Below are 144179 nucleotides of genomic sequence, written 5' to 3' on the forward strand. Positions count from 1 at the left end.
GGAGTCAAAATCCTGACGCCTGTCATTAGACCAACGCCGGGAGCCCAACGCCCGGCATGCTGAATGAAGGTAAGCCGGGCGCGGACAGCTGCAGGCGGGGAAGGTTAGGTTTTTTGGCTCCTGGTGGCACTTAGGGTTAGGCACCACCCCGGGAGAGCTAGGTTTAAGCTAGGGGAAGGGGGGGGAGGTTAGAGTTAGGCACCCCCCGGGGGGAGGTTAGGGTTAGGTAACTCCCCCCCCCCCGGGAGACTTAGGTTTAGGCAGCGGGGTTAGGTTTAGGCACTTAAATGGGGGTTAGGGTTAGGCACCCCTAAAGGAGGGTTAGGGTTAGGGGGGGTTAGGTTAGTTACTACTTACCTTTACAGCTGTCGGGATCTTCACTGGTGCCGGTCCGGCTGTATTTCATACCGATCCCATAGCCTTGTCCTTCACTATATTAGACAATATGAAGGTGTGATTGACAATGGCATCGCAGCCCAGCATCTATAGTACACAGTGAGTGGTGTTTCGCTGCATCTGTATATGAGGACACACCTGTATATCATATTTCTCATCTATGCAAAGTTTTAAGGAGCCCACACACTGGACGACTTGCAAAAGAGGCGATGTCATCAACGATTTCCCTAGAACTCCCCATGCAACTCACCAGCACTCCTGGACAGACGATATCTTGCTAAATTGTGCAATGTGACTAACGACCTATCGTGTGTCCTTATTAATTTCCAGCGCATTGTAAAGGAGATTGCCAGATCTTACCTGCAGTAGGTAAGATCTGAAGATACGACAAACGACCCGTGGGACCGCGCATCGGATCGTTTTCGTTCCTGGAAGCTACACGATTTGCATGTTTTTAAACGATGTATCGTTCCGATGCATCGTTTTCGTGCAAATCGTGCCTAAAATCGTCCAGTGTGTGGGCACCTTTAGATTATTTATAAAGAATCTGAGGCACATTGCATGCTGCGGATATGGAGACCTGATAAGAGGCTGAATAAGTTGGGCATTCTAATTTCACCAGAGGCTAGCATAACATATCATACTTTGCTACACTGCCGAAATGTTTGGGAGAGGCCACACTTCCAGACCCCACTTCTCTATTTTGTGTGAAGTGGATGGGGCCTTAATGACGCAATTTGCATCATCATGTGCCTTCTGCACTGCGCGAGGAATTTATGCGCGTCACTGACCCCCTCCTTTCTCACACTTGCTCGATGGACCTCCCCTGCCTTCAGGTCCTCTCAGATTATTATCGTAACACACAGCTTTCTATTAGAGATGGAGATCAAATGATTCACCACCTGTTTCCATCAAGAGCTGCAAATCATAGACGCAAAACCATTGATGGTTCGAGCCATCGGTGTCCGGGTCAGGTGTGGCCATGTGATCGTGGAGGGCCAATCAGAAGCGGAGCTAAGTGATGTGCAATAGGAAAGGGGGGAACTGTCATCATCGTTAGTCACCATCGATGGGAAAACATTGACCATCTGAAGCAAGCCATCAATGTTTTCTAAACATTGATGGTCAATGTCATCCCTAGTATCTATAGAGCTACAAACAGCACACACTTTTATTTACACTTCATTAATTTAGCACCTACATATGCAGTGATGTACAACACGTAACGGAAACGCCAACTCATGTATGTTGCAGGAGACCTACACATATACCCCTATCATCCACCTCCCAAACTGTTTTTAAATTCTATTGGTTGGTTGTGGGCTGTAATATACAGACCAGGGAGGATGCCTTCGTAAATGTAAAGGCTAATTTTGGAGATATTTAACGAGATAAAAGAGACAAACTGCCTATATTTCTAGGGAAATACCTATGCTGGGTGTGGATTAGATAGACAGTAAAAAGGTCGACAGTGTCTAGATCAGTGATCGCCAGCCTTAATTGAGGTGTGTGGCTACTTTAGAAAAATGAAACCTCCTGAAGAGCTACTAAAATTGTAGAAAAAAAATGTATAGCTAATAACCGAACAATTGAAGGTCATTTTTTTTTTAATATCTTTTTATTATATCCAAAATTCAGTACAAATTACATACATACAAAAACTGTTACAACATGTATACCTTGCATTATAAAGAACATACATATGCAATAAAGTACATACATTTTATGAAATATTGAGTATCTGAATTTTGTCTTTTTTACTTTTTATGGGGAAAAGGAATAAATTGAAATAATAATAAAAATACAGTAAAAGAAGTAAAGCAAATAAAGGTAAAGAAATAAAAAATAATGAAAATAAAATAAAATTAAGATGAATCGTCTTACAATCCTCATAACATATAATAATTATATATTCTGTTAGCTATTCCTCAGTGGGAATAAGTCCTACAAGGTGATGTCACTATGTACTGATCTCAGCTATCAAGTTATTTGTCTCATTAGAGACCAAGTGGTATTGTCAAAAACTTTCATAATATTATCGGATGTAGTAATGGGTAAAAAGTCTAAGTATATTTCCCATTTCAAGATAAAGGTCTTGACTCCCCTTTCAATATCAAAAAGAGCAGCACGTCTATAGAAATATATTACATTCAACAATTCAAATTTCAACATTTCTAAAGACGGGACTCCCCTTGATAGCCAATACTGTAAAAACATTTTTTTTGCTAGGGTTATAATGGCCGTTAATAATGGCAACAATGTATTTTGAATTAGATTTGGAGCCCAGGAAGAAAAATCTGCTAATAGGAATGCTTCCCAAGAAAAAGGAAGATTGCTCTTCATAATTTGTTGGACAAAATTATGAACTTTATACCAAAATTTCTTAACCTTAGAGCATTGCCATATGTTATGAATAAAGGTACTAGAAGATGAGGGGCATTTTGGACAACAAGCAGATTTAGGGTCTGAGTTAATTGAAGGTAATTTAATGAAAAAAAATGTTTAATAGAAAATAACAATGCATTTCATTATTACAGTGATATTGTTGTAGTTTGTAAATAAGATTTAAGCACAGGCACATTTCACTGTTAATTACTGGCTCCAAGGAGGTACGTGAAGTAGAGGAGCAAAAGATATAGGCAGGACTGCTGAGTGATTTTCTGTCAGGGCTGGGCGGTAGTCACTCGCTCCACCATAACGTAGCTGCTGCGGGTGGAACCACGGGAAAGCACGTCCGGTGATTGTAGAGGCTGTGGCAGTCACCTGACGTGCTTCGCTGTGGCTCCACCCATGGCGTCAATGCCACGGGGGAGCACACATCATAGGTCACTTCCTCCTAGTTGACTTGGCAGTACTGCAGCTAGGTGAGCTACCAAAATTAAGACTGCAAGCAACTGGTAGCTTGCGAGCTACAGGTTGGAGACCACTGGTCTAGATAGACACCAGATGTTAGACGGTCAATAGAGCGACTGGGACAAAAGGTCGACACACTAAATGTCGTCATGTAAGAAGGTCGTCGGGTACAAATGGTCAACTGGGTCAAAACGTCGACACAAAATTGGTCGACACATTTTTTTTTCTAGCCCTAATCTTCACCCTAACCATCCCCTTGTTGCCTGACCCTAACCATTGTGGTAAGTTTCTAACCCTCCGGTAAGTGCCTAACACTAAAAAAATTATAATAACAAATAATAGTGTCGACCAGTTTGTTTGTATCATGTCGACCATTTTTTTCTTTTACCCTATTTTGAACATGTTGACCATACTTGCCGACTATCTGGCTGCTCCTTCCGGGAAGGTGCAGCCAGATTGGCAGGGCCGGGGGGGTGGCCGGGCAGATGTCATTTGCAGGCGTGGGGCCACGCAATTGCGTCATTTTGGCCCCGCCCCTGCTAAGCTATGCTGTTAAATAGGCATTGCGAAGCAGGGGGCGGGGCCAAAATGGCACAATTCAGCGTCACCCCTCCCTGCTGTGGGGTTTTAACAGGTATTCGCGGGGGTGGAATTGGCGGCAGTCGGGAGGCTTGCCTGCCTATCCGGGGGGCCGGGAGCTGCACCCGTTTATTGGGAGGCTCCCGGCTGGATCGGGAGGGTAGGCAACACTGCCGTTTGCACATGTTGACTTTTTGTCCCAGTCGACCTATTGACTGTCTAACGTCTGGTGTCTATCTAGACATTGTGGACCTTTTTACTGTACACCTATAGTCCGGAACCCACCTTTGCTTGGCCTAGTTTTATGTTACCCCATTGTGTGGGCAGTGGTCCATGTTATGAGGCAGTCAGGGAGGGCTTTGTCTCCCACTAGGACACTACCCTAAAATATATAACTTCTGAACAGCATGGAAAGGAAGATTTGGGAAGAGATAAAGGTAATATAGGGAAGAGAGGGCAAATGATAGATAGTGCTATACTGAATGGTGGCATGTGCAGACACACATGTATTTAAAGTAAGCATTTGCTATTTGAGCTGGCAGAGAAAGTGCTGACACACAGGCAACCTGTTGGGTGGGAATGAATGGGTACATTGGGTAGGACAGGACAGGGGTAACGGGTGGTTCTGAGGAGTGGACTACAACTCCCGGCATGCCTGGAGCGCGAGTGACGTCATCAGGCGGCGCCGAGTCGCTGTCAGTTGTTCCGGAAGAGGCCGGCGGCGGGACATTCAAACCCAGTGTAAACACATAGAGCTCAGCAGCCGCAGTGATCCGGGAGAGATGGGGACTAGAGCTGGCCCCGGGCCGCCCACCAACGGGTGTAAGTAGCTGCCGGGGAGGAGAGGGGGGAGCTCGCTGGAGGTAATGACCCCACAGCGTGTCCGCTTATAGGTCCCATTGACATGCCACTGGTCATACAGGTGCCCAGCCCAGACACTAACCCTCTTTCTCATAGATCCCAGTGACAGGTCATACAGGTGCCCAGACACTGACCCTCTATCTCATAGATCCCAGTAACATGACAGGTCATACAGGTGCCCAGCCCAGACACTAACCCTATATCTCATAGATCCCAGTGACAGGTCATACAGGTGCCCAGCCCAGACACTGACCCTCTATCTCATAGATCCCAGTAACATGACAGGTCATACAGGTGCCCAGCCCAGACACTAACCCTATATCTCATAGATCCCAGTGACAGGTCATACAGGTGACCAGCCCTGTCATTAACCACTCTCTCGCTGCTGACCAGAGACAATAAATAAATATATATATATTGAATAACACAGGTTCCTACTAGGTTCTTTGCATATCTGTGATATTAGTTTTATACATGAGGTAAAGGCTATTTTTCCGGGTTTTTTTGTTTATTTTTTTTAAATCAAAGTACTACTTTTTGAAAAGCTGTAAAGCATTAAATTAAATACATTGTTTGGTTTCTAGAAAAGTTTATCTTAAGCCTGTGGGTAGTTTTCCTGGGGAGGGTCTGGAGTCAGAGGCATGTATGTGGTTTACTTGGGGAGAGGACTGGGGTCAGAGGTGCACGTGTGGGCTCCCTGGGAAATGTGGGGCTGGGGTCAGAAGCACATGGGTGGGCTTCCTAGGGCTAGGGTCAGAGGCGCGTGAGTTGGTTCCCTATAGGAGGAGGACTGGGGTCAGGTACGTGGGTGGGGTCCCTAATGGCAGGAGTGTTAGAGGTGCACGGGTGGGCTTCCTGGAGAACTGAGGTCAGAAGTACATGGGTGGCTTCCCTGTGGAAGAGGGTCGGAGGCCAGTGGGTGGTCACCCTGGGGACCGTGGTGCATGGGTTACGCTGTAAAGAAGGGTCAGAGGCACGCTGGTGGACTCCCTGGGAGGGCTGGGGTCAGAGGCACGCTGGTGGACTCCCTGGGAGGGCTGGGGTCAGAGGCACGCTGGTGGACTCCCTGGGAGGGCTGGGGTCAGAGGCACGCTGGTGGACTCCCTGGGAGGGCTGGGGTCAGAGGCACGTTGGTGGACTCCCTGGGAGGGCTGGGGTCAGAGGCACGCTGGTGGACTCCCTGGGGGGCTGGGGTCACAGCCGTGTGGCTCTTGGGGGGCTGAGGTCAGAGGCGCATCGGTGTCTTCCCTGTGGAGAAGGTTCAGAGGCGTGCGCGGGTGGACTCCCTGGGAGGGCTGGGGTCAGAGGCACGCTGGTGGACTCCCTGGGAGGGCTGGGGTCAGAGGCACGCTGGTGGACTCCCTGGGAGGGCTGGGGTCAGAGGCACGCTGGTGGACTCCCTGGGAGGGCTGGGGTCAGAGGCACGCTAGTGGACTCCCTGGGAGGGCTGGGGTCAGAGGCACGCTGGTGGACTCCCTGGGAGGGCTGGGGTCAGAGGCACGGTGGTGGACTCCTTGGGGGGCTGGGGTCACAGCCGTGTGGCTCTTGGGGGGCTGATGTCAGAGGCGCATCGGTGTCTTCCCTGTGGAGAAGGTTCAGAGGCGTGCGCGGGTGGACTCCCTTGGGGGCTGGGATCAGAGGCGTGCAAGTGGCTTCCCTTTGGAAGAGGGTCAGATACGTGTGGGTGGACTTCCTTGGGGGCTGGGATCAGAGGCGTGCGAGTGGCTTCCCTGTGGAGAAGGTTCAGAGGCGTGCGGGTGGACTTCCTGGGGGGCTGGGATCAGAGGTGTGCGAGTTGAGTCCCTGTGGAAGAGGGTCAGATAAGTGTGGGTGGACACCCTGGGATCAGAGGCGTGCGAGTGGCTTTCCTGTGGAGAAGGTTCAGAGGCACGCGGGTGGACTCCCTGTGGGGCTGGGGTCAGAGGCGTGCAAGTGGCTTCCCTGTGGAAGAGGGTCAGATATGTGTGGGTGGACTGCCTGGGGCGCTGGGGTCGGAGGTGTTGCGGGTGGACTCACTTGGGGGCTGGGGTCAGAAGTGCGCGGTGTTGACTCCCTGGGAGACTAGGGTCAGAGGCATGCAGATGGGTAACTGGGGCCAGAGGCACGTGGATGTGTTCCCTGTGAAAGGAGGGTCTAGGGTCAGAGGCTCACGAGTTGATTCCTTGAGGAGCTGGGATTAGTGGTGTACGGGTCAACCCCCCCGGGATAAATGGGGGCTGGGGTCAGAGGTGCACCGGTGGGCTTTCTAGGGCAGGGGTCAGAGGAGCACAGGTGGGCTTTCTAGGCCTGGGGTCAGAGGAGCACAGGTGGGCTTTCTATGGCTGGGGTCAGAGGCGCACGGGTGGGCTTTCTAGGGCTGGGGTCAGAGGTGCATGGGGGGCTTCCTAGGGCTGGGGTCAGAGGCGCGTGAATTGGTTGCGTATGGAAGGAGGACTGGCGTCAGGCACGTGGGTGGGCTCCCTAATTGCAAGATGGTCAGAGGTGCACGGTTGGGCTCCCTGGGTAACTGAGGTCAGAATTGCATGGCTGGCTTCCCTGTGGAAGAGGGTCAGAGGTGTGCGGGTGGATTCCCTGGTCCCTGGGGGGCTGGGGTCAGAGGCACGTGGATGGAGTACTGGGGTCAGAGGCACCTAGATGGTGCGTCAGAGGCTTGTGAGTTGGGGGGCTGGGGTCAGTGGTGCACGGGTCAACTCCCTGGATAATTGGGGGCTGGGTTCAGAAGTACACAGGTGGGCTCTCTGCATAGGGAGGTCAGAGGTTACAGGAAGTCTCCCTGAGGTGGATGGAAGGGATACACTCACTGTATTGGGCATTAGAGCTTAGTCCATTGCATAAAACCATGAGAATCTGTAGTAAATATGCCTAGACACAGTCCCAACTGAAAGCGCCAAAGAACATTAGTCTGTCATGGTATTGGACTTTGTCCAGCTGTGACTGAAATCTGTAAAACAAAATAAATGAATATGCTGAAGGATAGTACCTTTACGGTCAGATTTATCAGATGAACGATTTAACCAACGATTTGAACTATGAACGATTTTTGACTGCATTAAAATTAGTGGAATCGTCCAAATCTGACTGCAAACACATCAGATGTCAGATATCGTTATCTGACCATCGGGAGCGTTCAGACATGTCAGATATGTCCGATTTTCCTTCAGATATGAACGATTGAACCGTTTTTTTAAATCGTTATCGTTCAGATCTGAAGAAAAATCTGACCGTGTGTATGCACCATAGTTATGTGCGCTATACTTTGGTTGCAGATGAGCGCCTCACAGCTGATGAGATGGACGAACAGCGACGACAAAATATCGCTTACCAATATCTGTGTCATCTGGAGGAGGCTAAACGGTGAGGAAGATCTTTTGCAATTATGTTTTTATCTTTTTCCTTCTATTCACCAAGTGTTCCTTATTTCTTACTTTAATCAAACTTCAATTTAAACTGTTTCTGCACCTGCAGGTGGATGGAATCCTGTCTCAATGAGGAGCTACCGCCCCCTACTGAACTGGAGGAAAGCTTGCGCAATGGAGTCACTCTCGCCAAGTTGGGGAATTTTTTCGCCCCAGAGCTTGTGCCCCTGAAAAAAGTCTTCGACTGTGACCAGATGCGATACAAGGTGAATAGGAATAAAATCTATACATCACACAATGCATGGCGATTATGGCTCATGCTGTGTTACGCTCCAACCAATCAGATTCTGTCGCTGGTGTGGGGCAGTAACAACAGCAGTCAGATATTTGGAAACGTTGATAAATAGGAACCTATCTAAGTATAGAACTGAATAATACTAGGTCTATATCTACTGTGCAGTTTTTTATTTTATAAGTATTAAAATGACCCATATTGGATAAATGAGTACACTGGGGGCTATTCTGTGCAGGTATTAACTATCCTCTTCCTCTGCTGCAGGCGGTAGGACTTCAATTCCGGCACACGGATAACATCAATCACTGGCGACGGGCCATGAGTCACATTGGGCTTCCTACGGTATGCTGTTAATTGTGGGAATATATCCTGATTTGTAGCTTTCTTATATATATTTTTTTTTAAAGTAGAATTTGGTCTATGTGTAAATATTCAGTAAAAAATATGGAATTAAGTTGTTCTATAAATAGCATTTAAGTTTGAGGTGAAATTTTATCCATTCACCACTAGAGGTCAGCACAACCTACGTGATCTGGGTACATGATATTGGTGGTTGTGCTGTGTACATGATACATCGGTGATGGCTCTGTGAATATACTGGGCATATGATACATCGGTGATGGTTCTGTGATTGTACTGGGTACATGATACATGGGTGATGGCTCTGCGATTTTACTCGGTACATGATACATTGGTGATGGCTCTGTGATTGCACAGGGTACCTGATACATTGCTGATGGCTCTGTGATTATACTGGGCATATGATACATCGGTGGTGGCTCTGTGATTCTATTTCATCCTTTAGCTCTGGATGAGACAATAATGGTGTAAGGCTTGGAAAGTCCTAGTAAACTGGGACTTGTAGTGCCACAGCCTCTGTGGTTCATCAGGATACCTACATATTTTATAAGGACGCTTCTTCCTTTAATTGCAGATGTTCCAGCCTGAGACAACGGACATATATGACAAGAAGAATATGCCACGTGTTGTGTACTGCGTCCATGCACTCAGGTGACCTCAGAATTGTATAGCTAGTCTATTGCATTATAAGTTATACAGTCAGTGAGTGGGGATTTGTGTCTCTTCTTCAAGTGGAAACCTTTCACTACCACCAAATGAGAAAAGAGGAGCTTTATAATATATAATATATTTTATTAGGCGCCACAAGGGTTCCACATTGCCTAACAAAGTACATAAACAGTTGAGCAGGACAAGAGAACAGTGACTTACAGTACAAGACATTGCAGGATAAACATTGCTGCAACAGCAGTCATAGCAATCGCATAAAGAGCAGGATGATAGAAGTCCAGGGTTAGGTGCCTTTGTAAGGAGTGAGGAGTAGAAAATATAAGCAAGGGAAGAAAAGAATATATACATTCTGTGTTCAGTGCCATTATAAAAAGTAAAATAGATCTATTATTTAGTCCACTGGTTCTCAAACTCTGTCCTCCAGGTCATCCAGCAGGTGCACAGGTGTATTCATTACTCACTGACACATTTTAAAAGATCCACAAGTGGCGCTAATTATTTCACTCGTGATTCTGTGAGGAGACCTGGAAAACATGCACTGTTTGGGGTTTTGAGGACCAAGTTTGAGAATCTGTGATTCAGTCCTGCAGGGAGACATTTGCAGCCAAATACTTAGTAGTGTGTGCAGTTTGGTAAAATACCTCTGTCACTAGGGGGAGCTGCTAGCATAGGAATGGGGGGGGGGAAATAACAAGAATTTGAAAGCAACAAGAAGGAAACAGTTACTGGAATAATTTGCATTATAATTAAGGATGTGCAGGTTCGGATTTTCCCGCCAAATTCAGATTTTTCCAGCCAATAATCGGGTCTCAGAAAGAGGCAAAACGTCATCTTTCATGGACAAACATCATCATTCCTGGACAAAAGTCCATGAAAGATGACGTTTTGCCTCTTTCTGAGACCCGATTTTTGGCTGGAGAAAAATAATCAGAATTTGGCGGGAAAATCCGAACTAATCCGAGCCTGCCCATCCCTAATTATAATGCAATTGCATGGTGACCAGTTTACTGTATATTAGGCCAAGTACCTGCAACAGCAAACTAATCTGTACCTGACCTGTATCTCCCATAATCCTCTGCTCTCAGCATTGGTTCACAGAACAGCTCCGTATTGCCTGAAGACAGAGATTGCGTACTCTAGAACAGTGGTAGCTAATTGGATTTGTCTTATATCATTAACATCTAAGTTCACAACACACGGAGTCCTTATGACGACAATTAGGCCATTTGCAAACAAAATCCAGACCTCCATCTCTGTGTGAGACCAAAACAACCTGCAATCGCAATTCATTCTTTATCAAGTTTGCCTAAGATCCCAATTGGTTTACTGCAGTCTGTTCTCTATGCGGCCATCAAGCGCTAAATAACTATTTGTGATCTGATCATTGCCCAAATTGCCACATCTGGCCAATTCGCCCTCCCCCTCCCTATATCTGCGGTCTGGGTGCTGAGGCTGAGCAGCAGACATCCTGGCACCTTCACACGCCACACTGAAGGGCATTGCAGAACCCTGCCAGGCACTGACACACTCTCTCTCTCTTGCCTTCTGCAGTTTATATCTGTTTAAGCTGGGACTGGCTCCCCAAATACAGGATTTATATGGAAAAGTGAATTTTACAGGTAAGTGTACAGTTATTTATTTCCACATGGAAATCTAAAAAATAAATCCTATTGTCTTATAGGTTAAGCGAACAACCATTGTGCTGAAGCCGAAGACTTACATATGCTATAGATTGAAACGTTGACGTTCTTTTAGCTCATTAGATACTAGTGTAAACTAGATGGACGGTCCTGATCTTTACAGAGGTGTTTTGTCCCTATAATCTCTCTGCATTGGTCTGATAAGAAGCTGAATTCGTTACTCTGTACCTTTTGGGGGAACCCTGTTCCTTACACTGTGTAACTCCGCAGCTTCCCATTGGTCACTTACAATCACACAAGTGGGCAGCTTACTGCTTCCCACAAGATCAGTGGTCATGCGCTGAAATACTCTGTGCTGCTGTGAGCATTCTAGCGTGGCTGGCTTCAGATTGTCCTATCCTTGCCCAGATGTAGACACCTGCATTTTACCGCCACCGGGCGCCGCGGGCAGACAGCCGCTGGGGGGGCTGCTAGGTTTAGGGCTCCCGGGGGGACTTAGGGTTAGGCACCCCCTGGGAGGGTTAGGGTCAGGCTAGGGGGAGGGAGGGTTAGGCAACCCCGGGGGGGACATAGGGTTAGGCACCTCCCCGCGGGACTTAGGATTAAGCAGCGGGTAAGGGGGGGGGTTAGGGTTAGGCACCCCTTAGGGGGGTTAGGTTAGTAAGTACTTACCTAGGGACGATCGGGATTTCCAGTGCTGTCGGGCTGCCGCTGCCGGGATCTCTCCAGCTGTCTGACTCACGCTGCCGGATGGCCGGCAGTATTTCATACCGCTTCCGACTATTGTACCTTCTGCAGAAACAAATTGTATGTAACGTGACACAGGTACTAATACTGGAGTAGGTCTAGTTATTCATGTAGCTGTCTAGCCTTTGCAGGGCAGTCGTGGAATCTAATTGCAATGCGCCTGCTGTCATTGTAGAGGAGGAAATCAATAACATGAAGTGTGAGCTGGACAAGTATGGGATCCAGATGCCGGCATTCAGCAAGATCGGGGGCATCCTCGCTAACGAGCTGTCGGTGGATGAAGCAGCAGGTGAGGCACCATACACGCTGATACGTTTTGAGCTATTGGAGTAGAGAGAATTTTTGTGTTCATTCTTATCCTATGTAACATGTGATAAAATACGTCTTTCTTCTTAAATAATTCCAGACAAACAAAAGCCTGATGATCATGAGTAAAGAGGGTCTGAAACGTGAGAATAGCACATAGCCCACCCCAGATTGCCTGGCGTGCTATTTCAGTTTGTTGATTGTGTGCCACATAATGGTTACCTAGGAAACTGTAAGCCACTCATGAATCTTTAGGCTTCTGTGCTTTGCCACCCACACAATACACTTAACCTAGAGAAGGTTAAATGTCGGCGCAGTAATAAATACGTCTGCTTTCTACTTCAGGATCCACAGGGTTGATCTTGGGGTATAGCTGGATCTGGATCCACAGGCACCACGCAGTTAAAGCTTTTGCTGCTCCCAGAATGCACTTGGGTCCATCCTTCTCTATACCCCGCCCCCGAGCCACAGGCACCTCAGTTTTAGTTGGTGCCCGGCCGGAGTCGGGTCACCCTGGGCAGTGGGGCTGCATAAGCAGCCCCTAAGCTTATATTTATTTTTAAAAGAAGAATTTTATTTATTTATTTTTTGCTTCTTCAGAGCGGCAGCATCAGACTGTCCATCTGGACGCCCACGCTCCCGCCCACCAACCCCGCTGGCGCTGCGACGCCAGTACTGATCTGGGGATCGCAGCGGGATCCCGGAGTCAGTACTAGCGTGGCTCCGGGACCTCCCACAGACTGCTGCCGGATTGTACGGGGACAGGTAAGCCGCTGGCAGCGCATCGAGCTGCGCGCGGGGGAAAAAAATGTAGTCTCTCGCTGCCGGTCTCTGGGGACAGACCGGCGGCGCTAGTAGCTGCAGCGGGCTCCCTCCTCTTCAGGAATACCCAGCGTGACCGCTGGACCACCAGGGAATAAGTGCTGGAAGGGAACCAGCGTCCCTGGGGTTAATCACTAGCCAGGGGAGGCAGCCTTCCCTGGTTTAGCGGCTCCTCAGCTCAGCGCGCCTTCTCTCATGCGTGCTGGCGTCGCTGAGCTGCTCCTCCTACAGCCACTCCTCCTCAGAGCTCTCCGGCGGCCATCTTCTCGTGGAAAACACAGATCTCACAGGCGGTGCTTGGACCAGTCCCCCTGCGTACCACTCCCCTGCAAAAGGACAGTGTTCGCAGCGCTATAGCCCTCCCAGACACTGAATCTGGGAGGTTGATTGTAGTGGAAAGGTGCAGTGAGTATATCTTCCTGCATGGTATGTGACTTTTGCTAGTGCTGCCTGTCTGTGCTAATTTTCTGCTGACTGTCATCTTATACCTATCCCTTTCCTTCTCCTACGGCCCGGCAGGTGTGTTGGGGAAGGGCGTTTTTTTTTCAGTGTACCTCACTTATATTAATCAAAGTATTTGTGAGGTCAGTCACATACAGCGGTGTGCTACTCAGTACCATTTTGTGGGCTGTTTGTGTATCATACTTGGGAGTGCGCAGGTGTTATATGCCTCCCCTCTTCTCGGTGATACATATTTCTACTTCAGGGTCCATAGGGTATCCACAGGATACCTTGGGGTATAGTTGTGACGTCAGTCGCAGGGCACCAAAGAGTTAAGCTTTCAGCCTCCCAGGATGCACTGGGTCCCCCTCCTATACCCCGCCCCCGAGCCAAGGCACCTCAGTTTAGTTTGGTGCCCGGCCGGAGTCGGGTGCACCTGTTGGAGTGGGGGCTAGAAGAGCCCCTGAAGCTTTTTCTTCATGCAGCTGTGGCTGCACATCTGGAGGAACAGCATGGAAAGTCAGTCCTGACGTCCATGCTGTCTTCCCTACACCCCGCCGGTACCAGAACGCCGGTACTGATCCGGGAATGCTGGTGGGCATCTGGGGTCACAGCTAGCGGTGACCCCAGATGTTCCGGACCATGGCTGGATTCAAGGGGGACAGAGGTAAGCAGCGGGGTCCCGCGGTGGGTCCCCGCTGATCACATGGTCCTAAATCCCCTGGCAGGGGGCTCCTTGGGGACTGGCTGCAGCGTGGAGCCAGGCGACCAACCTGCGCTTCCACTACCCCCTGGGACAGCGGACCGCAGCAGAGCGGTAGCGCTGCGGCGTCCCAGGGGTTAAATGCATGCCAGGGGAGCGCGCCTTCCCTGTCTCACAGCCGGCGCCTCCCCCGCTGCACACAGCCCTTTCTGCACTGTGCTGACTGGTCCTGTGTCAGCGCTCCTCCCCCAGGCCAGCTTCTCTCTGCTCCTCGGCGGCCATCTTCTCTGCAACGCATGGTGAACGCTGCTGGAAGCCTGGAAGGAAGCATCGTGGTCTGGGTCCCCCCGCATACCTCTCCTCCGCTGTGGCTCAGGTCTGTGTATGCAGCGCTGTGTCCTACCAGGCCCTGTGTCTGTGTAGTTGAGTGATCAGCGCTGTTAGTGCAGGAATTGTTATTTCTCTGCATTGTATGTGACTGTGCTAGCGCTGCTGCCTGTAACTTTATCTTCTCAAAACTGTCAGCTTTATTACTGTCCCTGTTCTTTCTGCTAAGCCCTTGCGGTGCGGTGCTGCAGGGTGGTCTCTCGCCTATTTAATACATAATTGGTGAGAGGGGTCACATACGTGGTGCCATCATGTCTGAAAGTGATTTTCCCCTCCGGCTACAGTGTACCACGTGCAAAGTACCGTTAGCGGAGGGGGAGGGTAGCGCGGAGGGCCTTTGCCGGCAGTGTTTGTCCATGGCGCGGCCTCTTACGGTTACAGCACCGGTCCAGGAGCCGCCCTGGGCTTGTTTCGCTCAGGCGCTAACAGCTTTAGTGGGTCAGTTAGCTCCGCAGCCCGCGTTTACTCCGATGGGTTTGTCCCAGCAGTCTGTGGTGTCGTCACCCATGCAGGGGTTCCCACGACAATTGGTGGTACCCCACAGTCTCCCTATTTCCCCGCTCCCGGTTTCTCAGGAGCCAGCGTGGGTTAACTCCCTGACGAGTTCTGTACAGCACTTGTCGGATGTGTTGCAAGGGGAGTCTGTGATGCGGCCTCATAAAAGGCCGGTGGCGTCTCTGTCCGCTCCTTATGAGGATGACGAAGGGACGTCTGATGATGGGGAGATTCTGGATCCTTACGATCAGGAACCTCTTCATACTAAGGACGCTGATGCTAAGTCCAAAGTATATATTCCTGGACTTATTCGGGCGGTCCGCACAGCCTTGGTGATTGAGGACGAAGTTCCCCCAGCGGCTAAGTCTAAATATGCCTTTTTCAAAGATGTGAAGGGCGATGCCACAGTCTTTCCTCTTTCGGGTCAGTTGGTGGATCATTTAGAGGAGGCATGGAAACAACCTGGCAAAAGATACCAGCCGCAGAGACGCCTGGCGGTGGCTTATCCGTTCGCGGATAATTATTTTGCTAAGTGGGAATCCCCTCCACAGGTGGATTCTCACGTGACCCGTCTTGTCCGTAGTGCCACATTGCCGATGCCATCCATGTCCTCTCTCGGCTTGTCTCCCGTCGGCCGCTGCTCCTTCTGGTTCTGGACCATCGTCCTTTCGGTCATCTAGGGCCCAGGGCAGGCCCAAACCACAGTCGTTTCCTCGTCAGGCTGGCCCTAGGAAATCGGTCAAGCCCCGGAAGCAGGCATGGAGTACCAGACGTCCGGCCCCCAAGCCAGATGACAAGCCTGCGGCCTGACGGTCCGGGCCTCCCTTTGGGGGATCCCAGGGTGGGAGGCCGCCTGCTGCAGTTCGCCCAGTGTTGGTCGGTCACTACGACAGACACTTGGGTTCTGGAGGTGGTCTCCCACGGGTACGCCCTCTCCTTCCGGCACAGACCCCCGGCTCGATTCTTCACCACGGGTCTACCATCAGACCGGAACAAGGCTACGGAGCTGCGGAAGGTATTGCACACTATGCTCCAGGCTGGAGTTATAGTGCCTGTTCCATTCTCCCAGAGGGGCCAGGGTTTCTATTCAAATCTTTTTTTGGTACAGAAACCCAATGGGTCGTATCGTCCGATTCTCAACCTCAAAGCACTCAACAAGTCTTTGCGGGTACCGAAGTTTCGGATGGAGACCCTACGGTCCATCATTCTGGCGCTGGAACCGGGGGACTACATGGTGTCATTGGACATACAGGACGCTTACCTGCATGTCCCTATTCTTTTGCGCCATCAACAGTTCCTCAGGTTTGCAATCCGCAGCGACCACTTCCAGTTTCGGGCGTTACCTTTTGGCCTGGCGACAGCACCACGTGTTTTCACCAAGGTGATGGCGGTCATGGCGGCTTCTCTGCGGCTGCAGGGAGTCCGCATGTTGCCGTACTTGGACGACCTGTTATTGGTGGCGGGATCTCCAGAGCTCCTGTTACGCCACTTAGACCTGACCATTGCCCTGCTGCAACGGCACGGCTGGTTAATCAACTGGCAGAAGTCCACTCTAATCCCGTCTCGGAGGATTCTGCATCTTGGAGCCTTATTGGACTCGGGACAGCAAAAGATCTTCGTGACGGAGGGAAAGATCTCTGCTTTACAGTCAAGGGTGCGCAGTTGTCTGCACAGCCGCCAGGTGTCTCTACACTCGGCGATGAGGTTACTGGGCTCCATGGTGTCGGTGTTCGACATGGTGGAATATGCCCAGTTTCACTCCAGACCTCTGCAGCACCTGATCCTGTCAAAGTGGAACGGGCTGCCTCAGTCTCTGAAGTCCCAGACGATTGTGTTCACCCCGGAGGTTCGCCTGTCCCTTGCTTGGTGGTTACAGACGACCCACCTCAGCGAGGGACGTCCGTTCTGGATTCCAAATTGGGTCCTGTTGACAACGGACGCCAGTCTTCGGGGCTGGGGAGCAGTTTCGGGTCCACATCTGTTCCAGGGCAGGTGGACTCCGACAGAAGCGGAGCTTCCAATCAATATCTTGGAACTCTGTGCGGTCTTCAATGCTCTCCAGCAGGCACATCGGTTTCTCCAGGGTCACCCGGTACAGGTCCAGTCGGACAACGCTACCACCGTGGCCTACATAAACAGGCAAGGAGGAACACGAAGCCAGGCGGCTCTCGTAGAGGTGTCTCGGATCCTGGTTTGGGCGGAGCGCAATCTTCCGGCCATATCAGCGGTCTTCATCCCGGGAGTGCTCAATTGGGAGGCGGACTTTCTAAGTCGCCAGGACGTTCATCCGGGGGAATGGTCCCTGCACCCGGACGTTTTTCAACTACTGGTGGACAGATGGGGTCTTCCAGAGATCGACCTCATGGCGTCTCGGCACAACAACAAGTTGCCGGTGTACGGGTCTCGCACAAGAGACAAAGGGGCGTCTCTGGTGGATGCTCTGTCCGTCCGGACGACGTTCCGGTTCGCATATCTGTTCCCTCCGGTCTCCCTTCTTCCACGGGTAATCCGGAAATTCAAACAGGAAGGAGGGACGCTCCTGTTGATAGCTCCCGCGTGGCCCCAGACGGCACTGGTTCTCAGACCTTCAGGGTCTGTCCGTGGACAGTCCTCTGCGGTTGCCGCTACGACCGGACCTCTTGTCTCAGGGTCCTTGTCGTCACCCGGACCTGACTCGGCTGTCTTTGACGGCGTGGCTGTTGAGACGGCCATGCTGAGGTCCCGGGGGTTTTCCAGCTCTGTGGTGCGTACCATGTTGCGAGCTCGGAAACAGTCTTCCGCGAGGATATACCATCGCGTGTGGCATACGTTCTTCCAGTGGTGTCGACCGAGAGGTTATGCACCGCGGGAGTTTCGTCTGTCTCGGATTCTTGCCTTCCTGCAAGCGGGACTAGATCATGGGCTTCGCCTGGCTTCTTTGAAGGTACAGGTTTCGGCCCTATCTGTCTGGTTTCACCGTAGGATTGCTACAATCCCGGATGTGCGCACCTTTATGCAAGGTGTTGTCCGCATTCAGCCGCCCTTTGTTCCACCTGTGGCGCCTTGGGATTTGGCTGTGGTCCTGAGTGCTCTCCAGGGACCGCCGTTTGAACCACTGGGCTCAGTGGATCTTAAATGGCTAACAGCTAAGACTGTTTTCCTTCTGGCTATTGCTTCGGACAGACGTGTTTCTGAGTTAGGGGCTCTTTCTTGTAGACCCCCTTTCTTGGTTTTTCATGGGAACAGGGCAGTGCTCCGCACTCGGCCCGAGTTTCTTCCCAAGGTCGTTTCCCAGTTTCATGTTAACGAGGAAATCGTGGTTCCGGCCTTTAACTCACCGGGTCTTTCCGTGTTTGAGGCCTCTTTGGATGTTGTGCGGGCCTTAAGTACTTATGTTGACCGCACTTCTTCGTTTAGGAAGTCGGACGCTTTGTTTGTCCTTTATGGCTTCCGTAAGAAGGGTTGGCCTGCTTCAAAGCAAACTTTGGCAGCCTGGATCCGTATGGCTATTTCTGAAGCTTATCTTCATGAACGCCTACCGGTTCCTCCTTCTCTGAAGGCTCATTCCACTAGGTCTGTGGGTCCTTCGTGGGCAGCTCGAGGTGGTGCCTCTGCAGTCCAGATCTGCAAGGCTGCTACGTGGTCCTCTGTCCATACCTTCGTGAGGTATTACAGGTTTGACACCTTCGCCTCTCAGGATGCTTCCTTCGGGCGGCGGATTCTCTTTTCTGCACAGGAGCGTCCCCACCCTTAAAGGATACTGCTTTGGGACATCCCCAAGGTATCCTGTGGATACCCTATGGACCCTGAAGTAGAAAATATGAGATATGGTAAGAACTTACCCTTGTTATCTCTATTTCTACGAAGTCCATAGGGTTCCACAGGACTCCCGCCCTGTCGCACCTGTGCTGCAGATGGGCTTTGCTCTGGTCACCGGTTTTCCGTCTCCCTCTGGTGAGAATGTGATTCTTGTATGTGTCCGGATCTTTGTTCTCTCTCTTCCTTCTCCTCCTCCGGCCTATGGCTTGGTAACTAACTGAGGTGCCTTGGCTCGGGGGCGGGGTATAGGAGGGGGACCCAGTGCATCCTGGGAGGCTGAAAGCTTAACTCTTTGGTGCCCTGCGACTGACGTCACACCTATACCCCAAGGTATCCTGTGGAACCCTATGGACTTCGTAGAAATAGAGATAACAAGGGTAAGTTCTTACCATTTCTCATATTTTATTGCAAATTTACTGTGCCATGTCTGATGAGGACATTGAGCTCTCCGTGGCTCCTGTGTTGTTTTCCTGTCGACGCGGTTCGGCAGGGGTTGATAGGGAGGATTTATCACAGGATGGTCTGTACGTGCGATGCCAGCTAGCACCTGGCCCCTCTAGACCCCCTACGGCGCAGGATCCTCCTTGGGCGATGTTTTCGCAGGTGCTGGCGTCAATCGCGGACCGTTTAGCGGTCCCGACTGCAGTCCCTACTAGGGCGTTGCCCCAGCCTACCATTCCCCGGGTATTCCGCATTTATTGCAGTCTCCACCCGCGTCTCAGACTGTGGGTCCTTATTCGGAGTTGCCTGTGTATGTACAGTCTCCCTCAGTGCCGCCAGCAGTCCATGGTGCCCTTTCAGGGGTATCCTCAGGCGGTTCCTCCACCCTGGGTGGATGTACTCTCCAGCTCTGTTCAGAGTCTGGCGGCTTCGTCTTCGGCTTTTCAGTCGATGTTACAAAGTGACATGCCCCCAAAGGCGTCCAAGCTCCCCGTTACGGCTTCTCTGGCTGCGCAGTTAACGGACACGGACGTGTCTTCAGAGGACGGAGAAGTGCATCAGGACACTGACTCGGATGCCATGGCCCAGGAAATGGAGACTAAGTCCTCCATTAATGTGCCGGCATTGGTTAGGGCGGTGCGGGCCATCCTTCACATAGAGGAGGATGCACCGGCTCCTAGGTCGAAGTATCCTAATTTTAAAAAAGCAAAGGTGACTTCTAATGTTTTTCTCCTGTCTGACCAATTGACTTATCATATGGCGGGGGCCTGGCAGTCGCCCAGTAAGAGATTTCTACCACAGAAGTGGTTGTCATCCAACTATCCTTTTCCTGAGGCTCATTGCAGGAAATGGGAAACCCCCCCCTGCGGTGGATTCCAATGTCACCCGCTTAATTAAAAGCGCTACGTTGCCATTGATATCTATCTCTTTTCTACTTCAGGGTCCATAGGGGTCCACAGGGTGACCTTGGGGGTATAGCTGGATCCTGGATCCTCGGGCACCACGGAGTTAAAGCTTTCAGCTGCTCCCAGGATGCACTTGGGTCCAACCTCCCCTATACCCCGCCCCCGAGCCACAGGCACCTCAGTTTAGATGGTGCCTGGCCGGAGTCGGGTCACCCTGCGGGGTGGGCTGCAGGAGCAGCCCCCTAAAGCTTTTAATTTTTTATTTAACTTAGTTAAATTTATTTATTTATTTTTTACTACAGTTTTTCTACAGAGCGGCAGCGCTGGGCTGTCTGTACAGACGCCCACGCTGCCGCTCCTTCTCCCTGCTGGCGCCGCGACGCCAGCACTGAACTGGGGATCGCGGCGGGGGAAGCCAGAGTCTGTACTAGCCGGACTCTGGTTTCCCCCGGGACTGCTGCCGGAAGACGCCGGGGAGATCAGGTAAGCCGCGCACCGCTGATTAGCGGCGGTGCGCGGGTTCCTTTCAAATGCAGTCCCATGCCCCCGGTCTAGGGGACAGACCGGGGGCGCTAGCGGTGGCGGCGGGCCCCCCCTCCAGCGGAGGCATACCCCGCCAGACCACTAGACCACCAGGGTAATTAAGCGGCAAGCGGGATGCCGGCAACTCGGGGGTTAATATGCTAGCCAGGGGAGGAAGCCTTCCCTGTCTAGCGTCTCCTCCCCTCAGCTCAGCGCGCCTTTCGGCTCGGAGTCTGGCGTCGCTGAGCTGCAGATACTCGGCCACTCCTCCTCTGAGGTCTCCAGCGGCCATTTTCTCTGTGGCAGCGTGGATACTCTCAGGGAGCACGCGGACCGGTCCCCCTGTGTACCTCTCCCCTGCAAAAGGACAGTGTACACAGCACTATAGCCCTCCCAGACACTGAATCTGGGCAGGTTGATTGTAGTGGAAAGGTGCAGTGAGTATATCTTCCTGCATGGTGTGTGACTTTTGCTAGTGCTGCCTGTCTGTGTCTTTTTTCTACTTACTGTCAGCCTGTACCTATCCCTTTCCTTCTCCTACAAGCCCTACAGGTGTGCGGGGGAAGGGTGTTTCTACTGACCTCACCTATATAGATCACGTATTTGTGAGGTCCGTCACATACAGTTGTGTGCTACACAGTGCCATATTGTGGGCTGTTGTTCAGCACACTGGTGAGTGCGTACGTTTTCTTCCTAAGTCATGTCTGAGGAGGAGATTGAGCACTCCGGGGCTCCAGCATTGTTCTCCTGCAGGCGCTGTTCTGCAGGAGTGGATAGGGAGGATTTGTCACAGGACGGCCTGTGCGGACGGTGCCAGGCGGTCCCTGGTACGTCTAAACCTCCCATTTCTACTTCAGGGTTCATAGGGGGTCCACAGGGTTGACCTTGGGGTATAGGTTGGGAACCAAATCCGGGCACCACGCAGTTAAAGCTTTTAGCTCCCAGGATGCACTGGGTCCACTCTCCCTATAACCCCACCCCCAAGCCAGAGGCACCTCAGTTTTCAGTTGGTGCCCGGCCGGAGTCGGGTCACCGTTAGCGCAGGGGGAGCTGATTAGCAGCCCCTAAGCTTATTTTATTTTTTTAGGGACAAAGTTTTTTCCATGGACTTTGGACTCTTCAGAGCGGCAGCGTCGGACTGTCCATAGGACGTCTAAGCTGCCGCTCCGTCACCCCGCTGGCGCTGAGACGCCAGTACAGATCTGGGGATCTCAGTGGGACCCCAGAGTCTGTACTAGCCGGACTCTGTGGGCGCCCAGGACTGCTGCCGGATCCACGGGGAGCAGGTAAGGTCGCGGATCACCGCTTGCGGTTATCCGCGCATTTCAAATGCAGTCCTGTGCCTCCGGTCTCAGGGGACAGACCGGAGGCGCCGGCAGTGGCGGCGGGCCCCCCATACCCCGTGTGTCCACTAGACCACCAGGGACTTAACGATCGGTGCAGGGAGCCGGCGTCCCGGGGGTTAATAGCCGGCCAGGGGAGGCAGCCTTCCCTGTTACAGCGGCTCCTCCCCTCAGCTCAGCGCGCCTTTCAGTATCCATAGTCTGGCGTCGCTGAGCTGCTTCCTCCGCGGGCCACGCTTCCTCTGAGGTCTCCAGCGGCCATTTTATCTCTGTGGTGCAGCAGAAATCTCTCAGGATGGCAGTTGGTCCAGTCCCCCTGTGTACCTCACCATCAGGTCAGTGTACACAGCGCTGTAGCCTTCCCAGACACTGAATCTGGGCAGTTGAATGCAGTGTAATAGTGCAGTATATTATATGACATGTTTATGTATATATGTATATATCTGCATTGTATGTGACTTATGCTAGTGCTGACTGTCTGTACTTTATTCTCTCACCTGTCAGTGTATATCTATCCCTTTTCTTTATCTGCCCTAATACAGCTGTACTTAGGGTGGTTCTGAGACCTCACATTTATATACTTGTTAATATTTGTGTGGTTTGTCACATACTGTTGCGTGCTGCACGTTGCCATATTTTAGATGGAACTGTGTGTTGCATACGCTGAAAATGGGTCCCTGCAGCTAATTTTTGGCATCAGTCAGGACCAGTATAGTGCTGCTTAATATTTCCGCCAAGATTGGTCAGATATGTCTGACCAGGAGATAGAGCGTTATACTGCACCCATTTTTACTATCCTGCAAATCATGTGCTGCAGGTGTTAGTGCGGAGGATTTGACTCATAAAGGGTTCTGTATGTGGCGTCATCTGGTGCTGGCCTCTTTCACGACCCCCTTGGGCGGTTTGTTTTCTCGGGATCCTCTCAATTGCGGATCGCCGGGCGGGCCCCATTGTTGTACCTCACTTGGGGTTACTTCACCATTCTGCCCTTTTCATCTCAGGGTATCTCGCAGCTTCTTGCACTCTTCCCCTGTGACACAGACTACTGCTCCCTGCAGGGGTTTTTCGCAGTATATGAATTCCCCCTGGTGCCACAATAGTCTGTCATTCCCCTTGCAGGGATTACCACAACAGCCACCCTGGGTGGATGTCGTTTTCTACGAAACGCTAATTGGCGTGGTTGACGCCCTGTGGTTACTTCCCAGTTGGCTCTGCCGTGAACTGGATACTGTTTGGGGCTCTTTCCCTCTTACACGGGGGGATGCCTATTTCAGGTATTATTATCCCTGCTTTAGGGCTGGTAGCAGGTCCATTCTGGTTAGAGTGAATGTTGACCTGCACCTGTATCATACACCCTCAGTATTGCGTGCCTTCGGGTTCCCTGTTGCTGACTAGCGGGTGGATCGCATAGCGGGACTCTGGCTGTTGCCAGATAGGAGGTGTTACAACAGTGTTTGGCCTCCTGTCCCAAATTCCCTGAGGGTCATCACGAGCCCCTCCTGGGGTGGATGGGCGTGTTACTCGTTTGATTACAGACGTTACTACGCCTCCCATTCCTGCGTGGTCGGATTCTTCGGATCCGTAGGTGGTAACTCTGCCTGAAATCAGTATACTTGCTTTCAGGAGTTGTTACCCATCCTACCATGGCTATAGCATGGTTGGTTAATACTATTGCATATTGGGTTGATGCATTTGTAACGTTTTTTCCCCTCCAACACGTCGGGGGTTCAAATGTATTTGGTCGCTCACGTAATATATGCAGTTGTCATAGGTGGAAATGCCTATATTGGATACCAGTCTCCTAACTTTCAGAGTTCCGGCTGCGACTGTATCCTCCGTAATACCCTATGGCTGCGCTCTGGGAATGCAGAGGTGCAGATACCATCTTTAGGGTTGATATTGTTTGGTCCTGACCTTGACAGGATTGTAGTAACATTGACAGTATTACTAACGACAAGTTTACCGCTTTCAGCTATGCCCACTACAAGGCCTCAGACTAAGTCTGTTAAGTCTTTTTTGTCCTCTGGGTCAGCCTAAAGGTCTGTTTCTTCGTAGACTGTCGGCATCTACAAGGGCCGACATATCCAGTACCGAGCAGGCCTGGACTGCCAGCCGATCCTGCTTCTGAACCTACGGATATCTCTTCAGCCTGACGGGACAGGCTACAACTGGGAGATACCGATTTTCTCAGTTCGCCCGGTACTAATGTCAAGTTGCCGCGGCTACGTGGGTAGGAGGGTACGCCCTCTTTGCTCAGGCGGCCTCTTTACAAGGGCCTTACAGATCCAGAAAGCTATGCAGTTGTTGCGGTAAGCGGAGCTAATTAGGCCATCCCCACTATCTCAGTGAGGGACTGGTTGTTCTGCTTTCTTTCTGGTGCGGTGGCTGAATGGTCCTCTTTGGCCTATTCTCTGTCTCAATTCCCTGAACCAGTTCCTAAAGCTACCTGGGCTCAGGAGGAAATCCCTATGCTCCATCATACGATGTTTGGAACCTGGGGACTTTATGGTATCACTGGATATACAGGACGCGTGCCTACGGGTACTTACAGAGACCTTTCCTCAGCATGGGCTGAGGTTTGCTGTATCACAGCAACACTTACAATTTTTCGGGCTCTGCCTGTTGGGACTGTCCTCAGCCCCACAGGGGTTTACCAGCGTTTTGGATTTTCTGACAGTTCTTCTGTTCAGTATATCCCAATGCTCCTGTACCTGGACGGCCTCCTGCTCTTAGCGGGATCACCGGGGTACTTTACGGCCAGGTCAGGATGACTGTGGCTTCTTCAGGGTGCAGACGTTTAATCAACGGGGAAAAAGTCCTCCCTGCATCCCTCTCTGGGTATTCTTCATCTAGGATCCCTGCTGGATTCTCAGAATCTGAGAATTCTTCTGGCGTAAGACGGAATCTCCACTCTTCCATTAGGAGTACATGGTTGTCTGCGCAGTCGACAGATGTCTTTACACTCTGGGATGCATGGTGGAATGGGCTCAGTTCCATTCCAGGCCTTTCCATAATTGGCTCATCTCCAGATGGAACGAGTTTTTTCTGTCGGATAACTGTTCAAACGATGATGCTCTCTCCGGAGGCAAGTCGGTCCCTGTCCGGGTGGCTATGGCCATCTCGTCCAGGGTTTTCTTTGCTATGGACAGTGTCTGGATCGAATCCTTTTCAGTGCAGTTGGACGTCTGTCGATTCCACCCTGTCAATTAACTTACTCTGGCATAACTCTTGTTTCCCGGTGAACCTGAAAAGGTTCAGTCCGACAGGGTCAGGACAGTGGCTTCCTTTTTAGCAACACTGTTCGTTGGGTGGCAATGACAGGTATGTCACATATTCGGACATAGTCCGAGGGTCTCCTCCCGACCATCTCGGCAGCGTTCATTTCAGGAGCTCTCCATTGGGAAGCGGGAGTCCTCAGCCGTCACGACGTGCATCCCGGGGACTAGTCTCTTCCCCAAGAGAGGTTTCATCTCCTGGTGAGCAGGGGGGGCCCCCCTGAGGTGACCCTCATGGCCTTCTGACTTTATCACACTATGGTGTTACAGTCCAGCTCTGGGGATTCTGAAGCAACCTTCAGCGACTCTTTGTCGGTGAAGTGGTCCTTCCACTTTGTGTACCTGTGTTCTCCGGTCTCCCTTCTTCCTCGAGGTCTTTGGAAGTGTTTTCAATCGAGACGGAGATGCTTTCCTGCTGGTGGCTCCTGATTGCCCCAGATGTCAGGGGTACTTGGATCTTCGGAGTCTCTACATCGATACTCCATCCCTGATGCTTCACTGCCCGGACCTGTTGTCTCAGGGTCCTTGGTTTTGCCTTGGACCTGGGTCGTTTGTCTTTGACTGTGTCCTTACAGTGGTCTTACAGCTTCCCTGGCTTTGTCATCGTTGGAATGATTAGAGCACATGGATCAGCTTTTGCTGGGACCTACCACAAACTGTGGCAGCCATAAATCTTATGGTATTGTACCTGTCGATACAATCCTCCGGTGTCCAGGATTTCCAGATATTCTGGCATTCCTTCCGGCTGGCTTGGGTTTCACACTTGGCCTGGTCTTCCTGACAGTGCGGATCTCTACACTGTCAGTATGGTTAAGATATGGAATTGCTCCACTCTGGTATCCAGTTCATCCTTTGGAGTGTTTTCTTGATTATGCCTCCATTTGTCCTCCCTAGGGACTCCTTGGGAGTAAGTAGTGGTTCTTCGTTACCTCCGGGGACAGTCAATGGAACCGCTGGTTGTGATAGCCATTACATGGTCTATTGCTTTAGGCTCTCTCTTTCTCTCAGGGTGTTTATATCAACCAGGAGAGTGTCTGAATTGGGAGCGTTCTCATGTGGCTCCCTCTTCTGGAGGGCATCATGTCAGGGTGTGAGTTGCTCTCGCCCTGTGTTTCTTCTTAGTGGTTTTCAGGTTCCATATTATTCTGGAACTTATGGTACGGCCATTCTGTCCCCAGTCCTCTCGGCTGGTGTGGCCTCATTGACTGTGGTCTGGCCTCTTTGGATTTATGTGATCCGTTCAGGTTCCTTACGGAAATCGGACTCCTTATTGGTGGTCTGAGATTTCTGGTTTTCACAGGAAAGGATGGCCGGCCTATAACCAAATGTTGGCTGGATGGCCTCGTAGGTCTTCCTCAGGGGCCTACCCATGGGTAGGCCTTCCTGTTGTTGATGCTTGTTTTTTCTCGGGCCATGTGACCCTCGTGTGCGGCTCGCTGTGGCGCCTCGGCTGTTTTGCCTTACTAGGTGGCCACGTGGTCTTCTGTCCACACCTTTTTAAGGTTCTAGGCATTGGTTTCCTTTGCCTCTCAGGATGCTTCCTTTTTGGCGACGGATTCTCCTCTCAGCACAGGAGCGTCCCCACCCTTGGTTGAACTGCTTTGGGACATCCCCAAGGTCAACCCTGTGGACCCCCTATGGACCCTGAAGTAGAAAACAAGAGATATGGTAAGAACTTACCTTTGTTATCTCTGTTTCTACGAAGTCCATAGGGTCCACAGGGCGCCCGCCCTGACGCACCTGGCTTCATATGGGCTGTGTGGCTGGTCACCGGTTTTCCGTCTCCCATTTCTGTGAGTATGGTTATTGAGTGTTCCAGTTTTCTCTCTCTTTTTCTCTCCTCCTCCGGCCTTTGGCTACTTACAAACTGAGGTGCCTCTGGCTTGGGGGTGGGGTTATAGGGAGAGTGGACCCAGTGCATCCTGGGAGCTAAAAGCTTTAACTGCGTGGTGCCCGGATTTGGTTCCCAACCTATACCCCAAGGTCAACCCTGTGGACCCTATGGACTTCGTAGAAACAGAGATAACAAAGGTAAGTTCTTACCATATCTCTTGTTTTCGCAGGAGCCACCATGGGCGATGTTTTCCCAGGTGCTGGTGTTCATCGCGGACCGTCTGTCGGTCCCGACTGCCGCCCCTACTAGGGCGTTGCCCCAGCCTGCCATCCCCCATTCCCCGGGTGTCCCACAATTATTGCAGACTCCCCCGGGGTCTCAGCCTGTTGGTCCCTATGCGGGGTTGCCAATGTATATTCAGTCCACCCCTGTGGCACAGCCGGCTGTGGTGCCGTTTCAGGCTCCTGTGACAGCTCCTCCACCCTGGGTGGATGCGCTTTCCCACACTGTCCAAGATTTGGCGGCAGCATCTTCGGCTTTTCAGTCGATGTTGCGCAGTGACGTGCCCTCCAGGGCGTCTAAACGCTCAGTCATGGCACAGGCTGCGCATCTTTCGGAATCTGAGGGGTTCTCGGATGATGGTGAGGTACAATATGACTCAGCCTCAGATACCTCAGTCCAGGAGGTAGACACTAAGTCTTCCATCAATGTGCGGGCTCTGGTTAAGGCGGTGCGGGCTATTCTTCTGATTGAGGATGAGGCACCCGCTCCCAAGTCAAGGTATCCTAGTTTTAAAAAAGCTAAGGTTACTTCTACAGCGTTCCCCTTGTCTGATCAGTTGACTGATCACATGGCGGTGGCCTGGCAGACGCCCAGTAAGCGTTTCCTGCCACAGAAACGCTTGGCGTCCAATTATCCATTCCCGGAAGCGCATTGTAAGAAATGGGAAACTCCGCCTGCAGTCGATTCCCATGTAACACGCCTCATCAGGAGTGCTACTTTGCCATTGCCGTCTATATCCTCGCTGAAGGATCCTACGGACAGGAAGGTGGAGACTTGTCTAAAGTCTATTTATTCTCTCTCAGGGGCTGTAGCCCGGCCGTCCATGGCCATCTCCTGGGTGGCCAAGGCCATTGAGGGGTGGGCCAACGCCTTGGAGGACACGTATACGGATGAATCTCCGGACGTCCAGAGGGCGTTGTTAGGACAGATGAGAGATGCCGCCTCCTACATTGGAGAAGCATCTTTGGATGCTAGCCTGTTGACCTCTAGGGTTTCGGCGGCAGCAATGTCTGCTCGTAGATCCTTGTGGTTGCGGTCTTGGAGAGCATACGCGGATTCAAAGAAAGGCTTGGAGGCCTTACCTTTTAATGGGGAATTACTATTTGGTCCGGACCTGGACAAAATAGTAGATACCCTGGCAAAATCCAAGTCAGCCTTCCTCCCTTCAGCTACTACACCTGCTAAGGTCCGGAGCTTGGCGTTTCGTTCCTTTCGGGTTCAGGGCAAGGCAAAGGGTCAGTCCTTCCCGAGGCAGTCCGCACCCAAGACCGCCTCAAAGCCAAAGAAGCAAGCCTGGAGTGCTAGGCGCCCTTCTTCCAAGCCAGAAGATAAGCCTTCTGCGTGATGGGACGGGCCTCCCTCTGGGGGACCCCAGAGTGGGAGGCCGACTTCTTCAATTCGCCCAGTGCTGGCACAATACCACCACGGATGCCTGGGTGCGAGAAGTGGTCTCCCAGGGGTACGCCCTGTCTTTTCGGCACAGGCCGCCTTGCCAGTTTTTTTGCACAAGTCCTTCTCAGGACAAAACCAAGGCCTTGCAGGTTCAGGAAGCCATAGAGGCCTTGCTGACGGCAGGGGTCATTATACCCGTACCACAGTCTCAACGTGGGATGGGGTATTACTCTACGCTGTTTCTGGTGCAGAAACCCAATGGCTCTCATCGCCCCATCCTCAATTTGAAGTCCCTGAACAGGTTTCTCAGGGTTCCCAAATTCAGGATGGAAACTTTGCGTTATATCATACTGGCGATGGAACCGGGGGATTATATGGTCTCCCTGGATATCCAGGACGCCTACCTCCATGTGCCTATAGCAACATCGCACCAACTGTTTCTGCGGTTTGCTATTCTCCACAACCACTACCAATTCAGGGCTCTACCCTTTGGTCTCTCCACGGCACCAAGGGTATTTACCAAGGTGATGGCGGTCATGGCGGCTCACCTTCGGAGCCAGGGGATACGGTTGCTACCGTATCTAGACGACCTCCTCTTGCTGGCAAGCTCCCCGGAGGTACTGATCCAGCATCTCCACCTGACGGTCGCTTGTCTACAGGCGCACGGCTGGTTGATCAACTGGAAGAAATCCTCCCTCATCCCATCACAACGGATGGTTCATTTGGGGGCCCTGCTGGACTCTCGTCAGCAACGGACTTTTCTGACTCCAGAGAAGGTCTCCTCCTTACAGCTGCGGATTCACAGTTGTCTGAGCAGTGGCAGAGTGTCGGTGCACTCAGCGATGAGAGTTTTGGGGTCCATGGTGTCGGCATTCGACATGGTGGAGTTTGCCCAGTTCCATTCCAGGCCCCTGCAGGGGCTGATTCTTTCAGAATGGAACGGATTGCCACACAGGATCCGCTCTCAGATGCTGGTGTTGTCCTCGGAGGTGCGTCTGTCCCTAGCCTGGTGGCTGCAGACAGCGCATCTCCTGGAGGGGCGCCCCTTTTGGATCCCGGAATGGGTTCTGCTCACGACAGATGCCAGTCTCCGGGGTTGGGGGGCGGTGACAGGCTCCTTGTCACTTCAGGGTCGTTGGTCGGCGGAGGAAGCGATTCTTCCCATCAACATCCTGGAACTGCGGGCAGTATACAGAGCCCTGCAGTCGTCCGGCACCGCTCTTCACGGAAGGGCCGTTCAGGTGCAGTCAGACAACGCCACCACGGTGGCGTACATCAATCACCAGGGAGGGACTCGCAGTCGAGCTGCAATGTCGGAGGTGTCCCGCGTCCTGGCTTGGGCGGAGCGCTATCTTCCAGCTCTCTCGGCAGTTTTCATCCCAGGAGTCCTCAATTGGGAGGCAGACTTCCTCAGCCGTTACGATGTGCATCCCGGGGAATGGTCGCTTCATCCAGAGGTATTCCAACTACTCGTGGACAAGTGGGGGCTGCCAGAGCTGGACCTGATGGCGTCCCGTTACAATCACAAGCTGCCTGTGTACGGGTCAAGGACAAGGGACGCAGGCGCAAGTCTGATAGACGCGCTGTCGGTGAAATGGCTGTTTCAACTGGCTTACTTGTTCCCTCCGATATCTCTGCTGCCTCGGGTCCTGCGCAAGTTCAAACAGGACGGAGGCACACTGATCCTGGTGGCCCCAGCGTGGCCCAGAAGGCCGTGGTACTCCGATCTGCGGAGCCTGTCCATCGACGCTCCGTACCTCCTACCTCAACGGCGGGACCTGTTGTCTCAGGGGCCCTGTCTTCACCCGGATCTGGGTCGACTATCTTTGACGGCGTGGCTCTTGAGACAGCCGTCCTGAGGTCTCGGGGCTTTTCTAGCTCCGTTATTACCACCATGCTGAGGGCGCGCAAGCCTGCTTCCGCGAGGATCTATCACAGAGTGTGGCACACTTACTTTCAGTGGTGCGAGGCCAGAAACTATGATCCCCAGGTGTTCCGAGTTTCGCGTATTCTGGCTTTCCTTCAGTCCGGTTTGGATTTAGGATTACATCTTTCTTCACTGAAGGTACACGTGTCTGGTCTGTCGGTGTGGTTCCAGCGCAGGATCGCTGCTATGCCGGACGTACACACCTTTTTCCAGGGTGTTTTGAGAATCCAGCCTCCCTTTGTGCCACCTGTGGCCCCGTGGGATTTGGCGGTGGTTCTTAGGGCCTTACAGGGTCCTCCTTTTGAGCCCTTGGAGTCAGTGGAGCTCAAGTGGCTAACTTTTAAAACTGTTTTCCTCTTGGCAATTGCTTCTGCCAGGAGGGTTTCAGATTTGGGGGCGCTTTCTTGTCGTCCCCCTTTTCTGATTTTTCATCAGGACAGAGCGGTGCTTCGCACTCGTCCTGATTTCCTGCCTAAGGTGGTTTCCAGGTTCCACATTAATCAGGAAATTGTTGTACCAGCCTTTCAGTCACCTGATCTTTCGGCTGGGGAGACTTCCTTAGACGTTGTAAGGGCACTCCAGGTTTATGTGGACCGGACTAGTTCTGTGAGGAAGTCGGATTCTTTGTTTATCCTCTTTGGTTTTCACAAGAGGGGTTGGCCTGCCAACAAACAGACTCTAGCCCGTTGGCTTCGTTCTGTTATTATTGAGGCTTATATGCAGGAGGGTTTACCTGTTCCAGCCTCTGTTAAGGCTCATTCCACTCGGTCCGTGGGCCCTTCTTGGGCTGCTAGCCGTGGCGCCTCTGCTGTTCAGCTCTGTAAGGCGGCCACCTGGTCTTCCATTCAGACCTTTTTGAGGTTCTATGCGTTTGACACCTTTGCCTCTCAGGATGCATCCTTTGGGCGCCGGGTTCTCCTATCAGCACAGGAGCGTCCCCGCCCTTAGTTGGACTGCTTTGGGACATCCCCAAGGTCACCCTGTGGACCCCTATGGACCCTGAAGTAGAAAACAAGAGATATGGTAAGAACTTACCTTTGTTATCTCTGTTTCTACGAAGTCCATAGGGTCCACAGGGCACCCGCCCTGACGCACCTGGCTTCATATGGGCTCTGTGACTGGTCACCGGTTTTCCGTCTCCCATTTCTGTGCGTATGGTTCTTGTGTGTTCCAGTCTTCCTTCTCTGTGTTTCGTCTCCTCCTCCGGCCTGGGCTGCTTACCAACTGAGGTGCCTGTGGCTCGGGGGCGGGGTATAGGGGAGGTTGGACCCAAGTGCATCCTGGGAGCAGCTGAAAGCTTTAACTCCGTGGTGCCCGAGGATCCAGGATCCAGCTATACCCCCAAGGTCACCCTGTGGACCCTATGGACTTCGTAGAAACAGAGATAACAAAGGTAAGTTCTTACCATATCTCTTGTTATCTGAAGGATCACACGGACAGGAAATTAGAGACTTGTTTAAAGTCTATCTACTCTCTCTCTGGGGCAGTGGCTCGTCCGTCCATGGCCATCTCTTGGGCGGCTAAAGCCATTGAGAGCTTGGCCAACGCTTTAGAGGATACCTTTCCAGACGATGCTCCGGATATCCAGAGGGCGTTACTAGGACAGATGAGAGATGCGGCTTCCTATATTGGGGAAGCATAGTTAGATGCCAGCCTGCTGACCTCTAGGGTTTCGGCTGCAGCTGTGTCTGCACGTCGGTCCTTGTGGCTGCGGTCCTGGAGAGTTGACGCAGACTCTAAAAAGGGCCTGGAGGCCTTACCTTTTAATGGGTAGTTGCTATTTGGTCCAGACTTGGACAAAATAGTGCATACTCTGGCTAAATCCAAGTCAGCCTTCCTCCCTTCAGCTTCAGCACCTGCTAAGGTGAGGAGCTCCACTTTTTGGTCCTTTCAGGTTCAGGACAAGGCCAAAGGTCAGTCCTTCCCGAGGCAGTCGGCGACCAAGACCGCCTCTAAGCCCAAGAAGCAGGCCTGGAGTGCCAGGCGCCCTTCTTCCAAGCAGGAAGATAAACCTTCTGCCTGATGGGACGGGCCTTCCTCTGGGGGACTCCAGAGTGGGAGGCCGACTTCTTCAATTTGCCCAGTGCTGGCACAATACCACCACGGTTGCCTGGGTTCGAGAAGTGGTCTCTCAGGGGTTTCGGCACAGACCGCCCCACCAGTTTTTCTGCACGAGTTTTTCTCAGGACAAAACCAAGGCTTTGCAGATTCAGGTAGCTATAGAGTCCTTGCTGAAAGCAGGGGTCATTGTTCCCGTTCCTCAATCACAACGAGGGACGGGGGTATTATTCGTCTCTGTTTCTGGTGCAGAAACCAAATGGTTCTCATCGCCCTATCCTCAATTTGAAGTCTCTGAACAAATTCCTCAGAGTTCCCAAATTCAGGATGGAAACGTTACGTTCCATCATTCTGGCGATGGAACCTGGGGATTACATGGTCTCCCTGGATATCCAGGATGCCTACCTCCATGTTCCGATAGAACCTTCGCACCCGCAGTATCTGAGGTTCGCTATCCTGCAGCATCACTATCCGTTTCGGGCGCTACCCTTTGGCCTCTCCACGGCACCAAGGGTATTCACCAAAGTAATGGCGATCATGGCCGCACATCTTCGGAGCCAGAATGTACGGCTGCTGCCGTACTTATACAACCTCCTTTTGCTGGCGAGCTCTCCGGAGGTACTGCTTCAACAACTCCACCTGACGATCGCTTGTCTGCAAGCTCACGGGTGGTTGATAAATTGAAGAAAGTCCTCCCTGATTCCATCACAGCGGATGGTTCATTTGGGAGCCCTGCTAGATTCTCGTCAACAAAGGATCTTCCTGACTCCGGAAAAGGTCTCCTCCCTACAGCTGCGATACACAGTTGCCTGAGCAGTTGCCGCCTGACGGTCCATTCGGCAATGAGAGTTCTGGGGTCCATGGTGTCGGCATTCGACATGGTGGAATTTGCCCAGTTCCATTCCAGGCCCTTGCAGGGACTGATTCTATCGGAATGGAATGGGTTACCTCACCGGATCCGCTCTCAGATGCTGGTGTTGTCCCCGGAGGTTCGGAAGTCTTTGGCTTGGTGGCTTCAGACAGCTCATCTGGGCGCCTCTTTTGGATCCCGGACTGGGTCCTGCTCACAACAGATGCCAGTCTCTAGGGTTGGGGGGCAGTGACAGGCTCGTTGTCACTTCAGGGACGTTGGACTGCGGAAGAAGCGCTTCTCCCCATCAACATCCTGGAACTGCGGGCGGTGTACAGGGCCCTGCAAGGTCGGTTCAAGTTCAGTCCGACAACGCCACCACGGTGGCGTAGATCAACCACCAGGGAGGAACTCTGTCGGGCTGCGATGTCGGAGGTGTCTCGCATCCTTGCTTGGGCGGAGTGCCACATTCCAGCAATCTCGGCAGTTTTCATCCACAGAGTCCTCAATTGGGAGGCGGACTTCCTCAGCCGTCACGACGTGCATCCTGGGGAATGGTCGCTTCACCTAGAGGTGTTTCAGCTACTCGTAGACAGATGGGGGCTGCCGGAACTGGACTTGATGGCCTCCCGTCACAATCACAAGTTGCCCATTTACGGGTCAAGGACAAGATACGCAGGCGCATGTCTGGTAGACGCGCTGTCGGTGAAATGGACATTTCACCTGGTGTATCTGTTTCCTCCGATATCCCTGCTACCTCGGGCCCTGCGGAAATTCAAGCAGGACGGCGGCACGCTCGTGCTGGTGGCTCCAGCGTGGCCCAGACGACCTTGGTACTCTGATCTGAAGAGCCTCTCCATCAACGCTCCGTACCTTCTTCCTCAGCGTCAAGACCTATTGTCTCAATGGTCCTGCCTTTACCCGGGTCTGGGTCGGCTGTCTTTGACGGCGTGGCTCTTGAGACAGCCGTCTTAAGGTCTCGGGGCTTCTCGGGTTCGGTTATTAGTACCATGCTCAGGACACGCAAGCCTGCTTCCGCACGGCTTTACCACAGGGTGTGGCACACTTACTTTCAGTGGTTTGAATTCAGAAGCTATGATCCTCAGGTGTTCCGGGTTTCTAGGATCTTGGAATTTCTTCAATCAGGCTTGGACCTCGGCTTACGTCTTGCCTCCCTGAAGTGCATGTGTCTGCGCTGTCCGTGTGGTTCCAACGAAGGATCGCTGCACTACCGGATGTTCACACTTTTTTCCAATGTGTTCTCCGAATCCAGCCTCCCTTCGTGCCTCCTGTGGCTCCTTGGGACTTTGGCGGTGGTTCTTCGGGTCCTGTAGGGTCCTCCTTTTGAGCCTCTTGAGTCGGTGGAGCTCAAGTGGCTGACGTTTAAGACTGTTGTTCTTCTCCTGGCAATTGCTTCTGCCAGGAGGGTGTCAGAATTGGGGGCGCTTTCCTGTCGTCCCCCTTTTTTGATTTTTCACCAGGACAGAGCGGTGCTTCGCACTCGTTCCGAGTTTTTACCTAAAGTGGTTTCGAAGTTCCACATCAATCAGGAACTTGTTGTGCCAGCTTTTCAGTCACCTGATCTTTCAGCTGGTGAGGCTTCCTTAGCTGTACTCCGTGCTCTCAGAATTTATGTGGACCGGACTGCCTCTGTTAAGGGAGTCTGATTCATTGTTTGTCCTCTTTGGTTTTCACAGGAGGGGTTGGCCTGCCAACAAACAAACGTTAGCCTGTTGGCTTTGTTCTGTTATTTGTGAGGCTTATGCACAGGAGGGTGTACCTGTGCCAGCCTCTGTTAAGGCTCTTTTCACTCGTTCTGTGGGTCCTTCTTGGGCTGTTAGATGTGGCGCCTCTGCTGTTCAGCTATGTAAGGCGGCCACCTGGTCTTCCATTCAGACATCTTTTGAGGTTCTATGCGTTTGACACCTTTTGCCTCTCAGGATGCATCCTTCGGGCGCCGGATTCTCCTTTCTGCACAGGAGTGTCCTCGCCCTTAGTTGAACTGCTTTTGGACATCCCCAAGGTCAACCCTGTGGACCCCCTATGGACCCTGAAGTAGAAAACAAGAGATATGGTAAGAACTTACCTTTGTTATCTCGGTTTCTACGAAGTCCATAGGGTCCACAGAGTGCCCGCCCTGATGCACCTGGCTTCAAATGGGCTGTGTGGCTGGTCACCGGTTTTCAGTCTCCCATTTCTGAGAGTATGGTTTCTTGTGTGTTCCAGTCTTCCTTCTCTCTGTTTCGTCTCCTCCAGCCTTGGCTGCTTACCAACTGAGGTGCCTGTGGCTCGGGGGCGGGGTATAGAGGAGGATGGACCCAAGTGCATCCTGGGAGCAGTGAAAGCTTTAACTGCGTGGTGCCCGTGGATCCAGATCCAGCTATACCCCAAGGTCAACCCTGTGGACCCTATGGACTTCGTAGAAACACAGATAACAAAGGTAAGTTCTTACCATATCTCTTGTTTTTAGCATGGAGATATGCCCGCATGGTGGTTTGAGTCAATATTTGAAACTGCATATGTATAGTGCGAAACCCTGGCACACCTTTCATTCATGGCAGAGGGAGTCATATGAGAGCTGTTAGACCCACCTTGCCCTGCATCATGCGTTCCTTTCTTTTGGCATTGTATTGTTCTTATTAATGGATCCATCCCTGCATGTTGGCCAGCTCTCTGCATTCAAATGATCAATGAATCCATCACTTATCTCTTGTCTGTACACACGATATATCTATAAATGACATAGTTCATAGATATATCGTGTCGGGCCGTTCTGCACGGCAGATGAGATTCATCTTGAGGATATATTGTACACATCTGCCGGGGTGTGTGTACGGACGACCCACCGCCCGCCCCGTTACGCTGGCTACAGGAACTGCCGACATCACAACTGGACAGGCAAATTGAAATGCCCGCCCAGTTGTGATGTCTGGTCAGACATATCGAGCAGCTGGTTGGCAAGTGTGTATGCTTATCAAATTGGTCGCTCGGTCTGCCGGGCCAATTTAGTTATTTAAATAAAAATCCAGATCTTCAAAACGGAAGCAATGGCGCACTACAGATGCTCGCCGCAGTTGGGGTTAAGTGTCGTCCTTGGTAGGGGAGGAAAAAAAAACATGCAAGTGCTTATTACATGTGACAATGTACTGTCTATGGTATGCATTTCAAATGCCTTATAGCCACAGTTTATTTTTGTTGAAGTTTGCATGGCTGCGAATGTGTGCAGTAGGCTTGCAGCCTTAAATGGGAGAGACTCTGCTTGTATATGATTAAAATATAGAAAGTATAACTAGCAGCAATGTGGGACAGGTTGGGCAAAAGTGGAAACCAGCGCACCAGGCTGAAAGACCCCCCCCCCTTGTTAATGGAAACGCGCGGCATCTAATCCACTAGTCCTAGCGCACAGGTTCTCAAACTCTGTCCTATAGGACCCCAAACAGTGCATGTTTTCCAGGTCTCCTCACAGAATCACAAGTGAGATATTAGCTCCACCTGTGGATCTTTTAAAATGTGTCAGTGGGTGACCTGCAAAACGTGACCTGTGTGGGGTCCTGAGGGCCAAGTTTGAGAACCTCTGTCCTAGTGGAATTGAGCATGAGCCTGGCCAAATCAAAACTTGGATCCTCTATGGGGAGGGTGGGCCAAACAATATCAGGTACGATAAGTGGATCTTTCGGTGCCAGATTGAATCGACACCTTAATGTTTGAGTAGTTTTACCTCTATGTTGATCTTTAAACTGTTATAACAGGCACCAGATGCTCCTCAGACAGTAAAGGGTAATGTGTTCGTTCATTCAATGTGTAAGTAAGAGTATTCTCTAGTGTTGTCCATTTCTGCTCATCCCAGTGCACGCTGCTGTCATCGCCATTAACGAAGCAGTGGACAGGCGAGTGGCACAGGACACCATGGCTGCTCTGCGGAACCCCAATGCTACGTTGGTGAACCTTCAGGAGAAGCTGGCGGCAGTATACCAGGAGCTTCTCTTCCAAGCCAAGTCCACAAAGATGGCCAACTCCCGAAATAAGGCAAGTAACCTAAGTGCTACCAGAAGGTTACCATCTTTATATATAAACCTGAAACCCCTGTACAGCTCCTAGCATGGGCTTATGGGAAATGTAGTCTTAAAGCAGCCTTTGCAACTGCAGTCTATAGCGATTGAAGCCTTTATGCGGTCGACAATGTTCTGTATTTAAGCTGCCCGCATGCAGATTAATCTGGTAGGTCAGAGCAGTCACACATAGGTTGTATATGTACGGAATGCAGGGACTTTGTCAGTGATGTCAGCTGATTAGTACACACACGTAATCACAGATCAAGCTTTTTAATTGGTCTTGCTTAGGAATGTATGCCGCCAAATTAAGCACGGTAGTCTCACCCACCCAGTACAGTCAGCCACCAGGTGGCACCAGACTCCTGACCTGTCTACCGTACATCTATTGCTATGACTTTGATCTTATGGGTTTATTTACTAACATGTTTGCAGAAAATGTAGTGTAAACACACTCCCATTGGCCTACATTTATTTCTTATGCTAGATCTAAACTGACGTCTGGTCTGTATCACTTACCATGCGGTTATGCTGCTAACACCTTGTTCTCTTCCACCCCCCCGCAGGCTGCGCGGAATACCACAGACAGCCAGGATATATATGACCACTGCCTGACGCAAGCTGAAATACAGGGGAACGTCAACAAAGTCAATGGTAATCGGGCACCCGCAATGTATTGTGAATATTAAATTCTTCTCCTCTCTTCTCTCTCCCTGTGGTCACCCGTGGCATCTTGCGGTGCGAGGTGGCGGATATCTGTGCAATGTCCTTATATAGATTTAGACAGGAAGCCTGCTGTGCATAGGAAAAATCCCTCCTCTGTAATGTACAATATATCTTAAGTTCTGACAAGCACTTGACTCTCCTCTGTGTGTTTCTGTGAATGTTACATGTAGGGGCTGATGGGTACCTCCGGATGTGTGCTTTATAAATTTATTGCTGATCCTCTTCCAGTACACGCAGCTCTGGAGTACGTGGACGAAACGCTGGAGAGAAAGGACGCGCTGGGTCTCTACACAGCGCTGCAGGACTCCGCCCTCTTACTGCGCAGGTTACAGCGGGAGAACGCAGATCACTACCTGGAGCAACTCACCAGTGACCGAGAGCAAAAAGCCATTGTTAGTCCATTTCTGTAATGACCCAGAATATCAGCGTTTACACTATTCCGCCATGTTCAGCGGCCCGTATCCCACAGTGGTAGCCACATGTCGCGCTGCAATGGCGGCCAATGCTGTTTGTGATGACGCTGGTTGCTAGTGAAATGCTAGGCGGCTTTCTACTAAATATTAATTCACATCGTGCCTCAGTCTCTAGCTTAATGTATCAACCCACGAATTGTCTCGTTCTCTGGGGCGGGTGGCTGCTGCCTTTAAGGAAGTGCTTTGTACATATGTTACTATGGTACAAAGGCCAAAAAAAAGGTTTTGTAGCAAAACTATTGATCTTAAGAAGCTGCCGTGACAGGGAGCAATCTGCTGCTGATTAGCTGCACTGATTAATGAGGCGCAGTTCCCTTTTTTGGGGGGGTCACTACAAGACCAGAGCTCTATCCAAGTCTGTGATTTGTGTTCCAGGAACTGAGCTATATGGACCTCCTGGAGAGGGAGGAGCTACAAGCCGGGGTGGATGCTGCCAATCAGAATGCGAACACAGAGCACGCCAGTAAGTAGTGGGTGTTGCGTGGCTCGTGGGCTGGGGGTTGTATTTATCTGCTGAAGGGGCTGGCTGACGGCTCAGTCTGAGTGACAACCTGCTCTGTAGCGTCCGTCTCTGGTCCGTGTCTTCACGGCATTAATGGAATGTAATAAAATGCCTCTAGCGTATGATATAAGAATGTCGTACTACGCCACAGGAAGCCAATGCCTGGAGGGCTCATGGGCTCTGTTACCCGCCTGCTGACATAGTTTTAACCAAAATTGGTTCAGCCTCCATCCTAATTGTGTGGTATCTAATATAAGGAAGACAGATTAATTTAGGAGATCAGTGCCATGACGATTCTTATCCGGGTGTAGGGTGTCAAATCATTGACTCTAACCAATGTTATTCGCTGGTCCTATGAAAGCCCCAAGCGATGGTCATGGTGGTCAGGGAGAAAGCAGTAGGGTCTCACAAGTTGAATGCCTTGACCCAGGTCGTAGTAATGTTCCCCATTCAGACTGCTGGTCCACCCCTATGCCATGAAATAAAGGACATGTCTTTACATGGAGGAGTTTATTACGCAATGGATGGAGACCCATCACCATATAGAAAGAGGACAGTGTGACTTGGCTGTATGTACATCAGGACTGTGCCTTTCAGCACTGCCTTCAGGGTCAAGGGTATAAATGGCACACGGGCCAATGGAGCTGGTGGGTCACCCCTTGAACTTATTTGGTGCGTGCTATGGGTAACAGTATGTTTTGTTGCTGCTCTTCCAGATACCACGGTAGGGTTATAATGAGTGGGCATGGTGTGATATTGCTAGCTTAGAGGTAACGGCGGTTAGGCACGTAAGTAACCGTAGTTGGTTTACCGGTAGACACCAAACTGTTTTCCCTAATTTTGGGTTCACTTAAAGCCGTGTGGAAAACGGAACATAGGGGTTGATTTACTAAGCCTTGGTTGGAGATGAAGTGAACAGAGATAAAGTACCAACCAATCTGCTCCTAACTGCCATGTTACAGGCTGTGGTTGAAAAATGTCAGGAGCTGATTGGTTGGTAGCTTATCTCTCGCCACTTTGTCACTCTCCGAGGCTTAGTAAATAGACCCCATTGTGGGAAAGGAGCTTTGTGGCCTCTATAATCATTACAAGTACATAAACGAAAAATGTACAATGGACATAAACAGTGCAGTAGCTGCAGCCGCCATTGTCTGGCCTATATTTGTTACCGCTGCTCATTTACATTTAGAAGTAGAATGGCGTCACGGGGCTGTATGTCTCTTGCTCTTTCATGCAAGATGTCCTCTGTTTCTCTCTTCCCCGCGTCAGTGGAGCTGGCCGTCTCCCGTATCAACACTGCTCTCCGCAACGGAAACGCCGCGCAGACCGTGAAAGAGCTCTCTAACCCAGACGCCCAGCTTCCAGATATCTATCCCTTTGCATCACAGCTGTACCAACAGGAACTTTCAATTCTGCAGGGACAGAGTCCTCAGGTGAGTCGGGCTGACTTCCTGCAATGCTGCTGACCGCTTTGCCTCCTACTTAACGTTTAAATAGTCTCCATAATTCTCAGAATGCATAATGATGAAAGAAAGGTTGGTGGAAAGTCGCTTTTAATTTACGCGTCTTTAAAGGCCAGTATATGTGGCCCTTCATCTTTTGATGGACTACAAAGCCCAGCAAGCCTTGCCAGCCATTACACATCAGTACAAGAGTGAACACAAGTGCCATCTGTTGTACGTTGGGCGGTACTACCTCTAACTTTGACGGTTTTGCCAAAACAGGGCTTCTTGGTGCAGGAGGAGCTGTTCGTGGCTGTGGAGATGTTATCTGCCGTAGCGCTGACCAACCGAGCCTTAGAAGCCGGGGATCTGAATGCTTTCTGGGCGGCCCTGGTTAGCTCTGCTCTGGGCCTGTCTGAGGTGGACGAGGAGAACATACAAAGGTGACAAGAATATATATGAACATCCGCACAGTCTACGTATTGTAGAATCACAGCACCAGTTCTATTCTCTCGATGTTCTTCATGTTTCCATCTGTTCTCTAAAAAGGTATTTTAACAAACTGTCCAAACGAAAACGTCGCTCCCAGGGACCCTCTGAGTTCTTCAGCTGGAATGATCTCCAGTCTTGTGTGAACAACATCAACCTCAGTACACAAGACGAACATGACAGTAAGTCAGCCGCTAAGAGCACGGGCTTCTTGTTCTTTGCTCACTGACCGTCTCCTACACCCAAGGTCTTCCATTTCACCCTTTCAGAGTAAATGTGGTGGTTATATGTTGTAGTTGTCTAACCCCTTTATTGAGCGTGTTTGGCAACTTCCTTTATGTATGAATCTGTTGACTTTGTTTCCACCAGAAATCCTGGCAGTAAGCCTTATTAACGAGGCGCTCGAACAGAATGACCCCCAGAAAACCTTTACCGCCCTCCTGTTGCCGGCAGCGGGTCTCACAGATGTCACGCTGCCCATCGCCAGCCTGTATCACCAAATCCTGACCAGTGCGCTGCAGCACAAAAAGAAGGTAACTCGACGCATTTCACCTCATTCCTGTAGGGATCTGCTTACACAGTATACAGCAGGCCTGGCCAACCTGAGGCTCTCCAGCTGTTCTGAAACTACAAGTCCCAGCATGCCCTGCCACGGTTTTGCTATTAGGAAATGTTAAAACTGTGGCAGGGCATGCTGGGACTTGTAGTTTCACAACAGCTGGAGAGTCACAGGTTGGCCAGGCCTGGTATACAGGATAGATACTGAGTTGAGGTGGCCTCCTCCACCTCAGAAGTGAAGAAGGATTTCCACGGAGCTGTGCAATAGGCCGCTTGCTAACAGTATAAGTCATTACTATGCGCGCCCGGTCTGGTTCCACCCCCGACTTCTCCAGCCAGGCCCCTGATGAACAGCTGAACAGAGTGCAAACATGGAGCAATAAGATGGGGCAATGCACCGCTACCATAATTGCTTAGGGTTAATCATCCTGTATATATGAATTCACAAATGTATTTTAGAATATGTTGTAGGCTACTACTACTAAGACCACTTCTGTGAACTCTAAACATCTAGAACACCTTTCTGAACTGCTAGTATACCATGCACATTGGTATCCCATGTGTCTGTCTCGGTGTCTGTCACTGGAATTCTAAAATGTAATACTAATTTTCATTGACCAGCAAATTGTTCCTACAACACCAGCCCTGCTCATACCAGGGAGGGAAAACTGGGAGGCCGATTAATTGAACAGACACATCCTGCATCCAGGAGAAAGAGGTCTCAATCGGGGCAATGTTCAGCATTTGTGGACAGATGGTGTCACCCAGGCATAGACTTGATGGCATCTCAATTGACCCACGAGGTGGAGCGATTTTGCTGAAGGACCAGGATTCGCAAACATTTCTTGTAGATCCTGACTGGCTGAGGCCGTTTGGCTACACAGGAATGGGGCGTACGTTGGCAGGCTTAAATGGCGTGACCGTCGAAGCCACGATTTTTTAATTAGCGGTGATCAAAACCATGCTCAGGCATAGGGAAAAAAGCAACATAGGACTGCCATTTAACCTACCAGTATGTTTGGGTGCTTGTTTTTTGGAGGGGCCCACGGGAGAAAACCTTAATCATCTGGAAGACGGCATAACATCCACATGGATATAGCATTCCCGCTGGGCTGTTTCAGTTCCTTACACTTATGGAGGCCCCCTGGCGCCCCGCTGATCTCAAACTGACCTTGGTGGAACTGCATCTTCCCGCTCTGCTGCTGCAATATGCGCCTGGGGTGATGGGGGCAAGTTCGCCTCTCCCTGTCCTGCCGCCCCCTGAATTTATTAGAAACATATATTGAATTGGCTGAACTTAGGCAGGTGCAGAACTAATAATGATCTTGCTGTGGTCCCTAAGGTAACGCGGGATGCCTCGGCAGTGCTCTGGTTAGAGGAGATCCAGCAAGGTGTTTGTCAGGCCAACCAGGAGAATGCGAGAGCAAGGAAAAGTAAGATCAGATGGCTGAATATTTATAGATTTTTTTTATTTATTTTTTTACTTTATTTTTTATTATTATTATATACCCTGCTTGTCACCCAACTTTTTCTATTTTTACAGTGATCATTTGGGAGGGGAGTAATTGGCACTGGTCATGGTGGGACTATTATTATTCAGGAGTCATGTGATCCAGGTTGCCAGGTCATCCCTTTAATAAGGGACACTTATGAATCACACAGGTTCTGTGGCTGATTAAAAACAGGGGAAATGGAGCCAGCTCAGACGACTTTAATTCTTTAAAGTGCCAGGCTCCTCCACTGCCTATACCCCAGAGTAATGCACCAGTGTCCCCCAGTGGATGATGGAAAAAATAGGGCTATAGGTAATTAAATGCTGAGATCATTTTGAAACTCATTAGCAAAGATTGTATGGCTTTTCTCATCTGATATGTATAGAAGTAGTCTCATTTCTTTCCCTCTCTTCTCTTCTGCTCAGTGGCTCTGGGCATTGCAGCCGCTAATCAAGCCATCAAGGAAGGGAAAGCGTCTCAGACCCTGCGTGTCCTACGGAACCCGGACGCGTTACTGTGCGGGGTGGTGAGAGATTGTGCAGAGGCCTATCAGACTGAACTCGGCGGAATAATGGATGCAAAAAGAAAACTGGGTATGAGGAATTCCAGTGGAAGTATGGGAAGGACCAGTCAGATGCACATGATGAAGGCAGCCATTTTGTAAGCACAACAGCCTGATCCTGCAGGGAATCAGTGACTTCACTGATGCACTGTCTGACTGATATTCAGGAGGCTGGCTAATATTCATGAGGTACTGGTTGCTAGGGAATTAATAGGCTACATTCTTATGAATATTCTTTCAGTACACAAAATGGCTGCCTCCGCTGTGTTCTATACATATTCGGTCAGCCCACCTGCTTGTGTTTGGAAATACATAGGTGACAGATCATTGTCTAGGTCTCTGTATGGCCCTACCCTATCTCATAATTATGGACCTCAGACATTATACCCTGCCCCAATGATCTACAGGTTGAGTCTCCCATATCCAAATATTCCGAAATACGGAATATTCCGAAATGCGGAATATTTTTGGCATGACTGAGATAATGAAACCTTTTGATGGTTCAATGTACACAAACTTTGTCTAAGACACAAATTATTAAAAATATTGTATAACATTACCTGCAGGCTGTGTGTATAAGGTGTATATAACACATAAATGCATTCTGTGTGTATATTGGGGTCCTATTCCCAAGATATTTCATTATGGTATGCAATTATTCCAAAATACGGAATTTCTACTTCAGGGTCCATAGGGGTCCACAGGGTGACCTTGGGGTATAGCTGGATCCTCGGGCACCACGGAGTTAAAGCTTTTAGCTGCTCCCAGGAAGCACTTGGGTCCATCCTCCTCTATACCCCGCCCCCGAACCACAGGCACCTCAGTTTAAGATGGTGCCCGGCCGGAGTCGGGTCACCCTGCGGGGGGGGGCTGCAGGAGCAGCCCCTAAAGTTTTTTTTTTTAACTTAGTTAAATTTATTTTTATTTTTACTACAGTTTTTTTCTCCAGAGCGGCAGCGATGGGCTGTCTGTACAGACGCCCACGCTGCCACTCCTTCTCCCTGCTGACGCCAGCGCTGAACTGGGGATCGCGGCGGGGGAAGCCACAGTCTGTACTAGCCGGACTCTGGTTTCCCCCGGGACTGCTGCCGGAGACGCCGTGGAGATCAAGGTAAGCCGCGCACCGCTGATTAGCGGCGGTGCGCGGGTTCCTTTTAAATGCAGTCCCATGCCCCCGGTCTAGGGGACAGACCAGGGGCGCTAGCGGTGGCGGCGGGCTCCCCCTCCATCGGAGGCATGCCCCGCCTGACCACTAGACCACCAGGGTGAATAATGAGGCAAGCGGGATGCAGGCAACCCGGGGGTTAATATGCTAGCCAGGGGAGGAAGCCTTCCCTGTCTAGCGGCTCCTCCCCTCAGCTCAGCGCGCCTTTCAGCTAGTAGTCTGGCGTCGCTGAGCTGCAGATTCTCGGCCACTCCTCCTCTGAGGTCTCCAGCAGCCATTTCCCTGTGGCAGCGCAGATACTCTCAGGGAGCACACGCACCGGTCCCCCTGTGTACCTCTCCCCTGTTCAGGACAGCGTACACGGCACTATAGCCCTCCCAGACACTGAATCTGGGCAGGTTGATTGTAGTGGAAAGGTGCAGTGAGTATATCTTCCTGCATGATATGTGACTTTCTACTTCAGGGTCCATAGGGGGTCCACAGGGTTGACCTTGGGGTATAGCTGGATCTGGATCCACGGGCACCACGCAGTTAAAGCTTTCACTGCTCCCAGGATGCACTTGGGTCCATCCTCCTCTATACCCCGCCCCCGAGCCACAGCACCTCAGTTTTAGTTGGTGCCCGGCCGAAGTCGGGTCACCCTGTCGCAGTGGGGCTGCAGGAGCAGCCCCATAGCTTTATTTTAAAGGAGAAATTTTTTATTTTTCTACTTCAGTGTCCATAGGGGGTCCACAGGGTTGACCTTGGGGTATAGCTGGATCTGGATCCATGGGCACCACGCAGTTAAAGCTTTAGCTGCTCCCAGGATGCACTTGGGTCCGTCCTCCTCTATACCCCGCCCCCGGCCACAGCACCTCAGTTTGAGTTGGTGCCCGGCCGGAGTCGGGTCACCTGCGCAGGGGGGCTGCAGGAGCAGCCCCCAAAAGCTTTCTATTTTTATTTAAAAAAAAAAAAAAAAGAGCCTGTTAGATTTTTATTTTAAAACAGAGGCTCTAGTGTGGCAGCGACGGGCTGTCTATGCAGACGCCCACGCTGCCGCTCTCCTTCCCCGCTGGCGCCGCGACGCCAGTACTGCACTGGGGATCGCGGCAGGAGGCCAGAGTCCGTACTAGCCGGACTCTGGGTCCCTCCCTGGACTGCTGCCGGAGTCGCCGGGGACAAGGTAAGCCGCGAGTCGCCGATTAGCGGCGGCTCGCGGGTTTTGCCTGCAGATGCAGTCCTTTGCCCCCGGTCCTAGGGGACAGACCGGGGGCCGCTAGCGGTGGCGGCGGGCTCCCCCTCTGAGGAGGAATAACCCGTGGGACCACTAGACCACCAGGGATATATGGCAAGCGGGATGCCGGCAAGCCCTGGGGTTAATATGCTAGCCAGGGGAGGAAGCCTTCCCTGTCAGCGGCTCCTCCCCTCAGCTCAGCGCGCCTTTCAGCACGGAGTCTGGCGTCGCTGAGCTGTAGTTACACGGCCACTCCTCCTCTGAGGTCTCCAGCGGCCATTTTCTCACAGTGGCAGCGCAGATCTTCAGGGAGCACGCGGACCGGTCCCCCTGTGTACCTCTCCCCTGATTAAGGACAGCGTACACAGCACTATAGCCCTCCCAGACACTGAATCTGGGCAGGTTGATTGTAGTGGAAAGGTGCAGTGAGTATATCTTCCTGCATGGTATGTGACTTTTGCTAGTGCTGCCTGTCTGTGCTTATTTTCTACTTACTGTCAGCTTATACCTATCCCTTTACTTCTCCTACAAGCCCTACAGGTGTGTGGGGGAGGGGCGTTTCTACTGACCTCACTTATATAGATCACGTATTTGTGAGGTCCATCACATACAGTTGTGTGCTACTCAGTGCCATATTGTGGGCTGTTGTTCAGCACACCGGTGAGTGCGTTTTACTTCTACCCTGGTGCCAGATATATAATATATTCTGTCATGTCAGACGAGGAGGTTGAGCGCTCAGTGGCTCCGGTGTTGGCCTCCTGCGGACGCTGTTCTGCAGGAGTAGATAGGGAGGATTTGTCACAGGATGGCCTGTGTAGTCGATGCCAGGTGGCTCCTGGCCCATCCAGACCTTCTCTGGCGCAGGAACCACCGTGGGCGATGTTTTCTCAAGTGCTGGTGTCTATTGCGGACCATCTGTCGGTCCCGACTGCTCTCCCTACTAGGTCGTTGTCCCAGCCGACCATCCCCCAATCCCCGGGTGTCCCGCAGTTATTGCGGAGTCCTCCTGGGTCTCAGTCGGTGGGTCCCTATGCGGGGTTGCCTATGTATATACAGGCTTCCCCTGTGCTGCAGCAGCCTGTGGTACCTTTTCAGGCCCCTATGGTGACTCCTCCACCCTGGGTGGATGTGCTCTCCAACTCCGTGCAAAATTTGGCGGCCGCTTCCTCGGCTTTTCAGTCAATGTTGCAGACTGACATGCCTTCTAGGATTTCAAAACGCCCACTCATGACACGGGCTGCTCAGGTATCGGACTCAGAGGGTTCCTCAGATGATGGGGAGGTCCCTGATGACACTGACTCGGACGCCTCGGTCCAGGAAATGGATACCAAGTCGTCCATTAATGTACGAGCACTAGTTAGGGCGGTGCGAGCTATTCTTATAGAGGATGAGGCACCGGTTCCTAAGTCGAAGTTTCCTAGTTTCAAAAAAACTAAGGTGGCTTCTGCGGTGTTTCCCCTGTCGGATCAGTTGACGGATCATATGGCGGTAGCTTGGCAGGCGCCCAGTAAGAGATTCCTTCCTCAGAAGCGGTTGGCTTCTAATTACCCCTTCCCTGAGGCACATTGTAAAAAATGGGAAACTCCACCGGCGGTGGATTCCCATGTCACCCGTTTAACTCGGGGCGCCACCTTACCATTACCGTCGATATCCTCGCTGAAGGATCCCACGGACAGGAAAGTTGAGACTTGCTTAAAGTCTATTTACTCCCTCTCCGGGGCGGTGGCCCGACCGTCCATGGCCATCTCCTGGGTGGCCAAGGCCATTGAGGGGTGGGCCAATGCATTGGAAGATACCTTCCCGGACGACGCTCCGGATGTCCAGCGGGCGTTGTTGGGACAAATGAGGGACGCTGCTTCTTACATTGGAGAAGCTTCTTTAGATGCTAGTCTGCTGACCTCGCGGGTATCGGCTGCAGCGGTGTCTGCCCGCCGATCCTTATGGTTGCGGTCCTGGAGAGCGGACTCTGATTCAAAGAAAGGTCTGGAGGCCTTACCTTTCAATGGGGAATTACTATTTGGTCCGGACTTGGACAAAATAGTGGACACCCTGGCTAAATCCAAGTCGGCCTTCCTCCCTTCGGCGGCACTGCCTGCTAAGGTTCGGAGTTCGGCTTTTCGTTCCTTTCGGGTTCAGGGTAAGGCGAAAGGTCAGTCCTTCCCGAGACAGTCTGCGAGTAAGACGGCCTCTAAACCCAAGAAGCAAGCCTGGAGTGCTCGGCGCCCTTCTTCCAAGCAGGAAGATAAACCTGCGGCCTGATGGGACGGGCCTCCCTCTGGGGGACCTCGGAGTGGGAGGCCGACTTCTTCTATTTGCCCAGTGCTGGCACAATACCACCACGGATGCCTGGGTTCGAGAAGTGGTCTCCCAGGGGTACGCCCTGTCTTTTCGGCACAGACCACCCCACCAGTTTTTCTGCACAAGTCCTTCTCAGGACAAGACCAAGGCGTTACAGGTTCAGGAGGCTATAGAGTCCTTGCTGAAAGCAGGGGTCATTGTTCCCGTTCCTCTATCACAACGAGGGACGGGGTATTATTCGTCTCTGTTTCTGGTGCAGAAACCCAATGGTTCTCATCGCCCTATCCTCAACTTGAAGTCTCTGAACAAATTCCTCAGAGTTCCCAAGTTCAGGATGGAAACGTTACGTTCCATCATTCTGGCGATGGAACCGGGGGATTACATGGTGTCCCTGGACATCCAGGACGCCTACCTCCATGTTCCGATAGCATCTTCACACCAGCGGTATCTGAGGTTCGCTATCCTTCAACACCACTATCAGTTCCGGGCGCTACCCTTTGGTCTCTCCACGGCACCGAGGGTGTTCACGAAGATTATGGCGGTCATGGCCGCACATCTTCGGAACCAGAATGTACGGCTGCTGCCGTACCTGGACGACCTCCTGTTGCTGGCGAGCTCCCCGGAGGTACTGCTTCAACATCTCCACCTGACGATCGCTTGCCTGCAAGCACACGGGTGGTTGATAAATTGGAAAAAGTCCTCCCTGATTCCATCACAGCGGATGGTTCATTTGGGAGCCCTGCTGGATTCGCGTCAGCAAAGGATCTTCCTGACTCCGGAGAAGGTCGCCTCCCTACAGCTGCGGATACGCAGTTGCCTGAGCCGTTGCCGCCTGTCGGTCCATTCGGCTATGAGAGTTCTGGGGTCCATGGTGTCGACATTCGACATGGTGGAATTTGCCCAGTTCCTTTCCCGGCCCCTGCAGGGGCTGATTCTATCAGAATGGAACGGGTTACCTCACCGGATCCGCTCTCAGGTGCTGGTGTTGTCTCCGGACGTTCGGCTATCTTTGGCTTGGTGGCTTCAGACAGCTCATCTGGTCGAGGGGCGCCCATTTTGGATCCCGGACTGGGTCCTGCTCACGACGGATGCCAGTCTCCGGGGTTGGGGGGCAGTGACCGGCTCTTTGTCGCTTCAGGGTCGTTGGTCAGCGGAAGAAGCACTTCTCCCCATCAACATCCTGGAACTGCGGGCAGTATACAGGGCCCTGCAGTCGTCCGGCCCCGCTCTTCACGGAAGGGCGGTACAGGTGCAGTCCGACAACGCCACCACGGTGGCGTATATCAATCACCAAGGCGGAACTCGCAGTCAGGCAGCGATGTCGGAGGTGTCTCGTATCCTGACTTGGGCGGAGGGTCACATTCCAGCGATCTCGGCGGTCTTCATCCCCGGAGTCCTCAATTGGGAGGCGGACTTCCTCAGCCGTCACGACGTGCATCCCGGGGAATGGTCGCTTCACCCAGAGGTGTTTCAGCTACTCGTGGACAGGTGGGGACTGCCGGAGCTGGACTTGATGGCCTCCCGTCACAATCACAAGTTGCCCGTTTACGGGTCAAGGACAAGAGACGCAGGTGCAAGTCTGGTGGACGCGCTGTCGGTGAAATGGACGTTTCACCTGGTGTATCTGTTTCCTCCGATATCCCTGCTTCCTCGGGTTCTGCGGAAATTCAAGCAGGACGGCGGCATGCTCGTGCTGGTAGCTCCGGCGTGGCCCAGACGTCCTTGGTACTCCGATCTCAGGAGCCTCTCCATCGACGCTCCGTACCTTCTTCCTCAGCGTCGGGACCTGTTGTCTCAGGGGCCCTGCGTTTACCCGGATCTGGGTCGGCTGTCTTTGACGGCGTGGCTCTTGAGACAGCCGTCTTGAGGTCTCGGGGCTTCTCCAGTTCGGTTATTGGTACCATGCTCAGGGCACGCAAGCCTGCTTCAGCACGGATTTATCACAGAGTGTGGCACACTTACTTTCAGTGGTGTGAGTCCAGACATTATGATCCTCAGGTGTTCCGAGTTTCTAGGATCTTGGAATTTCTTCAGTCAGGATTGGATCTCGGCTTACGCCTTGCATCTCTGAAGGTTCATGTGTCCGCCTTGTCCGTGTGGTTTCAACGGCGGATTGCAATACTACCAGACGTTCACACCTTTTTCCAAGGTGTTCTCAGGATCCAGCCTCCCTTTGTGCCTCCTGTGGCTCCTTGGGACTTGGTGGTGGTGCTACGGGTCCTGCAGGGTCCTCCGTTTGAGCCTCTTGAGGCGGTGGAGCTCAAGTGGCTGACATTTAAGACGGTTTTTCTCCTGGCAATTGCTTCGGCCAGGAGGGTGTCTGAATTGGGGGCGCTTTCCTGTCGCCCTCCTTTCCTGATTTTCCACCAGGACAGAGCGGTGCTCCGCACTAGTCCTGAGTTTTTGCCCAAAGTGGTCTCGAAGTTCCATATTAATCAGGAACTTGTTGTGCCAGCTTTTCAGTCCCCTGATCTTTCAGCTGGTGAGACTTCCTTAGATGTGGTCCGGGCGCTTAGAATTTATGTAGACCGGACGGCTTCGGTTAGGAAGTCTGATTCCTTGTTTATCCTCTTTGGTTTTCACAAGAGGGGTTGGCCTGCCAACAAACAAACGTTAGCCCGTTGGCTTCGTTCCGTTATTTGTGAGGCTTATGCACAGGAGGGCTTACCTGTGCCAGCCTCTGTTAAGGCTCATTCCACTCATTCTGTGGGTCCCTCTTAGGCTGCTAGACGTGGCGCTTCTGCTGTTCAGCTGTGTAAGGCGGCCACTTGGTCTTCAATTCAAACGTTTTTGAGGTTCTATGCGTTTGACACCTTTGCCTCTCCGGATGCATCCTTTGGGCGCCGGGTACTCCTTTCAGCACAGGAGCGTCCCCGCCCTTAGTTGTACTGCTTTGGGACATCCCCAAGGTCAACCCTGTGGACCCCCTATGGACCCTGAAGTAGAAAACAAGAGATATGGTAAGAACTTACCTTTGTTATCTCTGTTTCTACGAAGTCCATAGGGTTCACAGGGCGCCCGCCCTGACGCACCTGGCTTCAAATGGGCTGTGTGGCTGGTCACCGGTTTTCCGTCTCCCATTTCTGTGAGTATGGTTTCTTGTGTGTTCCAGTCTTCCTTCTCTCTGTTTTGTCTCCTCCTCCGGCCTTGGCTGCTTACCAACTGAGGTGCTGTGGCCGGGGGCGGGGTATAGAGGAGGACGGACCCAAGTGCATCCTGGGAGCAGCTAAAGCTTTAACTGCGTGGTGCCCATGGATCCAGATCCAGCTATACCCCAAGGTCAACCCTGTGGACCCTATGGACTTCGTAGAAACAGAGATAACAAAGGTAAGTTCTTACCATATCTCTTGTTTTTTCTACTTTTTTTACACTTTTAGAGCGCCAGCATCAGACTGTCCTTTAGGACGTCAACGCTGCCGCTCCTTCTCCCCGCTGGCGCCGCGACGCCAGTACAGCTCTGGGGATCGCGGCGGGACCCCAGAGCCTGTACTAGCCGGGCTCTGGGGACTCCCTTGACTGCTGCCGGACGCGACGGGAATCAGGTAAGCCGCGGGTCGCCGCGTGCGGCGGCCCGTGGATACTTTATATGCAGTCAGAAGTCTCTGGGGACAGACCGGAGGCGCTAGCGGCGGCGGCGTGCTCCCCCTCTATAGAGGAATACCCCGCGTGTCCACTAGACCACCAGGGTAACAGGCTGGTAGCGGGACCGGCAACCCGGGGGTTAATTGCTAGCCAGGGGAGGCAGCCTTCCCTGTCTAGCGGCTCCTCCCCTCAGCTCAGCGCGCCTTTCAACTAGCAGTCTGGGGTCGCTGAGCTGCTCTTATCTCTCGGCCACTCCTCCTCTGAGGTCTCCGGCGGCCATCTTTACTGGCAGGCGTTGCAGACTCCCAGGCGGTATCAAGTGGACCGGTCCCCCTGTGTACCTCTCCCCTGCTAAAGGACAGTGTACTCAGCGCTATAGCCCTCCCAGACACTGAATCTGGGCGGTTGATTGTAGCGGAAGGTGCAGTGAGTACTAACTTTTCTGCATTGTATGTGACTATTGCTAGTGCTGCCTGTCTGTGACTTATTCTCCTTACTGTCAGCTTATAACTATCCCTTTCCTTCTCCTACGGCCCGGCAGGTGTGTGGGGGAAGGGCGTTTTTCTGATACCCTCACTTATATAAATCACGTATTTGTGGGGTCAGTCACATACTGTTGTGTGCTACACAGTACCATATCTGGGCTGTTGTGTCGCATACTGGTGAGTGCGCGGGTGTTAAAACCGTAATTCCTCTGGTGATACGTATTTCTTGTGTATTTACGGTATCATGTCTGATGAGGAGACTGAGCGCTCTGTGGCTCCTGTGCTATTTTCCTGCAGACGCTGTGCTGCTGGAGTTGATGGGGAGGACTTATCTCAGGATGGTCTGTGCGGGCGGTGCCAGCTGGTACCGGGCCCCTCCAACCCCCCTGTGTCACAGGACCCTCCTTGGGCAATGTTTTCACAGGTGCTGGCGTCTATTGCGGACCGGTTATCGGTCCCATCAGTCCCTTCTAGGGCGTTGCCTCAGCCCACCATCCCCCATTCCCCGGGTATTCCGCAAATATTGCGGTCTCCCCCCGGGGCCCAGACTGTGGGTCCTTACTCGGGACTGCCTGTGTATGTGCAGTCTCCCCCAGTGACGCGTCAGTCTGTAGTGCCTTTGCAGAGTTTTGCTCCGACGGCTCCTCCGCCTTGGGTGGATGTTCTCTCCAGCTCCGTACAGAGTCTGGCGGCTTCATCCTCGGCGTTTCAGTCAATGTTGCAAAGTGATGTGCCACCAAGGGCGTCTAAACGTCCGGTTGTGAGTTCACTAGCTGCGCAGTTGTCGGACTCGGAAGTGTCCTCAGATGATGGAGAAATCCATGAGGACTCTGACTCTGATGCCATGGGGCAGGAGGTGGAAGCTAAGTCCTCCATTAATGTTCCAGCCTTAGTTAGGGTGGTGCGGGCTATCCTACATGTTGAGGATGATGCGCCGGCTCCTAGGTCGAAGTTTCCTAATTTTAAAAAGGCCAAGGTGACTTCAACTGTGTTCCCCCTGTCTGATCAATTAACGGATCATATGGCGGCGGCCTGGCAATTACCCAGTAAGAGGTTCCATCCATAGAGGAGGTTGGCGCGAACTATCCTTTTCCTGAAGCTCATTGCAGGAAATGGGAGACTCCGCCGGCGGTGGATTCCCACGTTACCCGCTTGATCAAAAGCGCGACGCTGCCATTGCCGTCTAGCTCCTCTTTGAAGGATCCCACGGACAGGAAGGTGGAGACTTGTTTAAAGTCAATTTATTCTCTCTCCGGGGCGGTGGCTCGCCCGTTCATGGCTATCTCCTGGGTGGCTAAAGCCATTGAGGCCTGGGCCAATGCCTTGGAGGATACCTTTCCTGATGAGGCTCCGGATATCCAGAGAGCGTTAGTGGGACAGATGCGGGATGCAGCTTCCTATATCGGGGAAGCGGCTTTGGATGCCAGCCTGCTCACTTCTAGGGTGTCGGCTGCAGCGGTGTCTGCTCGGCGCTCCCTGTGGCTGAGGTCCTGGAGGGCTGATGCAGATTCAAAAAAGGGTCTGGAGGCCTTGCCTTTTAATGGTGATTTACTATTTGGTCCGGATTTGGACAAGATAGTGGATACTTTGGCTAAGTCCAAGTCGTCTTTCCTCCCTTCGGCCTCTGCGCCGGCTAAAGTGAGGAGCTCTGCCTTTCGGTCCTTTCGGGTTCAGGGTAAGGCCAAGGGCCAGTCCTTCCCGAGACATTCGGCGACCAAGGCCGCACCCAAGCCCAAGAAGCAGGCATGGAGTGCTCGGCGCCCTTCTTCCAAGCAGGAGGATAAGCCTGCTGCCTGACGGGACGGGCCTCTCTCTGGGGGACCCCAGAGTGGGAGGCCGACTTCTCCAATTCGCCCAGTGTTGGCACAATACCACCACGGATGCCTGGGTTCGAGAAGTAGTCTCTCGGGTACGCCCTGTCTTTTCGGTTCAGGCCGCCCCACCAGTTTTTCTGCACGAGTCCTTCTCTGGACAAGACCAAAGCTGGCCAGATTCAGGTAGCTATAGAATCCTTGCTACAAGCAGGGGTCATTGTTCCCGTTCCGCAGTCTCAGTGCGGGACAGGGTACTATTCTACTCTGTTTCTGGTGCAGAAACCCAATGGTTCTCATCGCCCTATCCTGAATTTGAAGTCTCTGAACAGATACCTCAGAGTTCCCAGGTTCAGGATGGAAACGTTACGTTCCATCATTCTGGCGATGGAAACAGGGGATTATATGGTTTCCCTCGATATCCAGGACGCCTATCTCCATGTGCCCATAGCTCCGGCACATCAGCGGTATCTGAGGTTTGCTATCCTGAACCATCACTACCAATTTCGGGCGTTGCCTTTCGGCCTTTCCACGGCTCCGAGGGTGTTCACCAAGGTGATGGCAGTTATGGCTGCCCACCTTCGGGGTCAGGGTATACGACTGTTGCCGTACCTGGACGATCTTCTGCTGCTGGCGAGCTCCCCGGAGGTGCTTCTTCGACATCTCCACCTGACCATTGCTTGTCTTCAAGCTCACGGGTGGTTGATAAATTGGAAGAAGTCCTCTCTGGTCCCATCTCAACGGATGGTCCATCTGGGAGCACTTCTGGATTCTTGTCAACAAAGGATTTTCTTGACTCCCTACAACTGAGGATACACAGTTGCCTGAGCAGTGGCAGGGTGTCGGTCCATTCGCCAATGAGAGTCCTGGGGTCCATGGTGTCGTCATTCGACATGGTGGAATTTGCCCAGTTCCATTCCAGGCCCCTGCAGGGGCAGATTCTATCGGAATGGAACGGGTTACCTCACCGGATCCGATCCCAGATGCTGGTGTTGTCCCCGGAAGTGCGCCGGTCTCTGGCGTGGTGGCTTCAGTCAGCTCATCTCATCCAGGGCCGCCCCTTTTGGATCCCGGACTGGGTTCTGCTCACGACAGATGCCAGTCTCCGGGGTTGGGGGGCAGTGACAGACTCGTTGTCTCTTCAGGGCCGTTGGTCGGCGGAGGAAGCCATCCTTCCAATAAACGTTCTAGAGCTGCGGGCAGTGTACCGTGCTCTACTGTCATCAGGCACCGTTCTTCACAGAAGAGCCGTTCAGGTGCAATCGGACAACGCCACCACAGTGGCGTACATAAATTACCAGGGAGGGACTCTCGCAGTCCTGCTGCGATGTCGGAGGTGTCTCAGATCCTGGCTTGGGCGGAGTGCCACCTTCCGGCGATCTCTGCAGTCTTCATCCCGGGAGTCCTCAATTGGGAGGCGGACTTCCTCAGCCGTCACGACGTGCATCCCGGGGAATGGTCGCTTCACCCAGAGGTGTTTCAACTTCTCGTGGACAAATGGGGACTGCCAGAGTTGGACCTGATGGCCTCCCGTCACAACTGCAAGTTGCCCGTGTACGGCTCAAGGACCAGAGATGCAGGCGCAAGCCTAGTGGACGCGCTGTCTGTGAAATGGACGTTTCACCTAGCGTACCTGTTCCCTCCGATCTCCCTGCTGTCTCGGGTGCTCAGAAAAATCAAACAGGACGGGGGCACGTTTCTGCTGGTGGCTCCAGTGTGGCCCAGGCGTCCTTGGTACTCCGATCTCAGGAGCTTGTCCGTAGACGCCCCGTTCCTTCTGCCTCAGCGTCGGGACCTGCTGTCTCAGGGGCCCTGCCTTTACCCGGATCTGGGTCGGCTGTCTTTGACGGCGTGGCTCTTGAGACAGCCGTCTTAAGGTCCCGGGGTTTTTCTACCTCTGTCATCGGTACCATGCTGAGGGCGCGTCTTCCATTAAGACCTTTTTGAGGTTCTATGCGTTTGACACCTTTGCCTCTCAGGATACATCCTTTGGGCGCCGGGTTCTCCTATCAGCACAGGAGCGTCCCCGCCCTTAGTTGGACTGCTTTGGGATATCCCCAAGGTCACCCTGTGGACCCCTATGGACCCTGAAGTAGAAAACAAGAGATATGGTAAGAACTTACCTTTGTTATTTCTGTTTCTATGAAGTCCATAGGGTCCACAGGGCACCCGCCCTGACGCACCTGGCTTCATATGGGCTCTGTGACTGGTCACCGGTTTTCTGTCTCCCATTTCTGTGAGTATGGTTCTTGTGTGTTCCAGTCTTCCTTCTCTCTGTTTCGTCTCCTCCTCCGGCCTGGGCTGCTTACCAACTGAGGTGCCTGTGGCTCGGGGGCGGGGTATAGAGGAGGATGGACCCAAGTGCATCCTGGGAGCAGCTAAAGCTTTAACTCCGTGGTGCCCGAGGATCCAGGATCCAGCTATACCCCAAAGTCACCCTGTGGACCCTATGGACTTCGTAGAAACAGATAACAAAGGTAAGTTCTTACCATATCTCTTGTTATTCCGTTATCCAAAATACCCCTGGTCCCAAGCATTTTGGATATGAGAGACTCAACCTGTGTATATATATTTTTGGGGTAGAAATTTGGTGAAGTCCTGTATTAAGCATATTATTCATTCATCTCTAAATATTTTTGTTCTACCTATGTGATTTAAAAAGTAGGATAAAACGATTCTTAAACTCGCAATTCACATTCTTTCAAAGTATTTTTTATTACCCAAAAATGCCGACCCTACGATCTCTTCTTTAAACTGGGTACACGAGTGTCGGCAGATGCGACAGTCCGTACACACTGCATGATCTGGTGGACGACCACCTGATATATCGTTCCCCCGCCGCACCCAGAAGCATGGTGTCATCTGCCGAATCTTCAGAGTGAAGATGCGACGAACAACGCGCAATAGTGCGTGCACACTGGACTATTCTCTTTAAAACGACTACTTCTATTGTAAGTAGGGGAAAGAGAGTGGATTGCCCATCACTTAGTTCTGGGAAAGCTTCGAATCCGGAGGCGATGTTGCAAGCGTCGCATTTCCTTATTACAATTTGCTAGGAGAATTTTCATGAGTGTTCCACTTACATCTCCAAGTTGGCAGTGTCACTATACAGCTGTTATATGTAGTGACAAGTTAGTATTGTCTATAGTGTACTGCTTGTCTATTATTACGTTTCTTCTTTACTCTGCTGCCCTCTTGTGTCCTGTGCTGCAACATGCAGGTGATGCGACAAAATATTGGGTAAGGCACAAGATAAAAGATAGAAGCGACTATTTCTTCCATTTACGCACGTTTGAGGGGACCTGGGATCAGCCGCCAGGCTTCAGTTCCAGAACCACACACCTGTCCCGGGAGGAAATTCAGGTGAGGCGATAACTTCAAGAAACACTGCTTCATATGTCGTAAATTGTGTTTATCTGGATGTGTAACATGTATTAGAACCACAATTTATTGGAATCAACTTTTTATAGACTAAAAAACGAGTATCTAACTTCAGCAGATTCATGTAATTGCAGGCTTCCTTTTAAAGTAAGCTTTCCTGGCTCCTGAAAATATAACCCTGGCTTCTGAATCCTGCATAATAGTATTCACCCCCATATTTGATAGTGATATAGATTTGTTTAATTTGCTCTCTAGGGAAGTGAGTACACGTCTATCCTATACTGAGCAATGATGAGGTTGTTTTGTGGTTCCAGCACGCTGTAACAGGCCACGTTCTAAGACCATCCAAATGCTCGGGGCAGATTCAGTTTAGTTCTGAATGGCTTCTGACAGCTTTGCGCATTACCTTACAGAAGGCTGAGTCAGCTCGCAGCCTATGGCGGTGCTTGCAGAATCGGCCTACCATAAGTGGCAGCTTACATGTAATTAAATCTGCCCCATGGCACGCTAAAAGAAATCCAACCAAAGAGGTCGCTGGAAAAAGTCGTTCTGGCCACTGGATTTAAAGGGGCAATTATAGTAAATAAAAAATAAAAAAAAGTATTTAAAGTCATTGCCCCTTTAAATTTACCTTTGTAAGCACTGGTGCAGATAGAACTTGAATAAGCAGAGTATATTGTAGGCTGAATAGTTTGAGTAGTTTGGCATTTCATACCCAGAACAGTGGTGACTCCTTATGTGGGAGTACCCTCAATGGAAGCATCATGTTAAGCGGCTACAGTGCTTCACTTTCATTCTGTGTATTCTGCAGTCGGCTATCAACCGAGTGACGAGCGGCTTCCAGCGGGAGAAGCAATGGGAGGCCAACACGGACATGCTGGTGAATCTCCAAGCACACATGAGAGGGTACCTGGTCCGTAAGGCCTTGGCAGAACGGACACATCTGCTGCGCCAGCAGGTGCCAGCCGTCACCCTGATACAGGTAATGGGTGCCATTTCTACTTCAGGGTCCATAGGGGGTCCACAGGGTTGACCTTGGGGGATATAGCTGGATCAGGATCCATGAGCACCACACAGTTAAGCTTTTAGCTCCAAGGATGCACTTGGGTCCTCCTCTATACCCCGCCCCCGAGCCACAGGCACCCCAGTGTAAGTTGGTGCCCGGCCGGAGTCGGTCACCGCGCAGGGGGGGCTGCAGGAGCAGCCCCCAGAAGCTTTTTTAGTTTAACATAGATTTTGTTTATTTAATCTTTCTTTTTACTACAGACGGCAGCGAAGGGCGGTCTATTCAGACGCCCACGCTGCCACTCTGATCCCCGACTGGCGCCGCGACGCCAGTACTGATCTGGGTATCGCGGCGGGAGGACAGAGTCCGTGCTAGCCGGACTCTGTCTACCTCCCAGGACTGCTGCCGGAGTCGCCGGGGATTCAGGTAAGCCGCGCGTCGCTGGCTAGCGGCGGCGCGCAGAATGCCTTAAAATGCAGTCCTTTAGCCTCCGGTCCTGTAGACAGACCGGAGGCGGCAGGCCCCCCATAACCTGTGGGACCACTAGACCACCAGGGTTAACAGGCATGCGGGAAGCCAGCATCCCTGGGGTTATGGCCAGCCAGGGGAGGAAGCCTTCCCTGTCAGCGGCTTCTCCCCTCAGCTCAGCACGCCTTTCAACACGCAGTCTGGCGTCGCTGAGCTGCAGACTCTACGGCCACTCCTCCTCTGAGGTCTCTGGGGGCCATTTTCTATGTGGCAGCGCAGATCTCAGGGAGCACGAGGACCGGTCCCCCTGTGTACCTCTCCCCCGATTTAAGGACAGTGTACACAGCACTATAGCCCTCCCAGACACTGAATCTGGGTAGGTTGATTGTAGTGGAAAGGTGCAGTGAGTATGTCTTCTCTGCATGGTATGTGACTTTTGCTAGTGCTGCCTGTCTGTGCTTATTTTCCGCTTACTGTCAGCTTATACCTGTCCCTTTCCTTCTCCTACAAGCCCTACAGGTGTGTGGGGGAGGGGGCGTTTCTACTGACCTCACTTATATAGATCACGTATTTGTGAGGTCCGTCACATACAGTTGTGTGCTACACAGTGCCATATTGTGGGCTGTTGTTCAGCACACCGCTGAGTGCGTTTACTTCTGCCCTGTTGCCAGATATATTTTTTTGACTGTATAATATATTCTGTCATGTCAGACGAGGAGGTTGAGCGCTCAGTGGCTCCGGTGTTGGCCTCCTGCGGACGCTGTTCTGCAGGAGTGGATAGGGAGGATTTGTCACAGGATGGCCTGTGTAGTCGATGCCAGGTGGCTCCTGGCCCATCCAGACCTTCTCTGACGCAGGAACCACCGTGGGCGATGTTTTCTCAAGTGCTGGTGTCTATTGCGGACCGTCTGTCGGTCCCGACTGCTCTCCCTACTAGGGCGTTACCCCAGCCGACCATCCCTCATTCCCCGGGTGTCCCGCAGTTATTGCGGAGTCCTTCTGGGTCTCAGTCAGTGGGTCCCTATGCGGGGTTGCCTATGTATATACAGGCTTCCCCTGTGCCGCAGCAGCCTGTGGTACCTTTTCAGGCCCCTATGGCGACTCCTCCACCCTGGGTGGATGTGCTCTCCAACTCCGTGCAAAATTTGGCGGCCGCTTCCTCGGCTTTTCAGTCAATGTTGCAGACTGACATGCCTTCTAGGATTTCAAAACGCCCACTCATGACACGGGCTGCTCAGGTATCGGACTCAGAGGGTTCCTCAGATGATGGGGAGGTCCCTGATGACACTGACTCGGACGCCTCGGTCCAGGAAATGGATACCAAGTCGTCCATTAATGTGCGAGCACTAATTAGGGCGGTGCGAGCTATTCTTCTTATAGAGGATGAGGCACCGGTTCCTAAGTCGAAGTTTCCTAGTTTCAAAAAAACTAAGGTGGCTTCTGCTGTGTTTCCCCTGTCGGATCATATGGCGGTAGCTTGGCAGGCGCCCAGTAAGAGATTCCTTCCTCAGAAGCGGTTGGCTTCTAATTACCCCTTCCCTGAGGCACATTGTAAAAAATGGGAAACTCCACCGGCGGTGGATTCCCATGTCACCCGTTTAACTCGGGGCGCCACCTTACCATTACCGTCGATATCCTCGCTGAAGGATCCCACGGACAGGAAAGTTGAGACTTGCTTAAAGTCTATTTACTCCCTCTCTGGGGCGGTGGCCCGACCGTCCATGGCCATCTCCTGGGTGGCCAAGGCCATTGAGGGGTGGGCCAATGCATTGGAAGATACCTTCCCGGACGACGCTCCGGATGTCCAGTGGGCGTTGTTGGGACAAATGAGGGACGCTGCTTCTTACATTGGAGAAGCTTCTTTAGATGCTAGTCTGCTGACCTCGCGGGTATCGGCTGCAGCGGTGTCTGCCCGCCGATCCTCATGGTTGCGGTCCTGGAGAGCGGACTCTGATTCAAAGAAAGGTCTGGAGGCCTTACCTTTCAATGGGGAATTACTATTTGGTCCGGACTTGGACAAAATAGTGGATACCCTGGCTAAATCCAAGTCGGCCTTCCTCCCTTCGGCGGCACTGCCTGCTAAGGTTCGGAGTTCGGCTTTTCGTTCCTTTCGGGTTCAGGGTAAGGCGAAAGGTCAGTCCTTCCCAAGACAGTCTGCGAGTAAGACTGCCTCTAAACCCAAGAAGCAAGCCTGGAGTGCTCGGCGCCCTTCTTCCAAGCAGGAAGATAAACCTGCAGCCTGGTGGGACGGGCCTCCCTCTGGGGGACCTCAGAGTGGGAGGCCGACTTCTTCTATTTGCCCAGTGCTGGCACAATACCACCACGGATGCCTGGGTTCGAGAAGTGGTCTCCCAGGGGTACGCCCTGTCTTCTCGGCACAGACCACCCCACCAGTTTTTCTGCACGAGTCCTTCTCAGGACAAGACCAAGGCGTTACAGGTTCAGGAGGCTATAGAGTCCTTGCTGAAAGCAGGGGTCATTGTTCCCGTTCCTCAATCACAACGAGGGACGGGGTATTATTCGTCTCTGTTTCTGGTGCAGAAACCCAATGGTTCTCATCGCCCTATCCTCAACTTGAAGTCTCTGAACAAATTCCTCAGAGTTCCCAAGTTCAGGATGGAAACGTTACGTTCCATCATTCTGGCGATGGAACCGGGGGATTACATGGTGTCCCTGGACATCCAGGACGCCTACCTCCATGTTCCGATAGCATCTTCGCACCAGCGGTATCTGAGGTTCGCTATCCTGCAACACCACTATCAGTTCCGGGCGCTACCCTTTGGTCTCTCCACGGCACCGAGGGTGTTCACGAAGATTATGGCGGTCATGGCCGCACATCTTCGGAGCCAGAATGTACGGCTGCTGCCGTATCTGGACGACCTCCTGTTGCTGGCGAGCTCCCCGGAGGTACTGCTTCAACATCTCCACCTGACGATCGCTTGCCTGCAAGCACACGGGTGGTTGATAAATTGGAAAAAGTCCTCCCTGATTCCATCACAGCGGATGGTTCATTTGGGAGCCCTGCTGGATTCGCGTCAGCAAAGGATCTTCCTGACTCCGGAGAAGGTCGCCTCCCTACAGCTGCGGATACGCAGTTGCCTGAGCAGTTGCCGCCTGTCGGTCCATTCGGCTATGAGAGTTCTGGGGTCCATGGTGTCGCCATTCGACATGGTGGAATTCCCGGCCCCTGCAGGGGCTGATTCTATCGGAATGGAACGGGTTACCTCACCGGATCCGCTCTCAGGTGCTGGTATTGTCTCCGGACGTTCGGAAATCTTTGGCTTGGTGGCTTCAGACAGCTCATCACGTCGAGGGGCGCCCCTTTTGGATCCCGGACTGGGTCCTGCTCACGACGGATGCCAGTCTCCGGGGTTGGGGGGCAGTGACCGGCTCATTGTCTCTCCAGGGTCGTTGGTCTGCGGAAGAAGCACTTCTTCCCATCAACATTCTGGAACTGCGGGCAGTATACAGGGCCCTGCAGTCGTCCGGCCCCGCTCTTCACGGAAGGGCGGTACAGGTGCAGTCCGACAACGCCACCACGGTGGCGTATATCAACCACCAAGGCGGAACTCGCAGTCGGGCAGCGATGTCGGAGGTGTCTCGCATCCTGACGTGGGCGGAGGGTCACATTCCAGCGATCTCGGCGGTCTTCATCCCCGGAGTCCTCAATTGGGAAGCGGACTTCCTCAGCCGTCACGACGTGCATCCCGGGGAAGGGTCGCTTCACCCAGAGGTGTTTCAGCTACTCGTGGCCAGATGGGGACTGCCGGAGCTGGACTTGATGGCCTCCCGTCACAATCACAAGTTGCCCGTTTACGGGTCAAGGACAAGAGACGCAGGCGCAAGTCTGGTGGACGCGCTGTCGGTGAAATGGTCTTTTCACCTGGCGTATCTGTTTCCTCCGATATCCCTACTTCCTCGGGTTCTGCGTAAATTCAAGCAGGACGGCAGCACGCTCGTGCTGGTGGCTCCGGCGTGGCCCAGATGGCCTTGGTACTCCGATCTCAGGAGCCTCTCCATCGACTCGCCGTACCTTGTTCCTCAGCATGGGGACCTGTTGTCTCAGGGGCCCTGCCTTTACCCGGATCTGGGTCGGCTGTCTTTGACGGCGTGGCTCTTGAGACAGCCGTCTTGAGGTCTCGGGGCTTCTCCAGTTCGGTTATTGGTACCATGCTCAGGGCACGCAGGCCTGCTTCAGCACGGATTTATCACAGAGTGTGGCACACTTACTTTCAGTGGTGCGAGTCTAGACATTATGATCCTCAGGTGTTCCGAATTTCTAGGATCTTGGAATTTCTTCAGTCAGGATTGGACCTCGGCTTACGCCTTGCATCTCTGAAGGTTCATGTGTCCGCCTTGTCCGTGTGGTTTCAACGGCGGATTGCAATACTGCCAGACGTTCACACCTGTTTCCAAGGTGTTCTCAGGATCCAGCCTCCCTTTGTGCCTCCTGTGGCTCCTTGGGACTTGGCAGTGGTGCTACGGGTCCTGCAGGGTCCTCCGTTTGAGCCGCTTGAGGCGGTGGAGCTCAAGTGGCTGACATTTAAGACGGTTTTTCTCCTGGCAATTGCTTCGGCCAGGAGGGTGTCTGAATTGGGGGCGCTTTCCTGTCGCCCTCCTTTCCTGATTTTTCACCGGGACAGAGCGGTGCTCCGCACTCGTCCTGAGTTTTTGCCCAAAGTGGTCTCGAAGTTCCACATTAATCAGGAACTTGTTGTGCCAGCTTTTCAGTCCCCTGATCTTTCAGCTGGTGAGACTTCCTTAGATGTGGTCCGGGCGATTAGAATGTAGACCGGACGGCTTCGGTTAGGAAGTCTGATTCCTTGTTTATCCTCTTTGGTTTTCACAGGCCTGCCAACAAACAAACGTTAGCCCGTTGGCTTCGTTCCGTTATTTGTGAGGCTTATGCACAGGAGGGTTTACCTGTGCCAGCCTCTGTTAAGGCTCATTCCACTCGTTCTGTGGGTCCCTCTTGGGCTGCTAGACGTGGCGCTTCTGCTGTTCAGCTGTGTAAGGTGGCCACTTGGTCTTCAATTCAAACGTTTTTGAGGTTCTATGCGTTTGACACCTTCGCCTCTCAGGATGCATCCTTTGGGCGCCGGGTGCTCCTTTCAGCACAGGACCGTCCCCGCCCTTAGTTGAACTGCTTTGGGATATCCCCAAGGTCAACCCTGTGGACCCCCTATGGACCCTGAAGTAGAAAACAAGAGATATGGTAAGAACTTACCTTTGTTATCTCTGTTTCTACGAAGTCCATAGGGTCCACAGGGCGCCCGCCCTGACGCACCTGGCTTCAAATGGGCTGTGTGGCTGGTCACCGGTTTTCCGTCTCCCATTTCTGTGAGTATGGTTTCTTGTGTGTTCCAGTCTTCCTTCTCTCTGTTCCATATTCTCCTCCGGCCTAGGCTGCTTACCAACTGAGGTGCCTGTGGCTCGGGGGCGGGGTATAGAGGAGGACCCAAGTGCATCCTGGGAGCTAAAAGCTTAACTGTGTGGTGCCCATGGATCCTGATCCAGCTATATCCCCCAAGGTCAACACTGTGGACCCTATGGACTTCGTAGAAACAGAGATAACAAAGGTAAGTTCTTACCATATCTCTTGTTTTTCTGTGGCCCAGTGGTCACACTTAGGAGCAATATAGTGTTCATGATAGGGTGTGCAGGACGGCTATCACAGAAGGGCACACCTCTGTGCATGCCTGGAAAAGGGATATGGTCACTAGAAATTGAGGAATGTCCTGGAGGTGCGCCCACTTTTCATCACTTTCGGAGAAACTGGGCTGCCCCAAGCTCTCCCCGCAGTGTGAATAGCATCTATTCACTCACTGGTGGTTGTTTCACCGGACTTTCCCCAATCTAACTGGGTACTACAATTCTTTTTCTGAACTAAGTAACTTGGGTATGACACCTGAAGGTGCCGGGATGAAAGGTTTTCTTGGAACAGTTGCTGCATACATGACATGTACTTGCTGTGTCTTTTATATTACCTGGGGGGTAGTATAGAGCTTACTTATAAGGTTGTGTTTGGTTGAACCTAAATTGTTCATTGTATCACTGTTATTCCGATTTGCTCATATGAGTGACGACCTGATTAGTGGATCGGTTGATTTTAAAGACGACATGCAGTAAATGACCCGTGCTGTTATTACAAAGGGCTGGAGTACCCAAAAACGTGTTGCTGTTTTCATCCGTCATATAATTAGCTGGCTGCACATATCTCCTCAATATGGTCCCCCACCCTATTTCCCTTGTTTGATAATTTGCAGGGCGGTGACTAATAGCTTTGTACGGCGCTGATTGGGTTCCTGGAAAATGAACTGTACATACCCAACCACTTTATTTCCCGGTGGCTAATTGCCAACGGTTTTGTATTTATTGTTTGTTTTAAATTTTTGTCTGTTTTTTTTTTGTTTGTTTTTTTCCAATTTGGCTAATGAGAGATTATGTATGTATGTATGTGATATCTTAAAAAATTAAAAAACCTATGTTTTTGGTTCTCCCAGGCTCACTGGCGTGGATACAGGCAGCGACGAGCTTATCTACAGAGACTGCGCTATTTGCGTAGGAATGTAGGCGCCATTATTAAGGTAAATAATATCTAGATTTCTACACAATTCAAAATATTACAACTTTTTTATTTTGACAGTCTATGGGCCCAATTTAATTTGTGGGGACAATTGAATAGCTCAAGCAATTCCTTCCCAGCGCTATTTACATTGTGCTGAATTCAATTGCCCCATATGGTTGTAAGCAAGTGCTGTCTAGTGTTGGTCTTTGTATTGTGTGCAGTGCTACTATTCTAAATTAATACCCAGGACATCCACTAAGGATTCACCATCGGGTTATCTCCTGCCTCACTCTCTACAGTCCTGATGCTCATATCGAGCGTCCATCAACACGTGTCTCACACGTGGGCAGATTACTAGAGATCTAGCCGTTTGGTGCTTGGACCAAGCCAAGAGGTTGCCTTTGGCATCACAAGGACCTGTTAGTGTGGTCAGGTAATGACTGCATGCACACCGGACGATAGCTTCTCTCTGCGGTTGACCATAGAGGGTAATTACGCATTGCAATATCGCAGTGTGTGTAAGACCAGTATTAGTCCGTCCCCTTGTCCTGTTTTTGTACTTATTGGAACTTATCCTGATTTTTAGTTTTTTCCACGCCAAGTGGCAATGTTATAAATTAGCCCCCTCTGTAATGGAAGACCAGCGGGGGAGGTTTAATAACCCAGTGACGGAACTTGGCTGACATTACTGTCGCATGGTCACAGAAGGTAGCGATACTCATCCATCCGTTATCACGCTGCAAGTAAATGAATTACAGCATACGTACTGGAAGCTGTTTTTGAAATCTGTTTTTGTTTAGGTTCAGTCATTGGCGAGAATGTGGCTTGCCAAGAAAAAATACAGAGCGCGGCTTCGGTTTTTCAGAAGGAACGTAAGTAATTTTGTGTCTGTTCATGGAGGGTTCATAGCACAGATACCCCTGAACAAGGGAACCTATAGCGCCACTTGATGTGGGAGGGGCTACATATAAAGGGGTGGGTTTATTTAGTGTCATCACTTTAACCTTTCAAACCATTGGGGGTTTTGTCCATAAGGGATTTGTGGGATAGCTTAAGTAATAGCACAGCTTGTAAAGAGAAAATGTTATAATGCGGTTCCTTTTTGTTATTGCAGATTGCCAGTATAATAAAGATCCAGGCTTTTTTCCGGGCCAGCAAAGCCAGAGGGGACTACAGGATGCTGGGTGAGGTCCCTTGTGGTTCCATAATCTGAGCAATCTGCTTTACGCTCGGGGTGTGTAGGAAAGAGATGTTCTCCCACAGTGGCCTCTAGTTGCATAGGCCCCTGTGCATTCTAGTCTTGTTTATTTGGAAAGTAATACAGTATTTCCCCACTTGTGGTGGAATCTGTCTGCAGTGTAATCCTATGAAGTGGTCCTTGGTGATGGACATAAGACTGATCGGTTTTTGTTCCGTCCCAGTCCATGCCAAGAACCCCCCGCTGAGTACTCTTCGAAAGTTTGCCCATCTCCTAGAGCAGAGCGAACGGGACTTCTGGGAGGAGCGGGAGGTCATGAAGCTGAGGGAGGAGGTGGTCAAGAAAATCCGCTCTAATCAACGCCTGGAGAATGACCTCAACCTGATGGACATAAAGATCGGCCTACTGGTGAAGAACCGGATCACCTTGCAGGAAGTGGTTTCTCATTGTAAGAAGCTCACCAAGAAAAACAAAGAGCAGCTGTCTGACCTGATGGCCATCGATAAGCAGAAAGGGTTGAAGTCTCTGAGCAAGGAGAAGCGTCAGAAGCTGGAGGCCTATCAGCACCTCTTCTATCTGTTACAGGTGAGTCCTCAGCCATTCATATCCTGCTGATACGTCAGAATAATACCGCTTAACATCAACTGTGCAAAATTCAATGATTTCTACTTCAGGGTCCATAGGGGGTCCACAGGGTTGACCTTGGGGTATAGCTGGATCTGGATCCATGGGCACCACGCAGTTAAAGCTTTAGCTGCTCCCAGGATGCACTTGGGTCCGTCCTCCTCTATACCCCGCCCCCGGCCACAGCACCTGAGTTTGAGTTGGTGCCCGGCCGGAGTCGGGTCACCTGCGCAGGGGGGCTGCAGGAGCAGCCCCCAAAAGCTTTCTATTTTTATTTAAAAAAAAAAAAAAAAGAGCCTGTTAGATTTTTATTTTAAAACAGAGGCTCTAGTGTGGCAGCGACGGGCTGTCTATGCAGACGCCCACGCTGCCGCTCTCCTTCCCCGCTGGCGCCGCAACGCCAGTACTGCACTGGGGATCGCGGCGGGAGGCCAGAGTCCGTACTAGCCGGACTCTGGGTCCCTCCCTGGACTGCTGCCGGAGTCGCCGGTGACAAGGTAAGCCGCGAGTCGCCGATTAGCGGCGGCTCACGGGTTTTGCCTGCAGATGCAGTCCTTTGCCCCCGGTCCTAGGGGACAGACCGGGGGCCGCTAGCGGTGGCGGCAGGCTCCCCCTCTGAGGAGGAATAACCCGTGGGACCACTAGACCACCAGGGATATATGGCAAGCGGGATGCCGGCAAGCCCTGGGGTTAATATGCTAGCCAGGGGAGGAAGCCTTCCCTGTCAGCGGCTCCTCCCCTCAGCTCAGCGCGCCTTTCAGCACGGAGTCTGGCGTCGCTGAGCTGCAGCTACTCGGCCACTCCTCCTCTGAGGTCTCCAGCGGCCATTTTCTCACAGTGGCAGCGCAGATCTTCAGGGAGCACGCGGACCGGTCCCCCTGTGTACCTCTCCCCTGATTAAGGACAGCGTACACAGCACTATAGCCCTCCCAGACACTGAATCTGGGCAGGTTGATTGTAGTGGAAAGCTGCAGTGAGTATATCTTCCTGCATGGTATGTGACTTTTGCTAGTGCTGCCTGTCTGTGCTTATTTTCTACTTACTGTCAGCTTATACCTATCCCTTTACTTCTCCTACAAGCCCTACAGGTGTGTGGGGGAGGGGCGTTTCTACTAGGGATGTGCAGGCTCGGATAGGTTCGAGTTTGCACGTGGAGTTCGGATTTTTCCCTCCAAAAAAACGGAACTCAGAACGAGGCAAAACGTCATCTTACATGGACGAACATCATCATTCCTGGACAAAAGACCAGGAATGATGATGTTCGTCCATGTAAGATGACGTTTTGCCTCGTTCTGAGTTCCGTTTTTTTGGAGGGAAAAATCCGAACTCCACGTGCAAACTCGAACCTATCCGAGCCTGCACATCCCTAGTTTCTACTGACCTCACTTATATAGATCACGTATTTGTGAGGTCCGTCACATACAGTTGTGTGCTACTCAGTGCCATATTGTGGGCTGTTGTTCAGCACACCGGTGAGTGCGTTTTACTTCTACCCTGGTGCCAGATATATAATATATTCTGTCATGTCAGACGAGGAGGTTGAGCGCTCAGTGGCTCCGGTGTTGGCCTCCTGCGGACGCTGTTCTGCAGGAGTAGATAGGGAGGATTTGTCACAGGATGGCCTGTGTAGTCGATGCCAGGTGGCTCCTGGCCCATCCAGACCTTCTCTGGCGCAGGAACCACCGTGGGCGATGTTTTCTCAAGTGCTGGTGTCTATTGCGGACCGTCTGTCGGTCCCGACTGCTCTCCCTACTAGGTCGTTGCCCCAGCCGACCATCCCCCATTCTCCGGGTGTCCCGCAGTTATTGCGGAGTCCTCCTGGGTCTCAGTCGGTGGGTCCCTATGCGGGGTTGCCTATGTATATACAGGCTTCCCCTGTGCCGCAGCAGCCTGTGGTACCTTTTCAGGCCCCTATGGTGACTCCTCCACCCTGGGTGGATGTGCTCTCCAACTCCGTGCAAAATTTGTCGGCCGCTTCCTCGGCTTTTCAGTCAATGTTGCAGACTGACATGCCTTCTAGGATTTCAAAACGCCCACTCATGACACGGGCTGCTCAGGTATCGGACTCAGAGGGTTCCTCAGATGATGGGGAGGTCCCTGATGACACTGACTCGGACGCCTCGGTCCAGGAAATGGATACCAAGTCGTCCATTAATGTGCGAGCACTAGTTAGGGCGGTGCGAGCTATTCTTCTTATAGAGGATGAGGCACCGGTTCCTAAGTCGAAGTTTCCTAGTTTCAAAAAAACCAAGGTGGCTTCTGCGGTGTTTCCCCTGTCGGATCAGTTGACGGATCATATGGCGGTAGCTTGGCAGGCGCCCAGTAAGAGATTCCTTCCTCAGAAGCGGTTGGCTTCTAATTACCCCTTCCCTGAGGCACATTGTAAAAAATGGGAAACTCCACCGGCGGTGGATTCCCATGTCACCCGTTTAACTCGGGGCGCCACCTTACCATTACCGTCGATATCCTCGCTGAAGGATCCCACGGACAGGAAAGTTGAGACTTGCTTAAAGTCTATTTACTCCCTCTACGGGGCGGTGGCCCGACCGTCCATGGCCATCTCCTGGGTGGCCAAGGCCATTGAGGGGTGGGCCAATGCATTGGAAGATACCTTCCCGGACGACGCTCCGGATGTCCAGCGGGCGTTGTTGGGTCAAATGAGGGACGCTGCTTCTTACATTGGAGAAGCTTCTTTAGATGCTAGTCTGCTGACCTCGCGGGTATCGGCTGCAGCGGTGTCTGCCCGCCGATCCTTATGGTTGCGGTCCTGGAGAGCGGACTCTGATTCAAAGAAAGGTCTGGAGGCCTTACCTTTCAATGGGGAATTACTATTTGGTCCGGACTTGGACAAAATAGTGGACACCCTGGCTAAATCCAAGTCGGCCTTCCTCCCTTCGGCGGCACTGCCTGCTAAGGTTCGGAGTTCGGCTTTTCGTTCCTTTCGGGTTCAGGGTAAGGCGAAAGGTCAGTCCTTCCCGAGACAGTCTGCGAATAAGACGGCCTCTAAACCCAAGAAGCAAGCCTGGAGTGCTCGGCACCCTTTTTCCAAGCAGGAAGATAAACCTGCGGCCTGATGGGACGGGCCTCCCTCTGGGGGACCTCAGAGTGGGAGGCCGACTTCTTCTATTTGCCCAGTGCTGGCACAATACCACCACGGATGCCTGGGTTCGAGAAGTGGTCTCCCAGGGGTACGCCCTGTCTTTTCGGCACAGACCACCCCACCAGTTTTTCTGCACAAGTCCTTCTCAGGACAAGACCAAGGCGTTACAGGTTCAGGAGGCTATAGAGTCTTTGCTGAAAGCAGGGGTCATTGTTCCCGTTCCTCTATCACAACGAGGGACGGGGTATTATTCGTCTCTGTTTCTGGTGCAGAAACCCAATGGTTCTCATCGCCCTATCCTCAACTTGAAGTCTCTGAACAAATTCCTCAGAGTTCCCAAGTTCAGGATGGAAACGTTACGTTCCATCATTCTGGCGATGGAACCGGGGGATTACATGGTGTCCCTGGACATCCAGGACGCCTACCTCCATGTTCCGATAGCATCTTCACACCAGCGGTATCTGAGGTTCGCTATCCTTCAACACCACTATCAGTTCCGGGCGCTACCCTTTGGTCTCTCCACGGCACCGAGGGTGTTCACGAAGATTATGGCGGTCATGGCCGCACATCTTCGGAACCAGAATGTACGGCTGCTGCCGTACCTGGACGACCTCCTGTTGCTGGCGAGCTCCCCGGAGGTACTGCTTCAACATCTCCACCTGACGATCGCTTGCCTGCAAGCACACGGGTGGTTGATAAATTGGAAAAAGTCCTCCCTGAATCCATCACAGCGGATGGTTCATTTGGGAGCCCTGCTGGATTCGCGTCAGCAAAGGATCTTCCTGACTCCGGAGAAGGTCGCCTCCCTACAGCTGCGGATACGCAGTTGCCTGAGCCGTTGCCGCCTGTCGGTCCATTCGGCTATGAGAGTTCTGGGGTCCATGCTGTCGACATTCGACATGGTGGAATTTGCCCAGTTCCTTTCCCGGCCCCTGCAGGGGCTGATTCTATCAGAATGGAACGGGTTACCTCACCGGATCCGCTCTCAGGTGCTGGTGTTGTCTCCGGACGTTCGGCTATCTTTGCTTGGTGGCTTCAGACAGCTCATCTGGTCGAGGGGCGCCCATTTTGGATCCCGGACTGGGTCCTGCTCACGACGGATGCCAGTCTCCGGGGTTGGGGGGCAGTGACCGGCTCTTTGTCGCTTCAGGGTCGTTGGTCAGCGGAAGAAGCACTTCTCCCCATCAACATCCTGGAACTGCGGGCAGTATACAGGGCCCTGCAGTCGTCCGGCCCCGCTCTTCACGGAAGGGCGGTACAGGTGCAGTCCGACAACGCCACCACGGTGCCGTATATCAATCACCAAGGCGGAACTCGCCGTCAGGCAGCGATGTCGGAGGTGTCTCGTATCCTGACTTGGGCGGAGGGTCACATTCCAGTGATCTCGGCGGTCTTCATCCCCGGAGTCCTCAATTGGGAGGCGGACTTCCTCAGCCGTCACGACGTGCATCCCGGGGAATGGTCGCTTCACCCAGAGGTGTTTTAGCTACTCGTGGACAGGTGGGGACTGCCGGAGCTGGACTTGATGGCCTCCCGTCACAATCACAAGTTGCCCGTTTACGGGTCAAGGACAAGAGACGCAGGTGCAAGTCTGGTGGACGCGCTGTCGGTGAAATGGACGTTTCACCTGGCGTATCTGTTTCCTCCCATATCCCTGCTTCCTCGGGTTCTGCGGAAATTCAAGCAGGACGGCGGCACGCTCGTGCTGGTAGCTCCGGCGTGGCCCAGACGTCCTTGGTACTCCGATCTCAGGAGCCTCTCCATCGACGCTCCGTACCTTCTTCCTCAGCGTCGGGACCTGTTGTCTCAGGGGCCCTGCCTTTACCCGGATCTGGGTCGGCTGTCTTTGACGGCGTGGCTCTTGAGACAGGCGTCTTGAGGTCTCGGGGCTTCTCCAGTTCGGTTATTGGTACCATGCTCAGGGCACGCAAGCCTGCTTCAGCACGGATTTATCACAGAGTGTGGCACACTTACTTTCAGTGGTGTGAGTCCAGACATTATGATCCTCAGGTGTTCCGAGTTTCTAGGATCTTGGAATTTCTTCAGTCAGGATTGGATCTCGGCTTACGCCTTGCATCTCTGAAGGTTCATGTGTCCGCCTTGTCCGTGTGGTTTCAACGGCGGATTGCAATACTACCAGACGTTCACACCTTTTTCCAAGGTGTTCTCAGGATCCAGCCTCCCTTTGTGCCTCCTGTGGCTCCTTGGGACTTGGCGGTGGTGCTACGGGTCCTGCAGGGTCCTCCGTTTGAGCCTCTTGAGGCGGTGGAGCTCAAGTGGCTGACATTTAAGACGGTTTTACTCCTGGCAATTGCTTCGGCCAGGAGGGTGTCTGAATTGGGGGCGCTTTCCTGTCGCCCTCCTTTCCTGATTTTTCACCAGGACAGAGCGGTGCTCCGCACTCGTCCTGAGCTTTTGCCCAAAGTGGTCTCGAAGTTCCATATTAATCAGGAACTTGTTGTGCCAGCTTTTCAGTCCCCTGATCTTTCAGCTGGTGAGACTTCCTTAGATGTGGTCCGGGCGCTTAGAATTTATGTAGACCGGACGGCTTCGGTTAGGAAGTCTGATTCCTTGTTTATCCTCTTTGGTTTTCACAAGAGGGGTTGGCCTGCCAACAAACAAACGTTAGCCCGTTGGCTTCGTTCCGTTATTTGTGAGGCTTATGCACAGGAGGGCTTACCTGTGCCAGCCTCTGTTAAAGCTCATTCCACTCGTTCTGTGGGTCCCTCTTGGGCTGCTAGACGTGGCGCTTCTGCTGTTCAGCTGTGTAAGGCGGCCACTTGGTCTTCAATTCAAACATTTTTGAGGTTCTATGCGTTTGACACCTTTGCCTCTCCGGATGCATCCTTTGGGCGCCGGGTACTCCTTTCAGCACCGGAGCGTCCCCGCCCTTAGTTGTACTGCTTTGGGACATCCCCAAGGTCAACCCTGTGGACCCCCTATGGACCCTGAAGTAGAAAACAAGAGATATGGTAAGAACTTACCTTTGTTATCTCTGTTTCTACGAAGTCCATAGGGTCCACAGGGCGCCCGCCCTGACGCACCTGGCTTCAAATGGGCTGTGTGGCTGGTCACCGGTTTTCCGTCTCCCATTTCTGTGAGTATGGTTTCTTGTGTGTTCCAGTCTTCCTTCTCTCTGTTTAGTCTCCTCCCCCGGCCTTGGCTGCTTACCAACTGAGGTGCTGTGGCCGGGGGCGGGGTATAGAGGAGGACGGACCCAAGTGCATCCTGGGAGCAGCTAAAGCTTTAACCGTGGTGCCCATGGATCCAGATCCAGCTATACCCCAAGGTCAACCCTGTGGACCCTATGGACTTCGTAGAAACAGAGATAACAAAGGTAAGTTCTTACCATATCTCTTGTTATTCAACCTATCCATTCCCCGGAACCACAAGTCGCCCACACAATGGCTACCTAAAGCTGGCCCCACGCATAGCGTTTTTTTAACCAATTTGGCCGATGACGACGAATCATGTAAATTATGGCGAAATCGTGAGTATCCACTCTTGATCACGATGCCGATGCGCGTCCCAGCTCGTTGGATCTCGCATCTTCAGATCTGCTGTGCTGTAGGGCAGATTTGCCAATCTGGGACACAATGCACTGGATGCACGATAGATCTTAAGTCAGATTGGACATTTTTTAATCCAAATCGTGAGTAGGATTGCCGGGGAGCTGCCTGGAGAGAGTTCAGGGGAAATCGCACACATTGTGGGATCGTGAGCACATCGCTGTGTGTGTGGCCAGCCTATATAGTGTCTAGGCGGTGGGAAAATTTTTCAGGCCTGGTTCACACTTTTTTTTTTTTTGTTTTGTATGCAGAGCCCATATTCATGGCAATGCAGGTAATAATAGAGCCAGGCACATTTAAGACAGCCATCTTGTGAGGTAAATCAATATCCGTATGCAGTCTATCGATTCACTTGGGATCGATGGCTTAACCAAATCTTTATGAAAATGCAGTCTGGCTTCTTTGAGGCATGATCACCAAAGTGCCTCAGTATGGTGTTAATATACTGCTATGCTCCCTTTCCATGGACATTGGTTCAGCACACAAAATGGCTACCTCCACTGAATGTAGGCAGACACTTTAATTGCCCCCAGCTCTATTATTAGATGGCATGACTATAGGCATTTGGATTGGCGTGAGTAGAATCTTTGACTTGTTTGCAGACTAACCCAGAGTACATGGCCAGGCTGATCTTCCAGATGCCTCAGAACAAGTCCACCAAATTCATGGAGTCCGTAACCTTCACACTATACAACTATGCATCTAATCGTAGGGAAGCCTACCTACTGCTCAAGTTGTTCCACACCGCTCTGCAAGAGGAGATCAAGTAAGCTATACCACAGATATGGGTGGGTCACTGTCGTCGTCTGGTTAGGCTGTAAGGTTATTAATTGCCTATCTGTCCTTGCAGCTTCAAGGTCGATAGAATACAAGATATCATAACTGGGAACCCCACTGTCATACGTTTGCTGGTCAGCTTTTACCGCAGTGCCAGAGGGCAGAACGCTCTGCGCCAGATCCTGGGAAACGTGGTGAAGGAGGTTTTGCAGGACAAAACCATAAACATTCGGATCAACCCAGTGGAGATCTACAAGAGCTGGGTCAACCAAGTGGAGACGCAGACCGGCAAAAAGAGGTATTATAAGAGATGATAATGCAAGCTGAGCCGTGATATATCCTGCTAATGATAATAGCCATAATATCTGCTTGCACTCTATGTAGTTGTCAGACAATAATGTCCTATACACTCCTTGGTACTATGCTGCAGCCAAAGGCTCTTGTATAATGAGAGCGTTATCGTGCATGATTAAGAGTGACAGGGAGGCTCTGGATGACTGAATCCTATTGAGAGAGACTAAAAGAAGGGCAGTCTACTGAAAGATGAGATCTAAATACATTGCTGCAGCATGCTGATTGTTGCCAGAGGATGGCGGCGGATCTGCCCATTGGCATGACCTAGCAGTATGACGAAGGGATAAGTGGGGGCAACTTTGAGTTTCAATTGCAGATCTAGCCTGCAAGAGTGGTAAGTCTATCATTCGGGCACTATAAAGCTGTTTGTCATAAGCCTGCAGTCTCCTTGGTAACTAAAATGCAATATACAGACTGCATATTGGTAGAATCGTACAATGCATCACTATCTATGAACTTGCAACCTAACTGACATGCTTTACTTTATGACTAGAGCTTTTTGTTCTAATTCGATTCACTTTAGACACATAACTACATCATCTGCTATGGAGGGTGAAGACAGGGCCGGATTAAGGGGGGGGCGACAGGGGCGGATGTGACCCTGCCGAGTACAGGTGTCCAGCGGCACCTGTTCCCGGGTAGAGGCTCTAGAGCCGCACTGATCGACAGACTGCATGCAGCAGCACAGTCAGTGCTGCTGCATCAGCTGTCTAATGGAGAGAGAGAGAGAGAGGGCCAGCTTTACCGTGATTAAATTCCTCCGGCCTCGCCGATGCCTCAGCTGGCCGCATTGGGGGTGGAGCCAATATGGCAAGCCCCGCCCTGATATCCCCGCGAATTGCGTCACTGACCGTGGGGGGGGCAGAGTCTTTCGAATTGAGGAGGGGCCGGCCGGGGCCTCTAGCAAACTGCTGCTGCTTCACGTGTAAGTGTACTGTTTTAGTGTGTGTGTGTATGTATGGTACAGTATATATGTATGTGATACTGTGCATATGTGTTGGTGTGCATACTGTATATGTATGTGTTAATGTGTATATATGTGTTAGTGGGTGTATGCGTGAGTGGTGTCTTTTGTGTGGGGTTTTCGGGGGCTCGGCTCTGTGTGGCTTGAAGGGGGCCCCCACAGCTAAGTTGCCCTGGGGCCCCCCACAAGCCTTAATCCGGCCCTGGGTGAAGGAGATAATTTTGTTCGTGTATAACAGCTGCATTAGGAAGTTCTGTATTTTACCTTCTTGCTTAATAGATGAAATGTATTTTTGGTGTCTATCACGCAGTACTCTCCCATATGACGTGACTCCCGAGCAGGCACTCACACACCCTGAAGTTCAGAGACGTCTCGATATCTCAATACGTAACCTTCTTGCGGTGACCGACCGGTTTTTCTCCACCATCTTCGCGAACGTTGACCAGATCCCGTGAGTATGAGGAGAGCATAAATCCTTACTATTTGGTACACGTCAATTACACGTCTGGATGAATATGTTGTATTATATTGGTTGCTGCTAATCACCCTGTCTGGCCGTGATCTCACCATTAATGTTTTGCAGTTAATTAAAGGGACAATATAATGAAATTATACTTATTTTATTAATATATAATGTGTAGTATTAATGGTCATAATTCTAAAATCATCTATAAACAGCTGCGGAAGATTAATAGTCTGTCTGCCCTGGTCATCAAATATAACTATATTACACTATGATGTCCACTTGTTACACCGGCCTAGATCAGGAGTGTCCCAAAAAGGTCATATACATTAAAGTTATTAATACGTTTCAATCTGAACAATATCTGCTACTTTCCGGTGTTCAATAAAAAACACAGATATTAAACCTTTAAAAGATTGACATTTTTCAGCAGGTTACCTGACTAATGTCATTTTCTTCCACGGCAAAATGATTATAATCATTACATAAAATACTCTACATAAAACTAGGGGGCTTATTTAATGGTGCGATGTGCTGTCACATTATTATCATTGATCTGCAGCTCCGTACAGTGTGGGTGGGCAGGCAAAAAAAATGGTAGGGAGGGCTCTACTTACGGGATCCTAATGGGAAGGGAATGATGGAGTGGATGAGGTTGCAGTAATCCAGATGGGAGAGGAGAGACTGGGTGGGCGTTTTAGTAGCCTCTTGGATAATTTAATGACGCAAGTTGACAGTATTTTGAAGGTGAAGACATCGGGGCACGGTAAACACTTGATGTGAGGAGTAAACAGAAAGTGGAGTCGAGCATGACACCAAGGGCTTGGGAGGTGTGAAGGAAGGTGGTGACTCGGCGTAGGGAAGATTGTTTGTTTTTGGACGTGTTGGGGATTTCCATGTGGAGTTAGCAGAGAGACAGCCAGCTACAGATGCCGAGAGGTCAGTTGAGGAGGTGTAGATTTGGGCGTGGTCTCCGTAGAATTGGTATTCATGGCTGAATGCGCAATTTAGTTCCCCAAGAGAAGACGTGTGAAAAGCAGAGGACAGAGAACACATCCCAACAGATTGAGAGCATTTAGGGGATGATGGGCTATGCATAGTGAGAGACCCTAAAGGAGCAGTTTGAGAAGTTGGAAATGAAACCATAAAGAACGGTGACACTAGAAGAGTGTGATCAGCTGTGTAGAAAGCAGCAGAGAGGCCAAAAGCGATGAGTATGGGGACTTGCTCTACGTAGATTATTGATCAATCTCCTGAGTGCTGTCTCTGTATTAGCCCGGTTTCCGGTAAATAGTCCAAGGGTCTGTGAGTGTTCAAGGTGGTTGTACACAAGTTACTCAAGTAGTTGGGAGGCAAAGGTGAGGAGATAAACAGGGCAGTGGTTGGAGAAGATGCTGGGTTTAGAGATGGCTTCTTTAGGTTGAGCACATGTCTGAAGGAGATAGGAAATGTGCCAGTGGAGAGAGACCAGTTGCAGAGACATGAAAGAGGTGGACACCTGTACTGGAGATGAAGCTGGGAAGGGAATAAGGGCGTGTGAATGGGTTGTACGTTGAAATGATGAGATGAGTACAGAGACTTTTTCCCAGGTTGCTGGAGAGAGAGTAAACGGAGTGTAAGAGAAGAGGGTGCATTACGTGAGAATTGGCAAGGGAAAATATACGTCGTTTCTACTTCAGGGTCCATAGGGGGTCCACAGGGTTGACCTTGGGGTTATAGCTGGAACAGGATCCATGGGCACCACACAGTTAAGCTTTTAGCTCCCAGGATGCACTTGGGTCCTCCTCTATACCCCGCCCCCGAGCCACAGGCACCTCAGTGTAAGCTGGTGCCCGGCCGGAGTCTGTCACCGCGCAGGGGGGCTGCAGGAGCAGCCCCCAGAAGCTTTTTATTTTAAGTTAGATTTTATTTATTTTAATCTCTTTTTACTACAGACGGCAGCGAAGGGCTGTCTGTACAGACGCCCACGCTGCCGCTCTGATCCCCGACTGGCGCCGCGACGCCAGTACTGATCTGGGGATCGCGGCGGGAGGGCAGAGTCCGTACTAGCCGGACTCTGTCTACCTCCCAGGACTGCTGCCGGAGTCGCCGGGGATTCAGGTAAGCCGCGCGTCGCTGGCTAGCGGCGGCGCGCGGAATGCCTTAAATGCAGTCCTTTAGCCTCCGGTCCTGGGGACAGACCGGAGGCTGCTGGCAGTGGCGGCGGGCCCCCCCCCATAACCCGTGGGACCACTAGACCACCAGGGATAAAGGGGCAAGCGGGAAGCCAGCATCCCTGGGGTTATGGCCAGCCAGGGGAGGAAGCCTTCCCTGTCAGCGGCTCCTCCCCTCAGCTCAGCGCGTCTTTCAGCACGCAGTCTGGCGTCGCTGAGCTGCAGTTACACGGCCACTCCTCCTATGAGGTCTCCAGCGGCCATTTTCCCAGTGGCAGCGCAGATCTCAGGGTGCACGCGGACCGGTCCCCCTGTGTACCTCTCCCCTGATTAAGGACAGCGTACACAGCACTATAGCCCTCCCAGACACTGAATCTGGGCAGGTTGATTGTAGTGTAAAGGTGCAGTGAGTATATCTTCCTGCATGGTATGTGACTTTTGCTAGTGCTGCCTGTCTGTGCTTATTTTCTACTTACTGTCAGCTTATACCTATCCCTTTACTTCTCCTACAAGCCCTACAGGTGTGTGGGGGAGGGGCGTTTCTACTGACCTCACTTATATAGATCACGTATTTGTGAGGTCCGTCACATACAGTTGTGTGCTACTCAGTGCCATATTGTGGGCTGTTGTTCAGCACACTGGTGAGTGCGTTTTACTTCTACCCTGGTGCCAGATATATAATATATTCTGTCATGTCAGACGAGGAGGTTGAGCGCTCAGTGGCTCCGGTGTTGGCCTCCTGCGGACGCTGTTCTGCAGGAGTAGATAGGGAGGATTTGTCACAGGATGGCCTGTGTAGTCGATGCCAGGTGGCTCCTGGCCCATCCAGACTTTCTCTGGCGCAGGAACCACCGTGGGCGATGTTTTCTCAAGTGCTGTTGTCTATTGCGGACCGTCTGTCGGTCCCGACTGCTCTCCCTACTAGGGCGGTGCCCCAGCCGACCATCCCCCATTCCCCGGGTGTCCCGCAGTTATTGCGGAGTCCTCCTGGGTCTCAATCAGTAGGTCCCTATGCGGGGTTGCCTATGTATATACAGGCTTCCCCTGTGCCGCAGCAGCCTGTGGTACCTTTTCAGGCCCCTATGGCGACTCCTCCACCATGGGTGGATGTGCTCTCCAACTCCGTGCAAAATTTGGCGGCCGCTTCCTCGGCTTTTCAGTCAATGTTGCAGACTGACATGCCTTCTAGGATTTCAAAACGCCCACTCATGACACGGGCTGCTCAGGTATCGGACTCAGAGGGTTCCTCAGATGATGGGGAGGTCCCTGATGACACTGACTCGGACGCCTCGGTCCAGGAAATGGATACCAAGTCGTCCATTAATGTGCGAGCACTAGTTAGGGCGGTGCGAGCTATTCTTCTTATAGAGGATGAGGCACCGGTTCCTAAGTCGAAGTTTCCTAGTTTCAAAAAAACCAAGGTGGCTTCTGCGGTGTTTCCCCTGTCGGATCAGTTGACGGATCATATGGCGGTAGCTTGGCAGGCGCCCAGTAAGAGATTCCTTCCTCAGAAGCGGTTGGCTTCTAATTACCCCTTCCCTGAGGCACATTGTAAAAAATGGGAAACTCCACCGGCGGTGGATTCCCATGTCACCCGTTTAACTCGGGGCGCCACCTTACCATTACCGTCGATATCCTCGCTGAAGGATCCCACGGACAGGAAAGTTGAGACTTGCTTAAAGTCTATTTACTCCCTCTCCGGGGCGGTGGCCCGACCGTCCATGGCCATCTCCTGGGTGGCCAAGGCCATTGAGGGGTGGGCCAATGCATTGGAAGATACCTTCCCAGACGACGCTCCGGATGTCCAGCGGGCGTTGTTGGGACAAATGAGGGACGCTGCTTCTTACATTGGTGAAGCTTCTTTAGATGCTAGTCTGCTGACCTCGCGGGTATCGGCTGCAGCGGTGTCTGGCCGCCGATCCTTGTGGTTGCGGTCCTGGAGAGCGGACTCTGATTCAAAGAAGGGTCTGGAGGCCTTACCTTTCAATGGGGAATTACTATTTGGTCCGGACTTGGACAAAATAGTGGACACCCTGGCTAAATCCAAGTCGGCCTTCCTCCCTTCGGCGGCACTGCCTGCTAAGGTTCGGAGTTCGGCTTTTCGTTCCTTTCGGGTTCAGGGTAAGGCGAAAGGTCAGTCCTTCCCGAGACAGTCTGCGAATAAGACGGCCTCTAAACCCAAGAAGCAAGCCTGGAGTGCTCGGCGCCCTTCTTCCAAGCAGGAAGATAAACCTGCGGCCTGATGGGACGGGCCTCCCTCTGGGGGACCTCAGAGTGGGAGGCCGACTTCTTCTATTTGCCCAGTGCTGGCACAATACCACCACGGATGCCTGGGTTCGAGAAGTGGTCTCCCAGGGGTACGCCCTGTCTTTTCGGCACAGACCACCCCACCAGTTTTTCTGCACAAGTCCTTCTCAGGACAAGACCAAGGCGTTACAGGTTCAGGAGGCTATAGAGTCCTTGCTGAAAGCAGGGGTCATTGTTCCCGTTCCTCTATCACAACGAGGGACGGGGTATTATTCGTCTCTGTTTCTGGTGCAGAAACCCAATGGTTCTCATCGCCCTATCCTCAACTTGAAGTCTCTGAACAAATTCCTCAGAGTTCCCAAGTTCAGGATGGAAACGTTACGTTCCATCATTCTGGCGATGGAACCGGGGGATTACATGGTGTCCCTGGACATCCAGGACGCCTACCTCCATGTTCCGATAGCATCTTCACACCAGCGGTATCTGAGGTTCGCTATCCTTCAACACCACTATCAGTTCCGGGCGCTACCCTTTGGTCTCTCCACGGCACCGAGGGTGTTCACGAAGATTATGGCGGTCATGGCCGCACATCTTCGGAACCAGAATGTACGGCTGCTGCCGTATCTGGACGACCTCCTGTTGCTGGCGAGCTCCCCGGAGGTACTGCTTCAACATCTCCACCTGACGATCGCTTGCCTGCAAGCACACGGGTGGTTGATAAATGGGAAAAAGTCCTCCCTGATTCCATCACAGCGGATGGTTCATTTGGGAGCCCTGCTGGATTCGCGTCAGCAAAGGATCTTCCTGACTCCGGAGAGGGTCGCCTCCCTACAGCTGCGGATACACAGTTGCCTGAGCCGTTGCCGCCTGTCGGTCCATTCGGCTATGAGAGTTCTGGGGTCCATGGTGTCGACATTCGACATGGTGGAATTTGCCCAGTTCCATTCCCGGCCCCTGCAGGGGCTGATTCTATCAGAATGGAACGGGTTACCTCACCGGATCCGCTCTCAGGTGCTGGTGTTGTCTCCGGACGTTCGGCAATCTTTGGCTTGGTGGCTTCAGACAGCTCATCTGGTCGAGGGGCGCCCATTTTGGATCCCGGACTGGGTCCTGCTCACGACGGATGCCAGTCTCCGGGGTTGGGGGGCAGTGACCGGCTCTTTGTCGCTTCAGGGTCGTTGGTCAGCGGAAGAAGCACTTCTCCCCATCAACATCCTGGAACTGCGGGCAGTATACAGGGCCCTGCAGTCGTCCGGCCCCGCTCTTCACGGAAGGGCGGTACAGGTGCAGTCCGACAACACCACCACGGTGGCGTATATCAACCACCAAGGCGGAACTCGCAGTCAGGCAGCGATGTCGGAGGTGTCTCGTATCCTGACTTGGGCGGAGGGTCACATTCCGGCGATCTCGGCGGTCTTCATCCCCGGAGTCCTCAATTGGGAGGCGGACTTCCTCAGCCGTCACGACGTGCATCCCGGGGAATGGTCGCTTCACCCAGAGGTGTTTCAGCTACTCGTGGACAGGTGGGGACTGCCGGAGCTGGACTTGATGGCCTCCCGTCACAATCACAAGTTGCCCGTTTACGGGTCAAGGACAAGAGACGCAGGCGCAAGTCTGGTGGACGCGCTGTCGGTGAAATGGACGTTTCACCTGGCGTATCTGTTTCCTCCGCTATCCCTGCTTCCTCGGGTTCTGCGGAAATTCAAGCAGGATGGCGGCATGCTCGTGCTGGTAGCTCCGGCGTGGCCCAGACGTCCTTGGTACTCCGATCTCAGGAGCCTCTCCATCGACGCTCCGTACCTTCTTCCTCAGCGTCGGGACCTGTTGTCTCAGGGGCCCTGCCTTTACCCGGATCTGGGTCGGCTGTTGCTCTTGAGACAGCCGTCTTGAGGTCTCGGGGCTTCTCCAGTTCGGTTATTGGTACCATGCTCAGGGCACGCAAGCCTGCTTCAGCACGGATTTATCACAGAGTGTGGCACACTTACTTTCAGTGGTGTGAGTCCAGACATTATGATCCTCAGGTGTTCCGAGTTTCTAGGATCTTGGAATTTCTTCAGTCAGGATTGGATCTCGGCTTACGCCTTGCATCTCTGAAGGTTCATGTGTCCGCCTTGTCCGTGTGGTTTCAACGGCGGATTGCAATACTATCAGACGTTCACACCTTTTTCCAGGGTGTTTTCAGGATCCAGCCTCCCTTTGTGCCTCCTGTGGCTCCTTGGGACTTGGCGGTGGTGCTACGGGTCCTGCAGGGTCCTCCGTTTGAGCCTCTTGAGGCGGTGGAGCTCAAGTGGCTGACATTTAAGACGGTTTTTCTCCTGGCAATTGCTTCGGCCAGGAGGGTGTCTGAATTGGGGGCGCTTTCCTGTCGCCCTCCTTTCCTTATTTTTCACCAGGACAGAGCGGTGCTCCGCACTCGTCCTGAGTTTTTGCCCAAAGTGGTCTCGAAGTTCCACATTAATCAGGTACTTGTTGTGCCAGCTTTTCAGTCCCCTGATCTTTCAGCTGGTGAGACTTCCTCAGATGTGGTCCGGGCGCTTAGAATTTATGTAGACCGGACGGCTTCGGTTAGGAAGTCTGATTCCTTGTTTATCCTCTTTGGTTTTCACAAGAGGGGTTGGCCTGCCAACAAACAAACGTTAGCCCGTTGGCTTCGTTCCGTTATTTGTGAGGCTTATGCACAGGAGGGTTTACCTGTGCCAGCCTCTGTTAAGGCTCATTCCACTCGTTCTGTGGGTCCCTCTTGGGCTGCTAGACGTGGCGCTTCTGCTGTTCAGCTGTGTAAGGCGGCCACTTGGTCTTCTATTCAAACGTTTTTGAGGTTCTATGCGTTTGACACCTTCGCCTCTCAGGATGCTTCCTTTGGGCGCCGGGTGCTCCTTTCAGCACAGGAGCGTCCCCGCCCTTAGTTGAACTGCTTTGGGACATCCCCAAGGTCAACCCTGTGGACCCCCTATGGACCCTGAAGTAGAAAACAAGAGATATGGTAAGAACTTACCTTTGTTATCTCTGTTTCTACGAAGTCCATAGGGTCCACAGGGCGCCCGCCCTGACGCACCTGGCTTCACATGGGCTGTGTGTGGCTGGTCACCGGTTTTCCGTCTCCTATTGCTGTGAGTATGGTTTCTTGTGTGTTCCAGTCTTCCTTCTCTCTGTTCCATATTCTCCTCCGGCCTAGGCTGCTTACCAACTGAGGTGCCTGTGGCTCGGGGGCGGGGTATAGAGGAGGACCCAAGTGCATCCTGGGAGCTAAAAGCTTAACTGTGTGGTGCCCATGGATCCTGTTCCAGCTATAACCCCAAGGTCAACCCTGTGGACCCTATGGACTTCGTAGAAACAGAGATAACAAAGGTAAGTTCTTACCATATCTCTTGTTTTTCTCTCTCAGCTACAGAATGCATTTTGTTGTCTCCTTTCTGCCTCTCTGCTGCGGAATGCGTTGTTTCCTCTGTGTCTCAGCTACAGAATGCGTTCCCTTGTCTCCTTTCTGTCTCTCCGCTGCAGAATGCGTTGTATTTTTCTCTCTCTCTCTCCACTGCGGAATGCGTTGTGTAATCTCCTTTCTTTCTCTCCGCTGCAGAATGCGTTATCTCCTCTCTGTCTGTCAGCTACTGAATACGTTCTGTTGTCTTTTCTCTCTATCTCAGCTACGGAATGCGCTATGTTGGAAAAATTTTAAAAGACTCTCTAAGTCAGAAGTTCCCAAAGGCCAGAGAGGAGGATATACACAAGGTAGGAAATTATTGGATAATAATGTTTCAAGGTAATTTTCACAGCCCCAACAAGTGGCAAGTTTTACGTAGTGATTGGAGACACTAGATGGGGCCTAGTTTTGCTATATGTTTTTATCAGTGTCCATTACATTCGGGCATTATCCTTATTCAAATCTGAATGGCAGATTGTGGGGAATTTGCTCTATTATCGCTTCATGAACCCGGCTGTGGTGGCGCCTGACGCCTTTGACATTGTGGACATCTCAGCGGGTGGAACTATCCATCCAGACCAAAGACGAACGCTGGGCTCCATCGCCAAGGTCCTCCAGCACGCTGCGGCTAACAAGATGTTTGACGATTCTCATCTCGGCCTCGTCAACCAGTATTTGGAGGAGACCCACTGGAAGTTCAGGTCCGTCTTCAAGTGTTGCCCCCTGTTTTTATCCTCGACAAGACAGCCTGATCGATCATACTTAACTAATGAACCAACGTGTTTGTCCTTTCTCTGAATATAGGAAATTTATCCGCACTGCTTGCAATGTCCCGGAACCGGAATACCGGTTCAATGTAGATGAGTATTCGGAAATGGTCAACACCATCAAACCGGTCATCTACATAACTGTTGGGGAATTGATCGATACACACAAGGTGAGGAGACCACTGTATGACATTGTCCATTTGACTGTCACCGTTGAGTATAGTAGACAATGTGATTTATTACAAGGTCGTGTAAAGTCATTTTATGTGTAGCATCGGTTCTCTGTGTAATGTTCTGCGTTCTGTCTATTACTAGTTGTTGTTGGAACACCAAGATGCCATTGCCCCTGACCACAAAGATCCAATACATGAGCTCCTGGAAGATCTAGGAGAGTTGCCTACAGTACCGTCTCTGATTGGTACGTTAGCCCTGTAGTCTGGTGGTTGAACATCGCCCATTATAACAGCAGAATTACAATTCAAATATTTTCCCAGCATGCTACATAATCTAAAATGTAAACTACATTTCATGATTTTCAGTTACTATATACGAAGCATTTAGTCACGATTCATTTTTCTCTAATGAAAGCGAGTATACACATACTGATCTGCATGGATTGCAGAGCCAGATCACAGCTACCCTCAGACCCCGCCACCTCCATTATCTTCAATAGCTTGGTTCGAACACATTAAACATTTAGTTAGGCTATAAGAGAAATCTAGCCCAGTTATATGGACCCATAAGTGACTATGCTCTGTGTTGTAGGAGAAAGCACCACTAACCTGCAGGACGCTGCCTCAGAACAAGCTTTAGCCCAGCTACGGAAATTGGAGATGTCTCTTACTCTCACAAACAAGTTTGATATGACTGAGACAAGTGCAGAAGAGATGGGCACTCACGGCCTGCTACTCAGGTGACTCATTTGGGTGCTAAAAGTTCGGACATCTATTCGTCAGGGCCTCACCTTTTGTCTACATTAACACATGTTGCGAGTTGCCACCAAGGGGACTGTTCGTGGATCCAGGTCATTGATTAGGTTACTAGGATGGGCCCTCATGACGTGAGCCAAGAGTAGCAACTGAATGGTTGTTTGAGTTTATCGTTGTTCTGGCTTTTAAAGGAATTCAGCCTCCTGTGCATTACAGCAAATGTTTCATTCCTAATGTGTTACGTACAGTTCTACAGCTATTGGGTGAAACAGACGGCTTGAGGGACAGCCTCCAGTGTGTGTCATGTTGCTTTAGAGGAGAGAGTGGGAGAAGAGGGCAATACATCAACCAGATAGAGTCCAAACATTACACACAACAAAGATTAAGAAAAAAGTGATAAAAAAAGTTTTAAGACTATAATGTCACCAATCCCTGGTCAGCGGACAGGCTGCGTTGTCATGAGTATTGACACAGGACACAAAATGGCTGCCTTTTCTCTATGGTGGTGATGGATACTTTAAATCGTGTCTGGGCGGCCGTGATACCGGCGCTGATATTAACGGCGCCACAATACCGAAGCCGGCATCCTGGGATGCTGAAGGTAAGTAGCAGGGTGTGGCGGAGAGTTGGAGTTACCAGAGGTTCCCAAACGCAGTCCTCAAGGCTCCTCAACAGTTCAGGTTTTAGAGATATCCATGGTTAAGCACAGGTGGTTACATCAAATTGACTTTGGTACTAATTAAATCAACCATGGATATCTCTAAAACCTGAACTGTTGGGGAGACTTGAGGACCGTGATTGGGAACCTCTGGGTTAGGCACTAGACGGAGGGTTAGGGTTAGACACTAAGAGGGGAGGTTTAGGGTGCGGGAGGGGGAGGTTAGGTTCAGGCACTAGTGGTGGAGGGTAGGGAGAGGCGTAGGGTTAGCATACCGAACAACAAGTGTCGGTATGCTAGCCTTGTCGGGGTGACAGTGATTGCCGGTATCCCATATCCAACCCCATTAAATCCTCTTTATGGGGAGACCAGCGGATTTACAAAAGTGCAGCCAATTAAATTCTAGCTATCATATTTTCTAGAATGTACCAGATAAATGATAGCTGAAATCTGGTGCTGCTACAGCAACACATCCACTTCAGTAAATTTGGCCCCCAGGTTTTGTGTCTAAAGTGAATGTGTTACCTGGACTCACACAGGAGAGCAGAGAAGAGTTGTCTTTTCTTCAGTGTCCCTCAGCATTGACTTGATGAAGTAACATGTGTAACACTAATGCTGTCTGTTACCTCCATGCAGCACCAAGCACATGTTGCTGGACATCATCCAGTCCCAGCCTGTGGACTCCCTAGCAGAGCTTCTCAACATCTCAGCCTCTACACAACAGGTGAGTTCTGCGTCTGTATTTGCTGCTGTTCTCGCCGGCTTGTTGGAGGCCAGAAGACTGGATAGCCTGCCTAGGATATTAATTGCTGTGGCTTAACCAAAGAATTCTTTCAAATTAAGAATCCTGATATGGCGGCTTCACGGTGCTTTGCCTATATTTTAAGGATGCTTCTGTCTTGTGGTAGTTTTGCCATATATTTTTCATTGTCCTGATATTCTACCAACGCCGGTTCCATTGTGATAAATTGGGCACTCCGGCATTTGAAGCTTAGACGTCAGACGAGCTGTGGGTCACCTAGAGGACTTCTCACAGTGGGGTCTATGTACTAAGCCTTGGATTGGAGATAAAGCGAACAGTGATAAAGTACCAGCCAATCAGCTTCTGTCATTTTTCAAACACAGCCAGAGACATGACAGGAGCTGATTGGTTGGTACTTTTTCTCCTTCCTCTTTATCTCCACCCAAGGCTTAGTAAATGGACCCCAGTGTTAAACCGTGTTCGTCTCTTGTCTGGCCAGGAAGCCTCACACTACAACTTAATGCACCAGCGAGCCGTCAGGGATGCCCAGACGCCTGAGAAGATGAGGCGGCACCGATCGCTGCTGGGCAACTGTCAGTTGTCTATCGAGGACAAAAAACGCAATATTATCCGGAATCTACGCAAACTAGAGAGCCTGGGGCTGGTGTCCTCCAATAATCAGTATCAGGACATAATCAACATGATTGCTAAGGTACTTGTGCTGTTAAGAGTAATGATTATGTGAGGATAGGTTCTTCTAAATCATTGTGTTGTTGTAGTCTAACCATAGACAAGTTCTGGCCAGCTACACCTTATACATTTTTTAATGGTCCTTCTTTTCTCCCCCTATCCAGGACATTCGGAATCAGAGGCGATATCGTCAGCACAGGAAGGCTGAGCTGGTGAAGCTCAGACAGACCACGCAAAGGCTGCACTGCAAGACGGCCTTTCACGAAGAGCAGATCGACTTCTACAATCAGTACATTAAGACTTGTCTGGACAACCTCACATCCAACCAGAAGTATGTGGGCTACCATCATGGTTAGTTTTCATTTGCTAGATGCTTAATCTTATCTGCAAGTCTAACGGTTTACCATGTGTTTTCTTACCAAGGCCTACAGGGAAGAATAAGAAGCAGAACACTCTGAGCTACACCGCGACCAGACTGCGCGAGAAAGGAGTCTTACTGGAGATAGAAGATCTACCCTTCAGCCAGTGAGTATTCATTGTGTTCTTCCACCACAGTTCTCTCTCTCTCAATGACGCTCCTGTCCAAAACCCGCATTGTGTATCCACAACTTGCTCTGCCTTCCAGATTCCGCAATGTTATTTTTGAAATCTCCCCCAGTGAGGAAGCTGGGAAGTTCCAAGTGAAGACAAAGTTCTTGGGAGTTGATATGGAAAAATTTCAGCTGAACTATCAGGTGAGTGGATGGGAGAGGAGCCCGAGCGCTGGAGTGAGAAGGCTCGGCTACTTCCCCAGTGTATCTGGTTCTGTTGTGTGCCCCAATAATTATCAAAGCTTTTGATATCACCAATGAATGGTGAAGTCTGAGACGCGGAGGAAACGGACAAACGTACAAGACTAGGGCAGAGCAGAGTTGAACATGTGATTTTATTTTACCCCCAGAGCTCACTTGTCTCTCTTTTTTTTTTTTTTTCTTTTTTTTTTATGCCCCTCCTTATGTTTTGGCTCTATGCCACGTGAGCCTGAATGGTGCCTTCAAGTTCTCGTTTCATTCTTATTATACAAAGTAGGGGTTTCTGTGTATGCTTTTCTCTATTATGCTGTGCAACGTTTACCTTTTACCCGCTGGTCTTGTTGCATAGTTCTGTTTATGGTTCTTTACTTGTCTATATCTCCTTGTTGCATGTTCGACGTTGGACCGTTGTTTATTTTATTACTCCGTTAGCTGTATGTGAGTCGACCTCCTTCGTTTATGCCGTTATCATGTCTGCCATGTTTCTTGTTTGATTTGTTTTACTTTTTTGTATGTGTATATTTCTAAAATGTGTTCTAAAAAAACGCAATTTAAATAAAAAAAAAAAAAAATAGAAACAACTTTATGAACCAGGTTCTAAAACCGAGACTTTCGTAGGTGACGAGAAGATCCATTGTAAGAATGAAAGTTTCTGTTGAGCAAACTTGTGTGATCTCCAGTCAGCCAGAGTATATTATGTAGCGGTCTATCACAGTGCCATCGCTATGTGGGTGTCTCCTTCGTAGGGGGAGACACCAAAATACCAGGGATTTCTACTTCAGGGTCCATAGGGGGTCCACAGGGTTGACCTTGGGGGTTATAGCTGGAACAGGATCCATGGGCACCACACAGTTAAGCTTTTAGCTCCCAGGATGCACTTGGGTCCTCCTCTATACCCCGCCCCCGAGCCACAGGCACCCCAGTGTAAGCTGGTGCCCGGCCGGAGTCGGTCACCGCGCAGGGGGGCTGCAGGAGCAGCCCCCAAAAGCTTTTATTTTAAGTTAAATTTTATTTATTTTTAATCTATTTTTACTACAGACGGCAGCGAAGGGCTGTCTGTACAGACGCCCACGCTGCCGCTCTGATCCCCGACTGGCGCCGCGACGCCAGTACTGATCTGGGGATCGCGGCGGGAGGGCAGAGTCCGTACTAGCCGGACTCTGTCTACCTCCCAGGACTGCTGCCGGAGTCGCCGGGGATTCAGGTAAGCCGCGCGTCGCTGGCTAGCGGCGGCGCGCGGAATGCCTTAAATGCAGTCCTTTAGCCTCCGGTCCGGGGGACAGACCGGAGGCTGCTGGCAGTGGCGGCGGGCCCCCCCCATAACCCGTGGGACCACTAGACCACCAGGGATAACCGGCAAGCGGGAAGCCAGCATCCCTGGGGTTAATGGCCAGCCAGGGGAGGAAGCCTTCCCTGTCAGCGGCTCCTCCCCTCAGCTCAGCGCGCCTTTCAGCACGCAGTCTGGCGTCGCTGAGCTGCAGATTCCTCGGCCACTCCTCCTCTGAGGTCTCCAGCGGCCATTTTCCCAGTGGCAGCGCAGATCTCAGGGAGCACGCGGACCGGTCCCCCTGTGTACCTCTCCCCTGATTAAGGACAGCGTACACAGCACTATAGCCCTCCCAGACACTGAATCTGGGCAGGTTGATTGTAGTGTAAAGGTGCAGTGAGTATATCTTCCTGCATGGTATGTGACTTTTTGCTAGTGCTGCCTGTCTGTGCTTATTTTCCGCTTACTGTCAGCTTATACCTATCCCTTTACTTCTCCTACAAGCCCTGCAGGTGTGTGGGGGAGGGGCGTTTCTACTGACCTCACTTATATAGATCACGTATTTGTGAGGTCCGTCACATACAGTTGTGTGCTACTCAGTGCCATATTGTGGGCTGTTGTTCAGCACACCGGTGAGTGCGTTTTACTTCTACCCTGGTGCCAGATATATAATATATTCTGTCATGTCAGACGAGGAGGTTGAGCGCTCAGTGGCTCCGGTGTTGGCCTCCTGCGGACGCTGTTCTGCAGGAGTAGATAGGGAGGATTTGTCACAGGATGGCCTGTGTAGTCGATGCCAGGTGGCTCCTGGCCCATCCAGACCTTCTCTGGCGCAGGAACCACCGTGGGCGATGTTTTCTCAAGTGCTGGTGTCTATTGCGGACCGTCTGTCGGTCCCGACTGCTCTCCCTACTAGGGCGGTGCCCCAGCCGACCATCCCCCATTCCCCGGGTGTCCCGCAGTTATTGCGGAGTCCTCCTGGGTCTCAATCAGTTGGTCCCTTTGGGGGGTTGCCTATGTATATACAGGCTTCCCCTGTGCCGCAGCAGCCTGTGGTACCTTTTCAGGCTCCTATGGCGACGCCTCCACCATGGGTGGATGTGCTCTCCAACTCCGTGCAAAATTTGGCGGCCGCTTCCTCGGCTTTTCAGTCAATGTTGCAGACTGACATGCCTTCTAGGATTTCTAAACGCCCACTCATGGCACGGGCTGCTCAGGTATCGGACTCAGAGGGTTCCTCAGATGATGGGGAGGTCCCTGATGACACTGACTCGGACGCCTCGGTCCAGGAAATGGATACCAAGTCGTCCATTAATGTGCGAGCACTAGTTAGGGCGGTGCGAGCTATTCTTCTTATAGAGGATGAGGCACCGGTTCCTAGGTCGAAGTTTCCTAGTTTCAAAAAAACTAAGGTGGCTTCTGCGGTGTTTCCCCTGTCTGATCAGTTGACGGATCATATGGCGGTAGCTTGGCAGGCGCCCAGTAAGAGATTCCTTCCTCAGAAGCGGTTGGCTTCTAATTACCCCTTCCCTGAGGCACATTGTAAAAAATGGGAAACTCCACCGGCGGTGGATTCCCATGTCACCCGTTTAACTCGGGGCGCCACCTTACCATTACCGTCGATATCCTCGCTGAAGGATCCCACGGACAGGAAAGTTGAGACTTGCTTAAAGTCTATTTACTCCCTCTCCGGGGCGGTGGCCCGACCGTCCATGGCCATTTCCTGGGTGGCCAAGGCCATTGAGGGGTGGGCCAATGCATTGGAAGATACCTTCCCGGACGACGCTCCGGATGTCCAGCGGGCGTTGTTGGGACAAATGAGGGACGCCGCTTCTTACATTGGAGAAGCTTCTTTAGATGCTAGTCTGCTGACCTCGCGGGTATCGGCTGCAGCGGTGTCTGCCCGCCGATCCTTATGGTTGCGGTCCTGGAGAGCGGACTCTGATTCAAAGAAAGGTCTGGAGGCCTTACCTTTCAATGGGGAATTACTATTTGGTCCGGACTTGGACAAAATAGTGGACACCCTGGCTAAATCCAAGTCGGCCTTCCTCCCTTCGGCGGCACTGCCTGCTAAGGTTCGGAGTTCGGCTTTTCGTTCCTTTCGGGTTCAGGGTAAGGCGAAAGGTCAGTCCTTCCCGAGACAGTCTGCGAGTAAGACGGCCTCTAAACCCAAGAAGCAAGCCTGGAGTGCTCGGCGCCCTTCTTCCAAGCAGGAAGATAAACCTGCGGCCTGATGGGACGGGCCTCCCTCTGGGGGACCTCAGAGTGGGAGGCCGACTTCTTCTATTTGCCCAGTGCTGGCACAATACCACCACGGATGCCTGGGTTCGAGAAGTGGTCTCCCAGGGGTACGCCCTGTCTTTTCGGCACAGACCACCCCACCAGTTTTTCTGCACAAGTCCTTCTCAGGACAAGACCAAGGCGTTACAGGTTCAGGAGGCTATAGAGTCCTTGCTGAAAGCAGGGGTCATTGTTCCCGTTCCTCTATCACAACGAGGGACGGGGTATTATTCGTCTCTGTTTCTGGTGCAGAAACCCAATGGTTCTCATCGCCCTATCCTCAACTTGAAGTCTCTGAACAAATTCCTCAGAGTTCCCAAGTTCAGGATGGAAACGTTACGTTCCATCATTCTGGCGATGGAACCGGGGGATTACATGGTGTCCCTGGACATCCAGGACGCCTACCTCCATGTTCCGATAGCATCTTCACACCAGCGGTATCTGAGGTTCGCTATCCTTCAACACCACTATCAGTTCCGGGCGCTACCCTTTGGTCTCTCCACGGCACCGAGGGTGTTCACGAAGATTATGGCGGTCATGGCCGCACATCTTCGGAACCAGAATGTACGGCTGCTGCCGTACCTGGACGACCTCCTGTTGCTGGCGAGCTCCCCGGAGGTACTGCTTCAACATCTCCACCTGACGATCGCTTGCCTGCAAGCACACGGGTGGTTGATAAATTGGAAAAAGTCCTCCCTGATTCCATCACAGCGGATGGTTCATTTGGGAGCCCTGCTGGATTCGCGTCAGCAAAGGATCTTCCTGACTCCGGAGAAGGTCGCCTCACTACAGCTGCGGATACGCAGTTGCCTGAGCCGTTGCCGCCTGTCGGTCCATTCGGCTATGAGAGTTCTGGGGTCCATGGTGTCGACATTCGACATGGTGGAATTTGCCCAGTTCCATTCCCGGCCCCTGCAGGGGCTGATTCTATCAGAATGGAACGGGTTACCTCACCGGATCCGCTCTCAGGTGCTGGTGTTGTCTCCGGACGTTCGGCTATCTTTGGCTTGGTGGCTTCAGACAGCTCATCTGGTCGAGGGGCGCCCATTTTGGGTCCCGGACTGGGTCCTGCTCACGACGGATGCCAGTCTCCGGGGTTGGGGGGCAGTGACCGGCTCTTTGTCGCTTCAGGGTCGTTGGTCAGCGGAAGAAGCACTTCTCCCCATCAACATCCTGGAACTGCGGGCAGTATACAAGGCCCTGCAGTCGTCCGGCCCCGCTCTTCACGGAAGGGCGGTACAGGTGCAGTCCGACAACGCCACCACGGTGGCGTATATCAATCACCAAGGCGGAACTCGCAGTCAGGCAGCGATGTCGGAGGTGTCTCGTATCCTGTCTTGGGCGGAGGGTCACATTCCAGTGATCTCGGCGGTCTTCATCCCCGGAGTCCTCAATTGGGAGGCGGACTTCCTCAGCCGTCACGACGTGCATCCCGGGGAATGGTCGCTTCACCCAGAGGTGTTTCAGCTACTCGTGGACAGGTGGGGACTGCCGGAGCTGGACTTGATGGCCTCCCGTCACAATCACAAGTTGCCCGTTTACGGGTCAAGGACAAGAGACGCAGGTGCAAGTCTGGTGGACGCGCTGTCGCTGACATGGACGTTTCACCTGGCGTATCTGTTTCCTCCGATATCCCTGCTTCCTCGGGTTCTGCGGAAATTCAAGCAGGACGGCGGCATGCTCGTGCTGGTAGCTCCGGCCTGGCCCAGACGTCCTTGGTACTCCGATCTGAGGAGCCTCTCCATCGACGTTCCGTACCTTCTTCCTCAACGTCGGGACCTGTTGTCTCAGGGGCCCTGCCTTTACCCGGATCTGGGTCGGCTGTCTTTGACGGCGTGGCTCTTGAGACAGCCGTCTTGAGGTCTCGGGGCTTCTCCAGTTCGGTTATTGGTACGATGCTCAGGGCACGCAAGCCTGCTTCAGCACGGATTTATCACAGAGTGTGGCACACTTACTTTCAGTGGTGTGAGTCCAGACTTTATGATCCTCAGGTGTTCCGAGTTTCTAGGATCTTGGAATTTCTTCAGTCAGGATTGGATCTCGGCTTACGCCTTGCATCTCTGAAGGTTCATGTGTCCGCCTTGTCCGTGTGGTTTCAACGGCGGATTGCAATACTACCAGACGTTCACACCTTTTTCCAAGGTGTTATCAGGATCCAGCCTCCCTTTGTGCCTCCGGTGGCTCCTTGGGACTTGGCGGTGGTGCTACGGGTCCTGCAGGGTCCTCCGTTTGAGCCTCTTGAGGCGGTGGAGCTCAAGTGGCTGACATTTAAGACGGTTTTTCTCCTGGCAATTGCTTCGGCCAGGAGGGTGTCTGAATTGGGGGCGCTTTCCTGTCGCCCTCCTTTCCTAATTTTTCACCAGGACAGAGCGGTGCTCCGCACTCGTCCTGAGTTTTTGCCCAAAGTGGTCTCGAAGTTCCATATTAATCAGGAACTTGTTGTGCCAGCTTTTCAGTCCCCTGATCTTTCAGCTGGTGAGACTTCCTTAGATGTGGTCCGGGCGCTTAGAATTTATGTAGACCGGACGGCTTCGGTTAGGAAGTCTGATTCCTTGTTTATCCTCTTTGGTTTTCACAAGAGGGGTTGGCCTGCCAACAAACAAACGTTAGCCCGTTGGCTTCGTTCCGTTATTTGTGAGGCTTATGCACAGGAGGGCTTACCTGTGCCAGCCTCTGTTAAGGCTCATTCCACTCGTTCTGTGGGTCCCTCTTGGGCTGCTAGACGTGGCGCTTCTGCTGTTCAGCTGTGTAGGGCGGCCACTTGGTCTTCAATTCAAACGTTTTTGAGGTTCTATGCGTTTGACACCTTTGCCTCTCAGGATGCATCCTTTGGGCGCCGGGTACTCCTTTCAGCACAGGAGCGTCCCCGCCCTTAGTTGTACTGCTTTGGGACATCCCCAAGGTCAACCCTGTGGACCCCCTATGGACCCTGAAGTAGAAAACAAGAGATATGGTAAGAACTTACCTTTGTTATCTCTGTTTCTACGAAGTCCATAGGGTCCACAGGGCGCCCGCCCTGACGCACCTGGCTTCAAATGGGCTGTGTGGCTGGTCACCGGTTTTCCGTCTCCTATTGCTGTGAGTATGGTTTCTTGTGTGTTCCAGTCTTCCTTCTCTCTGTTCCATATTCTCCTCCGGCCTAGGCTGCTTACCAACTGGGGTGCCTGTGGCTCGGGGGCGGGGTATAGAGGAGGACCCAAGTGCATCCTGGGAGCTAAAAGCTTAACTGTGTGGTGCCCATGGATCCTGTTCCAGCTATAACCCCCAAGGTCAACCCTGTGGACCCTATGGACTTCGTAGAAACAGAGATAACAAAGGTAAGTTCTTACCATATCTCTTGTTTTTCTCTGAGTCCACTCCCCCTTTATGGTAGGTCACGCACAGCTGCGATGCACGGGGGGCTCGGTTTGGTGGGGAAAGAGGGGGGCATATGGAGTGCCCGGTAACCCCTCTGATTTATCATATAGGCTTTGAGCTCTACTAAAGATGTGTTGCCTCTGTGACTCTGTTCTGTGTACTGTCGCCCCAGGATCTCCTCCAGTTGCAGTACGAGGGAGTGGCTGTTATGAAGATGTTCGATAAAGCAAAAATAAACGTCAACCTTCTCATCTTCCTGCTAAACAAGAAGTTCTTCCGCAGTTAAACACATGAAGCATTTCCCTGAGACTCTGCTCTGCTTTCCACATCCCTTGAGCACTGCGCCCTACCACAAACTTGCATGCACTTGCCTAGCTGTGTGACGACCGCCCTCTAGTGATGAGGTGGTAAATTGCAGCTACTATACTGTATCTGCTTGAACAATTTTTTAATTTCAGAATTAAAGTAAATGCTTCAGGTTATTACTATTAATCGAACAAGAAATGTGCTGCTTTGTTGCCATAGAAATTTTGCCTTTGCGGTAATCATGGTCTGTTGATTGCTGTTGGGTTCTCTTGAAACCTTCGTCTATAATCGGTGCGCAAGTCTGGTCATCCTGTGTATTTTGAATGGATGCCTCTATAAAGATGACCTTGAGGGCCATAATCACAGTGATATGATTAATAGTCCAATTTTTTAATGCATATTTTTTTTTATTGCCGCTACATTGCATCAAGTCGATGACTTTTCAGTACCATGTCTGCACAAGCAGCAAAGATTTCCATGGAACAATGGAAGGAGAAGGAATGTCTGATTGCTTCCAATATAACTATTTGAGTTCATCAGTGTTTGTATATTTAAATTATTTGTGTAACACATTTTATTGTGCTTCCAGCTGCCATATTGTCTGTCCTCTTTGATGTTTACACTTGGTCCATGATCTGGAAGATAGGTCTAACTAACTTTATTTTTATTTTTTAAGCCAAAGACTGATTATGCCTTTTTGCGTTTGTGTCAAATTATAACATTATAAAGTACCGCATTTAGTACCTCAGCATCACAAAACTTTGGCTTTTTTTGTAAAGACCGCAATGTCATTTTTGAGTTGCCTAGAACTATACCAATGATCAACTTTATATATTCTTGTTAAGTAACTTAGAACACTAGAATCAGTAACTACATTCAATTCAGCCAACCGGTTGCAATTGTGCCCCCGCTGGGCAGTAAAAGTCCCCTCTCCTGAGGTAGAGAACTGGAGAATTACATTTGGTCGCTGCCCAAGCCTGTTATACTGTCTATATGTTGTGTGCATCTATACTGTGCTTGTATTGTAGACTCCCCTAGAACAGTTAATTGGTTTCTTCCACCAAATCGCTTAACACCCCCCATACAGTTTCATACACCTCACACATATTTTCATAACCGTCCTCTCAAACCCATTTTACTTTATCCACCCTCTATTACATAACCGCCATTTTGTTACACCACCAACAAAAAGTACAAATCCCATTTAGTGATGGATATCATTTGTGTGCCATAATGTACTGTTCATGTTCCTCAGAATACATGTTAGGAAACACACATGATCTCCATTGCCAGCACAATAATCCACTAAAAAAAACCTACTTCAGATGTACCTGGTTTTCAGCAAAGCTGTCCTTTGACAACCTAGATAGTTGTCAGCCCCACCCCTTTTCTCACATTTTTGCAACTGGCTGTCATCTGGACCATTGCAACAGTTAATAAGGTGGCTGTGACAGCTGTGCTAAGGAGATAATTGTCCGATATTTTGGTTGGAAATCATATTGGCGATTAGTGGTTATCGCTTTTTTTATCAGTCTTTACAAAATTGTGTTATTAAGGGAAAATGCTGACCTTTGTATAATAATGTATCTCTAATCTCTTTGTGTGTGGTTTGTTACATTTTAAAATATATTTATAACTCTTAAATAACTGGCACTGCAATATTGTATTCTCCATATGTTAGTGTGCCTGTTGCCCAAGCAAATTGGAGGTTGCCATTTTGTGCCTTGAAGTAATATTCATGAGAACAGCATGTCTGCGGTGTAAGAGGTTTCTTGTGAATTGTCTGCAGTCACAAAATGGCTGTCTAAGTGTGAGCAACAGATGTGCTTGAAATCTGTTTAAACCTCACAATGTCGTCCAGTTTTTCTGTCTTGTCATATATTTTAATAAAGCTGAATTTCCCTGTAATTTGTACATCTGTGGTTATTGTGTATTGAGTGAAGATTACGCCATTGTGTGGAGAATAATATTGTAGATTACCTTTTCGCAGCTTATGCTTGAAGGAAAAATTGCTACAGAATTTGCTAAAAATTAGGAAAAATTTTAAAACCCATCAGACACAGGTTCATTCATTGTATGAGATTGTCCTCCTGTCTTGTTGTGTGTCTGTCACCTACACTCACATCAGAGTGCAGCCTAACAATTCACTAAGGGCCAGAGACCTCACAGAGGTTTGTGGTATGGTAGGTCAACATGAAAATGCCGACATTTATAATTCTAGCAATTACTGAATAGCTTCTGTCCGTATGTCATGTTCTTGCTGGTCCCCTCTGAGGGAATCTGTATGATTTACCGCCGGACCCATGCCCGGCGGTTGGAATCCCGACAGCGGCATCCCGGCAGAGGAGGAAATCCCGATCGTCAAGGTATGTATATACTAACTTATTTCTACCCCCTGACCCTCCCTTAGAGGTGCCTAACCCTAACATCCCCCCCCCAGTGCTTAACCCTAATCCCCCCTCTAAGTGCCTAAACCTAAGTCCCCTCCCCGGGGGTGCCTAACGCTAACCCCCCCTTCCCCTAGCCTAAACATAACCTCCCGGGGGGTTGCCTAACCCTAAGTCGTCCCCCCCCGGGAACCCTAAACCTAACCCTCCCACTCCCCTCGACTATACGTGCCCCGAATCCCTTCGATCGGGATGTTGGGCTCCCGGTGTATGTCTAATGACAGGCGTCGGCATATTGACTCCTGTCTTTAGACCCTTGCTGGGATATGACAGTCGGGAAGCCGTTTGTCGGGATTAGGTCCGCCGGCTTCCCGACTGCATACCCCTCTGAGGGTGGCGTCTAATGGATTCACCTTTCGTAGCGGGCAAAAGTGGTATCAAGTTTTCTTTTTAAAGCCTGCACTAAAGTGGTTTTGATCTAGCTTTGTAGTGTATTGTACTACGCCCCCCCAAACTGATCTCTCTCCTCCTGTCCAACATCGTATCATGTACAAGGACCATTTCATCTGTTCAAGTTTGATTTTGAGTTTTCTGTAGCCTACTAAATAGTGGCGGCAATTCCAAGCCACTGATTATCTGCTTTTCTACTTCAGAGTCCATAGGGGGTCCACAGGGTGACCTTGGGGTATAGGTGATGCCGAGTCATCCGGACACCTTCCGCAGTAAATTTTTCTTCCCAGGATGCACTTGGGTCTCCCTCTATACCCCGCCCCCGTGGCCAGAGGCACCTCAGTTTCGTTGGGTGCCTGGCCGGAGTCGGGTCCCCCGAACATGTTTTTATTTTAAGAGGTTTGCTTCTACATAGCGACAGCAAGGACAGTCCAGGGGACGTCCGCGCTGTCTCCGTCACCCTGCCGGCGCCGAGATGCCGGTACTGATCCGGGGATCTCGGTGGGCCTCTGGGGTCTTGGCTAGCAGGGACCTCGGGGGGAATCTCTGGACTGTGGCCGGATGCTACAGGGGACATATGTAAGCGGCGGGTCACTGCGGCGGTGCGTGCCGGAGTCGCAGTCTTTTTCCCCGGGCGGGGGACTTCCTTGGGGATGACGGCAAGTGGGGCCAGGCACTGAGTCCTGCGTCCCCACTAAGCCGCCTGGGACTCTGGGCTGGAGTTCTGCAGAACGCTCCAGCGTCCCAGGGGTTAAACGCTGGCCAGGGGAGGCAGCCTTCCCTGTCTAACAGCCGGCTCCTACCGCTGCACAGCGTGCCTTTCCACCGCGGTCTGGCCGGGCTGTGGTAGCTTCCCTCCTCCGGCTCTGCCCCCACAGATCTCCGACTGCCATCTTCCTGGCTGAGTTTCAATTTCTTACTGTCAGCCATTTTACTTTCCCTATACCTCTTCTCTCTCTCTGAGCCCTAACACAGGTATGTTGGGGTACACCCTCACAGTCTGTTATATCTGTGCAGGGGGTCAAATACATTATTTCTACTTCAGGGTCCATAAGGGGTCCACAGGGTTGACCTTGGGGTATAGGTTGCGAACCAAATCCGGGCACCACGCAGTTAAAGCTTTTAGCTCCCAGGATGCACTTGGGTCCACTCTCCCTATAACCCCTCCCCCCAGCCAGAGGCACCTCAGTTTAAGTTGGTCCCCGGCCGGAATCGGGTCACCGTTACTGCAGGGGGGCTGCTTAGCAGCCCCTAAGCTTATCATTTATTTTAAAGAGTTTTATTTTATTATTTTTTACTACTCTTCAGAGCAGCAGCATCAGACTTTCCAATGGACGTCTAAGCTGCCGCTCCTACACCCCGCCGGCGCTGCGACGCCAGTACAGATCTGGGGATCGCAGCGGGACCCCAGAGTCTGTACTAGCCGGGCTCTGTTGGAATCCCTGGGCTGCTGCCGGATCGACGGGGACAGGTAAGTCGCGTGGTCACAGCTTGCGGTGACCCGCGTGTACATGCAGCCTTATGCCTCCGGTCTCTGGGGACAGACCGGAGGCGCTAGCGGTGGCGGCGGGCTCCCCCTCCATGGAGGCATACCCCGCGTGTCCACAGCCCACTAGGGATTATAGCGGCAGCGGGAGCCGGCATCCCGGGGGGTTAATTGCTAGCCAGGGGAGGAAGCCTTCCCTGTCTAGCGGCTCCTCCCCTCAGCGCGCCTTTCAACACGCAGTCTGGCGTCGCTGAGCTGCTTCCTCCGCAGGCCACGCTTCTTCTGAGGTCTCCAGTGGCCATTTTCTCTCTGTGGTGCTGAAGAACTCCTAGGATGTCAGTGAGCCCAGTCCCCCGGCGTACCTAGCCATTTTGGGTGAGTGTACACAGCGCTATAGCCTTCCCAGACACTGAATCTGGGCAGTTGAATGTAGCAACATTGTGCAGTATATTATATGTCATGCTTATGTATGTACAGTATATATGTCTGCATTGTATGTGACTTATGCTAGTGCTGACTGTCTGCTTTTTCTCTCACCTGTCAGTGTATATCTATCCCTTTTCTTTATCTGCCCTAATACAGGTGTACCTGGGGTGGTTCTGAGACCTCACATATATATACTTGTTAATATTTGTGAGGTTTGTCACATACTGTTGCGTGCTGCACGTTGCCATATTTTAGATGGAACTGTGTGTTGCATACGCTGATAATGGGTCCCTGCAGCTACTCTTAGCGTTAGTCAGGACCGGTATGGCGCTGCTTAATATTTCCGTCAAGATAGTCAAATATATCTGACCAGGAGATTGCACACGATACTGCACCCATTATTGCTATCCTGCAGAAATTAGTGCGGAGGATTTTAACTCAGAAAGGTTTATGTATGCGGCGCCATCTGGTGCCGGGCCCCTTGCACGACCCCCTTAAAGGGCGGTTTATTTCTCAGGATCCTCTCCTTTGAGGATCGCCGGGCGGGCCCCATTGTCGTCACTCGCTTGGAGTTACTTCACCATACTGCCCTATTCAACTCGGGGTATCTCGCAATTTCTTGCAGTTTACCCCTGTGTCACAGACTATCGCTCCCTGCCGGGGTTTTCACAGTACATGAATTACCTCCGATACCACATCGGTCTGTCATTCCCCTTGCAGGGATTATCACAACGGCCACCCTGGTGGATGTCGTTTTCTACGAAATACTAAATGGCGTGATATACGCCCTGTGGTTACTTCCCAGTGGCTCTGCCGTGAACTGGATGGTGTATTCGGCTCTTTCCCTCTCACATGGGGGGAGCCGATTTCAAGTATTATTATCCCTGCTTTGGGGCTGGTAGCCAGGTTCATTCTGGATATAGAGAATGTCGATCCTGCACCTGTATCATACATTTCCCGTTTCTGCCCAGTGGGTGGATCTCATGGCGGGAGTCTGGCTGTCGCTAGATACGAGGAGTCACAAAGGCCTCCTGTTTCCCATTCCCTGAGGGTCCTCACAAGTAATGGAATCTCCTTCTGGGGTGGATTTGTATGTTCATCGTCGGATTACAGGCATTAATACGCCTCCCAGCCTGGACGGATTTTACGGATCCGTAGGTGGTAGCTTTGCCTGAAATCAATGTACTCGTTTTCAGGGCCTGTTGCCCATCCTACCATGGCCATCGCATGGTGATGCTTTTGTAACGTTTTTTCCCCTCCAACACGTCTGGGGTTCAAATGTCTTTTGCCGCTCACATAAAATATGCAGTGGTCGTGTGGGATTACCTACATGGGATGCCGGTCTTCTAACTTTCAGGGTTTCGGCTGCGACTGTATTCGCCGCAATACCCTATGGCTACGTTATGGGAAAGCAGAGGTGCAGACTCCTTCCATGGGGAAGATCTTGTTTGGTCCTGACCTTGACAAGATTGTTGCATCATTGGCAGTATCACTAATGGAGAGATACTGTCTTTAGCTACTCCCACTACATTCGGACTAACTCTGTTAAGTCTCTTTGTCCTCAGGGTCAGCCTAAAGGCCTGTTTTTTCCTAGGCTGTCGGCCTCCACGGGGGCCACCATATCCAGTACCGAGCAGTCCTGGACTTACGGACGACCCTGCTTCTACGCTTCAGGATAAACCTTCAGCCTGACGGGACAGGTCTACATCTGGGGAATTCCAGAGTGAGGTACTGATTCTCAACGGCCTCTCATTGCTCAGGCGGCCTCCTCACAGGCGTTGTTCCACGGGCCCTTCTTCAGACGATCAGGGCCTTACATTCCCAGAAAGCTATACAGTCTTGGCGCTAAGCAGAGCTATTTCGGCCAGCCTCACTATCTCAGCGAGGGACTGGTTGTTCTACTTTCTTTCTGGGGCAGTGACCGACTGGTCCTCATTTGCCTATACTCTGTCTCAAATCCCTGAGTCAGATTCCAAGGGTGCCTGGACTCAGGTGGAATCCTTCATGCTCCATCATCCGACATTTGGAACCTGGGGATTTTATGGTATATCTGAGTATTCATGATACGTACCTACGGGTACATACAGAGCCCTCTCAGCATGGTTTCAGGTTTGCTGTGCCACAGCAACATTTGCAAGTTTCGGGCTCTGCCTGTTGGGACTGTCCTCAACTCCACCGGATTTTACAAGCTTTATGGATTTTCTGACAGTTCACCTGTTCAGTGTATCCGAATGCTCCTTTATCTGGGCGGCCTCCTGCTTTTAGCAGGATCACCGAGGTACTTTACCACTAGGTCAGGCTAACCGTGGCTTCTTCTCGGCACAGATAAGTAGTCAACGGAGAAAAAGTCCTCCCTGCATCTCTCACAGGGTAGTCTTCATCTGGGAGCACTGCTGGATTCTCAGAATCTTAGAATTTTTCTGGCGTAAGACAAGATCTCAGCTCTTCAACTTGGAGTGTGCGGATGTCTACACAGTCGACATATGTCATTACTCTTGGTGATGCGCGGTCTACCTTTTGGTAGGGTGGAATGTGCTCAGTTACATTCCAGGCCTTGCCATAATTGACTCCTCTCCGGATGGATCGAGTTTTTTCCATCGGATCGCTGTTCGCACGATGATGCTCTCTCTGGAGGCGAGTCGGTCTCTGTTCGGGTGGCTATGGCCATCTCGTCCAGGGTATTCTTTGCTACAGACAGTGTCTGGTCCGCATTCGTTTCGGTGCTGCTGGACGTCTGTCGCTTCCGCCCTGCCACTTAATTTGTTGGAACTTTAGGCTGTCTTGGGCCTTCACTCTGGCCTAACCCATATGTCACGGTGAACCTGAATAGGTTCAGTCCGACAGTGTCACAACAGTGGCTTCTATCTAGGCAACACTGGTAGTTGGGTGGCAATGACAGGAATGTCATACATTCTGACATAGTCCAAGGGTCTTCTCCTGGCCAACTCTGCAGTGTTCATTCCGGGAGCTCTCCATTGGGAACCCTGTGGACCCCCTATGGACCCTGAAGTAGAAAACATGTGATATGGTTAGAACTTACCTTTGTTATCTCTGTTTCTACGAAGTCCATAGGGTCCACAGGGCGCCCGCCCTGACGCACCTGGCTTCATATGGGCTGTGTTACTGGTCACCGGTTTCCCGTCTCCTTTTCTGTGAGAATGGTTCTTGAGTGTTCCAGTTTTCTCTCTTTTTCTCTCCTCCTCCGGCCTTTGGCTACTTACAAACTGAGGTGCCTCTGGCTGGGGGGAGGGGTTATAGGGAGAGTGGACCCAAGTGCATCCTGGGAGCTAAAAGCTTTAACTGCGTGGTGCCCGGATTTGGTTCCCAACCTATACCCCAAGGTCAACCCTGTGGACCCTATGGACTTCGTAGAAACAGAGATAACAAAGGTAAGTTCTTACCATATCTCTTGTTATTGCTATCCTCTTCACTATGTCTGGCAGTGAGAGTGATATGCCTAATTTGACTCCCGCCCAGCTGTCCTGTAAAAAAATGTACAGCGACTTTAGGGGTGGGAGACATGGTACTGGAGGGATTATGTTTGAGGTGCTATGCTCCCCCAGGTCCCTCTACGGTCCCTGTCACTCCGCAGGAACCTCTGTGGGCGTGCTTTGTACAAGCACTTACGGGCATTGCGGGACGTTTAGCTGCCCCTCCTGTGTTTTCCCCTCTGGGGCTCACACAGCAGCAGCTTCTGCCCTCTCAGAGCTTGCTTCAGGCGGCTGCACCCTTACAGGTGCTTTCTCCCCAGTGGGTTAATACAGTTCCCACTGCATTGCAAAATGTCGCAGAAGTGTGACAGGAGGGGGCCCCTCAGGGCTAAAAGATTAGGGTAGGGAGAGGCGTAGGGTTAGCATACCGAACAACTAGTGCCTATGCTAGCCTTGTCGGGGTGACAGTGTCGGGATCCCATATCCAACCCTTTCTACTTCAGGGTCCATAGGGGGGTCCACAGGGTTGACCTTGAGGGGGTATGTCTGGATCCACGGGCACCACGCAGTTAAAGCTTTTGCTGCTCCCAGGATGCACTTGGGTCCATCCTTTTCTATACCCCGAGTCACAGGCACCTCAGTTTTAGTTTGGTGCCCGGCCGGAGTCGGGTCACTCTGGGCTGTGGGGCTGCATAAGCAGCCCCTTAGGTTATTTTTATTTTTTTAAAGAAGAATTTTATTTATTTTTACTTCTTCAGAGCGGCAGCATCAGACTGTCCATCTGGACGTCCACACTGCCGCTCCAACAACCCCGCTGGCGCTGCGATGCCAGTACTGATCTGGGGATCGCAGCGGGACCCCGCAGTCAGTACTAGCAGGGCTTCGGGATCTCCCACTGACTGCTGCCGGATTCTACGGGGACAGGTAAAATGCAGTCTCTCACCGCCGGGCTAATAGCGCCGCCGTGCTCCCCCTCTTCAGGAATACCCCGCGTGACCGCTGGACCACCAGTGAATAATTGCGGGAAGGGAACCAGCATCCCTGGAGTTAATCACTAGCCAGGGGAGGCAGCCTTCCCTGGTTTAGCGGCTCCTCCCCTCAGCTCAGCACGCCTTCTCTCATGCGTGCTGGCATCGCTGAGCTGTTCATCCTACAGCCACTCCTCCTCAGAGCTCTCCGGCGGCCATCTTCTCAGTGTCAAATGCAGATCTCCCAGGCGGTGCATGGACCAGTCCCCCTGCGTACCTCTCCCCTGCAAAAGGACGGTGTTAGCAGCGCTATAGCCCTCCCAGACACTGAATCTGGGAGGTTGATTGTAACGAAAGTGAGTATATCTTCCTGCATGGTATGTGACTTTTACTAGTACTGCCTCTCTGTGCTAATTTTCTGCTGACTCATCTTTTACCTGTCCCTTTCCTTCTCCTACGGCCCGCAGGTGTGTGGGGGAAGGGCGTTTTTCTGTGTACCTCACTTGTATAAAACAAAGTATTTGTGAGGTCAGTCACATACAGCGGTGTGCTACTCAGTACCATCTTGTGGGCTGTTTGTGTTGCATACTTGGGAGTGCGCAGGTGTTATATGCCTCCCCTCTTCTCGGTGATACATATTTATTGCAAATTTATTGTCATGTCTGATGAGGAGATTGAGGTCTCCGTGGCTCATGTGGTGTTTTCCTGCAGACGCTGTTCTGCAGGGGTTGCTAAGGAGGATTTATCACAGGATGGACTGTGCGGGCGGTGCCAGCTAGCGCCTGGCCCCTCCAAACCCCCTACGGCGCGGGATCCTCCTTGGGTGATGTTTCACAGGTGCTGGCACCAATCGCGGACCGTTTAGCGGTCCCGACTGCAGTCCCTACTAGGGCGTTGCCCCAGCCTACCATCCCCCATTCCCCGGGTATTCCGCATTTATTGCAGTCTCCTCCCGGGTCTCAGACTGTGGGTCCTTATTCGGGGTTGCCTGTGTACGTACAGTCTCCCTCCGTGATGCAGCAGTCCATGGTGCCCTTTCAGGGGTATCCTCAGACGGTTCCTCCACCCTGGGTGGATGTACTCTCCAGCTCTGTTCAGAGTCTGGCGGCTTCGTCTTCGGCTTTTCAGTCGGTTACATAGTGACATGCCCCCAAAGGCGTCCAAGCGCCCCATTACGGCTTCACAGGCTGCGCAGTTAACGGACATGGACTAGTCTTCAGTTGACGGAGAAGTACATGAGGACACTGACTCTGATGCCATGGCCCAATAAGGTGGAGACTAAGTCCTCCATAAATGTGCCGGCATTGGTTAGGGCAGTGCGGGCCATCCTTCACATAGAGGAGGATGCTCGGCTCCTAGGTCGAAGTATCCTAATTTTAAAAAGGCAAAGATAACTTTGAGTGTTTTTTCCCCTGTCTGACCAATTGACGGATCATATGGCGGGGGCCTGGCAGTCGCCCAGTAAGAGATTCCAACTACAGAAGCGGTTGGCATCCAACTATCATTTTCCTGAGGCTCATTGCATGAAATGAAAAACACCACTGGCAGTGGATTCCCATGTCACCCACTTAATTAAAAGCGCTACGTTGCCATTGCCGTCTATCTCTTCTCTGAAAGATCCCACGGACAGGAAAGTAGAGACATGTTTAAAGTCTATCTATTCTCTCTCTGGGGCGGTGGCCCGTCCGTCCATGGCCATTTCTTGGGTGGCTAAAGCCGTTGAGAGCTGTGCCAGCACTTTAGAGCATACCTTTCCAGATGATGCTCCGGATGTCCAGAGGGCGATAATAGGACAGATGAAAGATGCGGCTTCCTATATTGGGGAAGCATCGTTAGACGCCAGCCTGCTGACCTCTAGGGTTTCGGCTGTAGCTGTGTCGGCGCTGCGGTCCTGGAGAGCTGACGCAGACTCTAAAAAGGGTCTGGAGGCCTTACCTTTTAATGGGGAGTTGCTATTTGGTCTAGACTTGGACAAAATAGTGGATACTCTGGCTAAATCCAAGTCAGCAGGTGCTGAAGCCGAAGGCTAAGGTGAGGAGCTCCGCTTTTCGGTCCTTTCAGGTTAAGAGTAAGGCCAAATGTCAGTCCTATCCGAGGCAGTCGGCGACCAAGACCGCCTCTAAGCCCAAGATTGCCAGGCGCCTTTCTTCCAAGCAGGAAGATAAACCTTCTGCCTGATGGGACGGGCCTCCCTCTGGGGGACTCCAGCGTGGGAGGCCGACTTCACAATACCACCACGGATACCTGGGTTCGAGAAGTGGTCTCCCAGGGGTACGCCCTGTCTTTTCGGCACAGGCTGCCCCACCAGTTTTTCTGCACGAGTCCTTATCAGGACAAAACCAAAGCTTTGCAGACTCAGGAAGCTATAGAGTCCTTGCTGAAGGCAGGGGTCATTGTTCCCGTTCCTCAATCACGACGAGGGACGGGGTACTACTCTACTCTGTTTCTGGTGCAGAAACCCAATGATTCTCATCGCCCTATCCTCAATTTGAAGTATCTGAACAAATTCCTCAGAGTTCCCAAATTCAAGATGGAAACGTTACGTTCTATCATTCTGGCGATGGAACCTGGGGATTACATGGTCTCCCTGGATATCCAGGATGCCTACCTCCATGTTCCGATAGCACCTTCGCACCAGCGGTATCTGAGGTTTGCTATCCTGCAGCATCACTATCAGTTTCGGGCGCTACCCTTTTGGCCTCTCCACGGCACCAAGGGTATTCACCAAAGTGATGGCGATCATGGCCGCACATCTTTGGAGCCAGAATGTACGGCTGCTGCCGTATCTAGACGACCTTTTGCTGGCGAGAAGGCTCGGCTACTTCCCCAGTGTATCTGGTTCTGTTGTGTGCCCCAATAATTATCAAAGCTTTTGATATCCCCAAAGAATGGTGAAGTCTGAGACGCGGAGGAAATGGACAAACGTACAAGACTAGGGCAGAGCAGAGTTGAACATGTGATTTTATTTTACCCCCAGAGCTCACTTTTCTCTCTTTTTTTTTTTTTTTTTCTTTTTTTTTTATGCCCCTCCTTTTGGCTCTATGCCACGTGAGCCTGAATGGTGCTTTCAAGTTCTCGTTTTATTCTTCTTATACAACATAGGGGTTTCTGTGTATGCTTTTCTTTAGTATGCTGTGCAACATTTTTTACCCGCTGGTCCGTTGTGTAGTTCTATTCATGTTTTTTACTTGTCTATATCTCCTTGTTGCATGTTCGACATTGGACCGTTGTTTATTTTATTACTCCGTTAGCTATATGTGAGTCATCCTCCTTCGTTTATGCCGTTATCAAGTCTGCCATGTTTATTGTTTGATTTGTTTTACTTTTTTGTATGTGTATATTTCTAAAATATGTTATAAAAATGAATGCAATTTAAACAAAAACAAAAAAAATAGATAAAAATGTATGAACCAGGTTCTAAAACCGAGACTTTCGTAGGTGACGAGAAGATCCATTGTAAGAATGAAAGTTTCTGTTGAGCAAACTTGTGTGATCTCCAGTCAGCCAGAGTATATTATGTAGCGGTCTATCACAGTGCCATCGCTATGTGGGTGTCGCCTTTGTAGGGGGAGAAACCAAAATGCCAGGGATTTCCTGTGAGTCCACTCCCCTTTTATGATAGATCACGCACAGCTGTGACGCGCGGGGGGCTCGGTTTGGTGGGGAAGGAGGGGGGGGGGGGGGATATAGAGTGCCCGGTAACCCCTCTGATTTATCATATAGGCTTTGAGCACTAATAAAGATGTGTTGCCTCTGTGACTCTGTTCTGTGTACTGTCGCCCCAGGATCTCCTCCAGTTGCAGTACGAGGGAGTGGCTGTTATGAAGATGTTCGATAAAGCAAAAATAAACGTCAACCTTCTCATCTTCCTGCTAAACAAGAAGTTCTTCCGCAGTTAAACACATGAAGCATTTCCCTGAGACTCTGCTCTGCTTTCCGCATCCCTTGAGCACTGCGCCCTACCACAAACTTGCATGCACTTGCCTAGCTGTGTGACGACCGCCCTCTAGTGATGAGGTGGTAAATTGCAGCTACTATACTGTATCTGCTTGAACAATTTTTTAATTTCAGAATTAAAGTAAATGCTTCAGGTTATTACTATTAATCGAACAAGAAATGTGCTGCTTTGTTCCCATAGAAATTTTGCCTTTGCAGTAATCATGGTCTGTTGATTGCTGTTGGGTTTTCTTGAAACCTTCGTCTATAATCGGTGCGCAAGACTGGTCATCCTGTGTATTTTGTATGGATGCCTCTATAAAGATGACCTTGAGGGCCATAATCACAGTGATATGATTAATAGTAAAAAAAATTTAACGCATATATTTTTTTTTTATTGCTGCTACATTGCATCAAGTCGATGACTTTTCAGTACCATGTCTACACAAGCAGCAAAGATTTCCATGGAACAATGGAAGGAGAAGGAATGTCTGATTGCTTCCAGTATAACTATTTGAGTTCATCAGTGTTTGTATATTTAAATTATTTGTGTAACACATTTTATTGTGCTTCCAGCTGCCATATTTTCTGTCCTCTTTGATGTTTACACTTGGTCCATGATCTGGAAGATAGGTCTAACTTATGTTTTATTTTTTAAGCCAAAGACTGATTATGCCTTTTTGCATTCGTATCAAATTTTAACTTTTTAAAGTACCGCGTTTAGAACCTCAGCATCACAAAACCACCTAATGCCTTGGCTTTGTTGGTAAAGACCGCAATGTCATTTTTGAGTTGCCTAGAACTATACCAATGATCAACTTTATATATTCTTGTTAAGTAACTTAGAACACTAGAATCAGTAAACTACATTTAATTCAGCCAACCGGTTGAAGTCACCTCTCCTGAGGTAGAGAGCTGGAGAAGAACATTCGGTCGCTGCCCAAGCCTGTTATACTGTCTATATGTTGTGTGCATCTATACTGTGCTTGTATTATCGACTCCCCTAGAACAGTTAATCGCTTAACACCCCCCATACAGTTTCATACACATTACACATCTTTTCATAACCGCCCTCTCAAACCCATTTTACTTTATCCACCCTCCATCCTCTATTACATAACCGCCATTTTGTTAAACCACCAACAAAAAGTACAAATCCCATTTAGTGATGGATATCATTTGTGTGCCATAATGTACTGTTCATGTTCCTCAGAATACATGTTAGGAAACACACATGATCTCCATTGCCAGCACAATAATCCACTAAAAAAAAACCTACTTCAGATGTACCTGGTTTTCAGCAAAGCTGTCCTTTGACAACCTAGACAGTTGTCAGCCCCACCCCTTTTCTCCCATGTTTGCAGCTAGCTATCATCTGGACCATTGCATACAGTTAATAAGGTGGCTGTGACAGCTGTGCTAAGGAGATAATTGTCAGATATTTTGGTTGGAAATCATATTGGCGATTAGTGGTTATCGCTTTTTTTTATCAGTCTTTATAAAATTGTGTTATTAAGGGAAAATGCTGACCTTTGTATAATAATGTATCTCTAATCTCTTTGTGTGTGGTTTGTTACATTTAAAAAATATATTTATATCAAATAAACTTTTCTAAATCCATGGCGGTGAATGTGTCGACACTCCCCCCACTCTATTGCAGGGCCTCAAACATGCTTTCCCCTTTACATGGCATGCCACTAGTCTCAAGTACCTTGGAGTTACATTACATACTGATTCTTCTCGTCTGTTTGATGTAAATTTTAAACGATTGCTCCTTAAACTACGCTCAGATCTTAGGGACTGGCGTACCAAGCGGCTCTCATGGTTCGGTAGAATTAGTGTAATAAAAATGAATGTTCTCCCTAGAGTTTTGTTTTTCCTACAAGCCCTGCCCATACATATCCCCAAGTCATGGTTCCGGGAGCTACATAATGTCATCAGAGACTTTGTATGGGGAAATAACAGGCCTAGGTTTCAACACGCAGTTCTCTTCAGATGCAGATATATGGGAGGCTTTTAGCTTCCCCATTTCTCAGTATACTATGACGCCATAGTGTTGGGTAGGATAATGGAGTGGTCTCGGACAAATGACGCCAAACAGTGGGTTCACCTTGAGAATCATTCCCTGCCCATTGCGCAGTACACCTGGGGATCCAGGGTTCCAGTTATCTCTCACCCCACTATTGGCCCCACCTTAGCCCGATGGAATAGATTACGCAAACTAACGTGCATGTCCTCTACTCTCTCCCCCTTGACCCCCCTCTTCAGTAACCCTGAATTCCCTCCGGGTGTTGCCGGTGTCGCTTTTACTATTTGGAAACGTCAAGGAGTGCAGCGAGTTGGCCAGCTGATCGAGGGGGGAATGGCGCTCTCCTTCCCCGCTCTACAGGCTACATGGGGACTCCCTCCGGCTGAGATCTGGAGATATCTCCAATTGAAGCACTTTATACAAAGGAACGATGTTCGCACGGCGGGATCTAGATCTTTGACTCCCTTTGAGGATTGGTGCCTGATGCCTTTGCGCCCGGCGCATTTTCTCTCATGGGGTTATGCACTTTTGATTGAACATTTTGTACCCTACTCTTCCCAAATACGCCAAGGATTGGGAGCGAGACCTACACCTTGATTTAGAGGAGAGTGATTGGAACAAAATTCTTCAAAACACGTTTGCTAGCTCGGTTAGTTATTCTATGATTGAGATACAATTTAAGGTATTGTCCCGATGGTACCGATGCCCTCTCACGCTAGCAAAAATGTTTCCAGGGCTGTCGGACAAATGTTGGAGGTGTGATATGGAGACCGGCTCCCCACTGCATATCTGGTGGGACTGCAGTCTCTTACGTCCCTTTTGGAACCAGGTGATTTCTATTACTAAGATTATAGTGGGTGCAGATACCCCCTCTGACTCCTCCTTCTGGCTTCTCAATTTATCCCCTGGCCCTATTTCAAGCTAAAAAGTCCCTATTAAAGTTTCTTATTAGCGCCGCCAAAGCTGTGATCCCGGTGCATTGGCGATCAACTTCTCCTCCCACGCTTAGGGAGTGGTTCACCCGTATAGACTTGTATATGTCCATGGAAGATCTCCAAATGGGCACGGAGAAATATCAGGAGTTTATTTATACATGGCACCCATGGTTGGAATTTAAGTCTTCTAGTACATATTTCAGATTCGCGGATTGAGCTCTGATATTATTTTCCTGTCATCTTTAATTAATTAATTATCTTTTTTTTTTTTTCTGCTACGATGCTGTTCCTTAGGGAACATCTACATATTTCTAATCAAGAGCCACCAGCTCTCCTTCCCCCCCCCCCCCCCCCACCGTCCTCTTTCTCCCTTTCTTTCTTCCCCTCTTTTCTGTGTTAGATCAATATTCATTTATGTATTCATTTATCTATTTTTTGTATTACCTTTATATAATTGTGTTTTTTTTTCTGTTTTTGATTATTGCTGTTAAGGTGTGCATTTATTTCTAGATCTAGCACTTGTTATGTGTGATTTATATTTTAAGCTATGTTACCGAATGTATGTGGTTTTTCTCACAAACTGATTTTTTGGAAGCAAAAATAACAAAAAATCTACCAATAAACATATATTGGAAAAAAATAAAATATATATATATATATATATATATATATATATAACTCTTAAATAACTGGCACTGCAATATTGTATTCTCCATATGTTAGTGTGCCTGTTGCCCAAGCAAATTGGAGGTTGCCATTTTGTGCCCTGAAGTAAAATTCATGAGAACAGCATGTCTGCGGTGTAAGAGGTTTCTTGTGAATTGTCTGCAGTCACAAAATGGCTGTCTCCACTAAGTGTGAGCAACGGATGTGCTTGAAATCTGTTTAGAACCTCCAAATATCGTTCAGTTTTTCTGTCTTGTGTCATATATTTTAATAAAGCTGAATTTCCCTGTAATTTGTACAATTGTGGTTGTGTATTGAGTGAAGATTACGCCATTGTGTGGAGAATAATATTGTAGATTACCTTTTCGCAGCTTATGCTTGAAGGAAAAATTTGCTAGAATTAAGACACATTTTAAAACCTCATACACAGGTTCATTCATTGTATGCGATTGTCCTCCTGTCTTGTGTGTCTGTCACACACACACATCAGAGTGCAGCCTAGCAATGTTCACATGGCTACATTTCAGTAATTGACATTGTGAACACTGAGGTTGTCAACGTGGTGCATGTCGACATGTTAACCTATATTGACATTCTAGTGTCATTGTGGTGTCACCATGGTTACTATCTGGACGGATACCCCTCAGGGAGACACCCCATAATTAACATTTGCTAGACACTGGTTTCTGCTTCAGTGATTGGCTGCATTCTCCTGAACATTAGTTGCCCACAAAATGGCTGCCCCTTCAGGGTATGCAATATGGAAACCCCAGATAACTTATAATTCTAGCAATGCAGACCTGTAAAGTCTTACAGAATAGCTTATGTCTGTATGTCATATTCTTGCTCGTCTCCTCTGAGGGTGGCGTCTAATGGATTCACCCCGCATAGTGGGCATAAGTGGTATCATGTTTTCTTTTTAAAGCCTGCACTAAAGTGTTTTTGATCTAGCTTTGTAGTATATTGCACAACGCCCCTCATACTGATCTCGCTCCTCCTGTCCAACATCGTATCAAGTACAAGGACCATTTCATCTGTTAGTTTGATTTTGCGGCGGCAATTCAAAGCCACTGATTTATCTGCTTTTTTTATTTTTGCACAAAGAATTTACATGCCAATAGGTAAGTCTACATCTGAACTTACCGTGTAATCGATTTAACCCTAATGTTGATATTCCGACAGTGTCAATCATAGTTTTATGTAATATCTAAACATGGTTAAGAGATGCACTAACAAAACTTAGAGCAGGGGTCTTCAACCTTGGCCCTCCAGCTGCTGTGGAACTACACTTCCCAGCATGCACTGCCATAGTTTTAGCATGCTGTTATATCAAAAAGGTGACTGTGCATGCTGGGATGTGTAGTTCCACAGCAGCTGGAGGGCCAAGGTTGAAGACCCCTGTCTTAGAGCTATGGCCCTCATTCAGAGCCGTACGCTCTGAGCAGAGCGCACGCTCTGAATGAGGGCCGGGCTCCATTTTCATGGAGCGTCCTCCTGGACGCTCGTATAGCTGTGGGTCACCACCCACAGGCTATACGAGCGTGCTTTTTGATGGCCGCGATGGTCGAGACCATCGCGACCATCGAAATTGCGAGCCGGAGCCTGCGGTTGAGGTTTTCAACCGCAAGCTCCGGAGTGATTTTGGCTCTATCAGAGCCAAAATCACTCCCACTGACATCACTAGTGATGTCAGTGGGCCGGCTTCTGACGGGAGGCGTTCCCGTGGGAACGCCCCCGTCAGGGAGGCACGCCCCCGGCACGCCCACCAAAGGGGGCGTGCTGTCAATCAACATTGACAGCACGCCCCCTTTGATCGGACACAACGAGCGAAGGACTTTCCTTCGCTCGTCGCGTCTGGCGCATGCGCACGACGGAGCTCCCTCCGTCGTGCGCATGCTCAGTGCATAACATCGACCCACTTGCGAGCGGACAGCCGCTCGCGAGTGGGTCTGAATCAGGCCCTATGTGCGCAAATACTAGGAGCTTAGGAGATAAAACACCAGAACGAATTGCAATAGTGACAAGTGATGGTCTGGATACTTTGGCTATGAGGGGGGTCATATCCTGGATACTCTCCCCAGCCGGACCTCTGTGACCTACCTGGTTGTATCTGTCAACGTATCCTTAAGCTGGGTACACACCTAACAAATATATCTGCAGATGATGATTGTTCATACATACTGAACAACCATCATATAGCCGTGTGTCCCGCTGGCTGGGGGGTCGTACAGCGACCCCTCCCCTATGGCAGCGAGTGTGCGGGCGGTCAGCTGACTGCCCGGACACACAGCGTGATGCCCCAATATATCTGCAGAGATATGTGCCATTGGCTGTGCAGTAATTCAGATATATCGCTGGTACACACTGGCCGATGCACACAAGATATATTGGCCGATAAATTGCTAATATATCTGATAACAATCATTATCCTGGTCGCCGCGATGCTGGGGCTGATATTACCGGTGCCGGAATCCCGACGTCTCTCACAATACTGACGTCGGCATCCCAACCGCCGGAATACCGAAGGTAGCGGGGAGGGTTAGGGTGCGAGGATGGGGAGGTTAGGTTCAGACACTAGAGGGGGAGGGTTAGCATACCGAACAACAAGTGTTGGGATGCCGGTGTGGAGATTCTCACAGCTGGGATCCCGACTGCCGGCATCATCGCAATGTATTTGCCAGTGAGTACCCAGCATTACCCCCACCCTTGCCTTAATACCTTAACACTAATACCCAAACATCCTTAACCCCCGACCTAAGAAACCCCTAACCCTAATACCCTAACGCTAATAACCTAACAACCTAACTTAACCCCTGACTCTAACCAAACCCCTAACTGGGGCATCGTAATCATAGACTGTCGCCATTATTGGCAGACATGTCTTGCAATGGCATATAACCACCTCTTGGAAACCAATCGATGGTTGAGCGTTCGATGGTTCACTTCTGCACATGCACGCCTGAGAAAACTAGGTGTCTCGTGGACAAAAGAGAACTGCTGCTGAATCAAGGCTCCTCTATTGGGGAAACATCGTAAATGCAACAGAGCGATTGGTGGCAACTATTAGATTTTTATGGCATCCCTAACCAGTCACCGATACCATAATGCAGAGCTTCCCAAACTCTGCCTTTTACAGTCCACGATTTAAGGATAGCCATGCTTGAGCACAGGTGACTTAATTAGTACCTCAGTCAATTTGATTAAACCATCTGGACTCAAGCATGGCTATCCTTAATACCTGGACTGTAATAGCAGTTTAGGAACCTTGTTTGCCCCTTGTGTGTGTGATGTCCATGTTCCCTTTGTAATATATGCTCCTGTTACCTTTAGTGTGTTTAAGGCTTTCCTAAAAGTGCTATAATCCTGGTCATGTGCTTTTTCCTAATAATCCCCATTTATATATATTATAAAACCTTTGTCTGGAGGAGATTTAGTTCTCGCACAGAGGGTACCTTAGTGCTGCCGGTAGGGTGGACTGAAAGATAGCTCAGTAGCATGGTTTATCTGGGGCAGAGTTACAGTAGTTGCTGGTTAACCCAGGGCAAGCCTGTCAGTCGGGATGGACCTTCATGCATCACGTTCCATACTTCTGAATCCTGGCTTCTGATGAGAGGATATTGGGAAAGATTCTGGACAATAGTAATCCCCCTCACAGATATATACAAGATGACCTATGATTGGAGAGTACAATTCTGCAATTCGTTTCTGGACTAGGGGTCTGATTAATTACGGATCGCAACAGCGTACGCAGATCGGCCGATGGTGCGTACTGCGCATATACGTATGCACCGCAGTGCGCGTGTGTGAGTTAGCATTGCAATTGCACTGTGATCACTTACGGAGATACAAGGCCATCGCAGAACGGGGGACAGGACTGCAGCGTTTGGGGGGTGGTGATGGGGGAGTGGTTGTAGAATCGCAGGCGTGCCTGTCCGTTTGACCGCCGTTTCCTGGGCGCGCATAAATTAGCCACTGCGACGGCATACACAGCTTGATTACTCGCTGCATGTGACGACAGTTGCAATTTCTGAGTAAGGTCAGACATGTTGTAATTGTGTGCGAGGGTCCGATGTTACTCGATGGTACCGGTGTATACGCAGGTCTGCGAGGCCTCCCGGATGTGCGAAAGCGGTAGTGGGCGTCTCTATGCTGGCTTTGCGATTTGCAAACAGCACATTTTGACAGTAGATCTGCGTGCGTTATCGCGGCTGCTTTCGCAATTGCGATCCGTAGTGAATCAGGCCTTATATTCCTGGTTTGATTTACTGTATATTGCATATTTTATATCACATGTACGGTATGTCTGTATAAGACTCTTCCTGTGTGAAATGTGTTCACTATCATGAGGTCTATTTATTGTGGGGATATTTGTTGTGTCTGTTTGTGGTTTGTGCTTTATCTTTGTGTTGTTGGTTTTTGCTGTGACATAATATTTTCCAGGCAGCTGGTGAAAGAGATGAAGAAAATGCTACAGAAAGGAGGTTTAGGAACACACTGAAATGACTACAAAGCAGCAAATTTACTAACAGAAGCAAAACAGCAGCAGCACCTATGCAGGGTGAATAGTGTGAGGTTTATATAATAAAAGCGGAAGCCCGAGTGCAGTCTGTGTGCAGATCCTCCCCTCACACTGGCACATCCATTGAGTTAACGCTGGCAGCATCGACAGAGGTAAGTATAGTTGAGGGGTGCAGGTTGAGTATTGTAGGCCCCCCTGGACCCATATGCACTGCACTATAGCACACCTTATAGATCTGTCCCTGTACACACACTAGATTTATTATCCATTGGGTTTGCAAAGCTGCCAATGATAAGTACCTTTGACGGATGGATTTCAATGGGCAATAGTAATTAATGCTACACCATGCTGATTTAGCATTATGTACCATTGCCTTTTGAAATCCATTGGTCAAAGCCACCAATCCTTGGAGCGTTGACCATACACCTATCTACAGACTGTGGGGCCCATTTATTAAGGATCGCATTTTGCAATGCGATCAGGGCATGCAGTACCGCCCATGATCGCATTGCAAAATGCGATCATACTGGCCGAATGTATGACCCGGCACATGCACGGAGACGGGCTCCGAACAGAGCCCGTCCCTGCGATGTGGCCGGAGCGCATTCCGGGCTGCTGCGCATGCGCGCCCAATGAGCGGCGCCCATTGCCGGCGGAGGGATCTGGAAAATCCCTCCGCCGGCTGAAATGCGGTAAGTGCCCATAGGACACAGCGGCTAACGCTATCTGCAGATGGCGTTAGCTGCTGGGGTCAATATCGGGAATGCGAAGCCTATGGGGGAGGCGGCTGCCGGTGGCAATGGAGGGATCGCAGCAGGTATCGGAGATACCTGCTGCTGTCCCTCCTTCATACATTCGGGGGATACTAAGTATTTGAGGTAAACCCCCGAAAACAGGTGTTTTCGGGGAATTTACCTCAAATGATCTTTGATAAATGGACCCCTGTATCTTGCATGTTTTCATACAGCAAATGCTCCAAACTGAATGCATGCAAGTATGGCCGATGAGTCGTACGCATTTTCATCCCACACCCTGCGCCCATTATAGATACGCCACTGGGTAGGGGCAAGCATGTGCTGATGATGACTAGTAGCAAATCAGGCTTACGGATAGGGGCGGCCACATCGAAAGATGTGTATAACCCTGCATAGGGGTGAATATCAGCATCTTTTACTGTGCACGTCTCTTGGTAGCAACATATAAAAGGATTTCAATGCGCTGGTTCTAAAATCCCATTGTCTATATTAAAGAACTATAATTTATTCAATATACTATTTTAAATTGGACAAGACTTTAAAAATAATTCTACAGTAATAGTGTTCAGAGCATGGTATCAATTATTTTGTTAGTAATGCCTGATCGATGCAAATATTACTAGCACTAATAAATAACTAGGAAGCTTATCCAGTTAGTGGAAACGTCAGCTGTTAGTATTAACACATAAGTACTTGAATAGGCACCGTCAGTATAAGGAGTTCTAACTGTAAGGAACTGTTTGCTGTTAATATTGCCATTCATTTGGATGAACATCCTAAGTCCCATCAAACACCTATGCCTTTTGACGAGATGAAGTCAAAATACTGATGGCTGTGATGCCGTCTGTTGAAATCCTGACAGACCCGATCGAAGGTAAGCGGGGCGCCCTTAGCTGTTAGCCGGGGGGGAGGGGAGGGTTAGCATTAGGCACCCCTGATGGGGTGGGTTAGGCACTAAGGGGAGATGAGAGGGTTAGGGGGCGGGGTGGGGAGGGTTAGTATACTTTCCCAACCTCTGTTGGGATTCCGATCATCAGGATGCCGCTGTCTGCATGTTGACAGCAGGCATCCCGACTGCCGGGATATCATACCCAACCCCTTTTAACACCTGCCTGCTCTCCAATTGACACGTTTCATGCACTTTAGATGCATTTTTTCAAGACTTCAATTTTACATCAGGGCCCAAGTAAATGTTATATTGTGCTCTAAACGTCGGTGAAGTAGCAACATATCAATGTACATACAGATACACATCTGACAGAAAATGTCTTCCGAAACCTGGGACAAAGGCAGCAAACCTCCGACGTACCTCCACTCCTGTCATACAAGTGAGCGGAATATATCCCAATAGGTGATGAGAGTATCAAGATGAAGAGCTCTTACTATTGCTGTATGAGTCACGCTGCAGCACCTGGACCTCAGCTGGCAAATCCCAGCGGCAATGTCAGACTCCCCCCTCATAGGTAAACATCCAGCATCGACGCGTTTCGTGTCAGATGCTCCGCCTCACTCCCATCTTCTATTGGGATATATGTCACTGTCGTGGTATATTTTGTCTACATTCATCACTGTAAATGTCGATGACATGAGTACATCCCATACAATAACTTGTTTGACATAGAGTAGAGGTACAGTATGGTAAAGCATTACTGCCTTAGTCCCGGATTCTGGACTATTAGCATTGCTGTAAGTACAGCTTAATGTCACGTGAATTTCAACTGGAATATATTATTATTAAAACCAATATTATTTCCCTATATGTTACTAAGATTGTTCCGGCATTTCCATACATTTGATAGTGGAACTGGGCTTTATGACTAGCCCTGAGATTTCCAAACGCGGTTCTTACGGCTCTCCAACAGTTCAGGTTTTAGAGATATCCATGGTTGAGCACAGCTGGTTAAACCAATTTGACTGAGGTACTAATTAAGTCACCTGTGGTCAACCATGGATATCCTTAAAACCTGGACTGTTAGGGTACCTTGAGGACCATGTTTGGGAACCTCTGGACTAGTATGAACATTTTTTGGCAGCCATCTTTCCTATTAACTCCTCGCATGCCTCATTTTCTTTTTAAGAATCTGTCTATATTTATTGTATGGATCAATAATTTTCTTTTTACATTGCAACTATTATAAATGTATATTTCTATACAGCTACGTCTGCTGTGTGGATTTTTTTTTTTTTTATAAGACAAATTTAATTTAGTCGTTCCTCTGCGCTTATTAGCTCCAACCTTGTACTTTTTATTGTGTTTATTCTTTCGTCATAGGGGATTGATCACCCATGTTGTTTTGTACTGCTGTCGCTGGACAATATTATTACAATAATTTTTTTTTATTTTTTTTCAGCAGCTTTAGCACTTTTATTCTTTGTTACCATCTACTGTCTAGCAGCCGTGCTGATAGGCCCCTTCATGCGATGAGGTCACAAATTGAGACACAAGTTGGCACTCCGGACCTCGGCCTACAGAAAACACAAAGCCTAACCGTTTCAGAGTCTAACAAATAATTTGAGAAAATGCTAAATAATGAACATGGCCTGAACAGGCCTCCTTTTCTGCTTAGCCCAGGTTCACTTAGGGGACTATGTGTAAGATCTCCGCAGTGCCCTCCCTGCCGCAGCCAGTTGGCGTGGTGTGAAATGACATGTTTGGTTACTGGTATCCTGGCACAAGCCTCTCACACATTCTGCCTATTCATGATCCTGAAATAGCCGCATTGTTCTGGCAGGGCAGTAACTGTGGTCCTATTGATAACCCCGGCAGTGTACACAGTCATTTCCTTTACAAGCTGCTATGAAAGGACTTTGTTCTGCAAGACACTGTTCGAAAGAAACTTTTTTTTTTTCCATTCCAAAAACTCCTACTGTGCATATATGGGCTAAAAATATCTCTGTGCTATAAATAGCCTGAGGTCTAGACAAGGCACCCAGCTTATTTCCTATTAGTTTTTTTTTTTTTTTGCTTTTGGCAGATGACGTCCTAGCCTGCAGGATCTTATCCCACCACACGGGGGTAGAGAACGCCAGAAAATAAGGAAAAAGTGTCTGACATTATGGAAGACATGAAACAGATCCTGTAACCTATTCAGGAGCCATGTACTAAGTAAGTTTCAGGCTGTATAAGCTCCTGGGGTGGAGAGCTAGCAATCGAGTGCATAATAATAAGACTGAATATAGATAACTACATTTGCTGACGGGTAATTTCTAGTTAGGGGTCTATTTACTAAGCCTTGGATGGAGATAATGTAAACGGAGATAACGTCCCAACCAATCGGCTCCTAACTGTCATTTTTCAAACACCGCCTGTGAAACGGCAGTTAGGAGCTGGTTGGCTGGGACTTTATCTTCGTTCACTTTGTCTCCATCCAAGGCTTAGTAAATACTGCCTGAAGCCTTCCCTGACTGGATTTACACACCTGCTGAGGTAGCATTGTGAATATTCCAGGCTTGTACCCCGTTCACAGTATGAAGTTACGTTACCTGACTGATTTATATTACAACTAGCAACCCGCCCCGGCTTCGCACAGGAGCAATTTGGAATTTACAGCGATCGTCTTTTTTTAACTAAGGTCATATAAGATTGCCTTGTAGACGACTATAGTCGTATTCCCTCCTGACGTCAGCACGAAAATATTTAGTTTTGACAAGACACGCAAAAGGCCCACATACAGTTGTCCACAAGATAAACATTCTCCATTTAGGCCGAATCCAGCCACGTTAAGTGTCTCTCCCTGTGCCTTGTTTATTGTCATGCCAAAGCAGGGTCTTACCAGGAATTACTCATTTGAAATGAAAGAATCGCTTTTTTACATGAATTAAATAGGACGGTTCAATTCTGGAGGATCCAGATAATACGTATCAATCTCTACATGGTATAATATATAAGTCCATCGTTGTGATATATCTGTAACGGTTTAGGCAGCATAAGCCAAGAAAGCACTCGGGCGTCCATTTTTTTCATTGACATGCTTCAAAATAGTCACTGCTCAGTTCCCTTTTGTCCTACATTAATGTTACATACACCTAAACCTTCCTCCACACATGATCTACAGAATAGTCACTGCTCAGTTCCCTTTTGTCCTACATTAATGTAATAGTGAAAACTGCATCAAAATCCGTTCAGTGGTTCTGTAGATTAGCCCTAACTATCAGACAGAGGCCTACCAGGGGCTTTATTGTATACTATGTATATACACAGGAACAGCTTAATAAGGAATATATAATATCTATATACATACACACACACGCACACATACATGCCTCCCAACATTGGTGGTCCAGTGGTCGGACGCTCTAAAAAAAAGGGGGCGTTATCTTATGACATGCCCACATTACATCCAGTGGCGGTTCTAGGGGTGGGCTAACAGGGCCGTCGCCCGGGGCGCAGGCCACTGGAGGGCTCCTCTGAGTCCCCAGAAGGTAAAAAAAATGTAATCCCATAATAAAAAAAAAACAGCGCCGGACCCCCCCGCGTTGCCGGGTGCCCGCTGATATTTGTTATCAGCGGGCACCCGGCTCCCTCCCTGCAGTGGCAGCTGAAGCTCACTCCAGAGCTCCGGCTCCCGCATAGAGCACTATGGGAGGGATGTCATGACGTCTCTTCCATAGATCCATGGTGGAGCCGTGGTCGGCCCAGACGGCAGCGGACGCAGGAGCGGGGTCTAAGGTAAGTAGTGTGTTTGTATTTTTTATTTTTCAGAAGGGAGGCATGGGAGCATTACTACTGGGGGCATGTCTATAAGGGGGCATTACTATTGGGGGCATGTCTATAAGGGGCATTACTACTGGGGACATGTCTATAGGGGGGCTTTACTACTGGGAGCATGTCTATAAGGGGCATTACTACTGGGGGCATGTCTATAAGGGGCATTACTACTGGGGGCATGTCTATAGGGGGTTTTACTACTGGGAGCATGTCTATTAGGGGCATTACTACTGGGGGCATTACTACTGGGGGCATGTCTATAGGGGGTTTTACTACTGGGAGCATGTCTATAAGGTGCATTACTACTGGGGCATTACTACTAAGGGAATGTCTGTAAGCATTATTACTGGGTGCATGTCTATAAGGGGGGCTTTACTACTGCGCTGATACCGCTTCTCCCAGATGTATGATCGGGGGTCTGGGCGGTAAATGACAGGGGAGATAGCCTGGGCCTGCTATCTACAAGATAGCAGCGCCGATAGCCTGGGCTATGTACGAACGGTCACAACGTCTGACCGTTCGGCCGGCTGTAGCAGGGACAGCGCTGTCCCTGCTGCCGGCTCCAGGCTGCACGTGAGGATCTCGCGATACTCGCGAGATCCCGCGCATGCTCAGTGGAGCCGGCCGGGAGGAGACACAGCGCATCAGCACTAGGCGCTGATGCGCTGTTGTCTCTAGCGGGTAGCGCCGGAGGGGGGAGTTAACACTCCCCCTCTCCGGCCGATGAGATGTTTATACATCTCATCGGTAGTGTCGCTATAATACATCTACCCCAATGTGTTATACAGGGCATTACTGCGTGTGGCATAATGTGTTATAAAGGCCATTACTGCGTGTGGCATGTGTTATACAGGGCATTACTGCATGTGGCATAATGTGTTATACAGGGCATTACTGCATGTGGCATAATGTGTTTATAAAGGGCATTACTGCATGTGGCATAATGTGTTATAAAGGGCATTACTGTGTAAGACATACTGTGTAAGGCGCATTACTGCACATGGCAATTATTCGCCACGACGGGAGAGCTTGGGGGAAACCCAGCACCTTCATAAGTGCTGGGCACGCCCCACAGTGTGATGAATTGGGGGTGTTCTGCAAGGACACGCCCCCTTTCCAGAAGCGCGTGTGCTTTCAGCGTGTGCAGAGGAACGTAATCTACAAAAGTTTTTTTTTTTTTGGGGGGGGGGGGGGGGGGGGGCAACTGTGAACTTTCGCCCTGAGCTCCACAATGTCTAGAACCGGCCCTGATTACATCACTCTGGGGGAGAGCCCAGCATCCTCAGAGATGCTGGGCTGCCCCCAGGCTCTCCATGCACAGTGAAGAGGTGCAGCAATCTATTCACCTGCTGCTACGCCTTTAAACTGATTTCTCCCAACTCCCCCCCCCCCCCCACCCCCACCGCGGGACACTGCAGCCCGCGGGTGGGACGGCCGGACAGTACCTGTAAACAGTTGGGAGGTATGTGTGTGTGTATATATATATATATTTTTTTTTTTATAAAATGGTGGTGTATATTAAGTTAAATAAACCAACTTGATTGGACACACTAGATCACACCGTGCATTATTTCCCAACGACTGCACACTTGAGGCCTGGTCTACTTCCAACCGTAATCTGCGGGCGGGACAGTCCCAGAAAAACGGGGCTGTCCTGCTGGAAGCGGGACAGTTGGGAGGTATGGTAATACACATCGCTGACTGTAATACACATCACTGCCTCACTGACATACACATTTCTGTCAGAAAATTATCAACAAATTTTCAAATTAATGTCACAGCAGGGGCCATTTTAGAAGATATGTATATCACTCTAGGGTGTGCAGTCGCGCTCTGATATAGGCACAACTTGGGTGGTTGAACATACACCAAGGCACACCCAAGAGTGGTATTTCTATTACATATATATATATATATATATATATATGTAACTATATATATATATATGTGTGTAAGTAAAGTTTTCTGTGTCAGTTTGCACTTATATTATCTCCTATTATCCCCTTTGTATGGTGCTAGAAAACCCTTGTGGCGCCTTATGAATAAAAGATAATAATATCTGTATAGAGCGCCATACAAAGTATATAAGAGGTTTGCCTGCCCTATGAAGCTTACATTAGATTTTATTTGAACGTGAAGGGTTGACAAGCCGTTTGTGTGGTATATACGCCCGTGCTTTCCTTGGCGCAGTATCTTAGGAAAACATTAAAGACAGTTTTAGAAACATTTTCTTTTTTTTTCTTTTTTATTATTCCTTCACCATAAATAAATAACAGGACTTCTCCTGCCGATGGTACCAGCATATTAGTGGTATTTGGGTGCTCTTTCATCATTATAGCTTTGTAGAGAGTATTTAGATAACTATACCCCTACATTGTTAGTAGTGGGTGGTGGTGGGGAGGGGGGGTACAGTGGTCTCAGGCAGGGGGTTATCCAGACTGAAAGCCACACGTGGGCAGATGATGGGGCACTGACGGAACCAACATGAGTGCTATCTCTGCATCCTTCATATCACAAAAAATATGAGATATGGTAAGAACTTACCCTTGTTATCTCTATTTCTACGGTCCATAGGGTTCCACAGGATACCTTGGGGTATAGGTGTGACGTCACTCGCTGGGCACCATAGAGTTAAGCTTTTCAGCCTCCCAGGATGCACTAGGGTCCCCCTCCTATACCCCGCCCCCGAGCCAAGGCACCTCAGTTAGTTATCAAGCCATAGGCCGGAGGAGGAGATGGAAGAGAGAGAAAAAAGATCTGGACACATACAAGAATCACATTCTCACCAAAGGGAGACGGAAAACCGGTGACCAGAGCAAAGCCCATCTGCAGCACAGGTGCGACAGGGCGGGAGTCCTGTGGAACCCTATGGACTTCGTAGAAATAGAGATAACAAGGGTAAGTTCTTACCATATCTCATATTTTCTACTTCAGGGTCCATAGGGTATCCACAGGATACCTTGGGGATGTCCCAAAGCAGTATCCTTTAAGGGTGGGGACGCTCCTGTGCAGAAAGGAGAATCCGCCGCCCGAAGGAAGCATCCTGAGAGGCGAAGGTGTCAAACCTGTAATACCTCACGAAGGTATGGACAGAGGACCACGTAGCAGCCTTGCAGATCTGAACTGCCGAGGCACCACGTCGAGCTGCCCACGAAGGACCCACAGACCTAGTGGAATGAGCCTTCAGAGAAGGAGGGACCGGTAGGCCTTCATGAAGATAAGCTTCAGAAATAGCCATACGGATCCAGGCTACCAAAGTTTGCTTTGAAGCAGGCCAACCCTTTTTACGGAAGCCATAGAGGACAAACAAAGCGTCCGACTTCCTAAACGAAGAAGTGCGGTCAACATAAGTCCTTAAGGCCCGCACAACATCCAAAGAGGCCTCACCCACGGAAAGACCCGGTGAGTTAAAGGCCGGAACAACGATTTCCTCGTTAACATGAAACTGGGAAACAACTTTGGGAAGAAACTCGGGCCGAGTGCGGAGCACTGCCCTGTTCCCATGAAAAACCAAGAAAGGGGGTCTACAAGAAAGAGCCCCTAACTCAGAAACACATCTGGCCGAAGCAATGGCCAGAAGGAAAACAGTCTTAGCTGTTAGCCATTTAAGATCCACTGAGCCCAGTGGTTCAAACGGCGGTCCTTGGAGAGCCCTCAGGACCACAGCCAAATCCCAAGGCGCCACAGGTGGAACAAAGGGCGGCTGAATGCGGAGAACACCTTGCATAAAGGTGCGCACATCCGGGATTGTAGCAATCCTACGGTGAAACCAGACAGATAGGGCCGAAACCTGTACCTTTAAAGAAGCAAGGCGAAGCCCATGATCTAGTCCCGCTTGCAGGAAGGCGAGAATCCGAGACAGACGAAACTCCCGCGGTGCATAACCTCTCGGTCGACACCACTGGAAGAACGTATGCCACACGCGATGGTATGTCCTCGCGGAAGACGGTTTCCGAGCTCGTAACATGGTACGCACCACAGAGCTGGAAAACCCCCGGGACCTCAGCATGGCCGTCTCAACAGCCACGCCGTCAAAGACAGCCGAGTCAGGTCCGGGTGAAGACAAGGACCCTGAGACAGAAGGTCCAGTCGTAGCGGCAACCGCAGAGGACTGTCCACGGACAGACCCTGAAGGTCTGAGAACCAGTGCCGTCTGGGGCCACGCGGGAGCTATCAACAGGAGCGTCCCTCCTTCCTGTTTGAATTTCCGGATTACCCGTGGAAGGGAGACCGGAGGGAACAGGTATGCGAACCGGAACATCCACCGGACGGACAGAGCATCCACCAGAGACGCCCCTTCGTCTCTTGTGCGAGACCCGTACACCGGCAACTTGTTGTTGTGCCGGGACGTCATGAGGTTGATCTCTGGAAGACCCCACCTGTCCACCAGCAGTTGAAAAACATCCGGGTGCAGGGACCATTCCCCCGGATGAACGTCCTGGCGACTTAGAAAGTCCGCCTCCCAATTTAGCACTCCCGGGATGAAGACCGCTGATATGGCCGGAAGATTGCGCTCCGCCCAAATTAGGATCCGAGAGACCTCTACGAGAGCCGCCCGACTGCGAGTTCCTCCTTGCCTGTTTATGTAGGCCACGGTGGTAGCGTTGTCCGACTGGACCTGCACCGGGTGACCCTGGAGAAACCGATGTGCCTGCTGGAGAGCATTGAAGACTGCACGGAGTTCCAAGATATTTATTGGAAGCTCTGCTTCTGTCGTCGTCCACCTGCCCTGGAACAAGTGTGGACCCGAAACTGCTCCCCAGCCCCGAAGACTGGCGTCCGTTGTCAACAGGACCCAATTTGGAACCCAGAACGGACGTCCCTTGTTGAGGTGGGTCATCTGTAACCACCACGCAAGGGACAGGCGAACCTCCGGGGTGATCACAATCGTCTGGGACTTCAGAGACTGAGGCAGCCCATTCCACTTGGACAGGATCAGGTGCTGCAGAGGTCTGGAGTGAAACTGGGCGTATTCCACCATGTCGAACACCGACACCATGGAGCCCAGTAACCTCATCGCCGAGTGTAGGGACACCCAGCGGCTGTGCAGACAACTGCGCACCCTTGACTGTAAAGCAGAGATCTTGTCCTCCGTCACGAAGATCCTTTGCTGTCCGGAGTCCAATAAGGCTCCAAGATGCAGAATCCTCCGAGACGGGAGTAGAGTGGACTTCTGCCAGTTGATTAGCCAGCCGTGCCGTTGCAGCAGTGCAATGGTCAGGTCCAAGTGGCGTAACAGGAGCTCTGGAGATCCTGCCACCAATAACAGGTCGTCCAAGTACAGCAACATGCGGACTTCCTGCAGCCGTAGAGAAGCCGCCATGACTGCCATCACCTTGGTGAAAACACGTGGTGCTGTCGCCAGGCCAAAAGGTAACGCCCGAAACTGGAAGTGGTCGCTGCGGATTGCAAACCTGAGGAACTGTTGATGGCGCAAAAGAATAGGGACATGCAGGTAAGCGTCCTGTATGTCCAATGACACCATGTAGTCCCCAGGTTCCAGCGCCAGAATGATGGACCGTAGGGTCTCCATCCGAAACTTCGGGACCCGCAAAGACTTGTTGAGTGCTTTGAGGTTGAGAATCGGATGATACGACCCATTGGGTTTCTGTACCAAAAATAGATTTGAATAGAAACCCTGGCCCCTCTGGGAGAATGGAACAGGCACTATAACTCCAGCCTGGAGCATAGTGTGCAATACCTTCCGCAGCTCCGTAGCCTTGTTCCGGTCTGATGGTAGACCCGTGGTGAAGAATCGAGCCGGGGGTCTGTGCCGGAAGGAGAGGGCGTATCCGTGGGAAACCACCTCCAGAACCCAAGTGTCTGTCGTAGTGGCCGATCAACACTGGGCGAACTGCAGCAGGCGGCCTCCCACCCTGGGATCCCCCAAAGGGAGGCCCGGACCATCAGGCCGCAGGCTTGTCATCTGGCTTGGGGGCCGGATGTCTGGTACTCCATGCCTGCTTCCGGGGCTTGGCTGATTTCTTAGGACCAGCCTGTCGAGGAAACGACTGTGGTTTGGGCCTGCCCTGGGCCCTAGATGACCGAAAGGACGATGGTCCAGAACCTGAAGGAGCAGCGGCCGACGGGAGACAAGCCGATTTGGCTGTCGCTAGCGTGGCCACAATCTTATCCAGATCCGGACCGAAGAGAACTTCTCCGGTAAACGGCAACGCCTCCAGACCCTTTTTTGGAATCTGCGTCCGCCTTCCAGGATCGCAGCCACAAGGTGCGACGAGCAGCCACCGCTGCTGAAGAAATTCTAGACACCAGAGTACTAATGTCTAGGGCCGCCTCGTTGATATAAGTGGCCGAATCACGGAGACTACCAATCAACTCCGCCTGTTCGGCCGGACAGTCGGAATCAAAAGCCTCTAATGAATCCGCCCAGCGCTCCATCGCTCTGGCAACCCAGCAAATGGCCATAGCCGGTCGTGCTGCCCCCCCCCGCAAGGGAATAAGCGGACTTCAGGCAGATCTCCACCTTGCGGTCCGTAGCATCCTTAAGGGAGGACATAGATGGCATAGGCAATGTGGCACTACGGACAAGACGGGTCACGTGAGAATCCACCTGTGGAGGGGATTCCCACTTTGCTAAATAATTATCCGCGAACGGATAAGCCACCGCCAGGCGTCTCTGCGGCTGGTATCTTTTGCCAGGCTGTTTCCACGCCTCCTCTAAATGGTCCACCAACTGACCCGAAAGAGGAAAGACTGTGGCATCGCCCTTCACATCTTTGAAAAAGGTATACTTAGATTTAGCCGCTGGGGGAACTTCGTCCTCAATCACCAAGGCTGTGCGGACCGCCCGAATAAGTCCAGGAATATATACTTTGGACTTAGCATCAGCGTCTTTAGTATGGAGAGGTTCCTGATCGTAAGGATCCAGAATCTCCCCATCATCAGACGTCCCCTCGTCATTCTCATAAGGAGCCAACAGAGACGCCACCGGACGTTTATGCGGCCGCATCACAGACTCCCCTTGCAACACATCCGACAAGTGCTGTACAGAACTCGTCAGGGAGTTAACCCACGCTGGCTCCTGAGAAACCGGGAGCGGGGAAATAGGGAGACTGTGGGGTACCACCAATTGTCGTGGGAAACCCTGCATGGGTGACGACACCACTGACTGCTGGGATAAACCCATCGGTGTAAACGCGGGCTGCGGAGCTAACTGGCCCACTAAGGCTGTAAGTGCCTGAGCGAAACAAGCCCAGGGCGGCTCCTGTACCGGTGCTGTAACCGTAAGAGGCCGCGCCATGGACAAACACTGCCGGCAAAGGCCCTCCGCGCTACCCTCCCCTTCCGCTAACGGTACTTTACACGTAGTACACTGTAGCCGGAGGGGAAAATCACTTTCGGACATGATGGCACCACGTATGTGACCTCTCTCACCAATTATAACTTAAATAGGCGAGAGACCACAATGCAGCACCGCACCGCAAGGGCTTAGCAGAAAGAACAGGGACAGTAATAAAGCTGACAGTTTAGAGAAAAGTTACAGGCAGCAGCGCTAGCACAATCACATACAATGCAAAGAAAATCAATTCCTGCACTAACAGCGCTGATCACTCAACTACGCAGACACAGGGCCTGGTAGGACACAGCGCTGCATACACAGACCTGAGGAGAGGTATGCGGGGGGACCCAGACCACGATGCTTCCGTCCAGCACTTCCAGCAGCGTTCACCATGCGTTCTGGAGAAGATGGCCGCCGAGGAGCAGAGAGGAGGCTGGCCTGGGGGAGGAGCGCTGCCACAGGACCAGTCGGCAGCGTGCAGAGAGGGCTGTGTGCAGCGGGGGAGGCGCCGGCTGTGAGACAGGGAAGGCGCGCTCCCCTGGCATGCATTTAACCCCTGGGACGCCGCAGCGCTACCGCTCTGCTGCGGTCCGCTGTCCCAGGGGGTAGTGGAAAGTGCAGGTTGGTCGCCTGGCTCCACGCTGCAGCCAGTCCCCAGGGAGCCCCCTGCCTGGGGACTTAGGACCATGTGACCAGCGGGGACCCACCTCGGGACCCCGCTGCTTACCTTTGTCCCCCTTGGATCCGGCCATGGTCCGGAACATCTGGGGTCACCGCTAGCTGTGACCCCAGATGCTCACCAGCATCCCCGGATCGGTACCGGCGATCTGGTACCGGCGGGGGTGTAGGGAAGACAGCATGGACGTCAGGACTGACTGTCCATGCTGTACATCCAGATGTGCAGCCACAGCTGCACTGAAGAAAGCTTCAGGGGCTCTTCTAGCCCCCACTCCGACAGGTGCACCCGACTCCGGCCGGGCACCAAACTAAACTGAGGTGCCTTGGCTCGGGGGCGGGGTATAGGAGGGGGACCCTAGTGCATCCTGGGAGGCTGAAAAGCTTAACTCTATGGTGCCCAGCGACTGACGTCACACCTATACCCCAAGGTATCCTGTGGATACCCTATGGACCCTGAAGTAGAAAGGGCATTTGTAGATTGGCTGCAGTGTTACAATAGTGAAACCTGTATTATACAAGCATCCATGCCACACCCTCAATTACCCTAAAGAGGCTTCAACCTCATAATTGCTTTTTGTTTTTGTTCAGGACTCTGCCATGCTGTGACGGTGTATGTGCATCTGCATGCGCAGTTTACTATTTAGTAGAGTTCCATTATTTGCTTTCTCTTCCCCAGAATCCCTTTATCTTCTCACAGATTTGTCCTGTCTAACCAGGGCTGTATTACTAGGGGGTCATGCTGTCTCTGGGGCCATGCTATTCTCTTGATTTTGGGAGAACTGCATGGAAGGGGATGAGAAGCAGCTTCTAGTTTCTCTATCTATGGTGACTGAGTGAGTAGTACCCGGCCCTGCGTGGTCAGAGGAGCGTGAGCTGGGCCCTGATTGGTGGAGCCCAGCACATGCTCGCTGTCCGAGCAAGGGGGCGGGGCTACACCGGCTTGTTCAATTTCAATTCAACTTCCCGGACAACATGGAGGTGGAAGGAGCTGCTGAGGTAAGAGGTGCCCAGTCTTTATATCATTCTGCCTGTGTCTGTATGTCACCCTGTATGTGTGTGTGTAAATGTGTGACCCTCCCTGACTGTATATATATATATATATATATAAAATCTTATCTGTATTTATATGTGTGTCTCTATATGTAACCCTGTATCTGTAAGTGTCTCTGTATGTAAGCCTCTCTGTATCTATATATCTGTGTGTCTATATGTATCTCTGCTTATATGTACAGTATGTGTCGCTTTACAGATGTATCCTCATACATCTAGCCTCAATACGCCACACAGCGACCTGTGCAACTCTGCTAGCGTCGGGCGCCTTTGTTTGCCGAAAATGCGTCTTAAGGTGGCCGTACATCAGAGACCGGATTTTGCGATCCGGCGATGCCATGGGAAGTGCCGGCGTTTCCGGGTGGAAACGCCGACCTCCCACCATCGATGTTCTGCGATCCGCCGCCGGATTTTCCATGTTAAATGTCGGCAATTTGACGATCGAGGATCATTTTTTGATCGCGATCGTCAAATCGGGAAAATCCAACATGTTGGATTTATGCGATGCCAGGTTGTCACATCGCGGGATCGCGGAAATCCATCTCTGATGGATGAGCCCCATTAGTCGCAATGCAACTAGGACGCACCAGCAGACTGTGCTGATTAATTTAACATGTGACAGATGTAGATCCGTGTGCACCTGAGTGTATATGAGGCACAACGGAACTTGGGGTCGAATTCAATTAGCGAAGATAATATTGTTCGACTATCGTCCAACCGTCGGCCGATTATATCGCACCCGTGATAATTTATCACACTTTTATAGTGAGAAACAGAAGTGAAGTTTTCTCCATCTCAGACCTGGAGAAAAAAAAATGCTAAATCCCTATTTTTGCCTAAAAATGTGGGGATTTCTTTCAGAAACCTTTGGACACCCCCCTAATGACAAATTACCACAATTTTTTTTTGTAAGTTGCGTACTTTGTCCAAAAATGGGCGCGTACTTTTTTGGCGGAAAAAATAAATAAATCAAAATTCTGAAGTATTGGGTCTGGCGTTTCAGGGAGCCCTTATGGAGGCCACAAAATTTTTCCGCGCCCGTTTTTTCAACAAAGTACGCAACTTCTGAAAAAAATTTTTTTGTGGTCATTTATCATGAGGGGCGGTGTCCAAAGGGTTCTGAATTGGGGATAAATAGGGATTTAGCATTTTTTTTCTCCAGGTCTGAGATGGAGAAAACTTTTCTCCTGCTTCTCACTATAAAAGTGCGATAAATTATCGCAGGTCAATAATCGGCCAATATTATCGCCGCTAATTGAATATGGCCCTTGGAATGAAAAAAGCTGCAGACGCTACATTGTAGCACTTCATATACAGATTCAGAGACTCATTTGCACACAGATATACAAGTGCCACATATCAAATTAATCCGCACAGTCTGCTGGTGCGTCCTTGTTGCATCGCATTTCGACTTAAACTTTTTTTCTGGCGCTAGCAGAGTCTCGCAGGACCTGACGTGCAAAGAATGGCTTTTTGGCATGGCTGCAGCAAAGATGCATAAGGAAATATCTATATGTAACCCTGCCTTTGTATATGTGTGTGCCAATATATAACCCTGCCTGTGTATATGTGTGTGTCTATATATAACCCTGCCTGTGTATATGTGTGTGTCTATATATAACCCTGCCTGTGTATATGTGTGTGTCTATATATAACCCTGCCTGTGTATATGTGTGTGTGTGTGTGTGTCTATATGTAAGCCTGTCTGTATATATGTGTACTTCTCTATACATAACCCTGCCTGTATGTGTGTGTCTATATATGTGCCCCTCTCTGTATATGTGTGGTTTCTGGGGTGTGCCACGAAATGCCCCCTCACCTCCCTTCTTTTTTGCCTACAGCTATAAGATCATGGTGCCTGGCTGGGACAGCTCCTGCTCTGAGGCTGAATGTAGGTCTCCCTGCTGTCTCTGGTGTAATCACAGCGTGCTGGCGGTTCCTGTGCAGCCATGGGGGGGAATCGGGTAAGCAGAAGGGGTAATTTGGGGACTGTTTGGAAAGGATGTGAGTTAAAAGATGGTAGGCAGGGGGCATGTCACATGTGAGGAAAAATGTGGTAGACATTGGGGCATGTAAGGAAAAAGCTGGGGGGAAAGGGGGCATTGAGGAAAAATGTTGGTGGGCCGGGGGGATGTGAAAATGCTGTTGGGCAGATACAGATAAGCATATGAGGAAAAAGCTGGCATCCAGAGGGGCCCATGAGATTGTGGGCAGAGGGCGTATGAAGGATGAACTGGTGGGCAAAGGAGTAAGTGAGTCAAAGCTAGTAAGTACGTGTAGGCTTAGTACTATACATAGAATAGTGCTGAGGGGAGTAGTGTAGTGTAGAGGGGCTGGGGATTCAATAGGAAAGGCATTTTAACATGGATGGATTGGAAGAGGAGGGGGCCCCAAACAAGTAACTTGCCTAGGGCCCCATAGGATCTTAACCTGGCTCTGTGTCTAACTAAAGTCGCGCTTATAACTTGACGATTAAAATGAGCGATTGAATGTTAACGTTCAATCGTTCATTAATCGAGCATGAATCTGGCATGAAAATGTCGAAAATGACCAGCGATGCGCGCTCCCGCTGGTTGTTTTCTACATCAATCATTGCCTGAACATGCCGGTCAATCTGCCGATAACGACAGATTGACCATGTTCAGGGATGAGGGAGGGTGCCTACACTGAACGACATATCGTTCAGTGTAGGCACTGCAGGTGAAGAGGAACGACCGCATGTTTCAATTATCCCCGTATTCAATTTCAAAGACTTTTCGCTGCGTCGAAAAGTCTTTGAAAAGAAACGGGGATAAGTTTTCACCATGTTTTACATGGGGGAAAAAAGTGCAGAATTGGGGTTTAGGGGTGCAGCTTTTAAAAAAAACTAAATCCTGCACCCCTGGGAATGTCATTTAAAAATAAACTGTCAAAAAAATAAAAATGGGGACACCCCAAAAAATTAACTTTATTTTTGGGGTGAAAAAAAAAAAAAAAAAGAAGAAAAAAAAAAGACTTCTAAAATAGACAAATTAAATCCACAGGGGTTCCCTTGTATGCGGCAGGTGTTTTCTTCATTGCGCAGTGTAGCGGCAGGTGCATTTTTGTAGAATTTTAAAAATTAAGTTTAGAGACTTAAAAATATGCTGACCCCCATTTTCATGTACCCCAAATTTGATAGGAATAGTTATTTTTACAAAAAAAAAATCTAAGTGCTATTCTTCACCACTTCTTCATAGCCGCAAAAAAGCACCTGCCACGGCTATTTAAAAACCCTAATTATCTTCAGCAGGGGAAAAAGGGAGTACCCACAGTGATCCCCCATGTCTAGACATCATTAGCGGGGTCCCAGGATGAATTCCCGAAAATTCCCCTATTTTTCCCGATACTTACCTTTCCGCCGGCTCCAAATTGAATACGGGGATAAAGCGGGCACGCGCCCGATACTTTATCCCCGGAAAAGCTCCGATGTGGAGCGAAAATTCCAGCACGGACTTTTTCCTCCCAAATTGATGTCCTCATACCAGCTAAGTACTCTGTTGCTTTCATGGTGGGATCCAACTACACTGGGCCATGACCTGGGTCCTCACTGAGTAAAGTCCATATCTTCCTGCAGGGATTCCTGGTGAAGTCCGGTGGGCTTCTTAGACTCTGTGCCAGGGTATTTGGTTTCACCAATTTCACCTGTTTGCATTTATCACCTGTGTGTGTACTCGGATACACTTGCTGTCTGTTTTGAGCTCCAGTACTACTGCAATATACTCCATGTATCTCTTGGAACTGTGGAAACACAGTAGCATGCAAACACATACGTTATCTTGTTACATGCTATGCGCTATCCAAACAGTGCCAACACCTCCATATTTCCTATTGCACACTACACGGTGTTCACAGTGCTAACACTGCCATATACCTTATTGCATGCTACGCACTGTACAACCAGAGCCAACACATCTGTGTACCTTGTCCCATGCTACCCAAATCCCGCACTATGGGGGTCATTCAGACCCGGTCGCAAGCGCTGAGCGCTCGCAATCGGGTCAATGTTCCCCCACTGGGCATGCGCACGTCGGTGCCGGCTCCGACGTGCGCATGTGCGAGACCCGGCTAGCGGCGGACGCTCTGTCGCTAGGGCTCTCGCACCAAATGGGGCGAGCTGTCGATGGTGAGTGACAGCTCGCCCCGTTTGGGAGGCGGGCAGGGGGCGTGGCCGGCCTAACGGAGGCGTTCCCGAAGGAACACCTGCCGTTTGGGGGCGGCCCCACTGACATCAGCAGTGATGTTAGTGGGGAGCTTCCTGCTCGATCAGTCGCAATCAGTCTTGACCATCGCGACCATCACCCTGGTCGGTCGCTAGAGCTGTGGGTGGTAACCCACAGCTTAGCGATCGACCAGAAGGTAGCACTACAAGATGCAAGCTGCCGCCCTCATTCAGAGCGACCGCTTGCATCTAAGGACCGCCTCTGAATGAGGTCCTATGTGTACTCAGATATGTTGTTTCGATATAGGGCCGTATTCAATTAGCGGACGAAAACTGAAGTTTTTCGACCAAAAAAAGGTAAAATTTTTGCCTAAACACAAGCGAAAACTGCAACAGGTGAAAAAAAAAGTGAAAAGTTTTCTTCTTCCCAGACCAGGAGTAAAAAAAATCCAAAATCCCTATTTTTGCCTAAAAATGTGGGGATTTCTTTCAGAACCCTTTGGACCCCTAACTAACGATAAATTACCAGGAAAAAAATTAGTAAGTTGCGTAGTTTGGCGAAAAGTGACCGCAAATTTGGGGCGAAAAAAAAAAAATATTTTCCAAGAAATTACTGTTCCACGTAAATAGGGGGTTACGTTAAAATGGGTGCAAGTATATTTTCGTTTCGTAAAAACACAATTTAAAAAAACGTAAGAAAACAGCCTGCTGCGACCGCGTGCTATGTTTAAAACACTTGACGCATCCATACCACCCCCCGAAAAATCAGACCTAATACGTTAAAACCATTTTCAACTTTCAAAAATTGAGTGGCCGTTTTCCGACAAAGTACGCAAATTACGTTTTTTTTTTCCCCCCGTAATTTATCATTAGGGGGGGTGTCCAAAGGGTTCTGAAAGAAATCCCCACATTTTTATTCAAAAATAGGGATTTTGCATTTTTTTTTCTCCTGGTCCTGGATGGGGAAAACTTTTCTCCAGTTTTTTTTTTCACCTGTTGCCGTTTTCTCCTGTTTTTTGTCGAAAATGTTGCCTTTTTTTGGCGAAAAACGTCATTTTTCGCAGCTAATTGAATACGGCCCTCAGCCGGAAAATACATATTGTGCTGACATTGGCCCTCATTCAGAGCCGTACGCTCTGAGCAGAGCGCACGCTCTGAATGAGGGCCGCCCTCCATAATTATGGAGCGTCCTCCTGTACGCTCGTATAGCTGTGGGTCACCACCCACAGCCTATACGAGCGTGCAGTTTGATGGCCGCAATGGTCTTGACCATCGCGACCATCGCCACTGCGAGCCGGAGCCTGCGGTTGAGGTTTTCAACCGCAAGCTCCGGAGTGATTTTGGCTCTATCAGAGCCAAAATCACTCCCACTGACATCACTAGTGATGTCAGTGGGCCGGCTTCTGACGGTAGGCGTTCCCTTAGGAACGCCTCCGTCAGGGAGGCACGCCTCCGGCACGCCCACCAAAGGGGGCATGCTGTCAATCAACATCGACAGCACGCCCCCTTTGATCAGACACAACGAGCGAAGGAAAGTCCTTCGCTCGTCGCGTCTGGCGCATGCGCACGACGGAGCTCCCGCCGTCGTGCGCATGCTCAGTGCACAACATCGACTCACTTGCGAGCGGACAGCCGCTTGCGAGTGGGTCTGAATCAGGCCCATTGTGTACCCGGCTTTAGCCTCTTTTATAGAAAGAACAGAGTAGGGATGGCCAATAATGGGTGATGGTTACGAATCATCGATAGTTTTCCCCCGATTAAAATATTTAAATTTAATTTGATGGCAGCATTGTGTTGCGATCCCCTTGTAAACATCCAATGGTGGCGCAATGCTTAGCTTATTTGCGGGCCCGCTGCAGGCCATACCCCCTCCGTGTGATGTCACGTGTGGGCGGGGGTCACAATCACCGGTGATTACAGCAATACCCGGAGCTGTAATGGCAGCGTTGTGTCCGTCTGAAGCATCCTAAGGTTACTCCAGGCGGCACTTCTGCATAGAATCTGGCGGCAGGCTGCCATTCTAGGCACCCTGCTAGCCAGATGAGGCTAGCAGAAAAGAGGTCTGAGGGCCAGACCAAATGATTCCAGGGACTTTATACGGCGCCTGGGCCTGGGGTTCCCCATCCCTGATTTATATGGTGGCGGAAACCCGGGAACCATTTGATGAGGTACTTGTAGCGATGGTTGAAGTGACCGCTCATAAATTCATAAACCAGGAACAGTGCCGAAACTCTGCCTCCTTTGTGGACGTCTCTGACTGCTGTTGCTGGCGCGAATGCTGATGACTGGTCGACCTGTGCAGGGAAACTCTTCGGTTCCAGAGGTTCTGGGCATCCGGATCCATTTTCTCCTGCATTTCCCATCCAGAGCTTCCATATTCATATCTGCAAATAGTGGACTGTGCCATGGGCCGGTGGTATGCCATTAGCGCTGTGGCTGACGTCACCATTGCACCGCTTGACCCCTAAGGTAAACTGCTAGGATCAGTGGCCCTGATTCAGAGCCGGACGTTCTGAGAGAGCGCTCGCTCTGAATCAGGGAGTTGTTTTTTTTTTTTTTGTAGTGGCCTCCTGGCCGCTTGCATAGCTGTGGCTGAATCAGAGCCGTCCTTCTGAATTTTTAGAGCGGCCTCCTGGCCGCTCGTATAGCTGTGGGTGACCACCCACAGCTACAGCGAGCGGCCAGGAAGATGGTCGCGATGGTCAAGACCATCGCGACCATCGGGCTTGCGACGAGACCCTTGTGGTAGGGTCTCGTGGCCGCAAGCCCCAGAGAGCTTCTGGCTCTAATGGAGCCGGAAGCTCTCCCACTGACATCACTGGTGATGTCAGTGGGGCCGCCCACAAACGGCAGGCGTTCGCATGGGAACGCCTCTTTTTGTGAAGCCACCCCCACGCCACGCCTCAAAAACGGTGCGAGCTGTCGATCAAAATCGACAGCCGCCCCCTTTTGGTGCGAGACCTGGAGCAACGGAGCACCCATTGCTAGCCGGGTCTCGCGCATGCGCACGTCGGAGCCTGCTCCGGCATGCGCATGCGCAGTGGCCTAACATCGACCCGCTCGCGAGTGCATAGCGCTTGCGAGCAGGTCTGAATCAGGCCTAGTGTCTGTCTGTCTGACCCAAATTCTCATTATTGGCCCACTGTACAGTATGATTATTATTATTATTTAAATTGGACATGTTTCTTTGGAACCCCCCCTTCCTTTTCAACAGTAGCAGGTGGACCCCAATGGGTACCAGTTTATTAATTTATATATTATGACTTACAGTAAAATTCGAGCTTGCATCACACTGGTAACATTGTCATAGCTGTAAAAAACAGCCACTGTAGTTTTATTCTTGCTCACAGCTTGTGAAGCCACCCCCACGCCACGCCTCAAAAACGGTGCGAGCTGTCGATCAAAATCGACAGCCGCCCCCTTTTGGTGCGAGACCTGGAGCAACGGAGCACCCATTGCTAGCCGGGTCTCGCGCATGCGCACGTCGGAGCCTGCTCCGGCATGCGCATGCGCAGTGGCCTAACATCGACCCGCTCGCGAGTGCATAGCGCTTGCGAGCAGGTCTGAATCAGGCCTAGTGTCTGTCTGTCTGACCCAAATTCTCATTATTGGCCCACTGTACAGTATGATTATTATTATTATTTAAATTGGACATGTTTCTTTGGAACCCCCCCTTCCTTTTCAACAGTAGCAGGTGGACCCCAATGGGTACCAGTTTATTAATTTATATATTATGACTTACAGTAAAATTCGAGCTTGCATCACACTGGTAACATTGTCATAGCTGTAAAAAACAGCCACTGTAGTTTTATTCTTGCTCACAGCTTTCATGCTCGCACTTTTTCACACAAGATCTGAATTGAGGGAGACTTTAGCCATGATAAGTGGAAATTTGGACATGACAGGTAGCTCTATTTTGACATACTCCATCATCTCCATTTATAGTGGTGAGATGAATCGGCACCGTAGTGTCTTGTTCAAATGCTCCTATGCTTCTGTGATCCCTGGAGAGATGTTAGTCGCAGAATAAGGGCCTGATTCAGAGCCGCTCGTAAGCGGCCGCTCGTTCGCTCCGAGCGATGTTTGCCCAACTGCGCATGCGTATGGATCGTTATACGCATGCGCGAACCAGTCAGTGCGGACGAAATTCATGTGCTCGCAAAATAGCGAATGCCTGATAATTTGAGTGACAGAAAGAGGCGTATGTGGGTGGTAACGGGGGAAGGTGCTTGAAAACGGGGAGTGGAGATCCAATCTATCTAATAAATAGCGGACATGACGTAGGATGTGAGCGGCCAGGGGGCGTATTTTTAAAAAAAACGACCGCAAGTTTGGTTCGCTCGTTCAGACCTAGAGGCGTGAACAGACCGCAAAGAGCGAACGGTTGATTTGAATAGCCACCCCTATTTTCTGGACGAGCGAGCGCTAATTGCGTCCGGCTCTGAATCAGGCCCTAATTTCCCTCATGAACAACTGTAGCAACAGTGACACCTGCAGGTCAGGAAAGCACACTGACCAAAAACCCTGAAAAGGGGGAATGTCATAGTAAATCAAAACAAGATAGACTTCAGTGTGTGATATAGCATGTTACAGCTAATCCCCATTCACTTCAATGGTAAAAGTCCAATTATTTTATTTTTCTCTTGACTGTAACTGTAGAGTGTAAAAAAAAAAAAAAATATCTTGAAGATTATTTGATGGGTTTTATTTGCGTTGGGCACAGTAGCTGAACTATGCTCGTGTCCTTTTGCCTCATATTTGCTTTAAATTATTAAGTGACGGCAGCAGTTTCGGCCAGGGGTGGGGGTCCGCTAGTTTTGACAGAGCTGTGGTAGATGATGTGTCCCCGCCCTGATAAGGCCTTTCACTGTAGTCCTCCGATCTCATTCATGCTGTCTAATTGATAAGGTTCCTCTCCCCGGCCTCTCCCCTGTATTGTATGCTCAGGCCACTGCCAAGGAGGGGCAGGTGTTTGCGTATGAGGGGTGTAGCAACCCCAACTATTGCAAATGTAACCATTTCACAGCCAGGAGGGTCGGCTGGAATATATGTCAGTTTCTACTTCAGGGTCCATAGGGGGTCCACAGGGTTGACCTTGGGGTTATAGCTGGATCAGGATCCATGGGCACCACACAGTTAAGCTTTTAGCTCCCAGGATGCACTTGGGTCCTCCCCTATACCCCGCCCCCGAGCCACAGGCACCTCAGTGTAAGTTGGTGCCCGGCCGGAGTCGGTCACCGTGCAGGGGGGCTGCAGGAGCAGCCCCCAGAAGCTTTTTATTTTAGATAGATGTTATTTATTTTATCTCTTTTTTTTTACTACAGACAGCAGCGAAGGGCTGTCTATACAGACGCCCACACTGCCGCTCTGATCCCCGACTGGCGCCGTGACGCCAGTACTGATCTGGGGATCGCGGCGGGAGGACAGAGTCCGTACTAGCCGGACTCTGTCTACATCCCAGGACTGCTGCCGGAGTCGCCGGGGATTCAGGTAAGCCGCGCGTCGCTGGCTAGCGGCGGCGCGCGGAATGCCTTAAAATGCAGTCCTTTAGCCTCCGGTCCTGGGGACAGACCGGAGGCTGCTGGCAGTGGCGGCGGGCCCCCCCATCACCCGTGGGACCACTAGACCACCAAGGATAACAGGCAAGCGGGAAGCCAGCATCCCCGGGGTTATGGCCAGCCAGGGGAGGAAGCCTTCCCTGTTCAGCGGCTCCTCCCCTCAGCTCAGTGCGCCTTTCAGCACGCAGTCTGGCGTCGCTGAGCTGCAGACTCTTCGGCCACTCCTCCTCTGAGGTCTCTGGGGGCCATTTTCTCACAGTGGCAGTGCAGATACTCTCAGGGAGCACGCGGACCGGTCCCCCTGTGTACCTCTCCCCTGATTTAAGGACAGTGTACACTGCACTATAGCCCTCTCAGACACTGAATCTGGGAGGTTGATTGTAGTGGAAAGGTGCAGTGAGTATGTCTTCTCTGCATGGTATGTGACTTTTGCTAGTGCTGTCTGTCTGTGCTTATTTTCTACTTACTGTCAGCTTATACCTGTCCCTTTACTTCTCCTACAAGCCCTACAGGTGTGTGGGGGAAGGGTGTTTCTACTGACCTTACTTAAATAGATCACGTATTTGTGAGGTTCGTCACATACAGTTGTGTGCGACACAGTGCCATATTGTGGGCTGTTGTTCAACACACCGGTGAGTGCGTTTACTTCTGCCCTGTTGCCAGATATATAATATATTCTGTCATGTCAGACGAGGAGGTTGAGCGCTCAGTGGCTCCGGCGTTGGCCTCCTGCGGACGCTGTTCTGCAGGAGTGGATAGGGAGGATTTGTCACAGGATGACCTGTGTAGTCGGTGCCAGGTGGCTCCTGGCCCATCCAGACCTTCTGTGACGCAGGAACCACCGTGGGCGATGTTTTCTCAAGTGCTGGTGTCTATTGCGGACCGTCTGTCGGTCCCGACTGCTCTCCCTACTAGGGCGTTACCCCAGCCGACCATCCCCCATTCCCCGGGTGTCCCGCAGTTATTGCGGAGTCCTTCTGGGTCTCAGTCTGTGGGTCCATATGCGGGGTTGCCTATGTATATACAGGCTTCCCCTGTGCTGCAGCAGCCTGTGATACCTTTTCAGGCCCCTATGGCGACTCCTCCACCCTGGATGGATGTGCTCTCCAACTCCGTGCAAAATTTGGCGGCCGCATCCTCGGCTTTTCAGTCAATGTTGCAGACTGACATGCCTTCCAGGGTTTCAAAAACGCCCACTCATGGCGCGGGTGGCTCAGGTTTCGGACTCAGAGGGTTCCTCAGATGATGGGGAGGTCCCTGATGACACTGACTCGGACGCCTCAGGCCAGGAAATGGATACCAAGTCGTCCATTAATGTGCGAGCACTGGTTAGGGCGGTGCGAGTTATTCTTCTTATAGAGGATGAGGCACCGGTTCCTAAGTCGAAGTTTCCTAGTTTAAAAAAAACTAAGGTGGCTTCTGCTGTGTTTCCCCTGTCGGATCAGTTGACGGATCATATGGCGGTAGCTTGGCAGGCACCCAGTAAGAGGTTCCTTCCTCAGAAGCGGTTGACTTCTAATTATCCCTTCCCTGAGGCACATTGTAAAAAATGGGAAACTCCACCGGCGGTGGATTCCCATGTCACCCGTTTAACTCGGGGCGCTACCTTACCATTACCGTCGATATCCTCGCTGAAGGACCCCACGGACAGGAAAGTTGAAACTTGCTTAAAGTCTATTTACTCCTTCTCCGGGGCGGTGGCCCGACCGTCCATGGCCATCTCCTGGGTGGCCAAGGCCATTGAGGGGTGGGCCAATGCATTGGAAGATACCTTCCCGGACGATGCTCCGGATGTCCAGAGGGCATTGTTGGGACAGATGAGGGACGCTGCTTCTTACATTGGGGAAGCTTCTTTAGATGCTAGTCTGCTGACTTCGCGGGTATCGGCTGCAGCGATGTCTGCCCGCCGATCCTTATGGTTGCGGTCCTGGAGAGCGGACGCTGATTCAAAGAAAGGCCTGGAGGCCTTACCTTTCAATGGGGAATTACTATTTGGTCCGGACTTGGACAAAATAGTGGATACCCTGGCTAAATCCAAGTCGGCTTTCCTCCCTTCGGCGGCACTGCCTGCTAAGGTTCGGAGTTCGGCTTTTCGTTCCTTTCGGGTTCAGGGTAAGGCAAAAGGTCAGTCCTTCCCGAGACAGTCTGCGAGTAAGACTGCCTCTAAACCCAAGAAGCAAGCCTGGAGTGCTCGGCGCCCTTCTTCCAAGCAGGAAGATAAACCTGCAGCCTGGTGGGACGGGCCTTCCTCT

General features: G+C 50.8%; 1 protein-coding gene across 1 annotated transcript; it reads left to right on the plus strand.

Moving 5' to 3' along the window:
• The first annotated feature begins 4521 nt into the window (after positions 1-4521).
• On the plus strand, positions 4522-98373 carry IQGAP3 (IQ motif containing GTPase activating protein 3). Its single transcript, XM_088449650.1, has 37 exons — positions 4522-4650; positions 7956-8043; positions 8155-8311; positions 8605-8682; positions 9275-9351; positions 10921-10988; positions 11932-12045; positions 37385-37563; positions 38153-38240; positions 38541-38704; positions 39161-39248; positions 40557-40720; positions 41012-41172; positions 41279-41400; positions 41588-41751; positions 43119-43209; positions 43695-43862; positions 57606-57748; positions 58578-58748; positions 65744-65827; positions 66609-66680; positions 66923-66992; positions 67230-67591; positions 74902-75065; positions 75150-75374; positions 76705-76845; positions 84902-84986; positions 85153-85379; positions 85483-85615; positions 85761-85863; positions 86211-86358; positions 87669-87756; positions 88274-88486; positions 88629-88795; positions 88888-88989; positions 89090-89198; positions 96332-98373. Exons 1-37 carry the CDS (start codon positions 4611-4613, stop codon positions 96443-96445), a joined length of 4932 nt encoding a protein of 1643 aa, XP_088305776.1. The 5' UTR covers positions 4522-4610; the 3' UTR covers positions 96446-98373.
• Positions 98374-144179: the final 45806 nt, after the last annotated feature.

Source organism: Taudactylus pleione, unplaced genomic scaffold, assembly GCF_031769625.1.
Source record: "Taudactylus pleione unplaced genomic scaffold, aTauple2 ptg000490l, whole genome shotgun sequence".
Lineage (NCBI taxonomy): Eukaryota > Metazoa > Chordata > Amphibia > Anura > Myobatrachidae > Taudactylus > Taudactylus pleione.

Bases quoted from the DNA above. Each gene is read 5' to 3' on its own strand.
- IQGAP3 (XM_088449650.1), top strand. From the start codon at position 4,611: ATGGGGACTAGAGCTGGCCCCGGGCCGCCCACCAACGGGT. The intron at 43,210-43,694 runs GTAAGATCAGAT...TCTTCTGCTCAG, and splicing joins GAATGCGAGAGCAAGGAAAA to TGGCTCTGGGCATTGCAGCC. The intron at 88,487-88,628 runs GTACTTGTGCTG...CCCCCTATCCAG, and splicing joins TAATCAACATGATTGCTAAG to GACATTCGGAATCAGAGGCG.